Raw genomic sequence first — 143,284 nt, forward strand, 5'->3', positions numbered from 1 at the left:
TTTTCAGACTCACATCTTATAAATGTGGTTTCTGCCCAGCTAATGGTACTAGAAATCTTCTGAAAGCTACAAGGCCACTTTTTAAAATGCTCAGTTTATCCAGAGTGTATGGGAATAATTTGGGCTTACTGTGTTTCTTATTCACGCACCACCGCTTAGTGCAGATGTTGGCTGCATTTAACAATTGGACAAACCAGTCTGGGCGTGGTGGCTCACGATTGTAATCCCAGCATTTTGGGAGGCCAAGGCAGGCAGATCATGAGGTCATGAGTTCGAGACCATCCTGGCCAACATGGTGAAACCCCATCTCTACTAAAAATACAAAAAAATTAGCCAGGCAGGCGTGGTGGCACATGCCTGTAATTCCAGCTACTCAGGAGGCTGAGGCAGGAGAACTGCTTGAACCTGGGAGATGGAGGGTGTGGTGAGCCAAGATCGCACCATTGCACTCCAGCCTGGGCAACAAGAGCAAAACTCCGTCTCAAAGAAAAAAAAAAATTGGACAAACCAATGGTCATTACTGCCAAGCACCACACAGCCTATGGAAAAGCTGTAAATGGAAACTCAGATGAATATTGTATTTCACAGCCACGCTGTCTTTGGTTCTTTCAGTGCAAAAGACAACCTAGGCACATCAATTTCGTTTTCATGCTTCTCAACATAATGAATTTGCTTCAAGAAAGTGGATAATTTACTCATAAGACACAGGAGGCAATGGTCTACTAGTCATTAACTTAATAATTTCAGGTACTCTGATATTTATTCAGTAAGAAGCTTTTATTGAATATTTGCTGACAAGCATCCTGAGCACTGGAAAGAACAATCCCTGCCTAAGGTACACACCTAAAACAAATGAACTTGACAATGATGTCCAAGTGACATCACTCTATGAGATGGAAAATAAGGGGGAGCGGGGAGAGTGAGTGTTTAATGTTTACCATATGCTTCCTGCCCTATGTGAATTAACGTTTACTACACTCGGTCTCAGTCAAAAGGCCGAGAAGCAATTAAATTAACTTTTACTGTTTGGTGCCTCTTAACGCCTGCATGATGTGCCTTCTTTTTACCCCATCTCATGACTCATTTCCTCACTCTCTACTCCCACAGAACCCACTTTCAGTTTCTCACTGACTGTGGTAGATTGATTGCAAAAATGACTCTCTCTACTCTACTCTGCTCTTCCCAGTATTTGTGCCCTCTGCGATGTGATGTTGCAACAACTGCAAGCAAGAGATAAAGTCAATTTCCCCACTCCTTGAACCTGAGCTGGCTTGCTTTGGCCAATAAATGAAGTGGAAGTGATTTCATACAACTTCCACACCTGGGCTTCAAAAGTTCTTGTGTGCTTGCATTCATGACCCCCTCCTCTACCCCCTTCTCTCTCTCTGCCACTGCTATTAGAACATGCCTGCTGAGCTTGTTCAAAGCTGAGGGACCACATGGAGTCAAGGCTAGTCTAGACCAGCCAGCCCTTAGCTGCTGACCTCCCAGCTGAGCCTGACCTCTATCAGTAAAACTCCCAGCCAGCCTAGGACTCAGCACACACTGGGGATATTACTCCACTAGGTTAGGTCCCCCATGATACAGCCTCATAGGAAATATGGCAACTGTAATATTTGCTTATTTTAAAAATGTCTATCTCCTCTGCTAGACTATTACCTCCATGAGGGCAGGAACCAAGTCTGTCTTGAACACTGCTTTGTCCCTAGTATCCGGCACACTGCTAGCTGCAGTCAGTACTCAGTATTTGCAGATTAAATGAATGAATGAATGTATGGGTGAATCTTCATAGAGTCCAACAGATGAGGAGAACTAAGTAACTTGTTTGAAGTTACCCACCAATGGAGTAGTGAAGCTGAGATCTGAACCAAGTCTCGTTTGACATCATAGTTCGTAGACTCAAAATGATGCCATTCCCATGGTTCTGAGGACTCAGTAGCTCTACAGAGGAATCTGCTAAGCCATCTAGATAAAACCATCAAGAATGCTTAATAACTCAGGGGCTGCTGGATTACACTGCTACCAACTCTTCTTTTTTGAAGTCACTGAAAGACACCAGCAATGAGGTCCCAAGAAATGGTTCATGTCATTTTAGGAACAGTCCTATCTTTCCTAATTTGGCTTTCATTCTGGCATGTATTTGCAGAGATGTGGCACGGTGGCATCATGTGGCATTGTGGTTCAGTCTTCTTTGTAAAATGGGTCTAATAATAATAATGCCTGTGTAACTGGGTTCTTAAAATTAGATCAGTGTAGGCATGTAAGTGATTGGAACAGCACTTGGCATGTAAGAAGTGCTCATGAAATGTTAACTAATGTTATTATTTGCTATTATTTAGAAATAAGAATGTGTAAATGTTGCCTACTCTTTTTAGGGATAATGTTAACTATCAGAATATCTTCAAGCTGTCTGAATGCTACATAATTTAAAACCTTGACATAATTCCCTATACTCCATACTGACTTTGCTAATGACTATAACCTCTAGTGATCTCTTGTTCCCCAGATTTTTGTCTGCCCTCCATAATTTCACATCCAATTACACTGTTTTTTAATTGTATCTCACACAGTTTACCCTGTGGTTCACTGGATGGAGATTTTACCTCCTGAAGCATCTACAATCGTGCTGGGCATTGAACAGAAGGTGTTCCTGTCTGGAGTCTGGGGAAATGTCCTCTACCCTTCAATGTTGTTGAAAGTTGGCAGAGAGCTGAAAGCCTCATAGCAAACATGCTGCAGGGTTGGCAGATTCCCTTCCCACCCTCCTCGCTCAAGCTGGGAGCTGCTAAACCTTTGGCAGTGAGACATAGGCTGGGAATTTCTCTATGCAACACCTTCACTGAGAGCTATTAGCATGATGTGCCATTATTTTCCTTGGGTTGGATTTTCTCAGGAATACAGCAGCAGGCGCTCCACAAGCTGCACATGATTGAAACAGGGAACGCTTGGCAAGAGAGTGGTGTGAAAATCGGCAACTGAAAATAGGCTAGAGGGTGTAGCTCACTCAGAGTCACTGTTAAGAGCTACCAGCACTTAAAGCATCTATCAGCTTTGCCATCCAGGGTATGAGATAACTGTTGAGTGGGAAGTGATCACCTCTGGAAAACAGACATAGGGAAAGGATACAGAATATGGTGCAGGTACCTGCAAAATGGAACAAAGCATTGTTAAAAATGCAAATTACTGCCAGGTGCGGGTGGCTTACGCCTGTAATCCTAACATTTTGGGAGGCTGAGGCGGGCAGATCACCTGAGGTCAGGAGTTCAAGACACAGTGAAACCCTGTCTCTACTAAAATACAAAAAATTAGCCAGGTGTGGCAGCCAGGAGGCTGAGGCAGGAGAATTGCTTGAACCCAGGAGGCGGAGGTTGCAGTGAGCCAAGACCATGCCACTGCACTCCAGCCTGGGCGACGAAGCGAGACTATGTTTCAAAAAAAAAAAAAATGCACATTGCTGGGCCCTGCCCCAGACCTACTAACTGAGAATCCTGATGGGCTCCCAGAATGTGCATTTTTACAGCATCCCCTAGTGATTCTCACGCAGTTACCCTTCCAACCACATGCTGAGAAATGCTGGCTTCAAAGTAGCAAAGCAACCAGCAACATCTACTTTAGGAAGGCAGTCTTGGATGAGGACAAACTAGAAGGAGCAAGCAATACATAAGTGATGGGCTAGGAGAGCAAGGACCCAACTCAGAGGCAAATCAGTGATGTACAGAGGCCAACCCGGGGCCCAGGCAGTTAGCCTTTGCTTTCAACTCCTGATGCCACATTCCCACTGCAGCCATCAGGACTCAATCAGGAGACAGAAGCTACATAATCATTTGGACAGGAAAGAAATAGGTCGGGCGCGGTGGCTCACGCCTATAATCCTAGCACCATGAGAGGCCGAGGCGGGTGGATCACTTGAGGTCAGGAATTCAAGACCAGCCTGGCCAACATAGCAAAATCCTGTCTCTACTAAAAATAAAAAAAAAAAAATTAGCTGGGCGTGCTGGTGCACATCTGTAATCCCAGCTACTCGCAGAGCTGAGGCAGGAGAATCACTTGAACCCAAGTGATGCAGGTTGCAGTGAGCTGAGATTGCACCACCACACTCCAGCCTGCCAGCCTGGGTAAAAGAGCGAGACTCTGTTGAAAAGAAAAGAAGAACAGAAAAGAAAAGAAGAAAAGAAAGAAAGAATTATTAACCATAATAGAGGGTTACTGACAAAGGGAAAAAGAGAACTCTAAGAACACAAGTGTAAGCCAAAAAGTATCCGAAACAGGTCTCCATCAATTTAGAGGTTTATTTTTGCCAAGGTTAAGAACACATCTGGAAGAAAAGAACATGGAATAACAGAAAGTCTGTGGTCTGTGCCTTTCTCCAAAGATGATTTTGAGGGCTTTAATAGTTAAAGGGGAAAAGTGTGCTGGAGGGGAAAGAGAGAGGGTCTGGTGATCCACGATACTAGAGAAAAGGAGCAGGTAGGGGAATAGTCAATTATGTATTCATCTCACAGCCAGTAAACTGGCATTTTACATTAGATAGGGTGAACATAGAGGAGCTACCCATGGAGATATTTAACCTTGATCGGTAGCTCTCTGTTGGGGAACAAAAGGAAAGGCAGCTTCTTGCATGACTCAGCTTTGAGCTTAATTTTTCCTTTTGGCAGAGTGAATTAGGGTCCCGAGATTTTATTTTCCTTTCACGCGGGTGTAACAGATGCAGGGAGCAGCCTCTACCTCTAGTTTGAGGCAGAACAGCGAGGAAGAAACAACTCTGAAACAGCTCCCATCTGCCAGGGTTAAGGATCCAAACCTCGCTGGAGGAGACATGGTGGTGTTTTGCTGGATGGCGAAGTTTGCTGGCGAGCTGCACCAAGAGAACTAACTGTGGTACTGGGAAGTTGCCAAGGGGAGGCACCAAGCTCTGCTGGCCATGGTGCATGGCAGAGCTGGCTGAAAAGATGTGTTCATGTCTTAGGCCTGCCATAACAAATTACCACAAATGGGGTGGCTTAAAGGAACGAAAATTCATCCTCTCACAGTTCTGGAGACCGGAAGTCCCAAATCAAGGTATTGGCAGGAATGTGCACTCTACAGGCTCTGAGGGAGGATCCTTCCCCACCTTTTCCAGCTTCTGGTGGCTCCAGACACTCCTTGGCTTGTGGCAACATCCCTCCAAGCTCTGCTTCCACCTTCACATGGCGTCCTTGCCTGTCTTTCTCTGTCCCTCTGTCTCCAAATCTCCCTCTCCTTATAAGGACAGCAGTCATTGGATTCAGACCTGCCCTAATTCACTCTGCCCTCATCTTAACTTGATTGCATCTGGAAAGACCCTACTTCCAAATAAGGTCATCTTCACAGGTTTTGAGTGGACATAAATTTGAGGGTGGATATTATTCAACCTAGTACAGAGGAACACACAGGAACCATGGAAAAGAGCCTCTCCTGGTCAGGAGTTTGAGACCAGCCTGGCCAATATGGTGAAACCCCGTCTCTACTAAAAATACAAAAATTAGCCGGGTGTGGTGGTGCACGCCTGTAGTCCCAGCTACTCGGGAGGCTGAGGCAGAAGAATCACTTGAACCCGAGAGGTGGAGGTTGCAGTGAGCAGAAATTGCATCACTGCACTGCAGCCTGAGTGACAGCGAGACTCTGTCAGAAAGAGAGAGAGAGAGAGATTAGAAGAAAAAGAGCCTCTTCCTCTTTTATAAGGGCTAATTTAAAAAAATTTTTAAAGAGCCCCTTCCCCCTTCAGGGTCTCTTCAGGACTATCGACTAATGAAGCTTACTATTGAATCAGCTAGCAAGGGAAAAATGTTTCAGTATAACAAGCAGGCAATAAAGGATGGATTTGGAGCTGAGAGTTAATAAGGATTGATGATTCAGAGTCCACTCCTTCAGCTACTCAGTTTCCATATGCACCACCCTTCTACACACATTTCAACTTCTGTAGGATCAACACAACATCTGTTTCCACCTACCAAGATACAGCTATCCTTCATAGAAGTGAAGGCGTTCTCATTGTTTCCCCCCAAATGAACTTCCAACAGTCACCATATCTACTACTGACCGTATTAAATAGTCTTCAAATTCAATCATAATCCTACTGAATGTTCTGCTACATAGAAACTAAATTGTAAATGTAACCTCCAACTACATGAATATAAAATAATGGAGAGAGAAGAACATGATTTTCATGTACAAAACACATACATATAGCTAGCAAAGAGAAAACATACAAAGCTCATACAGTCTTTGTTTCTGTTATTGGTTATAACATCACAGGTGGCTTCTTCCATATTTCCCTTGCCCTTAGCCAGAACCTCAGTTCACTGACTTCTTTACCTGATGGTACAACACAAATCTTCATTCTTAATCCAAGTTATTCATCATTCTGCTGTTTTGTTGTTGCTGCTTTTGTAGTTTCCTTTATGTTTTTTTTTCTTTTTACTGGACACAAAGTACCAAGAGGCACCTGAGAAAATCCTTTTGGTTCCAGACATAGTCCTTGTGTAAGCATTCACACCCTGAGGAAGCAGACCTTCAAACCAGCACTGCTCAGTGTTGCTGGGACAGGAAGCAAGTGGGTTAATAATTATATTACTGAAGGGGGTCACTCTCATTTTCACCCTCATTCCCAGCGTCATGTATTCTGGTTAAGGGAGAAAGAGCACCATATTCTGATCTCTGATTCAAAGTATAAACTGCATCCAATAATACAGAACTCTACCCTTTCAGGGGCTGTCTCCTGATTGGGGCCATAACTAAGTCTTCAGTAAGCCACTCCATCTTTCAATTAGCCAAACTGTTTCCAATGGGTAAGAAGTTAAGCCCATTGATGTACTTCCTTTACTGTGAAATGAGTTCCTTGATCAGGGAATACCATGAAGGGGAATAAGACATTTGGTGGGTTCACAGATGGTGGTGCTGACCAAAGCAGTATATACAAGGAAGATAAATAAACCCATATCCAGAATATGAGTATATTCCAGTGAAGATGAATCTCCACCCTCTCTATGATGGAAAAGGTCCAATGTAATCAAACTGCTACAAGTGGCTGGACGGTCGCCTGACAAATGGTGACATATGGAGAGCTGAGTATTGGTCTTGGCTATTTGTAGGTTAGGTATGCAGCAGTAGCGTTAGCCAGGTCAGCTTTGAGAAAAGAAGTCCAAATTGTTGAGGCCATGCATATCCTCCATCCCTGCCACCATGACTACTCTGTTCATGGGCCTATTGGCCCATGCATGACATTACAGGTATGAGCCACCACACCTAGCTCACACATGTCTTACTAAAGCATCTAAAACACTTTCTACCTTCTGTTCACCATATCCAATCAGCACAATGTCGTCATTATTGTTGTCTAGAGTGATGTTTTGTAGGATGTCAGGATGAGAGGTGGACCTATAGTATGACAGCAGAAGAACTGAGGTATCTCTGAGGCAAGACTATGAGAGTATACTGTTGGCCATGCCAAGTAAATGCAGAATGTTCCTTTTTTTTTTTTTTTTGAGACAGGGTCTCACTCTGTCACCCAGGCTGGAATGCAGTGGCATGATCTCGGCTCACTGCAACCTCCGCCTCCCTAGTTCAAGCAATTCTCCTGCCTCAGCCTCCCGAGTAGCTGGGACTACAGGTGTGCACCACCACACCTGGCTAATTTTTTGTATTTTTTTTTTTTTGAGACGGAATCTCACTCTGTCACCCAGGCTGGAGTGCAGTGGCACAATCTTGGCTCACTGCAAGCTCTGCCTCCCGGGTTCACGCCATTCTCCTGCCTCAGCCTCCCAAGTAGCTGGGACTACAGGCGTCCACCACCACGCCCGGCTAATTTTTTGTATTTTTAGTAGAGATGGGGTTTCACCATGTTAGCCAGGCTGGTCTTGAACTCCTGACCTTAGGCGATGTGCCTGCCTTGGCCTCCCAAAGTGCTGGGATTACAGGCCTGAGCCACCGCACCCAGCCAAGGCAGAATGTTTCTTGTAAATTAATATAGAGAAAAAGGCATTAGCCAGGTCAAGAGCTGCATACCAAACGCAAAAGGTTATGTTAATTGCCGCAGTAAAGATAGCACATGTGGGACAGCAGCTGCATTGGAGTCATGGAGTAACTACCTGATTAAATTTACAACAGCTAACAATCATTCTTCAAGATCCATTTGACTTCTGCACAGGCCAACAGTAAATTAAATGAGAATGAGAATGTGATAGAATTATCATCTGATTCTTTCAAGTCTTTGATTGTGGCATTAATCTTTACAATTCCTCCAGGAATGTGGTATTGCTAGTATTTACTATCTTGGTATGGAGGGGAAGTTCCTGGAGTTTCCATGTAGCCTTTTCTACCAACTGGCCTTCACTTTGTGGGTCAGAGAGTCAATTTGGGGATTCTGCTAGTTGCCAAATATAACTAATCCAACTATAGATGGTCCCTGACTTATGATGGTTCCATTGATTTTTTGACTTGACGATAGTGGAAGAGTGGTACACATTTAGTAGAAACTGTACTTCAGTACAGTATTCAATAAATTACATGACATATCAACACTTTATTATAAAACAGGCTTTGCGTTAGATTATTTTGCCCAGCTTAGGCTAATGTGAGTGTTCTGAGTATGTTTAGGGCAGGCTAAGCTAAACTGTGATGTTCCATAGGTTGGGTGTAGCAAATGCATTTTGACCTATGATATTTTCAACTTACAATGGGTTTATCAGGATAGAACCCCATCATAAGTCAAGGGAGCATCCGTATACATTCAGGAACTGGGGAAGTAGCCACTGGATGGATCTGTGGACAACTGGGTCCACTGTGAGTCAAACTTGAACTAAGATTCCATCTATCACTTGAACATCAAAAGCCCTCACTTTCATTCGTGGGCCATAGAGGTGTTCTAGGTTCCCAGGAATTAGTTAAGAGCCATTGCCCAGTAAAGTCTAAAATACCTGGGTACTTACTTTTCCCCAATGTGTAACCATTTGAGTAAATGGCTGCATTCACTTGGATGAAGACTTGGGCCGGGCGCGGTGGCTCAGGCCTGTAATCCCAGCACTTTGGGAGGCCGAGGTGGGTGGATCACAAGGTCAGGAGATCGAGACCATCCTGGCTAACATGGTGAAACCCCATCTCTACTAAAAATACAAAAAATTAGCCGAGCGTGGTGGCAGGCAGCTACTCGGGAGGCTGAGGCAGGAGAATGGCATGAACCCAGGAGGCGGAGCTGGTAGTGAGCCGAGACCACGCCACTGCTCTCAGCTTGGGTGATAGGGTGAGACTCTGTCTCAAAAAAAACACTTTGAGGAAAATTTACAGTATATACTTGTGGCAATGGTGCAGGGTCCTTCCTCCAAGAGATGTGGCTTCCCTGTCAATCAAGAGGTTTGGGGTCGTGATATGACTTGTCTGGAAACTAGGTGAGAGACTATGTCTATCCAGTGTGGCCAGGTAAGGTTTTTGGCTACTAGACATAGACTTTTTTTCTGTTAGATAGATCAAACAATTCTCTAGTAGGCTGCCCATCTGTTTCATTCCTAGGGACACCATGGCCACTACCAAAGATTCTTACAGACCAACATATTCTGATTACTGGTATGTCCTGGCTTCTGTATTGGATCAATGTCCTTACCTTTAATAATTAAGTGCTGCCACTTGGCCTCATCATCTCCACTAAAACCAGGGAACCCAACTCAATGGTGGCATCTTCCATGATCACACCTGGCCTGCAAAGGAGAGCAACCACAGAGCTTTCCAAGGATGCAAGTGTTCCCTTGTCTAAAGTATTTCTCAATGCTTTAGAAAAAGGAGCATCTTCTGGATCTTGTTGTAGGATATAGTTTTTGTGTTTGTGTCTATTGCACGTGGGTCAAGGTCACATTTGATAAATTCAGTCCAACATTTCTACCCCTCTCAGTCTTTGGGTTCCCGCCTCTACATTGTGCCTTGGCATCTCCGTAGGATTAACCATAGACTACTGTTGAGTTAAATCTTCAATAAATCCACCAAATAAGCTGTTAGAGTCATTTCCAGTTGCATGAGTCAACACAATGTCTGTAAATGCACTCTAGTAAATGCCTCCATATAATTGGCCTGATATAGTACTATATACTGCCCTCCTTAGTTTAAAACACTTAGAATCCACTTCCACACATTCCACACATTAGCAAAGTATGTGTAATTAGTATAGTTCTTTCAGCGTGCAAGCTGTTTTAGATCATAGTGTGTAGCAGCCTACCTGGAGCATTAATGAGGTTTGAACCTAGTTAGGGTCTAGTGGCAATGAGGCAGAAGAAGGGGAAGTAAATTCTGCTGGGTCTTGTCGAGAATGAGCTTCCCTTTTGAAGTCATCTGCCCCAGCTGAGGGCTTAGCAGTGTCTTCAAGCAAAGAATGACTAGTCTCCTCAGACTTAGGAGGACAAGCTACTTCCACTGCCAAGGAAGGCTCAGGGTGCCGTGGGTGTTCAAGACTGTCAGTTATCTGGGTCTAAGCAGAGTGCTTATTTCAAATTTTGGGATCCCATTCCTTCCCAATTGATGCCTTAACTTTCAGAAGAGAAACTAACCTGGTAATTCAGCCCACAGGGAGTAGTCAAACACTGTGGGCCACTGTGCACTAAAGAGCCAGCTGAGAGGAGCACACTGGAACCAGAAAAAAGAGCCCCTTCCTCCTCTAAACTTCCTCCAGTACCCTCCACTGATGAAGCTCACTGTCCATTGAACCAAAAGGCAAGGGAGAAACCTTCCAATATTGCAAACAGGGTAGTGAAGGGTGAGTTTGGAATGGAGACTCAATAGGTTGATAATTGGCAACACACTTCGCCTTCATTCCTTCTCCCATGGTCTCTACCACCACCTCCTGATAAAAACTCAAACACTTCAAGCAGAAATAAGAAAATCAAGACCCTAATGAGGATGCCAAGACCATTAAGAACAACTAATACTATATACTCGCATCGTCTAGGGTAACCAACCATCTCAGTTTGCCCAGGACTGTCCTGGCTTTAGCACTTAAAGTCCTGTGTCTTGGGAAACTCCTCAGGCCCATAAAAACCAGAACAATTTGTCATCCTACATGTGTCCTAGAGGTTTTCAAAATTTTTGTGCACCAGAATTACTTGGGTACTTGTTAAAAACGCAGGTGATTCTGTTAAAAAAAAAAAAAAGCAGTGATTTCAGATGCAAGTAAATCATGGATTGATTTTTGAGAAATACACTACTTAGAGGCTGAAGAGGTGTCAATCACTACTTTTAGGAACTCCTCAATCCAGACTTCTTTGTTCCTGTTCCAAAACTATAATCATTGAAAAGAAAGAAATAACATATTTTAGAAGATACAGCCAAAGTTCCTGAGCCAGAAGCAGACATTGACAAATTAGTTGATGGGGGAAAAAAACTGTAGTGTGGCCTTAGCATTTTCTCTCCTTTCAGGTCTAGGATAAATCATTTTTTTCCTTCAGTATCACAAAGTATAACAAATAATAATGAGTGCTGTGAAAATGGATTTGATAGTAGCAACAATATAGGTACATTGATGAGGTGTACCTATAATGAACTTCCTGCAGGTAAACACTCATATCAGGCTTATTTTAAAGATTTCCACAGTGACTATACTTTGGCAGATCTTAGAGAATGACTTGCATAAAACAGTCAATTCAGTGCTACTTTTGCTATTTTCATACTGTAAAGTACATGGTTTAACATGACCACTTTAAAGATGTTTCTCATGAGCTCAAATGGGGTGAGCTTTTTTTCATTTTTTGAGTTTTTGTTGTGTTCCAGGCATTGTGCTATATTCTTTAAATGCATTATCTCACTTAATCCTCCCAACAAGAGCGATACCCATTTTAAAAAGAGGCAGAGTACTTGCCCTAGATTATACAACTAGTAAGTGGTGGTGTCTGGGCCAAAATGTAGGTCTGTTCACTCAAGCAAAATTTGCTTAGCACTGGAGAGAGCCAAGGTGAATTAAGGCGTGGTCCTACGCCCTGCTGTAAATGCTGTGTTCGGAGGTGTGCACAGGCTGCAATAGGAACACAAAGGAGGCTCATTTCAGGCTCTCCGTGGTTTTTAGGATAAAATGTAAATCCTTTTGCCTAACACATTATAACCAGGTCCCCCAAACTCCTCTCCCTTTATCTAGTCCCACAGGGACCCGGTCACTCTTTCTGCCACAAAGATGCTGATGCTTGGACATCTCTAGTTTCAAGGAACTCACGTAGGAGACACGCCGTCACTTCCACCTTTGCCAAACCCCGACCCCTTCACACCGCTCCCCTGCATTCTCAATCCCTGTCCGCTGCAACACATATCCCCTCATCAGCACCTTCGGTGATTAGGCCCTCCAGGCGCGGGGGATGTGGGACTACCCGGACTGAGGACTGCGCACCGGAAGTAGTGGCGGCGCTGCGTAACGTCGAGAGGAAGTGCCTGATGCCGCGGCCTGTGATTGGGAGTTGCTGGAGTCGGTGCTTCACTCTTAAGGTTCCGACCACAGACTGCGGAGTGGGTCCGGGGCTGCGAGGGCTGCCCCAAGTCCTAGCGGGTTTCCACGGGCGCGCCCGGCTCCGCCCGCAAGTGCGCCTTCCTGACTTACTGCTGGGTGCGCGGGGCTGGGGGTGCGAGGACCACCCCTGAAGTCTCTTCCTGGGCGACCTCCGGGGCCTCATTCTAGGCCTCCTTAAAGAGAAGGATCTAAATTAGGAAAAGGAAGTACCCTTATCCACGACCAAGCTCTTCCACCTGCGGAGCTCGCTTAGTCTGCACCTCAACCGTGCGGAAAGTGACTGCCCTGTTTACTGAGGAAAAACTGGGGCTCAGAAAGGTGAAGTCATTTGCCATGGGCCATGCAGCTGGGAAGTGATAGATCTGGATTCAAAGCGAGTTCTGGCTGGCGCCAGAGTCCTTGTATTTTACAGCACTGGTTCTCAAGCTTTATGTGCATTAAGAATTCCTGGGTTGAGGAATTCTTAATTCTGGGACTCTACAAATTGAGTAGATCTGGGATGGGGCTCTGGAATCTATTTTCAACAATTGTTCTCTGGCAAATAACATATGGCTCCCCAGTGAATGGAGCAAGAAGGTGAGCAAGTCGTATCCTCTGCGGGGACTGTAGGTAATTGTGTTACGCTTTTAGGGCCTCAATTGAGAGAACATGTCAAACGGGAGCTCCTGGGATTGGAGAATTGGTATTTGATTGTCATTAACTCTTCTGGGCAGATGGCAGCCTCTGCGTCTCTCCACCTATTAAATGAAATGAATTACATGCTTATCATCTGGGGGAACTTGTTAAACACCCAGATTCCTGGGCCTGGCTCAGCTCTACTGAATCAGAAGAGGTGGGAGATGGGACCTGGGAATCTATAGTCTAAGCAAGCTATTAATATAAAACGAGCTTTTACCTTTGAGAACTTGAGGTGTGAAGCTTTCTTAGGTAGAAGCATAAAGAAATAGATTACAGATGCGGAACATGTGGCTTGAATTTCCTTGTTGTTTTGGTAGCTGTACGTGCTTCTGCATTTGCTGTAGGCTAAGCTTTTACTGGTACAACTGTCAAATTAGTATTATTAGCCATTATGAGGTGGATTTATCCGTTAGCTGGAGACAGGAGTTTAATATAAGTTGAATGTTAATTTGTCTGTTGTTGATTTCCTGAGTGGCTTTGGGTGCATCATTGAACTTTACCGTCCACATACATACCTGCATAGTGTCAAATCTTACACTGCTTGTTATAAAGACAAATACCTGTATCCATCCTAAATCAGATTTTCTGAAGGTGGGCCATAGGTATTTTGAACAAACTTCCAGGGAAGTTTGATGCAGCCAGTGATAATGGAATATATGCTTGGAAACAGTCTTAGCCGATTTCTCAATGTCCATGTAGGTGAAAATGGGAATAGTACAGTTTCCTTATATTCTACTCTTGGGGACTATTAAGAGGAATGTGGTTTATAATAGGTCCTAATTTTAGAATTTCTTAAAATGCATTTTCTTGTGAAAGAAACAAAAGTACTATGGTAAGATTACAAAAGGTGAATGCTAAAGCCAGCAGCCCCAAATGACTAGGCTTCTTGAATGAAATGTTGTGATGACATAAACTGATTTTACATGGAAGCTCTATTGCCATTGAGAGTCTTCTGCCTGAAATTAATTATGCCTTAGGAGTAATTGTTCACAATCCTAACTAAAAGCACTGTTTTGTTTTGTTTTAATAAACAGATACCATGGAGTAGTTTGAAACAGGAACAAAATCTTCTGAAAGCTCGGAGCAGAAGCCTTTTTGGTCAACATGGAGGAAAAAAGACGGCGAGCCCGAGTTCAGGGAGCCTGGGCTGCCCCTGTTAAAAGCCAGGCCATTGCTCAGCCAGGCAAGAATCTGTAGGGATTTTGTGTGTGTGTGGATATGGACAACTCTCATTCTCTTTTATTTATATCCTTTTGGTTTATAATGGACTTCCATTTCAATTGACGTCAAGGAATTGTTTAAAATGTGGCTGATATTTTGTCCGATTTTGTTGATGGTGAGCTAAGGGTGGGTCTTTAGTGTTCCTCATATTTAGTCCACACCCTCAAACCTTTCAGTATCTTCTGTTGACTTTACCAGTTAGTTTCTACATGTCATAGAGATCATCTCCAAGTGGGCTTTATTGGCCCTTGCTCAGTAGAAGGTGCTGAGAACAGACTTTCCCCTGGTTTGAGGCTGTCCCCTCTCTTGCTTCAGCTACCACTGCTAAGAGCCATCTCCACCAGAAGCCTGGCCAGACCTGGAAGAACAAAGAGCATCATCTCTCTGACAGAGAGTTTGTGTTCAAAGAACCTCAGCAGGTAAATTCATGGTTTTTTCTTCAATAGTGATAAAAATTTGCTTAGAAAAGTGATATTCACACAGTAGACACTCAAATAAATAATGACTGAATAAATTCACTAATAGCAGAGCAGAAGAACTATAATAATAATGAAATGCGAAATATTTCAGTTCCTTTCTATGTCTGGGGATTCTTTGTAGTCTGCTCCCAGTTTATGGTCACATGTTATTCCCGTATTTTTGGCAAGGAGGTTACACCATAATGAGAGCTTGCTTGCATTGGTTATTTGAGCTCCAGCAGTCCTAAAACTGTGCTGTCTTCAGTGCTATTGCACTTCACCGTCTTTGGAATTGGATTAAAATTTCAGTTTTTACAACAAAATGCCTGATTTTTAGCCCTTTTTTCCCATGAGGAAAAATGTAGGAAACAGTGAAGATTTACTTTTTAATAATGTGGAAAAGTTAAAAAGTTGGGTTTCTTGCCATAGTAACAACCCTATAAATAATTATTAAAACTCCTTATTTTATAGCATATTTTCTATTTTAAAAAATCTTGTCAAGATTTTTCCAGAGCTGCTGGCTGCTAGGAAAATTTATTCTATTAATAATTGTATCTTCTTTTACTGTCTACTAGCAAATGTGAAGTAGTTTTAAGAAGAGTGGAGACAAGGGTCTCTAGTGGGTTAGTGAGAAGTTGGAATAGAAAAGAGATAGTTTTTAACTTTATTTTGACCAGAAATGGGAAGATATGGTAAGTCAGTATCCGTGAGGATTAAGAACATCCCAGAAGTAAGATCCGCCTATTTCCTTGCAGGTAGTACGTAGAGCTCCTGAGCCACGAGTGATTGAGTAAGTAATTTGCTGTCTTCCTGTAATTGTTGCCCACAGTGAAATGAAGAGCCTGGAATCTTTCCTCACTGTTTTTTCTATCTGGAAGAGAATGGCCCAATAAGTGTCTTAACTGTAGTCTGGGATATTCCCATCTCAAATGTCTTTAAACTTGATCTTTTGAGAAGACTTTCTGAATTTGCTGATAGTATTGAAAATGCAACAAGATATCCATATGTTAAACTTTGACTTGTGTAGATTTCCTGGCCCTATTTCACCGATATCTGTAGACAGTAAGCTAAACCTCTCAGGCAAAGACAGAGAGGGATTTTTCCTGAGTCATTGAAGCATGGTTCTTTGAGAAGCCATTAATTGCCTCTTTTTTTTTTTTTTTTTTTTACTAGCAATGCTATGAAAGCTGCTAGTGCTGTAGATGAGCTTACAGTCCATTTATTAAAACCATGTAATTATTCCAGAACAATTTAAATGATAGTAAACATTCTTCTTATATTGATCTGTGTCTAAAATGTTCTTGTCCAAAGTTGGTGAGAGATGCTTTGACTCCTCTTTTTATGCTTGTCAGTTTTCATCTGATGTAGATAAATTGTCAGTAGAAACTATTCTTTTATCTTAGCAAATTAGCATCAGATATATGTTCTTGCCCATGATCAATCTGTTTGTTATGCTGTTTGACTGCTTGCAGATTGGCTTGTATATCTTAGAAAAAGTCGCAGGCTAATAGTCTTTGGTTGTTTATTATTTTTAATTTTTTTGGAACAGGCTGTCACTCTGTCACTCAGGCTGGAGTGCAGTGGCATAATCAAAACTCACTGTAGCCTCCATCTTCTGGGCTCAAGTGATCCTCCCACCTCAGCCTCCCGAGTAGCTGGGACCACAGGCGCACACCACCATGCCTTGCTCCTTTTTAAAAAAATTTTTTGTAGAGATGGGATCTCCCTATGTTGCCTGGGCTGGTTTCGAATTCCTGGGCTGAAATGATCCTCCCACCTCAGCCTCCCAAAGTGCTGATATTACAGGGATGAGCTACCATGCCAGGCCTTTGGTTGTTTTAAAAAAACAAGTGTGTTAGTGCCTTCATTGGTGAAGGAGAATAAACAAAACCATGAAACATGTTGTAAGCTACAGATGCGACATTCGGCCCCCCAGAAACAGGCAATTGTCGGAGAAAAATGACAGAACTCATTCCTACTTGGTCCTAGAATCTGTTAATTCTCATTATCTAAAGTTAACTATGCTAGGTTTTTAAAAAATAGCCGGAAATGTCTTCCATATTTAAAGTGAGCCATTTCTGAATGTGGGCCAAAAATATACCATATTGAAACATTTTGTTCTCTGTATACTCAGGGAAACATTATAGACGATGCATGTAGAAAATGTAGTAAATATGTGTGACAGCTATGCCTGCTATGCCTACATTTTGGCTGAACGGCACTCATACATCTACTTAAAAGCCTAGCTCAGAGATCATGAACCACTAACTCCCATGACAGAAGGTGATGTGAAAACTGCCCCTTCATGTTCTCTATAACGTGTCTCTCTCTGAGAAGGATCTGACACAATTGTCTTGATAGATATACCTATCCAGTCTGTGTCACTTTTCTCATTATGGGCCTCACCACCTGGCAGTTCTGCAACAGCTTTATACATTTCCACATTTGATTAAATTTAGTAAACCTTTATTGCCCATCTGCTATGTGCAGACACTGGGAAGCAATAATCTACCTATTCCTTGCACCTCAGGACCCCACAGTCTATAAAATGAAATAGACATTTAATCAGATAAATTGTAATCTTGTACATCATGAAAAAATAGACTGTAAGGTCTAGTGGTAACACTGAGGATGAGAGGTTAATATTATTTGCCTGGATTAAAGGTCAGGAAAAGTTTAAAGGCGGTGATGCTGAAGCTAGGATTTTTGAAAGGTGAATGAGAGTTTTCCACTGGACCAAAGCTGGAGGTGGATTGGATTGGGGATGCCGGGTGATGGGGTGGCATTCCAGCATGGAAAAGCATGGAGTTAGAAACGTAGTGGTGTATTCAGGAGATTCCAAGCAGTTGATTGCTGCTGGAGGATGATGAGTTTATGGGAGCTGTCAGAAGATAGAGCTACATTATGAGGACCTTGAATGCAGTTTTGGGGTGCCATTGAAGGATTTTAATCAGAAGAGGAACCTCATCAGATGTGTATCTCTGAAAGCAACAGAAGCCCAGAGCCCTGAGATGTGCTTGCTGCCTGTTAAATGTATCCCCTATTCCACGTTCTCCAGAGGAGTGCTCTATTTGAAACCTCTTTGTGCAATAGATTCCTGGACCATATCTGCCTCAATTATGGGTAAAATATAAAGGAGTAGAATCAGAATTGATTTTATCCCAGTTTTTGTCTCCATGGCCTGATACTGTCACTGTTCCATTCCCAGTGCCATTAATGATATACCATGATCTTCTCAGTGGTAGAAGAAGGTGGGGATTATGCCTCTCTCATAACTAAATGACTTTGGTGAGCCAGGACTTTGGCAGTTCAGAAGGATAACTCTTCTACTGGGTAGAGCATATTGTTTTGCCTCAAACTAACAAGTCTGTTTCCTTTGTTTCTTTAGCAGAGAGGGTGTGTATGAAATCAGCCTGTCACCCACAGGTGTATCTAGGTAAGCAATCCTCACAAGAAGTGACCATAATTATCACTGAGTTATAGTCTTTTAAAATAGTCTACTCCCCTAGATAAAGAAAATGTAGTACATATACATTATGGAATACTATGCAGCCATTAAAAGGAATGAAAGCATGTCCTTTGCGGGAACATGGATGGAACTAGAGATCTTTATCATCAGCAAACTAACGTGGGAACAGAAAACCAAATACTGCATGTTCTCACTTGTAAGTGGGAGCCGAATGATGAGAACACAGGGACACACAGAAGGGAACAATAGACACTGGGGCTTGTCGGTGGGTGGAGGGTGGGAGGAGGGAGAGGAACAGGAAAAATAACTAATGGGCACTAGACTTAACACCTGGGTGATGAAATAATCTGTATAACAAACCCCTATGACAAAAGCGTACCTATATAACAAACCTGCATATGTACCCCAAACAAAGTTTAAAAAAGTCTACTCCCTTATTTCAAATAGGTAACTTCTGCCCCTTAAATTCTTGGGGAGCAAAAATTTGATAATATCTCCTTTTTATTAGTATTTCTAGCATCAAAATATTTTCGGGTATAGTTCCTAACCTTTCTGTCAGATATAGTAGCTGCTATTTCCCAAGTTTTTTAGATGAGGAAATGAGACCTAGGAAGATTGAATATTTTTTTCTTTTTGAGACAGAGTTTTGCTTTTGTTGCCCAGGCTGGAGTGCAATGGTGCTATCTTGGCTCACTGTAACCTCTACCTCCTGGGTTCAAGAGATTCTCCTGCCTCAGCCTCCCAAGTAGCTGGGATTACAGGCATGTGCCACCAAGCCTGGCTACTTTTTTTGTATTTTTAATAGAGATGGGGTTTCATCATGTTGGTCAGGCTGGTCTCGAACTCCTGACCTCAGGTGATCCACCTGCCCCACCTTAGCCTCTCAAAGTGCTGGGATTACAGGTGTGAGCCACCACGTCTGGCTTGAATATTTTTTCTTAGTGCCACATAATAACTTGACATTAGAATTGGGTCTAGCCTGGACTTCTGTGCTGTGAGTGCTACATTATATTATTATACTTCATGTATATTACATATTGTAGATTATTGTATATAATGTTACAAATTGCTACACTAGGGTAAATTTCTTTTTTTGTTTTGTGTTTTGAGACAGAGTCTCACTCTGTCACTCAAGCTGGAGTGCAGTGGCGTGATCTCCACTCACTGCAAGCTCCGCCTCCAGGGTTCATGCCATTCTTCTGCCTCAGCCTCCCGAGTAGCTGGGACTACAGGCGCGTGCCACCATGCCCAGCTAATTTTTTTTTTTTTTTGTATTTTTAGTAGAGACGAGGTTTCACCATGTTATTCAGCATGGTCTCGATCTCTTGACCTCGTGATCCACCTGCCTTGGCCTCCCAAAGTGCTGGGATTACAGGCATGAGCCACTGCGCCTGGCAGTCTTTCTGTTTTTGAGACAGGGTCTGGCTCTGTCACCTAGGCTGGGGTGCAGTGGCACGATCTCAGCTCATTGCAACTTCTGCCTCCTGGGCTCAAGCCACCCTCCCACTTCAGCCTCCGAGTAGCTGGGATTACAGGTGTGCACCACCACACCTGGCTAATTTTGTATTTTTGTTTGTTTGTTTGTTAGTGATGGGGTTTCGCCATGTTGCCCAGGCTGGCCTTGAACTCCTGAGCTCAAGTGATCTGCCCGCCTTGGCCTCCCAAAGTGCTGGGATTACAGGCGTAAGCCACCATACGTGGCCTAGGATAGATTTCAGTAGTTAAAGCATATACTATTTAGGGTATATTAGGCATTAGTCATTGTTTTAAAAACATTTAAAAACATTGAAACATTAACATCGCCTTAATGCATGAGTATACTAATTGTCACTATAAAATAATGAGATATTTAAAACAAATAGAACTTACACATCTAGATGAATTTCTACAGAGGAGCTTCTGCTGGAACAATGGCTCTGCCATGGTTATAACCTTTTTTGGAACTGTTATTTTAAAGCAAGTCACTCAAGAAAACCAGTTTTATTGTTTTGGTCATATCTTATTGTTAACTAGATACGGCTTCAGGTAAGCTTTGGCTCTTTCACAAAATCAGATGCACCTTCAAAGAGTGAAGATTTGCTACCAAGGCAGTTTAAGAGAATCTTCCGTGGGCTTTCAGAAGGTATCTTAAGAAAGATATCCAAAATTATTTTGAGCTGCGTTGGCATTGTTGAAATAAACACATATTCAGTGGGAGAAAGAACCCTCATTAGCTGTGTTTATTTTGATACAGTCATAATGAGCTGTAGCTTTTCCTAGAATTAGCATAGTCTCAGAAGACTACTAATTGTTTAAATAAAACAGGGCCAGGCTTTTTATTAGTTATTCTTTTTTTTTTCTTTTTTCGAGATGGAGTTTTGCTGTTGTAGCCCAGGCTAGAGTGCAATGGTGTGATCTCAGCTCACTGCAGCCTCCGCCCCCGGGTTCAAGCGATTCTCCTGCCTTAGCCTCCCAAGTAGTTGGAACTACAGGTGTGCGCCACCACGCCCAGCTAATTTTGTATTTTTGGTAGACGGGGTTTCACCATGTTGGTCAGGCTGGTCTCGAACTCCTGACCTCAGGTGATCCACCCGCTTGAGCCTCCCAAAGTGCTGGGATTACAGGCTTGAGCCACTGTGCCCGGACTTATTATTCTATTTACTCTTCACAGTGAACCTATGAGGTTGATGTCATCTCAGGTTACAGATGAGAAAACCAAAGTTCAGAGAGGTTCAGTAACTTGCCCAGGGTTTCACAGCTAAGCAGTACTGAAATACTGTTTGAATTATGATCTATAAAAGCCCTCACCTATCATCCCTTTATCCTTCATTGCCTCTTTTATTTGTCCCAACATGAAAGGAGTTTATTTTACATCTGGAGCTTCATGACCTGGGTGATGTTAGGCTTTGCTTGCTGTGGGAGCTGTGGTAAGATGATTTCATGTACCCATTAGAGGCTGCATCCAGATTAACTGTTTCCACTAACATTTAGAGTCTAACTTATCTTTTCCATGTTTTTTGGTTAACAATGTTCATTCTGCACCCAGGGTCTGTTTGTATCCTGGCTTTGTTGACGTGAAAGAAGCTGACTGGATATTGGAACAGCTTTGTCAAGATGTTCCCTGGAAACAGAGGACCGGCATCAGAGAGGGTAAGTAGATCCCAGAGGTCACAGTTGGTGCTGCGTGTTCTCCCTCTCTGGAATGTTTCCTAGTACCATCACCTCTGCTCACCAAAGCTTAAACAGAAATTCAAAACCTGAGATCCTAAGAAAGTAGAATTAGCCAAAAAGGACAGGGAAGAGTATTCCAGGCAGGAGAAACAGCAGGTGGAAGGCCCAGAGATCAGAGAGAACATGGCAGGAGGATAGAGGTGAGAGTTCAAGGAACCAAAGGAAATTTGGTTGGCTGAACTATGGCTGACATACTTATCTCCTTTTGTGTTTGTTCACTGACTATTGCTTCAACTGGTGCCAACTTTTTCCTTTCTTCATAGAAACTTACAGAGCTTTCTTTTTTTCTTGTCCTATTTTGCATACATTCTTTCACACTCCTTGCTGACTTTGTATTCTTCTTTAACTTTTGCCAGAAGAGTCCAGTCTCCTCTAGCTTCAGCATCTGTACTCTCCTGAGCTTGTAAAAGTGACACGGCAGTTTGTTACCTGAGTTGGAACCTGAATCTCTGCGGGCATCCACAAGCCAACAGTGCCTGTTATACCACAGGCGGTCACTTGGGGGCGTCTGTACTCTAGCATCGAATTTTTTTCTGGCACATTGAGTGAATTTAAATTTTCTGTAAAGAGGCAAAGTATATATAGTTGTCCCTCAGTATCCACAGGGGATTGTTCCCTGTGGATACTGAAATTCATATATGCTTAAATCCTTTTATAAAAACTATCATAGTGGCCGGGCGTGGTGGCTTACGCCTGTAATCCCAGCACTTTGGGAGGCCGAGGCAGGTGGATCATGAGGTCAGGAGATCGAGACCATCCTGGCTAACATGGTGAAACCCCATCTCTACTAACAATACAAAAATTAGCCAGGCATGGTGGTGTGCACCTGTAGTCCCAGCTACTCGGGAGGCTGAGGCAGGAGAATTGCTTGAATCCGGGAGGCAGAGGTTGCAGTGAGCCGAGATCGCGCCACTGCACTCCAGCCTGGTAATAGAGTGAGACTCCGTCTCAAAAAAAAAATAAAATAACTATCATAGTATGTGCATATAACCTATGCACATCCTCTAGTATCCTTTAAATCATCTCTAGATCACTTATAATACCTAATACGATGTAAGTGCTATGTAAATAGTTGTTATACTGTTTTTTATTGTGGTATTGTTATTTGTAATTTTTATATATTTTTTGAGTATTTTTGATCCATGGTTTGAGTATTTTTGATCCATGGTGGATGTGGAACCCACAGATATGAAAGACCAACTGTACTGGCTTCATTTTTGTTACTCATGCATCAGAATAGGAGTCAGCTTTCTCTCAGCCTTCAGGACAGCCTTCTCTCAACTCCCACAGTTTCTGCAGCAGGGCTTTTGGTGACAGACATGGCTTTGATTGTTGGCTCTTTCATTCAAAGTAGTTGTTAATTTTAAGCAAATTACAGTTAAGTAACTCTCTGATCCCTGGTTTTCTTATCAGTAAAATTAAATTAATAACAATGTCTTTCTTATAAGGTGGTTGTGTTAATAAAATGAGATAGCGCATGAGATTGCCTGGTACATAGTAAGCCTTCAGTGAGTATTAGCTGCTGCTATTATTATTATTATTATTATTGTTCTTATTGTTGTGGCTGATACCAGTTATGGGAAAAAGAGTAGATCTATGGATAACTGCTTCTCTAAATTGGAACATCAAAGCCTTCTGATGAAAATCAGCTGCATGCCACAGTTGGTCAGGGCACTTTTTCCTCCCTTGAATCAAAAAGGTTTACACAACATTGCACACATGAATGAGCAGTTTGTCTTGTTTCTCACATGGATGTTGGTGCCACAAATTTCTGCAGACAGGGGTTCAGTCTCCATATTCTGCTTTTTGAGACCGTCCCTAGTCTGAGCCCCACTGTTCCCCAGTGTGACTCTTTGCCCTCTCTTGTTTATGTCATCACTAATACAAGTAAGTCACCCACATTCTCATCTCAGAGCCTTTGCCCATGCGGTGTCTGCCAACATAGTGGTTTCTCTTGTCCATTCTACTTGCAAAGTCCCATATCTTCTGTGAAGGTGGAACTTTGGGTCACAGCCCATTCTTACTTTTCTTTTGTATTTCTCATAGCACATTGCAAGGCACAAAGTTGGCACTCAGTAGTAACACCTTAAATAGCATTAAACCATTTCAAAGGCCTGTATTTTCTTTCTTAGATATAACTTATCAGCAACCAAGACTTACAGCATGGTATGGAGAACTTCCTTACACTTATTCAAGAATCACTATGGAACCAAATCCTCACGTATGTCAACATATTGTCATTGGTATGGTTTTATAGACTATATGCTATGTGTTGAGTGCTGTAAAATAACAACAAATTACCTTGCAGAGATTCATGCTGGTTCCTAGTTCAAAAAACCTCTCTGGGTTGAAACATTGAGTCTTTGTGCTTGTCATCCTTCATGTGCTTTTGATCCATAGATGAGCTAGAGGGTGAGAAAAAACTAGAACTAGAGTAAACTGAACCAGAGTCTAGCATTTCAGGAAAATGAACTATTTCTTCTCCTAATATCCCTCTTTCCCAAGCTTTTCTACCTGTATTCCTTCTGTGTACACCCTGGTATGCATTTGCTGTGGGGCTGAGTCCTTATGACTGACGAGTGAGGTCAATATGTCTTTTTCTGTTTCTCAGGCTCTTTTGCTATTTGTGAAAAAAAATCTGATGTTTTTCTTGTTAACTTTGTATTTATTCTATGGCTGCAGTTCTCAGACTTCCGTCTGATTTTGCTTTGGCTTGTTTCTGCTGCTGCTTTTACTTTTAAAAAATTTCCATGAAAGTAGACGAAGATATTCTAGTATATAAATTAAGCTCATCCAGGGGATAGAGTTAAGGTCCAAGAAATAGCTCCCTGTTTAGTTCCTGGAATCTTGCCTTTGGCAAATAATGTTATGTTTTATTGAAAGAGACTTTGAAGAAAATGGAGTTTTGCTTATGGCATTGGGATACACAGAAATGTGACACATTTCAGAGCTTCTAGAAATTTGTAATTGCAAGCTACCACTTTACTAAAATGTTCAGGGAGAAAACATTGACTGAGGGAACATGGCCTTTTCACGTAAGGAGATAGCTGCATGCTTTGGTTTCAAGGGCTGCATTTAGAATGTGAGCCAGGGAAGTGCCGAGACCCTTTATATCTGAGGTTGATTTTGAAACATGGAGATAATAGAATTAGGCCAGTCCAACATAGCCTGCTTTCCTTGTTTCTGTCAGAATTAATTTATCTTCTTGTCAGTAGTCATAGCAGAGAATTTGAGGATTAAATGGGCTGTGGGGAAGTTCTTTCTCATTCATTCTAGTTAATCTTTTAAAACAAGATTTCTTAACCTCAGTAGTATTGCCATTTTGGGCTGGATAATTCTTTCTTGTGGGTCTATCCCTTGCATTGTAGGATGTTTACCAGTATGCATGACCTCCACCTGTTAGATGTCAGTGGCACCCCTCACCCAGCTGTGACAACCAAAACCAACTCAAGACATTGTTAAACATCTGCTGGGGGGCAAAATTGCCCCTGGTTAAGAACCGATGGGAATAAACACAGGATCTGCTGAGTAAAGTAGCCTCTTGTTGTCCGACACTTTGGGAACATTTTGACAACTCTTCAAAATAATTTATGACAATCCTTTTTTTTAAATGTTGGTAGTATGTGCTTATTGAAAATTTAGAAACTGCACATAAACAGGAAGAATATTAAAATTCTTGATAATTCTACCCCATGTTTTGGTTCCAATCTTGTTATTTTAGACAAATATACCTAGAGAATCTTTTTTTCTGTAACAATAAAATAGTCCAGGTGTGGTGGCTCATGTCTATAATCCCAACACTTTGGGAGGTCAAGGTGGAAGGATTGCTTGAGGCCAGGAGTTCATAACCAGCCTGGACAACATAATGTGGTCAAATTAGAATTCTTTAATTCAGATTTGGCTGGCTCATAACTTTGTCTTTATTGGTGATATATTTAGTTCATTTATATACTGTCTTGAACAAAAAAGAGCTATCCTTTCTCAGATTTTTATTTATGTTCATTTTAAATTTAGATATAGGGTCTTGTTACGTTGCCCAGACTGGTGTTGAACACCTGGGCTCAAGTGCTCCTCCTGCCTCAGCTTCCTTTAATAGTTGTGATTATCGGCCACACCCCGACCTCTCAGAATTTTTTAAAGGTGGATTCACTAATGTATTTATATATATGTTGGGAGTACTTGTTTAGTTTAAAAATTGTCATTACCTGAAGCTTAATATCCCGTACAAAATGAGCAATTTCAGTCATGGGTTTTTAAACTTGTTTTAGTTTTTGTTCAAACTAAATCTCACATGAGCCCAGTGTATAAAACATATCAGAGCCTTGACTGGCTGGGAGTCCCACCAACTTGACCTCTCCTTTCTTCTCCTGTAGACCCAGAGGTACCTCTGAGGTACCTAGAACTCTATACAACACTGTTTGAAATCCACTGAATAGGTCCTTTCACTTCTGTGATTCATATTTTTTGTATTCTTTTCCTAAAATGTCTTTTAAGGATAAAATGTCTTCACTGAACAGTGAGATAATGCTGAATTTTAATTCAGACATTCAGTTCTGAGGCATCTGAATATAGAGTATTGGTTGGAGAGTCTAAATTAATCCTCTAGTTCATTATCCCCCTTTTTCTTCCTTTTCTCACTGTTTCAGTACCAAAAATAACCCAGGAAAAAAATACCTACTTAGAAACATAACACAAACTTTATGCTATCTCAGTATTCAGTCCCTGAGCAAGTCAGGGAAGTGCTAATTAGATTCTCAGTAACATTGGAGAAAAGAGCCTATCTTCCTCCTTTACATTCTTGTTTTTCTTGTTAAGCGTGTAATTCTAGCATCTGATCTTTATTGCTATGAAGATAAATTTAAAGCTGTAAAGTAAATAGGAAATACAGCCTGCTGACATTATTATTGGAATTTCACTTTGGAATTTATTCTCTTGAACAAAGGTTAATTTAATATTTTTGTTTTATGAGTGTGGATCTCATGTTATGTGTTTTTCTACCACAATAAAAAAGGAGAACAAGAGGTAAAGAAACTTCCAACTTCTGGAGGCTTCTTGAGTCTCCCCAGGTGTCCCATTAGCCAACTATTTGTTGTTTTTGCTGTTTATTTTTTAAAATCCTCTGCTTAGAATATAATATTATAATGTAATATCCACAACAAGGAATTCCGTCTTTAACCATGGTTTTCACATCAGAGTAAAGCTGAGTGATTATGTAAGCTTCCCTGGCAGTTTTACCTGACAACCATGGGATATACTTAATAATAGTAACAATAATATTCCTTCCTTTGCTGAATGTCTGTTTCTTCACTGCGAAACATATAACATGATATGGTTTGGCTGTGTCCCCACGCAAGTCTCACCTTGAATTGTAATAATCCCCGTGTATCAAGGGCAGGGCCAGGTGGAGATAATTGAATCATGGGGGCATTTTCCCCCTTACTGTTCTCATGGTAGTGAATAAGTCTCATGAGATCTGATGGTTTTATAAATGGGAGTTCCCTGCACATGCGCTCTTGCCTGCTGCCATGTAAGATGTGACTTTGCTCCTCCTTTGTCTTCTGCCTTGATTGTGAGGCCTCCGCAGCTATGTGGAACTGTCAGTCCATTGAACCTCTTTTTGTTGGTAAATTACCCAGTCTTGGGTATATCTTTATTAGCAGCATGAGAACAGACTAATGCAATAGACATTCAAGGAGTTCCCTAAAGTAACAGTTCTTAGAGTATAATCTGTAGATCCCTGGAGAGGGTTCATGAAACCTTTTTTGGGAATCTACAAGTAAAACTATTTTCATAATAATACTAAGTCTGTATGGTATTTTCACTGTGTTGGGTTTGCACTGATGGTAATGGTGGATAAAACTGCCAGCACCTTAGCATGAATCAAGCCATTGTCACCAAACTCTGCTAGTAGTCATTGTGTTCGTCATCATCATGCGCTTCCAGTATAAACTTTAAAAAATGCCAGTTTCATTTAAGAACGTCTATTGATGAAGTAGTAAACATTATTCATTTTATTAAATCTTGGTCTTGGAGTATGTGTCTTCCCAATAGTCTTCTTAATGAAATTAAAAGTGTACCTAAAGTACTCCAGCTACAAACTGAAGTGTGATTGTTTGAGCTGTAAGCTGAACTAGCTACTTTTGTTGTGGATTGTTTTTGCTTAAAATACAACTGGCAGACCGACTGTGGTTATTCAAACTTGAGTATTTGGCAGACATTTCCTCATAAATGAGTGACGTGAATGTCACTTCAAGGAAAACAATGGACAAGATTTTTTTTACTAATGATAAAAGGTTTTCAAGCAAAAATTAGAATTTTAGAAAACTGGTATCTGCCACTATTAGGGTTCTCTAGAGGGACAGAACTAATAGGATAGATACACACACACACACACACGTATATATATAAAGGGGAGTTTATTAAGTATTAATTACACAATCACAAGATCCCACAACAGGCTGTCTGCAAGCCGAGGAGCAAGGAGAGCCAGTCTGAGTCCCAAAACTGAAGAACTTGGAGTCCTATGTTTGAGGGCAGGAAGCACCCAGCACGGGAGAACGACGTAGGCTGGGAGGCTAGACAAGTCTCCTTTTCACATTTTCCTGCTTTATATTCACTGGCAGCTGATTCGATGGTGCTCACCAGATTCAGGGTGGGTCTGCCTTCCCCAGCCCACTGACTCAAATGTTCATCTCTTTTTGCAACACCCTCACAGACACACCCGGGATCAATACTTTGTATCCTTCAATCCAATCAAGTTGACATTCAGTATTAACCATCACAGTCACTTTGAGCCTGACTTCTTCCCATTCTTTAGGCTTTTCTGCTGAGATCAGTGGTAATATTGTTGGATGAGAATTTTTTTGTTATTTTATAATGAAATGTGTCAGCATTTAGAAGATCTGTGTAACTTAGTGAACTAATATTTTCCAGATGACCAGTGGTTGATGTTACAAAACCATACAAGGCTAAAGATTTATTCAAAGTGTAGGCTGGACCAATGGCTTTATTATTATTTTTTATTTAAAGCATTTTTTTTTCAGAGACACAGGGTCTTGCTCTGTTGCCCAGGCTAGAGCGAGCACAGTGGCTCAATCCTAGATCACTGCAGCCTTGAACTCCTGGGCTCAAGCGATCCTCCTGCCTCAGCCTCCTAAGTAGCTGGGACAACAAACGTGCCACTGTGCCTGGCTTATTTTTTATAGAGAGGGGTCTCAGTTTATTGCCCTGGCTGACAGTGGCTTTATATATAAAATAATATGAAAAGTTTGACATGGTTTCAGATTCCATATTGCAACTAACCTTTAAGAAGTCAGCACCTGTTAGTGGAACCGCGACTGCTCCGCAGAGCTGCTGGTATGAGCGCCCGTCGCCACCCCACATCCCAGGCCCAGCCATTCTGACAAGAACTAGACTTTGGGCTCCTTGAGAATATTCAGTTTTGTATGTTTTAATATCCTCTCACCATATTCAGCTTAAAATACCATACTTAATGATTATCCTTGGCAAGACAGGTGTGAAAGGATTGCTGTTGTATTACAATCATGGTGCAAAAATACCAGTCACCAGTGAGGGTATACAAATACCCCTTCAAATTAATTATGGCTGCCTATGAAAGGAGGTTCCCTACGTGTCCTTTGATTCCGACATTCATGGGCAGTGACACTGTGAATGAATTCAAGAGTGAAGATGGGGCTGTTCATGTCATTGAAAGGCGCTGCAAGCTGGATGTAGATGCACCAAGACTGCTGAAGAAGATTGCAGGAGTTGATTACGTTTATTTTGTCCAGAAGAACTCACTGAATTCTCGGGAATGTACTTTGCACATTGAGGGTCATAATGAAACATTTTCCAGTTGCTATACCGTTCACCCTGAAAATGAAGATTGGACCCGTTTTGAACAGTCTGCAAGTTTAGATATTAAATCTTTCTTTGGTTTTGAAAGTACCATGGAAAAAATTGCAGTGAAACAATATACCAGCAATATTAAAAAAAGGAAAGAAAATTATTGAAAACTACCTTCGCCATTTAGAAGGAGGCATAACCTTTGTGCCCCATTGGACTCCACCTTCCATCACGCCCTCTTCAGAGACATCTTCGTCATCCTGCAAGAAACAAGCAGCGTCCATGGCTGTTGTCATCCCAGATGCTGTCCTCAAGGAGGTGCGCTGTCACCCCAGCGCACCTGAGCCCGTGGTGGGCACCCCTGATAACAAACTAGATGCTGACTACATCAAGAGATACCTGGGCGATTTGACTCCGCTGCAGGAGAGCTGTCTCATTAGACTTCACGGGTGGCTCCAGGAGACCCACAAGGGTGAAATTCCAAAAGATGAGCATATTCTTCAGTTCCTATGTGCATGGGATTTTAATATTGACAAAGCCAGAGAGATCATTTGTCAATCTTTGGCGTGGAGGAAGCAGCACCAGGTAGACTACATTCTTGCTACCTGGGCCGTTCCACAGGTCCTTCAGAATTACTACACGGGAGGCTGGCATCATCACGACAAAGATGGGTGGCCCCTCTGTGTGCTCAGGCTGGGGCAGATGGACACCAACGGCTTGGCGAGAGCACTCGGGGAGGAAGCCCTGCTGAGATACGTTCTCTCCATAAATGAAGAAGAGCTAAGGCGATGTGAAGAGAATACAAAAGTCTTTGTTTGGCCTATCAGCTCATGGACCTGCCTGGCGGACTTGGAAGGGGTGAACATGCGCCACTTATGGAGACCTGATGTCAAAGTGCTGCGGTGGATCATCGAGGTGGTGAAGGCCAGTTACCCTAAGAGACTGGGCCGACTTCTCATCCTGCGGTCACCCAGGGTATTTCCTGTGCTCTGGACGCTGGTTAGTCCATTTATTGATGACAACACCAGAAGGAAATTCCTCATTTATGCAGGAAATGACTACCAGGGTCCTGGAGGCCTGCTGGATTACATTGATACATTATTTCAGATTTCCTGAGTGGAGAGTGCATGTGCAAAGTGCCAGAGGGTGGACTGGTCCCCAAATCTCTGTACTGGACCATGGAGGAGCTGGAGAATGAAGACCTCAAGCTCTGGACTGAGACCATCTACCACTCTGCAAGCATCTTCAAAGGAGCCCCACACAAGATTCTCATTCAGATTGTGGATGCCTCTTCAGTCATCACTTGGAATTTCGACGTGTACAAAGGGGACATTGTCTTTAACATCTATCACTCCAAGAGGTCGCCACAGCCACCCAAAAAGGACTCCCTAGGGGCCCCACCTCTCCAGGTGGGAACAATGTGCAGCTCATAGACAAAGTCTGGCAGTGGGGCCGTGACTACAGCATGGTGGAATTGCCTCTGATCTGCAAAGAAGGAGAAGGCGTGCAGGGCTCGCATGTGACCACGTGGCCGGGCCTCTACATCCTGCAGTGGAAATTCCACAGCATGCCCGTGTGCACCATCAGCAGCCTGCCCCAGGTGGATGATGTGCTCGTGTCCCTGCAGATCTCTTCGCACAACTGTAAAGTGATGTACTACGCCAAGGTGATAGGCTCTGAGGATTTCAGAGGTTCCATGACGAGCCTGGAGTCCAGCCACAGTGGCTTCTCCCAGTTGAGTGCACCACCACCTTCTCCAGCCAGTCCCACTCCAGCTCCATGATTTCCAGCTAGTGCCACACCACCTGCACCTAGTGTGCAGAGGAGATGGCCGCCCCTCCTCGGACAGCCAGCTCCACCCTCCTGCCGAGCAGCGACATTGTACAGACTCCTCTCACCTCTAGAGAGCAAATAGCTCTCCAGATGGTAAACATAGTCATTTCATCCCAAAACTATCTTGGCAGGTAGTTTTAACTCTGATCCTACCTTAACTCAATAGCCATAGATTTTGTATATGTTGTGCACAAAATCAAACCAGAGCACAAGGGCTCTCTTGAAATAAAAGTAGTTTCTATACCAATTAAAAGATTGACGTGGTCTCAGGAAAAAAAAAAAAAGGAAACCAGTACTTGTTGAGTTTTGGTATAATATCAAAGAAGAATATCTACAGTTATTTGAAAAGGCTGTAAACTACATACCTATGTGAAGCCAATTTCCTTCATATACTTCAATAAAAACAACCTATTTTAACAGATTGAATGCAGAAACAAATATGAGAATCAGCTCTCTTCTATTAAGTTAGATATTAAAAAGATTTGCAAAACAGTGTCACCCTTCTCATCAATTATTCAATTATTTGTGTTGGAAATTATAGTTATTTTTCATTAAAATGTTGATGTTAACATGTAATGGATTTGTCATTGCATTTTTTTAATTTTAATTTAAATTTTTTTTTTTTTTTTTTTTTTTTTTTTTTTGTGACGGAGTCTCGCTCTGTTACCCAGGCTGGAGTGCAGTGGCACAGTCTCAGCTCACTGCAGCCTCCGCCTCCCGGGTTCAAGTGATTCTTCTGCCTCAGCCTCCCGAGTAGCTAGGACTACAGGCACATGCCACCATGCCCAGCTGATTTTTGTATTTTTAGTAGAGACAGGGTTTCACCATATTGGCCAGGCTGGTCTTGAACTCCTGACCTCGTGATCCACCCGCCTCGGCCTCCCAAAGTACTGGGATTACAGGTGTGAGCCATGTTGCCCGGCCTGTCCTTGCATTTTAAATGAATTAACCAGTAGTTGAAAATTTTTTCAGTTTTAATTTTAAATATGATAAAAACTGACTGCTGTAACCCATATAAACAGAAGTTCTTTGGGCTCCTCAATAATTTCTCATGTAAAATTTGAGAACCACTGTTCTAAAGGAAGCTTTGTAAAGTACTCCAGATTTCTGGGAGAAAAGAATTCTAGCAAGAACCAATATAAGCTATGTTGTTTGTAGCTCCCAAGTACAATCTAAGGTCAGGGGTCATAGCTTCCTGTAATATACATGGCAAGACAGTTCCAAATATGAATTACATCAGTGAACCCAGTGCCCAGGAGGCAGGGCCACGGAACCTGTTTAAGTCTTCTGTAGTTGATGGCTCATACACTTGTCAAGAGCATATCATGATTCTCATTCTTTAGAAAAGAATGTTTTTACTCTTTAGGTTATGTTTTTTGGAAGTTAGCCACTCTGGAAATATTAAAGATCATTTTTAAAAAGCACTTCTCCCCATCAGGATAAAATAGGAATAGAACGAACAGAGGGCCACCCAGCAGGAAAGTTGTTTCACTCTTCAGGCTTCAGTCTGGGTCTGCTGACTACCTAGTGACATATCGGCTTTGCTGCTCCACTTACCACCTTAATGACTTACCAAGGTCACTGCCCTGAAGATACTGATGAAAATACGTGGCAAAGGCCATGTATTTAACATGGAAAGGATGAGATGGTTAGATAGATTCTGGTCCTCATGATATTGCTGTACTAAATTTAGTACTTTTATAAAATTGCAGAGATCAACTTGCTTCAAAATAGAAATGATGGGAGGGAATTAAACTACTTTTCTTGCCTTCTGTTTATTGCATTCCAAGTGGTTTGCTTATTACATGCCCTGGTTATAACTTGGCTGATTTTGCCCTTTCTTTTCTGTTTTTCCATGCGGCTGTCATTTTGTGTGTAATGCGACTGTCTTGCCCTTTTCTTGGTCTGCGGATCGCAGTGGCATCCTGTGCTGCGCACACTAAAGAACCGCATTGAAGAGAACACTGGCCACACCTTCAACTCCTTACTCTGCAATCTTTACCGCAATGAGAAGGACAGCGTAGACTGGCACAGTGATGATGAACCCTCACTAGGGAGGTGCCCCATTATTGCTTCACTAAGTTTTGGTGCCACACGCACATTTGAGATGAGAAAGAAGCCACCACCAGTGAGTATTCTCTTTTTCTTATGCTCTTCCTGCCTCTTATTAGTCTGTGGAAAAAGTAGAACTCCTAAAAGCTTCTACTTTCAGATTTCGAGCATGGGAATACACATTTTGTTGATGAAACATTTTCAAGTGACTACTTCCCCATGGTTAACTTTTGACTTCCAAAGTGCTCCTTCATTCATTTACATGTCCAACAAGAATTGGCTGCCTTATGCTAGGTGCTGGCGGCTCATTTCATTGATGATAAACTCCCTGTCCTCCTGGAGATACAGTCTAGTTGGGGTAGATAAATATTGCCAGTTACTCAAATAATTGCAATTGTGATCAATGCTGTGAAGGAAAGCCTTAGAAGAATGACTCAAGCTAGTGGGAGGCTAAGGAAGAGGAAGGAGGCTAAGGAGGGCGTCCCTGAAGAAACCTTTATTTTAAGTGTTCTTCATGGTAATATGGCCACTTTTCTGAAAGGGAGCATTCACGTATGTTTGTTCCTTCTTAGCCTTCTCCTGAAATACAGGTGAATCTAACTCTTTCAGAGAGAGGAAACTCAAGCCAGATTATCAGAGGTGGTGATCTGTCCACATTCAGGTAGAAAAACAGTGACCAAAAAGTTAATAACGATATAATAACTTCAGTTTCCACCCCAGTGCTTACCTCGATTATGTGACATTTGAGGAATACTAGGGTTATTAATTTTTTAAAAAATCAAAACTGTAGCCCCTTATGACTAAGAAAGATAGTAATGCCAAGAAAAGAGCCAATTATTTTATTTTCAGTATTTGTGTCTCTTCCTAACCAGCATTCCTGATCATTCAGCTTATAATATTAAACCAGACCCAGTCAGTGTGGAAGGCCAACCAACAGGCTGTTTTTTTGCTTGCTTGTTTTTTAGAGATGGAGTCTCACTCTGTCGCCCAGGCTGGAGTGCAAGTGGCACGATCTCGGCTCACTGCAACCTCTGCCTCCCCAGTTCAAGCGATTCACTTGCATTAGCCTCCCGAGTAGCTGGGAGTACAGGCACGTGCCAGGACCCCTGGCTAATTTTTGTATTTTTAGTAGAGATGGGGTTTTGCCATGTTGGCCAGGCTGTTCTCAAACTCCTGACCTCAGGTGATTCGCCCACCTCGGCCTCCCAAAGTGCTGGGATTACAGGCGTGAGCCACTGCACCTGGCCCAGGCTGATTTTTGAATAGACCTAAGCCAGACCACATCATTATTAGTTCTTGTGTCAGTTCTTCGTCAGATATACTTCCATAAGAATACAGTTAACAGACTGAGTGTTTTCCTGGTGTGTATTTGGGTTTCCATGCATGGTATTTTTAAAGCATATTGTGTAATTTTGCATATATGCCATTAAGCACCTTTTGTTGGTATAATTTCCATTGATTAGGTTTTCTTTGGTTATGTTTACATAAAAAGTTTGATCATTGTTAGGGGATTGGTAGTTGCCGGTGTTTTTTTAAGTGAACTTGCTCCCTAAGCCTTCAGTTACATTGGCAAGCAGCCTTCTCATATACCAAGGAGTACCACTTGAGAATCAGACAAACCAGCTTTTGCTATATTTGTTTTAGGTATGATTATACTTCTGTACACAGCTTTCACTCAGTTAAATACCAAGTTCATATGTGTGAAAAATTCATCCTGCCCTTAGTAAGACTCCTGTTACATAAATAGTAGAGAGACACTGTATCAGTCTCATTATTTAAGTTCAAACCCTCTTCTCAAGCCAGATGTATGGAACCTCAGCTTGTTGCCAGGAGTGGTCCTGAGACCGGGGGCCGTAGCAGTGAATGAGTAAGATGAAATCGTCTTTCTCTTCCTGGAGCTCATCTAGCATATGCTAGCGCTGCGCCTTCCTCCTAGAGTTATCCTTCTGGCCTCCTGATTGGCAAATAAGCTGTAGTATATATAGCCTTTGGTATAATAATGGTTTTTAGTTCTTCACACTTACTTTCTTTGTTGCTCAGTATTTAAGTATTCAGTTACTGTTTCTTTACACACATATATTCACCACCACCATGCCCCTTTTTAAAAATTTGGGCCTATTTATAGATTTGAAGCTTAAGAATTCCCTAAGTATGCTTTTTGGATAAATCATTTTACTGTCCAAGCAATTTCCAAATATTATGCATTCACAATATTCTGGTGCCCAGAAATACCCCGTTTCTTCTCCCCTCCAGAGAGCTGAATTTCTTCATTTTCTCATATAAAGATATGACATATGGTGATCAAGAGCTATTTCTTGGTAGTACACATCAGTTATGTTATAGGGTAACATGTAGATGGAGAGCATAACTACTACATACATTGTTCCTGTGGGCAAGCATTTGGAACAGCGCCTTATCCTGCCGTGCCCCATGCTGTAGCTTTCTCTTCTCCTCAGCCTTCTTGGAGCCTATTTTGATGAACATGAATGATAATACAGGCCATGAAATACTCAGAAGTGGTAAAGTCCACATAATTGTCTGCCAGTGGCAAGGGAATCTGCGCTATGACGATGGTAGCTGATTTGATTAAAATGCGGATCCAATAAGTAAGAAAATTTGCCTGAGATTTTAACAAAGTTGCCTGAGGAAAGGGATTTGGGAAGAAATATAAACATGTTGGTACTTCAGGTTGTTGACTGTAGTAAGTTTTGGCTTCTGGCCTAGTCTTAACTATGATTGAATTTCATGCAATTTTTGTATATCATCTCAATTCTGGCTTTTGTTTAAGATTGGGAAATTGAATATTAATATGTTTGAAATTATAATCACACATGAGTAAAAAGTGACCTTTTTTCCCCAGAACCTGTAAGTCCATTTTTGTGTAAACAGGATACAAGTTTAAACTTTTGAAGATTCCTTCAGGTCTCTCTAACGGATTTCCAAAAACCTGGGGCTCTACAAAGGTAGCTAAACTCGAAGTGCAGAACCCTTTCTTTGAGTTGATGGCCTTGGAAATATACCTTAGAGTGCATCATCTTTATCTTATAAATAATCCTTTTTTCCAAAGGATTGAAAGGAAGCGATTATTGCAAATTTTTGTCTACTTTTCTTTATAAACTCAGGTGATGAGAACATGACTCATGATTCATACAGCCCAAGGTAAAGCATAATTTAAAAAGTACAAATTAGGTTAGTCTTCTGTGTGGGATTTGTAGGAGTCTGACTTCCTGTAACTCTTAGAGACCTATCTCGGTGTGCTACTACAGATTGTAATTTTCATGTCTGTCACCGAGACGTTCAGGGTTTATTAGAGGTTGTGGGAGGGAATCTTTCAAACTCCTATTAGCTTTGACCCATCGGAGGAGAAGTTAATGCCTATTTGACTTGAGTCACAGTTTCGCATCTCAGGCGGACATGGAAGAGTCGTGACATTTCCTGCACTTTGTTCAAATGTGCAGTTTTGAGACAGAAAAGCGTTTGTTTTGGGCCACTTTCAAAGAGAAATAGTCTTGATTTTTTAAAAATTCAAATTCCTCCACCCTTGCAGCAGCTGTTTATTTTGTAGTCTGGCACCTTGAGCAGATCTCCATTAACTGCTGATCTACTGAAAGCTGCCCCAGTTCCACACACTGTATTCCTAACAGTTTCTCCCTGTGCTGAGACGGTAAGGAGATCTTTGTTTCGTAAGCACCAGTGCCCTCTGATTCATGCATCAGCTCAGTCAGCTTCTTGTAGACATCATCTCTCGGATTAAACATTTCACTCCTCCAAGGTGCCGGTTTTTTGTTTTTTTTTTCACTGTCCTGTAGTCCAAGTCTGCCAAGTGCTGCTCATTCATTTTGATTTTAGAGTAAATTACCCTTTCCTTTAATGATATTACTGTCATTCCTCAGGGGCATAGTAGACTTGTTTAAGCTTGCTTTTACATTCATTCCGATTCCTTTTTTGTTTAGTTCAAATCAAAGACTAAGTGAAGGGCACCTTATCTATATTCTGGCTGGTGTCAGGCTATATTGTCTTAAGACTGTCATAAAGCTTATCAAATATACTTCAGTAGACCTTTTTTATTCTATCAGGCTGGCGTTATTAAAGGTTTTCTATACTTCTTGTCCCAAACCCAGTTGTACTTTTCAAACTACATTGTGTTCCTGTTTGCAAAGATTAGTCTGGTTCTTTTCCCAGCTAGTTTTAATTCTATACTGAAAAAAACAAGCTGGAAAAGGAACTACAAAAGCCATTTGGCAGGCTGCTATTTCTCTGTCGGTTACCATGGAAACAGTGATGGCTCGGGGGTGTTATTAGATAATAGCAGGAAGTTTGTGATGCACTGGAGGTTTAGATGCCAAAAGCCTTGTTTTTCTAGCAAATTACCTCTGGATAAACTGTATCCTTCATCAGCTGAATTCTGCAAATGTTAGGGGCTCCTATTCACCTCAGGGTGATTGAGCTACAGCAAGTTGAGCCCTCTAACCACTCCTCTCTTTAGCCCTTGTGAAGAATGTGAATCCTGTTTGTATTGCCAGGAGAGATGATTGTAAAACCAAGTCTAGCGGTAGAGACTATGAGAGCACCCAATGAATTGGAGGTCCTAGTGTTTCCTTTGCTAATTGGTTGTGGGTTTTTTGTACACTGCTGGGAAGAGTGGAGTATAAAAAGGTCAGTCAAGTCATAAATACTGATATTTTTTGTAAGACTTTAGAAAAGAAGATATTGGAATCCAAAATAATATGATACTAAATAGTGTAAATTTAGAAGTTAGATAAGCTAGTACTATGCAGGATTTCATAGAGTGGAAACAACCCACACCTTAGCCAGCAGCCCCGCTGCTGCTATTCCAGTCATCTATCCTTCCTATTAATCCATCTGGTGATTATAGCACCTACTCTAAGAGATTATAAGAAATACTTGAGGCTGGGCATGGTGGCTCTCACCTGCAACCCCAGCACTTTGGGAGGCCGAGATGGGAGGATCCCTTGAGCTCAGGAGTTTGAGACCAGCCTGGGTAACAGTGAGACCCCATCTCTATTTTTTTAAAGTGAATAAAATAAATACAAGTAAATAATAAGTAATAAAAAGAAATACTTGAAATAAATTGTTGATAGCCATGATCATTTAAAAACACTTTCTAATGAAATTTTAAAAATTGGGTTGTATTTCCTGTTTCTATCCCTGATGTTGCCAAAAAGCACTCAGCTGTCTTATGTGTACTTATTCCTTTTTTGTAAATGGGATTGATAATTGGTAGCTACTTCATGGAAGTAATCAACAAGTTTTCCCATGAAAGTTGCTGTAGTAATCAGTGCATTTTTAAGCTTTTGTAAATGGTAGATGCTATGGTGACTTTTCAGATATGGAAACTGAAAAAGGAAATAGCAATGAAACTAAACTCCAAGGTACCCTTGGTCTGTGAAATGGCATTCATTGAAAGAGTATAGGGAAGCCTCAGGGAGGGTAAGGCGGCCTGTGGATCATAAATGGTAATGGGTTTTTGAGTTCCCATCTCTAGGACCATTTAATGGTTTGGAGAGTGTGAGGGTGAGTAGAGAGAGAGAGAGAGAGTGTGTGTGTGTGTTTAAGCAGATAAAGATTGGTAGTCCTGATAAGACTTGAATTATCTTCAGACTTGAGATCCCTTAGGAGTTGGAGTCCTCATTTGCGTCCTTGGGGCCTTGTCTCAAGCTAGAATCCATGCCCTAACTCCCACTGGGAATAATTGATTTTTGCAACAAGCCTCCCAGTTTTCTATTACTAGTGACAGCACTTTTAGTTTCAGTAGGACAAACTTGTGTTCCTTGTGAAACTAAGTGATTCATTGTTGTTTCTGTGTGTACCATGATTTGGCTTGCAAACCTGGCTGTTTTTAAACTTTGCCCCAGTGGTAGAGGTTTTTCTCCCCTTGCCATACTCTTAAGGACTATTCCTAAGCCATCTGGTATCTGGTGATTTTTTTCATCTTTCACAAGTCACATTTTCATGGAGGATGGCTGCCTCACCGAGGCAGAGAAGAGCAAAGTGTGTTTCAGGAAGGGAAAGGAGGCCCTGCCCTGGAGCAGAGCGAGCCAGCTTGAGGAGTGTCACAGGTGGTGAGACTGGGAGAGTGGGCAGGCATCAGGGCATGCAGAGACTCATGAGCCTCAGGAAGGAGCAGATTTTGTTTTATGTCCATCAGGGAGCCAGTGAGGTGTATAAAGCAGAAGAGTGACACGGTCTGATTGGCAATTTTAAAAGGTCACTATTGCTACTGCATGGAGCCTGGACTAGAAAGAAACAAGGAGGCCAATTAGGACATTGTTAGATTTTGTATATACCTTGGGACCAAGGTAGAGAAGGAGAAAAAGGGATGATTCAATGGCATGAGCTCAGAGGAACAGGGATTTTTATTCTCTGCTGCAGAATAATGATTTGAAAGTGTTATTGAGGAGTAAGGAGAATACTCTATCACCTGGCTCTGTGAGCCACTGGATGGAGAGCCATGATCACCTTCCACCTGAGAGGGTTTCAGGGAATTTGCAGTCTTCTAGAGATAGCCAGATTTCAATTAGGATGAGGAAGCAGAGAGAACCTTCAGAGCTCATTGAGACTGAAGATATAGGTGAGTTTGCTCATCTTTGAATGGGAAATCCAGAGGACACAGTGGAAGGGTGCAGGAGGGAAAGAGTTCCGGGGGATTGTGTCTGATCAGATTATGTCCAGGAACAGTTTGGGAATGAGTGTTCTGGTATTAACAGATGGCTGGAGAGGCTTGCACTTCTGCTAGTGACTGGGCTCAGCTGGAGGTGAGGTATGGCGGAATGTGTTCTCATATGCTTTCAGAGGATGAAGGGCATTTGTTTCTGGTGCTAGCACCTGAGATAGAAGCTCTTTCAAGATAGCAGTTCTTTTAAGTTGCATTTTTTGGAAATATTATATTGCTAAGAATGGAATGTTCATCACATGATTTCTTCTGATTTCACATGCACATTCAGTGTAGCTGGAACAGCTACAACTGTGAGTGTAAAACCAGGTTTGTTTTTGCTCAAATTCGGTAACTTCTTACCCCCACCCTATCCCTAGTATTATTGCAGCAATAAGTCTGAACAGTAAACCCTGTCAGCAGGTATTTCATTCAATTTCATTGACATTTCAATGTGTGCAGTCCAGAAGGAAAGGCAGTAGTCTGCCTGGTAGTTTGTGCTGTCGATGCCTGCTGAGAGAGCTTATGCCGCAGCCAACAATTGCCCAGGCCTCCCAAACGCTCTTAAGTTAGTGAGACATTGGTGAGGTCCCATGTCATTGAGCTTTTAATATCACGGGGTGTGCCTGGTATAGGATGATTGATTGCACCAGTCCTTTCTGCTCACCTTTCTCATTTGCCTCGCCAGAACCTTCCAAGCCAAATAAATGCCAAAAATCAGGAAAGAGTTTTAGAAAAACTCAAAGATCTGTATGTGCCAAGTAAACTGTTTTGAACCAATAACCTCAGTGACTTAAAATCTGTGTTTTTCTAGCTGGCTTCTTACTTTAGCAGATCTTATTTCAGAAACAGCTTCTGTTTTTAAAGTAATGTATTTCAGATCGATGCTAGGATGTCATCAGTTAAAGTGTGGTTTGAGTCAGCAGAATAACTCTGCAAAGATGACTTTGTGGGGTCCCAGCTTTATTCTCTCTCCATCATTTCTGTAATTAATATGTTGTGTTTATGTCACATTTTAAAAATATTTTACCACTATGAACAAGAGGACCAGCTATGTTCTTGTATCAGCACTAGAGGAACAACTTTGCAGCCCAACTGTAGCTCCAAGCTTAGGTGATCCATGAAACAGTCTAGACCTCAGCTGGGTTCTCAAGGGCAAGGCAACACCACAGTTTGGGAAAACAAGCTGAAAAGAAATGATAAGGAAAAAAAGAGGACATTACTGGCATAGCCATAAGTTGGGCAATAGGGCAAATAAATGTACGTTTGATCCTCAGCGGGTAAGTAGCTGTAACACAGGCTAGCATTTAGTTTTCAAATATCATTTCAGTCGCAAAAAATGCCATGACTATCCTTATCAAGCACCTCCACCCTCTGTCTGATCCTTAGACCAGCGGGCTAGAGAAATCTCTTTTATCTATTACCATCGTGAAAAAAATGCTTTGCTTGACCCTGCAGATATCCTGACATCTTGGGCTTTTTCTTGTTTTTGAAGCACAGATTCAGGAATGAGTTGTCTGCATCTGAAGTCTCCCCTTTCTCAAAGCTTAACTCATTCTTGACACACCTGCTGTTTCGCTCCATCCCACCACTCTGCTGAAATTATCCTCATACCGTTGACCTCAAATCAAGTCCACCAGCCTGTCCTCAGTCATCATCTGTCTTCCTTGTAATATTGGTCACCAGGATGCATCACCTCTGTGTGTGAAACTTGCCCATGTATTACCTGCGTTTTCTTCCTCTGAAATACTGTCTTGTTTTAGAATTCCCAAACTTTTCTCATTGCTATTTTTCTGCCTCCTTTAAGGCCTTTTCTTTTACATTCAACCCCTTAAATATAGACGTTCAAGATTTCTTTGATTCTGTTATTGTTCTCTACATTATTTTTTAGGAGATTATGAACTGGCCGTAGATTGTAAATACCATATGGGCAAGGTCCCTTTCTGTCTTATTTATCATTACATTCTTAGCATTTAGTTCTACGTATGTTGATTGAATAAGCAAATAAATAGGATCTCATTAGTTCTTATAGCTTTAACCATTCCTTCTTTGGTGGGGTGACTTCTGAATCTCCTATCTCCAGCTTTGACTTTCATCTGAAGTTCCAGTCATCACTTTCCACATGTTCACGAGACATTTCCACTTAATAACAGCACATGTGGCTTCCACCCTGTAATGATAAAATCAGATTCGTATTGTTCTTTCAGAAAAACTCCACACTTGTTGGTAAGTTCATTTATGTTCATGTTAACCTAACCATTCTCTTGGTCAGGTTAACACCGTAAGTTATTTTCAGCTCTTCCTTGTTCCTTTGTTTCTCATATATTATCAAGTCCCAAGTCATCTGAATTCTTTCTTGAACTATCTAAAGAACCCATCTCTCTTACAGTGACCATCTTTATCCCAGGCACTTTTTAACCCATGCCTACAGTACTAAAATGACTTTTTTTCCCACCCTGATGTCCTTAATTCCAATCTTTGCTCCCTCTCTTCTGTCCATTACCCAGATGTCAAGTATTATTTCCAGGAACAGTTCTTTCCTGCCTCTCTCTCACTGTCTTCTCTCATTCTCCCCTCTCCAAATATTAATTAAACCCCTACTATGTGTCAGGTATTATACTATGCTCAGCTCTGGGGATATAGCAGTGAACATGACAAACATAGTCCCTGCCCTTATGGGGGTTACAGGAGCTAGACTATAATCAAATAAACAGAGAGAAATAGTTACAACTCATGGTTAGAGCTCTGAATTTTTATTTTAGAAGATCACTGTGGCTGCTGTGTGAAGAATAATTTGGGAAGAGGCAAGAGTAGGAGACTAAAAGAGTAGGTGGTTGTAGTCATCGCAGTGGGAGACTGCTAGCTTGGACTAAGGTGGCATTGGGGATGAAGAGAAGTTAATGGGTTTGAGGTATATTTCTGAGGATGAATCAACAGAACTTGCCAGTAATATGTTGGATGTGGGGGTAAGGATCCAGACTCCCAGGTGTCTGACTTGAGCAGTGGTGAGTGGAGTTGCTGTTTACTCAGGTGGAAGAGAAGCTGGAATTTCTGCATTTGATTTTGTCCTTGCTGGAGGAGTTCCTTCTTCTACATGCAAAATCTGAGATGCCTGAGGCTTCCAAATGTTAAGTAGGCAGTCGACTGTGTAAGTCTGGAGTTCAGACAACAGGCCTGGCTGGAGATGTCATTTGGGAATTTTGGAATAACCGCAATAGTAAAACGCTAATAATAAATAACAAGTGTATAGTGCTGACTGTGCCTGGCTCTGCTCTAACTTCTTTATTGAATTCTCTGATAATTTTATATAGTTGATGCCATTATTATTTCCATTGTACAGATGAGATGACTGAGACTCAGTGTTAAATCACTTGCCCAAGATGGCTTAGACAACTATTTGTTGAATGTGGAATCGAATTAAAACTAATAATATAGACCATATGTAAAACTGTGGAATTGTACATTATCATTCAGAGAAAGAGAATAAAAAAGGGAGCGGCCAGGCGCCGTGGCTCATGCCTGTAATCCCAGCACTTTGGGAGGCCGAGGTGGGCGGATCACAAGGTCGGGAGTTCGAGACCAGCCTGACCAACATGGTGAAGCCCCGTCTCTACTAAAAATACAAAAAAATTAGGCAGGTGTGGTGGTGCGCGCCTGTAATGCCAGCTACTTAGGAGGCTGAGGCAGAAGAATCGCTTGAACCTGGGAGGCGGAGGTTGCAGTGAGTCGAGATCGCACCACTGCACTCCAGCCTGGGCCACAGAGTGAGACTCCTTCTCAAAACAAACAAACAAACAAAAAACAAGAAGGGAGCATAGAGCCTCAAAGGTTGAGCTCACTGCTTTCATCACTTTGTTTTCCACCTGAAAAATCTTAATTTGCTTCTGTTGGAACAAAGGATAAAATAGAAACTCCTTAGCCAGATTGTCAAATCCATACATGATCTTAGCCCAGGGAGATCCATGGACTCTCACTGTTCCCATATGGTTGCTCCATTCTACTAAGTTATCTCTTTGCTTTCCCCGAGGCTTGCTCTCCAACTTCTTAACTTAAAAGGGCCCCCTATAGCGTGAAGGCTTTCCTGATGCCTCCAGTGCAGAAATTAATAATAGTTACTGTGTGCCAGGTGCTTCCTGTGAACCTGTAAAACAAGAAACAGGTAGCAGGCTTCTACCTTGTCCTTTCTGCTCATTTGTCTTTTGTTTTTATAAGTGTCTTCTTAGTACAAAGATGGAGGTTTTTCTATTTTGCTCATCTAAGGAATCAGAGATGATGTGGAAAACCAACTGCCTCACTGTTATCTGAGATCAGTAATTTGGAAGCATATTTTGCTTTGAATGACTTTTTCTGATTGAGTTAGGGGTGAGATGAAGAATGTGATAATTTTTTTAAATCATGGCATTTATTTTTTAAAATCTTACTCAATATATTAAACAATACAGTTTCAGATACAAAAAAAATTACTGCAATAAAACAGTTGAGGTGTATTTCCATTGTGCTTCCCTTCCTTATCAGGAAAGTACATTGTCCACTGAGAGACAGGATGGATGGCCTCTCCCAGCTCTACACAAAGCACAAGCCCACTGGCTCTCCTGGGCCTTGGTTAATACATGGAACAGGCTATGTTTTCTAAAATGTTGTAGCAACACTCATAAGTCAACCATGGTTCAAATCACATATTTACATATTGATCAATTCTTTATGATAGACAGACATAAATGAGATACAGTAAATAATTTCCAGTTGTTAAAAAAAAAAAAAAAAACAAGTACAGGCGACAAACTTCGTCATGGTACACAAATATACTTCATGTGTACAGACAGCTTCATTCAGGTCTAATTTTTTTTAAATTTTTGTTTTAGGTTAGGTATATTTGCAGGTTTGTTATATAGGTAACTTGTCTGTCACGGGGGTTTGGTATACAGATTATTTCATCACCTGGCTAATAAGCATAGTACCCGATAGGTAGTTTTTCCGTCCTCACCCCCGTCCTGTCCTCCACTCTCCATTATTCAGGTATAATTTTAATTTGAAAGACCTAGATATACTATTATTTAAGTGATAATGGCCTCTAAGATTTATTCAGATTACTATCAAATAATAAATTAAACAAATCCACTATAATTTAAAACTCTGTCCATTGCTTGAAACCTTGGAGGAGCCTATGCTACAATCAGTTGCTAACTAAAAGCAATTGTACGTGTATTTGATATTTCCCCACAGTTTCTACCTCTAGATTTAATTCAGTAAAGGAAGATGATATTTGAGGATGAAGTAGCACTTGTGTCCTGAGCATCTCTCAGGCACTACTACATGGAATGGCAAAGGGGATGCAAGAAGCACATCAGATGACAACGGTCTTAGACGCTTACAAGTCTGCTAAGGTGACTGACAAGGGAATCAAAGAAGGCAGTCATGTCATGGACCCATCAGCAGCATAGCTGGGCAACCCTGGAGCCGAATCTGGCCCTCAGACTTGTTTAAATTGCCCAATGTTTTTAAAGACACTGAATTAATTGCGAAAATTTATAACTCAGGAAATTTCACATAAAAATCCCACTTGTCAGCTTCCCTGGAAAACCCAGAAGAGGGGGCAGCACTGGGGGAACAGTGATCTGAAATGGCTCATTGGCAGAGCAGCCACCACCTTTCTGCAGGCCCCTGGTTCTGCATGGGTCCCTCTCCTCCCTGTGCTGCACCCAGCCCACACCTCTCACTTACGCTACTTGCTGGTGTTTGTGACCCCTACAGTATAGTCAGGGTGCCATATAATCAGGACAGGAAATATTAGGATTTCAGAAGGAATAGAGCTTACTTTGGAGAGCAGAGTATAGTGGAAAGAATAGGGCTTTAGAGCTGGGCCAATCTACATTCAAATGCTAGCCTGCCCTCCTGCTAGCTTTTGCCTTAGAGAAATATTTTCCCTCCAGCTCCCTTTGCTTATGATAAAATGGATAATATCACCTTCCTTGCCTCCCTTACAAGGTTGTAGTGAGGATTAGCAATAACGGATATAGAGTGCCTGATGTGCCTGGCACCTGAGCACATGCCATCGTAGATCTTGTGGAGGAAGTCTAGCAGGATGCTTTGGTTTAAGTACCTGGAAACTGTTATAAAAAGAAGCATGGAAAAAAAAGAATAACCCAACCACCACCAAAAAACAAACTCCATGTAGATTAAAGAGTTAAATCTAAAAAATGTAAACTCTTAAAAAAAAAACTAAAAGGAAATGCAGTTGTATATTTAACTTTCCTCAGGATGGGAAAAGACTTTCTAAGCATAAAAATCATGAAGATGAGCCAAAGAAAGGTCAGTAGAGTTGACTCTAAAATTTTTGAGCTATTCCATGTTAAATACCATAAGTACAGTTAAAAGGCAAATAGCAAATGAGAAAAGCATTTGCAAAAAGTATGACAAACAAATGCCTTAATATCTGTGGTTGTAGATCAATAAGAAAACAGTGTTAACACCCCCATAGAACAATGGACAAAGGACATGAACAGAGAGTGTTCACAGCAGAAGAAACACAAACAGCAAACAGAATGAAAAAAATAAAAGTTGAACTTGGGCTGGGTGTGGTGGCTCACACCTGTAATCCCAGCACTTTGGGAGGCCGAGGCAGGTGGATCACTTGAGCCCAGGAGTTCAAGACCAGCCTGGCCAACATGGTGAAACCCTATCTCTACTAAAAATACAAAAAAATTAGCCAGGCATGGTGGCAGGCACCTGTAATCCCAGCTACTCGGGAGGCTGAGGCACAAGAATCGCATGAACCCAGGAGGTGGAGGTTGCAGTGAGCCGAGATCACACCACTGCACTCCAGCCTGGGTGACAGAGTGAGACTCTGTCTCAAAAAAAAAAAAAAAAAGAACTTGGCTTGTAATCCAAGATCTCTAAGTTTGAATGAGTTGTCATTTCTCCCCTAATTGTTTTTCGTTATTGTCAGTTGATAATGTTCAGCCAGAAGATAGGTACTGTCATGTTTTCCTGGTGAGATTATAGATTGCTGCAGCCTTCTCAAGAAAGCAGTTTGGTAATATAAATCAAGTGCCTTAAAGTTCATACACTTGGCTCCAGTAATTCCATTTTTTAAGAATATATCCTAGAAATATATGCAGAAATGTTTTGCCCAAAAATCTGCTTGCAGCAGCTTTTTATTTATTTTCCCTCTTTTTAAAAAAAAATACTGGTGTATGAAAATCAATCTCCAACCATGTGCTCCTTACTGCTCCATCCTTAGTACTAGCATAATGCCTGATATATACAGGTGGTCAAAAGGTATTTGTGAGTTTAAAGGAAGGATATGTTCATACAAAGGAATATTCTATAACCATATTTTTGAAATGTATATTTAAAGATATAGAAAAATGCTCAATAAAATATTAAAAATGGAGTACACACAATTGTATATCTGGAAGACTCTGTGTGTATGTTGTATAAACTCTGGATGATAGGATTACAGGCGATTTTCTACATTTTCTGTGTGCTCTTCCTCAGTCATTCAGTACATATTTATTCATATGTGTGATAGGCACTGAGAATGTTTCTTAACAGGAAGACCACATAAACTTTCCCTCATGGAGTTTATAAGAGCAGAGGTTGAATAAATAATTACAAGTGCATAATTTACTTTAGTAAACTTATGTTACTTTTTATATTCTAGAAGGAAAACCTGTATGATGATTTTAAAGCATTGATGATTGTTTGTAATTTCTAAGGCATTCTTTTAGGACAAGAAAGGGATGATTTTAAGAAAACTCCAGATCTCATACAGTATGAATTACCTTTCCAATGGAAAGAAAAATGTTTAGGTTTCCCATCTGTTGGATGGTTAATAATGACATAACAGTAAATACATCCAGATTTTTTCACCCCAAATAGCATTTTCTTAAAGGAAACTGAATAGGATATGTTGGTGAGGTGGAGGTAAGAGTTGTGAGAAGCTTTAGAAAAGCATAATTAAGCCTTCAAATGAACTGGCTGCGGTTGGAGGAATGAGAATGTTGATCAGCATTAATATAAAAATACATGTTTTTCGCTTTTTCCTTGTACTTGTAGGGTTTCAAGTATTTGGAAAACCAAGAACATCAATAACAAAACCCACCCTGTAGCTTGAGTGTGACCCTAAAAGCTGCTTTTAACCAGGATGAGTGATGGAAAATTTTATCCTTAGCCCCGGTTTTGGGGGGTGTGTTTTGTTTTGTTTTGAAGAAAACCCTGAGTAAATCAAAAGGGCTACAGAGATGTGTTTGGGTAACTTAACCACGCTTAATGACTAGGAAGGCACTCTTCTAAACAGTCTGACCTGTGTTTCCACTGTTGCTTATCCATTTATCAACTGGAGCCTTTATGCACAGCCATGTGGGTTCCTCTGGCCTTTTATCTGACTCCTAAGTGGAAACAGTCTCCATGCATCTTGCTTCAGTTGAAGGGTGGCTCTATGGTCTGTTGCCACTCTGGCCTCGAGGGAAGGATGCATTTGTGAGCTCTGTGTTGCATTAGTAGGATCCCTTGCCCTCTTTCCTGTCTGTCTCCTTCTGCAAATTAGGAATGCATCTTCTAAGTCAAAGATCTTAGAAGGAATAAATAACAAGCAGCGAAGAATGATATCACTTCTCACAGAGGGTACACTGTGTAAGGGTGTCTCCTTTGTGGACTGATTCGAGTGGCTCCCTCCCAAACAAAGGCTCACCCTTGTCTGCTTTTTGGTATGACTAATGGTTATGTTGAATGTAATGTGTTCAAAACCAACCTGAGACTTTCTCTCATTTGAAAAGTTCAGATCTTAGGAACAGTATGTGAAATGTGATAGTTGAACATCCCTTTCCATCAGTGCTGATACATTTCGGAATTCTCTTTCACTTGTGAGGTGGATTCCTGCTTCATGTTTCCAGGTGGAACTATAGTGTTTACCTATTCTCTTCCACTGATCTAGCACCTCCTTCTTCCCAACAGTGTTTTTAATGTTCTAAGAGATCTTCATCTCAGAATTGCCTTCATGTTGTGGTTAAGTGTCTTTCCTTTCTACTTTATTTTATTCTCCTTAGTGTCTGTACTTGATTTGTAGATTAAGCCCATGTTGCACTCTCTGATTATGTAGAGGGTAGCAGAAATTCTTCTGCTTCTAGCTGTGTTGAACCTTGATCTGATAGCTGACTATACAGCCTAAATTAAGGAGCCTTGGACTGTCTAATCTCATGGTCAGTGCACTCCCTCCGGATATCTTTTCCCCAGTAGGACATGTGTCTCCTCTCTCTGGATTTTTTTTTTTTAAATCAGAGCAGCCTTTTGCTTTTCTGAGATGGAGCTGGGCTGCAGTGAGGGCAGGGTCACCTTCCCACTGCCCTCTGGTTGTCTGAGGGGTCAAAGGTAAATGTTTTGGTGCCCACTTATTACTGGAAGAGAAAAGGTGGCAGACACAATTAAAATCAATCACTGAAACCAAAGTTATTTTAAACATTGCTTCTATCTTCTGTCTATAAAAATTATGACTATGCTTGACAAAGTTACTGCCAAAAGTTGGGGCCTGGAACTTAGACTGTTTATGCAAGTTCATGATTGTTTTGATTTTGATTTTCCTGGGGAAAATCTTTGTAAACAGTTAAGTTCTCAGAAGCACCCATACAGTAATAAACATAAACACAGTTTGCACTGAAATCAATCCTGCAGTAACCCAAATGTAACCCTTTCTATCGGAAGTGAAGCAGATGAATGAATAGACCCATCAGTTCTGCCCAGAATGGAGGTGAAGAAATCAGGAAGCTCAGATCTGTCCCAGTCTCAGCACTTGACATGCTCTTTGTTGCTGTGAGCACAGAAGTTGTTTAATGCTCCTGGTTTTCAGCTGTGGAGGAGCCACACTACCAGTTAATTGCTTTGCAGCTTATGCTCTGAAGACTCCTGAGAATATTGGACATAAATTGCTTTTGAGCTCTCTGTGTAAATACAAGGCATTTGTATCCTAAGTGTACAGGAGTCGTGATCCATCCTCAAAGATGTAAACAGCCAATCTCAGTTTGACAGCACTGTTTTGGTCAAGCCAGAGCTCCCTTTGAGAAAATCTTGCTGTTGTCTGTTCTGCAAAGAGGCAGGAATATGTCTCCAAAACTCCATAGTAGCCATGAGAAGAATTGAGACTATAGGTGCCAATTAGTAAATTAGCATACATTGTGAAAAGGTGAAGGAAGTCATCGCATCAAATCTTGGTTAAAAGGACATTTTCCCCACACTGAGTATGTCAAAATGTAGAGCACAACATCAGTCAGATGTAAAGAATTCTTGTACAGGTGACTTTTATTTCCTTCTTAGGCCAGAATGGGCTTTTCTGCATTTTGGATTATGATGATGACACTAATAGCTAGCACTTACTGCATGCCAATCTTCAAGGGATTTACACATATTCTATCAATGGAGGCTCACCATAGCCCTAGGTGGCAGTCACTGTCATCCTCCCCATTTCACAAATGAGTAAGTCAGGGTACAGAGAGATGAGGTAACTTGCCAACAGTCAAGCAGCTGCCAAATGACAGAGCTATATATGGATTCCCACAGTCTGGCTGAGCAGAGGTTTCCATTTTTTTTGACCTCTGTCAGGTTCTGTTGCATCTTGATTACACAGGCAAAAAATTTATCACAACAAATGCTGTTTTCTAGGAAGAGAATGGAGACTACACATATGTGGAAAGAGTGAAGATACCCTTGGATCATGGGACCTTGTTAATCATGGAAGGAGCGACACAAGCTGACTGGCAGGTGAGGATCTGCAAGTAATATGAATCTGCTTTCATGTGGAGGCAGTTTCCTGACTCTGAGGACTATTTCTAAGTAGACATGGTGAAAAGCAAGCTGCTTTTACAACGAGCAAGAGGGAATGAGCTGACATTCTTTCCAAGGAGTTTTGCTACTACTGACAATCCAGGTGGACACTAGGTGTCCGGTAGAACTTTCTGTGATGATGAAAGTGTTCAGTATCTGTGCTGCCTATTGTAGTAGTCACTAGCCACATATGACTGACTTCTTAAAATGTGGCTTGCATGCTATAAAGAACTGAGTTTTTAATTTAATTTTAATTAACTTAAATTTAAATAGCTTCAGGGTAGCTAGTGACTATCTTATTGGAATACACAGCTCTGCAGCTAGGCCATGCCATTTTTAGGCCAGATCATTTCTAAGGTGCCCATGTTAATGTCAAAACACTTACCATAAGAATGGAATCTAATGCCTCTCTTTGGTCTCATCCATTTATATGTTTTATGAGATTTGGGAAATGGCAGGTGTCTGAGAGGAACAGCAACAATTAGAAAAGATGAAAATATCTCACTTCAGAGGTGCTGGCATAGCACAGTGGGGCTGGGGATGGAAATTTGTTTCAAAGAAGGGACCTTTCTCCACAAGACTTCAATGAGCTTACTACTCATTTCTGTATTCTCATGAATAAGTTTTAAGTCGCTTTGAACTAAAAGTGTGTATGTGTGTATTTATGTCAGAGTTAGGTGTATTTCCATTTAGCATCGAGTGCCCAAAGAATACCACTCTAGAGAACCGAGAGTGAACCTGACCTTTCGGACAGTCTATCCAGACCCTCGAGGGGCACCCTGGTGACGTCAGAGCTTTGAGAGAGAAGCTTCACTGAAACGGAGCAAACCTTCCACTGAGAAGCCACTTCAAGAGGCTGGTGCTGCTAGATCTCATGATGTGGCTGTTGGGAAGATGGTGGGGTTTGTTTGCCAGCTTGGAGTCCTATTAAATGAAAGCCAGCAACTCATGTTGGTAATAGGTCTACTGTGGGAACAGTTATCCCTAACCACAGCTCAAAATCGCTATCATCTTTAGGCAAATTAAAATCTATGTGGCAGTGCTCATGGATGATTTTGTTCATAAGCAGTTTTCCTCCTGCCCTCCCCCGCCCCCCACACGCCCCGCCTTCATTTGAAGAAATATGAATGGACTTGTGCCTCTGGGGAAAAGAAAATCTCACGTGTTTGTTCCTTGTGACTTCAGTGAAGTGGAGATATAAATATGCGTCAGGGACTCTGGAGCCTTCCGTAGGCAGACAGCTGCTGAAACCCAAACAGAGGTGGTTTCATCTTGGCTTGCATACTATTGTAATGGAAAGCTACATATTCAGGGAACACTGTAACTGAGTCTTCCTGCGACACACTCAAGACAGGTTACAGGCCTCCAAATAAAGAGTGGTGGCAGTATGCTCTCGTCTAGCCACCTTCAAGCAGTCACCTGTAATACAAGAGAAAACTGTCCCCTTAAAGGGAGGAATCACTGAATGATGTCACGGGAAGTAGCAGGCTGAAATTGAGGCTGAAGAGCAGCAGAAGGCCTGCTCATGACAGCTGTTCCACATAGATTATTTTCCCCTTGGGAATCACTTGAGTCATCTAGACCCAAGTCAGATAGAAGTGGGAGCAGCCCTGCAGGGAATGCACTCAATTGCCTAATAGTTCTCGTCACCTTGTGTTTCAGTAGCCCTATGACTAACGCTCTCTTCTGACTCAATGTTTTCTTACATACAAGGTCCCAAGGTACAAGGGTTAGTCTGTGATGTCACTGAGGTTCCCAAAACAAAACAGAGTGGCTGCCCATTGTTGCATCATAAAACCACGTGTCTTCTTGACCTCTTGACTCAGGAGCCGTGTACCAGATTCATTCCAAACCAAGATACAGAAAACCTGAGAGAAAGGAAATGAATTTAAATGGATGAAAATAGGGCGGGAGAGTTAGAGTTTCTCTGTCTGCCAGTGGGGGAAAGGTACAGTGCCTTCTTGCTTTTTATCCTGTTTCCATTCCAGGCTGTAAGATTGATGCTGTCCATGATCATAGGAAAATGCCAAAGGCTGGGCACGCTCTGACTCGGCACTCAGATGGAGCACCATGCCTGGCCAGGCTGTTCTCTGACAAGCTCTCTGGCTCCTGGCATTGTAGTCCCCCTGCCCTTTTAAAAAACAAAAAACAAACAAACAAAAAATGAGCACAGCTTGTTTCTCTAAGAAATATGAAATACTTTCTAAAATTTGAGCACCACACCAAGCTTTCCTGTGAGGGAGGTTCAAATCACCATAAGAATAAAATAAAGCCTCTTTTTAATGCTTAGCTGTTCTCCTATTAATGCAAATAATACCTGGCCAGGTGATACAGCCAGCTTTGGTGATAAGTTTGATGCATGACACTAGGAAATTTATCTTCCATTCCTTACTAATGAAAGAACTGGCAGATGGTTCCAAGTCTTCCAGCGTCCCTCTTTCTTAATGGAGGGTCATGATCTCCCCTTGTGGCAGCTGTGCATTTGATCTCTTCACTTGTCACACCCATGTCTTTCAGGGAAACATTTCTACTGTACAGCAGATGGAGTGGGCCACCACCTGGGTTTCTTGATCTGAGAGCAGCAAATCTTCAGTTTTGTTTTTCTTGCTGCCACTCCAGATACCACGTGCCAGAACTGCCCTTTTCTTTACCATTAAGATAATGTCCCTTCTGAAATGTCAAGTAGGTACTTGCCGTAGAGTAAAACTACAGGGTGTAGGCATGGACAGGAATTCCAGACCATGGCAAAGGGCAGTGTGCCTCAGTGACTGCAGCAGCCTGTTGCTTTGTTTTGCTGGTGCTAGATCTGAACTAGGAATTAGAGGTGAAGCTGTTTTTGCTTACATCGCGTGTAAAGCTGAGGAAGCAAATATAACAGCGGTAGCATGAAGAAAAACAGGTTTCGGTTTTGTTTTTGCTGCCCTTTTTCTGAGCTTCAGCAGGCACTGTCCTAGGAGCTTTTATACATAATCCTTTATCCTTCCCACAGTGCTGCAAGAGAGAGGTCCTTTTCCCATTGTAGAGGCTAGGAAACTGATCTCCAAGACGTTAGGTAAGTTAACAGGGCTTGTAGTGGCAGAACCAGATTGCAGACTGCAGGCTAGTTTCTCGGCCTGTTTGGTTTCCCTTTGCCATGCTGAATGTAGGCGAAATGGTCTGCTGAGCACTCCCGGGAGCCTGAGCCTCAGGGCTGGCTCCTGCGGAGCTGGTCACAGCTGACCACAGGCCACCTGTTTGTTCCCTGGCTTTCCTGTTCATCAGGGCAGGCATCTGCATCTCATCTTCCCTTAATCAGCATCAGCATCTTCTAGCCAGAAACTGCTGGTGACTGGACTAGCAGTTGCCCATTTCATTGGGGAAGCTCCTTTTGAGGGGACAGAATCCAACTTCTGGTGAGTTAGACAAATTCTCAGCCAACTTTCCTTGATTTTCTGGCAAGTGTTTCCTGACCATATCCACCTTCAGAGATATGAAACTTTTAGAGACAGATAAGTTTTCCCCGGTGGTCCTTTCTCACCTCATTCTTACCTGTGAATACACTTGGGGACCCTGAATGACACCCAAACTCCTAGCAGGCTTTTTCACAATACTTACCAACACCATTACTCCAGTCAGCAGCCCAAAGAAACATCAGGCTCCACACTAAAAATGTCTTCTTTATAACAGGCAACTTGCTCCAAACATGGGTTGGAACACTCACACTTAGCACCAGATTGCATCCCCAGTGTTGAAATCAGGATCCACATTGATCCATCATTAACCCACTAGCTTGGGTGGCATTGACAATTCCTGATAAGTTTGAGTCACAGCTAATAAACCTGCCCTTTCCTTGTGGCACCCACTCTCTGCCTCTGTGGCTGATGTGATCCTGCCCTAGTGCGTGGCAGGTCTGTCTGGACACAGTCACTATAGAGCCGTCTCCTGAATTGTGTCATTGCAATGCTGAAAGAGTTAAGTAGGCCCTGCAGTGCGCTGAATGCTCCAGTTGGAGGGTTTCAGAGAAAGTCTTGACAAACGACGGGTTCCTGCCCTGCTGGGAATATTTCTGCTTTGAGTTCTGGCAGCTATTACTTGGCTGCAGAATATCTAAGACCCACTTTGCCTTTTCTGGTCATAAACACTTGTAGTGTTGAATCTTAAGTCTTGATTATTTTTTTTAATGGTGGCTTTGGTAAAGCCGAATGTTTCCATAGTGATGCATTCTGTTTATTTAAAACTTTACTTATACATGATTCCACCCACACGCTCTCCTCAGAGGGACCTGGTCTACAACTGCCCTCTTTCCCAACCCCATTTTCTGTTTGGAAGGAACATGCATGTGAGACCCTTGTCAGACTGGTGCTGCTTGAATCCATTCTTAGATGTGATTCCTGCATCTGGGTGTCAATAGGGAAATGACTTCAGTGTTTATTTACTAGAGTGACTAATGGTGCCTTTTCCAGCTGGTCTAAAGCTGATGTGCCTCCATTTATAAAAGCCTTCCCCAGCCTGTGAATAGAGCCCCATGTTGGGCTGAGCTGTCTGTTAGTGTTTAAGCTGGAGGGGGAAGAGGAGGCAGTGTCAGAGCACAGTGGAGGAAAACAGGATAAATTAGGCTGTAGCTTCGTAGCCAGCACTACCAAGAAGGCTGTTTTCTCAAATGAGCCTGCTTGGAGCTGGCAGAGGCCTGTGTGTACGACGCTGTTAGGATGATTTCTGTGCCATCACTCCCCCTCATAGGAGCAGTGATGTCACGCTCTCTCAGCACAAGGACAGTCCCTATTCTCATGTGGCCTCCAGGAATGTGGACACGCCTTCACTGCTCTGGCTGAGCCCACTGACTTTTAGCTCTGGATGCAAATTCTGGTATCTGAAAGGGAAGGAAAGGGGAAAGTGGGGAGGGAGCTTACAGAGTAACTACTCCCTTGGGACCACAGCATCCATAATCTGATTTATTCCTAAAAGAAATCCTATGGCTGTTTTTGTTTTTTCTAAACACCTGAGGAAACTGAAGTACCCAGAGGATTTATCAGATCTGGGATCCGGTGTCCGCGGTGGTCTGGGAGAGACAGCCCTGGAGGGCTAGCCCAGCCATGCCTGCTGCTGTGGCCTGTGGGACCTCCCGTCCCCCAGCCCTGGCCCTGGGGCCGGCAGCCTGGGTGGTAGGAGCGCTGCAGCCAGAGCCTCCTGTGCCTTTTTCTGGGAGCCCCAGCGGGAGCTCGCCACTGGCCAGGTAGCGGGAGGAGGCGGTGGGCTGCGCGGGCGCCTGAGGGCCTTGTGACCGTGTTGTGAGGGGCTGCTCCCCGCAGGAAGGACGGGGGCAGGCGAGTGGGACAAGGACCTGGAGGCCGGAGGCCGGGAACCCAGTGCTAGCCCCGCAGCCTCCAGGCTATGTGTGGCCAAACCCGTTCCTGCGGCACGAGAGGCGGAGCCAGAAGGGCCACCTCGCAGGAAGGCACCCAGGCCCCTCGCACCCTGGGAGGCCAGCTGGGTCATCGCTGCCTGAGTCTGAGCCACCTGCCTGGGGGTTCGGTCAGGACACCAGCCTCGCCACCAGTCCGCACTTGGAGGATGGCCACGGGGCCCCCTAGGGGTGAACCCACCAAAGGCGGATTCTGCAATGAGGGCTCCTGCAGGCCTGGAGAATGTGGAATAGCTGGAGGAAGGATTCCATGGGGCCGTTCAAATGGGCAGAACTTAGGAAAGTCAGAGAGAGGAGGGGAGCCCCACAGAAGTGTCTCCTTCGGTTGTTTCCTGGAATGTTTCCTCTGAAAACATGTCAAGGGACTAGCCACCAGTTTCTTCCCAGCTTTCTCTCTCTTTCTCTCAGACTTTCAGCCTCCATTCACCTGGAGTGAGAGGGAAAGGAGGACAGCTGGCCTGGAGGTAAAAATCAAGAGGGGAGGCGTGAATGTGTGGCTTCTTGCTCCCCTAGCCTGCCCAGCCGTGCCCTCCTCCAGGCTTCTCTGCTGGGAGGAGGGGTGCAGAGAGGAGAGCTGGTGAACTCCCGTGCACGTACTGCCTTTTGACTCCCCAAAGCCCTGTGGGGTGTCGGTAGGGGACTACTTGAGAATAGTCCCTATCAAATGCTTAGGCCAGTGTTCTTTCTGCCACTCTGAGAGGCCTGGTGACAAGAGGGAACATGGGAAACAAGCAGCCCCAGAAGGTCACGGTGCCTACTGGGACAGCCCTCCAAGGAGTGGTATTGATCGTCTCCGCACTGCACCAGCCAGGTGGCTGGATATGTGGCAAGGATCCCTGCTGCAGCTTGAGGTAGCGTCGTCCTCCTGAATCTAGTGCCAGCTGAGCTCTGCACCAACCGATGAGGGGAATTAGCTGGACAATTTCAGACAAGACTGGCCCCGTTCGCTTTTGCAAGGGGGTACATGCTCCCTCTTACGGTCACAGTACTGCCTGCAAGGGTAGAACTGGGGAGCAGCTCTGACACCCCACCCCTACCCTAGCCTCCACATCTGCCGGAATGACTGTCCGAGCCCTGTGGGGAGAGGTGGAAGGAGCCTAGGCTTCAGTCAGGTGGACCCAGGGTTGAATCCCAGCTCTGCCCTTTCTAGCTGAGTCACCTCAGACCAGTCAGCCTCCAAGCCTGTTTCCTCCACCATGAAATGGACTCAGAAGCAGCCCCCTCTTGGCGGTCCTGTGAGGCTTGAGACCATGCATATATTGCCTGACAGTAACCCACTTAGTAATATGATTTTTTAAGTGCACCATTTCACATGCCCTGCTAACCCCAACCTTAATCCTTATGCTGGGTGGGCGGTCCTTCCGTGGCTGACGGATGGCCCTGTGACCCTGCCTTTCCCCTTGGCAGGCTCCCCTGGTGCCCTCGCGTCTGTTGCAGTCAGCAAGGATTGGGGGGTGGGGTTGGGCAGAGGCTTTCTGGAGAATGGCCAAAATGAAAATTGTGTGCGAGTGGAGCTGATCATATTAAGATCCAGCTGCACTTAAGTCCCCCTATGGAAGTTCTTTAGGCCAAACTGAAGAGAGCTCCCAGATGCCAAAGTGGCCTCGCGTTGATGCTCTGCTCACTCTCGGCTGCCCCACCACATGCTCCCCAGGTAATTGGTTTCCTAATGCACTATCCCTGGACAGATTCCAGGATTCCAGTGCCTTGTCCCCTTGGGGTCAGTTCTTGACATTTCCTAGCCTGGCAAGGGTCACCGACCAGGCTCAGATGCACCCCCACAGGACTGTATTGTTTTCTCGTTCTTGCAGGCCACTTCCAAACTCTGTACAGAACGCCTTGGCCTACAAGAGTAAACAAGATTACCAGGCTGGAATTCTGTTCAAGACCAGGGCTTTTATATCCAGAGATTGTGGGTCAGATGCGGTGAGGGATACATGAAAGGAAGACACAGTGCCTTCCATTACAGATAGAAGGAAACCCATGTGGCTTCTATTTTCCTTGGCAAAATTAGCTTTTTCTCCTTACTACAAAAGAGGTTTGTGTTCTTTGCAAGAGATTAAAAAGAAAGATAAAAAGAGAAAGCTTTTGTAACTTCACAAGCTAGACATGGCAACTCTTTACATTGGTGTGTGTGTGTATGTGTGTGTGTTTGTGTAAGACAGGGTCTCACTCTTTTGCCCAGGTTGGAGGGCAGTGGTGCAATCATGGCTCACTGCAGCCTTGACCTCCCCGGGCTCAGGTGATCCTCCAACCTCAGCCTCCTGAGTAGCTGGGACTACAGGTGCACCCCACCACACCTGGCTAATTTCAGACTTTGTTGTAGACGGTCTTGCCATGTAGCCCAGGCTGGTCTGGAACTCCTGGGCTCAAGCGATCCGCCCCCCATCAGCCTCCCAGAGTGCTGGGATTACAGACGTGAGCCACTGAGCCCGGCCAGCTTTTCACAATTTGCAGTATATATATTTTTTCTACACATTTATGTGCTTTTTAAAAGAAAAAATTACCATCTTACTGAACTAATAGTTTTGGGGCCTTTTTCTGCTTAGGTACATTGGTGCCTGCCATTAATTCTTGTTCTATGACATCATCTTGAGTGGCTGCATAGTGTTATATACAGTTGTATTGTTATTTAACCAGTTCCTTTGTGTTGGATTTAGACGGTGGTTGGTGTTGATGTTGTTTTTGATATTAGTAACCCTTTTGTTGGTTTTGGAAATCATGAGAATGGAGGGAGGGAGGTAGGGAGCCCATTCAGGCTTTGATTTCATTCAGACTTCAATTCAAATAATAAAAAGAGCAGGTAACACTTTTGAAAAGCTGCAGTATGTACTAGGCACTGCATTCAGTGCTCTACATATAATCAGTGCCTGATTTATGAATCCTCACAGCAGCCCATAGACTAGGCACTATTTTTATCTCCATTTTACAGTTAAACGGAGGCACAGCTCTTCCACTGGTGTGGCTGGGTGCAGTCCTGTAGCTAAACCTTTGAGTACATCTCTGATTGTTTCTTAGAATAAATTCTTAAAAGTGGGGTCGCTGGCCCAGATCCGGAAGGCTATGCATATTTTAAGGCTTTGAATACATAATGGAAATGGCTTTCCAGAAAGAGTACACCAATTTGTCCACCTGCCAGTGGTGTTTGAGCAGATCTGAGAAACTTCTGCCCTGCTTGAGCACTGACTGTGTGCTGGGCCCTATGCTTAGTCTTTTATGCCATTTCCCTCCTCAGAGAAGAAGCTGTCCTGTGCCTGGCACAGAGTAAGCAAGAACTCAGGACATCTCAGCCAGTATGGGTGGTGGTGTTATACTGTGTGTAATTTGTGGAGAAAACAAGACACACACTTGAAAAACATCAATAATAAGGTGAAAGTGGAACGAGGGGTCCTGATGATGAGTCTTAGAGCTGGCAGAATATGAGGTGGTGGCCAGGGAAGTCTGCCTGTTGGAGGAGGCACTTGGAGAATGGGCAGGAGCACCCTGTTAAGTGACAGCTGAAAGGCTGATGAGCAGGGAGGGACCCCTTGGTAGCTTATGTTGAGCTGGAGGGGAGACAGTGGGGAAGGAAGATGGGCCCACATCAGGCGTAGGAGCTGGCTTGGGCAGAGGGGAGAAGACCTGGGAGAGAGACTGCAGGAGTCCAAGTTTGAGGCTGTACATGTGGCCTGGGGGGCACCTCTAGGAATGGTGAAAAGAAAAGATGTCGGATTTTCTAGTGCTGGTAACACCCCTTCTTCCCATGAGTGCTGAAACAACAGAAAAACAGACACAGGACTCAGCTACGAGGTCAGCATATCAAGGTTATTACTGATAAGGCCGGGAGACCTTGGCTTACCTCCATGACCACAGTCAGACTTCTTGATATGCCCTCACCCTATCAAGGCCTCGGGGTACCCCGTCCGAGGAAACAGTCTGTGCTGCAGGCCCGGTCTCTGCCAGCCGCCAGGAGGATCGCTGCCTCCCTTGGTGAGCCTGCGAGTGGGGAGCGGAGGAGGTGGGCCTCCAGGTGTGCTTCTCAAAGGTGGATGCTGGCCCTTCCCCATGGAGGACACAGGAGCTGGGCAGCGGGCACTCTCTGTAGGCAAGCAGCTCAGAGTGGGCAGGAAAGGGCCAGATTCCCTAAGCCCCCAGCTCAGCTCCTTCTCCCAAGCTGCTTATAAGTCATTCCTCCGCTCTTGGGAAAGAGAGTTAGGGAGGCTGGGAAAAGGGTGGAAGCTGCCTTTCCGATATTCTTCCCTCTTGGGAATGGAGCGTTCCTCTCCTCATTGCAACACAAGGTAGGAGAGGCAGCCACTGCCCCCATGCTGGCTGTTGCTCATCCCAGCCCAATCCAAGATGCTTCAGAGGAAAGACTGCCAGCAACCAGCCAGGCAGGGTGGTGCTGTGGTGGCAATTTTGGTCCAGTAGACCTAGTTCTAGTTCCAGCTCCTCCACTGACTGCTACATGGCCTTTGGCAAATTCTTAGCCTGAGTTTCCCCATCTTCTATAAAACAGAGTTGTTCAATTGAGAGAGACAAAATGTATCCGTCTCAGTACCGGCAGCTATTCTTAAGAAATAGTGTGTGAATGCGAAGGAAAGAGCTTGTGTGGCCTTGATTTTTGTTGTTGTTTTTTGCTTTTGTTTTGAGACAGGGTCTTCCTTTGTTACCCAGGCTGGAATCATTGGCACAATCATGGCTCACTGCAGCCTTAATCTCCTAAGCTCAAATGATCCTCCTACCTCAGCCTCCTAAGTAGCTGGGACTATAGGCACATGCCATCATGCTCAGCTAATTTTTAACATTTATTTATTTATTTATTTTACTTTATTTTGAGATGGAGTTTAACTCTTTCGCCCAGACTGGAGTGAAGTGGCATGATCTTGGCCCACTGTAAACTCTGCCCCTGGGTTCAAGCAATTCTCCTCCCTCAGCCTCTCGAGTAGCTGGGATTACAGGCACCTGCCACCACGCCCGGCTCATTTTTGTATTTTTAGTAGAGATGGGGTTTCGTCATGTTGGCCAGGCTGGTCTAGAACTCCTGACCTCAGGTGATCCACCCACCTTGGCCTCCCAAAGTGCTAGGATTACAGGCATGAGCCACCATGCCCGACCGCTAATTTTTAAATTTTTTGTAGAGATGAGGTCTTGCTACATGGCTCAGGCTGGTTTCAAACTCCTGGCCTCAAGTGATCCTCCCTCCTCAGGCCTCCCAGAGTGCTGGGATTACAGGTGTGAACCACCATACCTGGCCTCTTGTGTGGGCTTTGGGCAGGTCTTACAGCCATGGAGCAACGTCTGTGTAGATGTGTTGAGAGCAAGGACTTGGGGAAAGGGAGGACCCAGCCTGACCAAGAGAGACTGAGGAGGAGGGTGGAAGGGAGGGCAGAGAGGGACCTCAATCTGAGCCATTCTGACTGTTGGTGGGAAGAGGAAACGCAGAGAAAGCAACAGAGGAGCAGCCCTGAGAGGAAGGCACTCCCGAGAGTGTCTGTCCCAGCAGTCAGAGGCAGGGCCGGATTCCCACCTGGCCCCCAGCCCCTGTGAAGCCCTGGATTCTTCCCCTCTAGCCTGGGGTAAGGCCTGGCAAGGTGGTCAGTGTCCAGAAAGACAGTAAGAAACCTGGCCTGTGTCCTGGCATAGAACACTCTGGATCTTTGTCCTGCCTCTGGCTCCTGGGAAAAGCCTCTTCCTGCCCTTGGTCTCAGTTTTCCCATCTGTAAAATGTAGGGGTTGAGCCATGATATGGTTTGAATATTTGTCCCCTCCAGATCTCATGTTGAAATGTGACTCCCAGTGTTGGACCGGGCCCGGTGGGAGGTGTTTGGATCATGGGGGTGGATCCCTCATGAATGGCTTGGTGCCCTCCCCATGGTAATGAGTGAGTTCTTGCTCTGTTATTTCACACTAGAACTGGTTAATTAAAACAGCCAGGTATCGCTCTTGCTCCCTCTGTCACTGTGTGATATACGCCTGATCCTGCTTCACTTTCTACCATGAATAAAAGCTTCCTGAGGCTTCACCAGAGCCAAGCAGATGCTAGTGCTGTGCTTGTACAGCCTGCGGAATTGTATACAGAACCTCTTTTCTGTACACATTACTCAGTCTCAGGTAGTCCTTTATAGCAATGCAAAATGGACTAATACAAACCAACTTAAAAATTGTTTTTAGCTCCTTTGACCACAACCCGTGGTAAAAAAGAAAAAAGTTTTCACACACACACACACGCACACACACTAAAACTAAAGCTTCATGAAACAATACTGTATGTACTGTATGGCATATGTTTACTCTGATGTTTTGTGTTCCATTGTATATTGTTTAAAAATGCTGACCATGGCCCCCAAACTGATTGTACAGCCCGTTGATGAGCCACACTCCGTGGTCTGAAAACACTGACCCAGCTCATCTAGAAGGTTCCTTCCTGCTCTGGCAGGCTGTAGTTCTGTTCCATTTCCTGTGGCCTTACGACCCCATCATCCAAGTCTTTGTGGTTTTCTTCTTTGTACTCTTCTAACAGTGGTTTCCAATCTCAGACTCTGCACTGAAGGCATGGTCATGAACCCAGCTTCTGGAGGTGTACCCCCCACGCCCCTGTCTGAGCAGCATGAGGCCTTCGAAGCCGCCTGCTGGGGCGTCATGAGTGGTGAGGGGCCTTCATGCCTTCTGCCATCATCACGGAGTAGGTTTGGGTGTCATCCACACTCCCCTCCATGCCCCACCGCAAGACTCTACTGCATCAGTCTGTTCCCTGGAAAAATGGTTGGGATTTAGAGTCTGGCTGCCAGTTAGAATTCTAGACCCTTCCCAGGCCCAGCTAGCTCCCTCTTCACCCTCTCCCTCTGCCCACTGAACCCCTCCCTGGGCAGGTCCAGGAGTCACCACTGTGGGAGGTGCTGATGGGTGAAAAGACCTTTGGCAGCAGATTGACCTGGGTTTGCATCCCAGCTCCACTTCTGCCTGGCTGTGTGGCCTTGGGAAAGTTCCCTGACATCTCTGAGCCTCTTTCCTTGAAAAAAGCTTGGAGATAGTCGTACTGCTCTGGGAAGATACATTTAAAGATGAGATGATAGGCACAAAGTGCTTTTTGTTGGTGCCTGGCAAGAGTTAGGTGCTCAGGAAAAATTCATGCCCTTAAATCTCGTTCCCTGCGCGTCCCTTTAAGGGAATGGCTGGAGAAATGGCAGCTGTTGCCATCTTGAATAAAGAAGGGGAAGATGCCTTCCACAGGGGGGCAACATCAGGAGGAGGCTGTCTCAAACAGGGTGCACCAGGAGTAATCCCATCCAGCCCCAAACCTGTCCTAAAAGTGCAGAGCCCGGTGCAGCAGCACCCTGGTGTTCACAGGGCAGCCTGAGGCTGTGTCTGAGGAGGAGCACAGGCAGGCCTTAGGGAGAACAGGCTCTGGGACCCCAAAAGTGGGCCCATAAGGATGATGGTGTGTCCTATCCTGGGGCCAGGCTGAGAACCTTAAATGACAGGGCATCATTGCGACCCTAATTCTTGGAATCCATTAAAAAATTCACCCTCCTGTGTGGCCTCATTTTATCTCAGTATGTTTTCAAAAATGTCTGGTGAGAGCCTCATGACTGCTACCCAGGGAGAAGGATGGGGCACAAATGAGACTTCCACAATCCCAGGGTCATGAGAAGACCTTTTTTTTTTCTTTTTTTTTTTTGAGACAGGGTCTCATTCTGTCACCCAGGCTGGAGTGCAGTGGCACAGTCTCAGCTCACTGCAACCTCCGCCTCCCGGGTTCAAGCAATCCTCCTACCCTAGCCCCCCGAGCAGCTGGGACCACAGATGCGCACCAACATGCCGGGCTAACTTTTTGTATTTTTAGTAGAGACAGGGTTTTGCCATGTTGCCCAGGCAGGTCTCGAACTCCTGATCTGAAACCATCTGCCTTCCTTGGCCTTTCAAAGTGCTGGGGATTACAGGTGTGAGTCACGGCACCCAGCTGAGAAGAACTTTCTAGCAAACATCAGAACCAAAGTATCGGAGCAGGCAGTCCTGAGATGCTGTTTGCGTGCCCTCATGCTGTTACCCCTTACCAAGGCTTCGTGAAAGTCGTCTTTGCAGGTGTCCTCAGCACCCACAGCACTTTTGTTTTGGTGCCCAACCACAGTAGTAAATTGTTGAAAGGTGGATTTGAACCAAGCTGGAGATAGACAAGGGATGTAAGCACCTCCATCACCAGGCCATGCCAGGGAAGCTGCTTCCCAGAACTCGGAAGCGGTTCCTTCCAGGGCTCCTGACTCAATAGCCACCCCCTTTGTCACCTCAGCTCCCGATAGCTGCAGAACCTGGGGCTCTGAGAGCCAAAGTGACTTGCCCTGGGCCACACAGCTCTAATAGCAGAGGCTGGAGGCGCTTTGGAGGGCTGTGCTGTGTAGCTGGGACTTGGTACTACCTGGGAAAACCCCTGACCCTCTTGCCTCTGCGTTTCTGGCTCCAGCTGCCCTCTTCTCTGTTTTTCCAGTAGCCAGAAGACTCTGCTTCCAAGGGAGAGACTTATACTTTAACCTTGGAGCATAAGGTAAGTCCCTCAGGCTTGCTTTATGGAATCATGGTACTGGCTCATGGTTTGGTAGGAGCAGCGAAACTTCTCAGAATGCGAGGCTACAAGCCCAGTCTCTATGCTTACTAGCTGGCAGATGTCCCTGGACCTCAGTGTCCCTGTCCACATATGAGGGAGTAATGTCAGATGGATCTAGTCCAGAGAACCAGCCCTCCCAGGGGGCAGCCAGGCTCAAGGTAAAGTCCAAGATGGGGTCCCATCCTGACTCCGCCCTGCCTTGCCGCTGGCTGTGTGACCTTGGTCTTGTTCCCTCCCCTCTCTGGTCTTCTCTGTCTTCATCTCAAAAGACAGCAAAGATATTCCTGTTTTGCTGAAGTCAGAGGGGTGAAACTACTTTGCAAAGCTTAAGGGCCAAAGATTGTGAGGGATTTCCTTCTCAGCCGTGTAAAGATTCTCAGACCAGTGGTCCCAGAAGAGGAACACTCAGGCCTGCAAGAAAGCATGTGGGAAGGGCTGAGCCACAGACCCTGGGTGGGTGAAGCTGTGCCGGAAAGCAGAACCTTGGCAGGGAAATGAGCTCTCGTTACTCAACATCAGCACCGCAGGTCCACAGGCTGGGCTTGATTCTTGGGAGGTCTCCCTGGGAGGTCTCCCTGGGTTCTGGCTCCCTCAGAGTCCCCAAGAATCTCCCTGCCCCTGACTCCAGCCTGGTGTTCCCTGGGACTCATCCTGGGAGTCAGGGGTGCCAGGGTGCCTCCTCCGGTGGGACCAGCCCTGCCATGGCAGCCGCTGCAGCTGGTATCCCATTGCAGTGTTACAGTGAGGCTCAGATTACACAGTGAGCTCATCCCAGCATGAATGGGGCCACCGGGGCGGGGCACTGGAAACTGATGGACCGATGAGGGGGCTGTCACTGGGGGTCTCCCTGGACCCTCTCCCTCCCTCCCTCTCTCCCTCTCTGTGTGTCTTGGACTCTCTTCTTCCCTGTCTCTCTCTCCCTCTCCTCTCTCTCCCTCGTGCACACTGACACCCCTTCTTGGAGATTGCCTGGGATTGTCATGGCAACCCTCCAGCAAAATTATCAAAACACTTTTATGCTCCCAATCGTACCAGACGAAGTGCTAATTCTGAGTAAGGCTGAAGCAGTTGGTTAAATGCTGAAGTCACAGGCTTTGTGTGGAGGCCCCCCTGGGGGTGGAGTGGGCACCAGTGGGAGGTGAGGGCCGGGACAGGGGGCAGGACCACCCGAAAAAGACTCAGTCTCTCACCTGCTAGAGATGTTGTGTGTGTTGCTTTCCTGTCCCCACCCCTTATGCCACATTCACATTTGCATTCCACACACACACGCACACACATGCACACACACACGTACAAGCGGTGGCTGGGCCAAACACACCCAAAGTGTAGATGGACCCAAACGGTACCACCTGGAATAATCATCACCTCATTCAGTGCTTGGAACTCTGAGACCCACTCTAGGGAGAGTTCTGGGTGAGGCGGGGGATGGCCAGTTGCCCAGTGCATCTAGCTGGCACCAGGTCTGAGCTAGGGCAACAGCAGCCATGGGAAGGGGCCTGACCTTCCTGCCTACCCCCCAGGGAAAAGCAGAGGAGGACCTGTGAATGTTCTGCCCCAACCTGGTTCTTCCCACCTTGATGTGCATCCCAGGACACACTGCATCCCTGCTCCCCTGTGACTCACGCCCAGGTTACCATAGGCTGCCTTGGAAACAAAGCCCTGCTAATGGCTGAAGAACTGGTGGTTGCTTTTTTAAAATCCCAGCTCTGCCCAAAAGCCAAAGTGTGGGTAGGGACGATGGGGGAGGTGGTGCACAAGCCCCTCCCCTCTCTGCTTCCATCTCCCCACCCCATCTGCTTCCCCAGGACACCCCTCCATGGAAGCCAGCCTTCCCCTGCAGCCCCGGCACAGGCTGCTCTGGCTGAAGGGGAGGCATCTACTCCTGTGAATGGGTCCCCTCATCCTCCAGAGGATTCTAGGATGTTAGAGCAAGAGGAACCCCTGGCGAATCAGAGTCTGGCCTCCTTGCTTCCCAGATGGGGGAACCGTGGCTCAGAGATTGGAAGCAATGGTTCAAGGCCACAGAGTGTGTACACGCACACACACGTACAAGCGGTACAAACACACCCAAAGTGTAGATCGACCCAAACAACCAACCTGTAACCAGGCTTCTGGATTCCAGGCCAGTGCTGTTCTCATTGCACCAGAGAGACCACAGGATGGAGTGGTGCAAGCAGTGAGCACCAATTTCAGAGTCAGGCAGGCCTGGCCTTGAATGCTGGCTTCAGTGCTCAGCACTTAGTGTAGCCCTGATCAGCCCCCCAGCCCCCTGAGTCCTCAGCTGTAAAGTGGGGTGATGCTAGGGTCCCTCTGGAAGGACACAGTGAGGACAACTTTAATGAGGTGGTATGTGCACATGCAAAGCACAGTTGGCACAAGGCCAGACACAGAGTGAGTGTTCAACAGATGACTTTTATTTTTATTTTTTATTTTTTTTAGAGATGTGGTCTCACTATGTTACTATGTTGCTCAGGCTGGCCAGAAACTCCCGGGCTCAAGTGATCCTCTAGCCTCAGACTCCTGAGTAACTGGGACTACAGACGTGCGCCACCATGCCCAGCAACAAATGACATTTCTGTGTCCTTCCTCTGTAGCCCCAGAGCTACAGACCTGCTGAGAAGAGGGACTGTCCTACATCCCTTTTAAGGGCCGACCCCTGTCCCGGGGTGGCTGGGTGAGGCCATGTAGCCTGTCCTGGAAAAGCCCACACTGACCCCTCCCACAGCTCTGAGCCCCTGCAAACCCAGCAAGTCCCAGAGGGCAAGAGGAAGCAGGACCCCCGATGCTGGGCAGGTCCCCAGTACCTAATCCCCCCAGGCCTGCCCACCCTTTGCATCTTGGCTGTCAGGCCTTTGGAGGAAAGAAAAATGTTGAAAGAGGTGTTGATATCCGCCAAGGCCCCCGAGGGCCACCTTTGGGCATCAGCAGTAACAACACCCCAACCTGGTTCACTTCTGCTGTGTGGAACTCCACCCTTGGAGATATGATTAGAGTGCAGCGTTGCTCGGGCTGGCTTCCTCTTTTAAATTGTGAGTCAGGCAGGAAGGTATAAGCCACCAAAACCCCCAAATGCCCTCTGAAGCAGGAATTTCTTGGAACCTTTCCCTGATATCTTCTCAACCAAGTTGGGGGCTGGGTAGGTTTGAGGATGAGATCATAAAAGCAAAAGGAACTTTTATTTTATGCTTACAACATGCCGGGTACTGGGCTAGGCGCTTTCCTACACACTGGCACCCAGGGGCATTGCTTCTACACACTGGCACCCAGGGGCATTGCTTCTACACACTGGCACCCGGGGCATTGCTTCTACACACTGGCACCCGGGGCATTGCTTCTACACACTGGCACCCGGGGCATTGCTTCTACACACTGGCACCCGGGGCATTGCTTCTGCACACTGGCACCCGGGGCATTGCTTCTGCACACTGGCACCCGGGGCATTGCTTCTGCACACTGGCACCCGGGGCATTGCTTCTGCACACTGGCACCCGGGGCATTGCTTCTGCACACTGGCACCCGGGGCATTGCTTCTGCACACTGGCACCCGGGGCATTGCTTCTGCACACTGGCACCCGGGGCATTGCTTGTGCACACTGGCACCCGGGGCATTGCTTCTGCACACTGGCACCCGGGGCATTGCTTGTGCACACTGGCACCCGGGGCATTGCTTGTGCACACTGGCACCCGGGGCATTGCTTGTGCACACTGGCACCCGGGGCATTGCTTGTGCACACTGGCACCCGGGGCATTGCTTGTGCACACTGGCACCCGGGGCATTGCTTCTGCACACTGGCACCCGGGGCATTGCTTGTGCACACTGGCACCCGGGGCATTGCTTCTGCACACTGGCACCCGGGGCATTGCTTGTGCACACTGGCACCCGGGGCATTGCTTCTGCGCACTGGCACCCGGGGCATTGCTTCTGCGCACTGGCACCCGGGGCATTGCTTCTGCGCACTGGCACCCAGGGGCATTGCTTCTGCTTTCCAGGTGCGGAAGGCCCACCAAGGTCACATAATGAGTCCATGGCGGCGCTTAGGTTAGAATCTAGGTCTGTGTTCTCCTTACCTGATGGTGGCCTTTGGCTGGCTCCTTGGGCAGGGAAGGGCAGAGAAGGCATAAAAAGGCAACGGCGGGGAGGGGTGGTCCTGGCCCTAGGGACATCCTGAGGTGGGGGAGTCATGGCTGGGGAGGGTGGGTGGTAAGCCCCGGGGATCTAGGCAGTATGGGAGCTCGGTCCCCCATGGGAGGTTCAATTTCCCCACCCTCCCCTCCTGCCCTCTTCTAAGAGGCCCCCAGTGAGCAGGGCCCAAGACCCAGGAGGGGATGATCTTATTGCTACTTTGGGACCTCTGCTATGAAGCATGCACCCTCTTTCTTATTTTCACTGCCCTGGGCCAGGATGGGGAACCTCCCATCCCGGGGAGTGGAGGGAGTTGACTTAGGGTACCCTAGTCCCCAGCCTCAGAATTTGGGGTCCAGAGGAGCTGTGTGTGTTGGAGACAGTGTAGCACCTTGGCTGGCCTGTCAGGAGCCGTGGAAGCAGGGCACATGTGGTAGCAGTCCATGCCACAGGGACCTCTGTGTGCCAGCTCTGTGCTGGGTGCTGGAAAGGCAGTGGCCAACAATGACCACCTAGTGGGGAAGGTGGACAGTACAGTGTCAACAGACAAGAAGACCCTTTAGATAATGACAAACATGCCATGAAAGAAAGGGGGACAGAGAGACTGAGGGGCAGCCGTCAGTAGGGTGGCTAGGCGAGGCTTCTTCAAGGAGGTAACATCTGAGCTGAGAACTCTGCAGGGCAGACAGTCAAGTGGCTTGTCCAAGCTCACACAGTAAGTTCTGGGGAAGCCAGACTAGCACACGTCTCTAGACTCCCTTCGAGTGGTCTCCCTGCTCCTAGAAACATCCTTCTCTTGGATTCTGACATGTCTTCCTGTTTTCCTCCTACCCTGTTGAACACTGCTTCTCTGAGTCCTTGGCTGACTCATCCTCTTTCCAGTGCTGTACTGTTCCAGCCCTCCTCTGGAATGTGGGCCTCCACCCAGCCCCCTCCAAAACTGCCACCTCCACCCCTCACCTCTCCCCTAGCTTCAGTGGCCTGCTTGACATCTCCACCTGGATGTCGAAGGGTCTCTTAGAACAATGCCAAGTCCATATAATAGAGACCCCAAGTTAGAGTAGTTTAAAAAGATTCAGTTGATTGTTCACTCCTGTAATCATTACAGGCGAAGTGCTTCAGGTTGGTGGATAGCTCAGCTCCACGTGGTCATTTAGGGACTCGGGCTAATGATGGTGCTGCTATCTTTAACGTGAGAGTTCCAGAATCTCTCTGGTTATTGCTCTTCCGGCCAGTGTGAAGGGAAAAACACAGAAGTCTAGGGCAGGAATTTCTTCTTAATCGAGTGAGGCAGAAGTTGAGCATACTTCTCACATTCCACAGATGAGAGTTTAGACACATGGCCTCCTAGCTGCAAGGAGAGTTGGGTCATGCCACAGCTGGGTGGATAGCTAGCCATCTCTGTCACAGTCTGTCCTCGAGAACAGTGAGGACTTGCCTGCCCTGGCAGCGGAGGAGGTTCTCTGGGGGTGACCCCTTATTCTGCGTCTCCCTGACCTTGGCTTTGCCCTTCAACATTGCTTGCCTGTCATTCTCCACAACCACCAACAGGGTGTTGAGAGTCTACCCTCCTTGGATGCTGACTCGGGCTTGAGCAATCATGGGCTTTTGCAGTCCAGCCTTGCAATTTTGTTGGTGATAACAATTCCTTCAGAAACATAGTAGGCTTCATCTTTAGTCAGTTCCTTGAGCCGTGACCACATCCAAAGTTCCTTTCTTGACAGAGTTATGAAGCCTATCTTCCATACCCTTCTGTTTCCCATTCATTTAAAATGAAAGTGGCTGGGTGCAGTGACTCACGCCTGTAATCCCAGCACTTTGGGAGGCTGAGGCAGGTGGATCACCTGAGGTCAGGAGTTTGAGACCAGCCTGGCCAACAGGGTGAAACCCTGTCTCTACAAAAATACAAAAATTAGCAGGGTGTGGTGGTGCACGCCTGTAATCCCAGCTACTCGGGAGGCTGAGGTGGAAGAATTGCTTAAACCCGGGAGGCAGAGGTTGCAGTGAACCGAGATTGCACCACTACACACCAGCCTGGAAAACAGAGCAAGACTCCATCTCAAAGTAAATAAATAAATAATAAATAAAATGAAGGTTATCCTAAGGACATCCTAAATAACAGACTTAGATGTAATACCCTTAATATAATACTTTGCCACAGGGGCGATTTCTTTGTTTGGTTTAAAGTTTGGCCTAAGAGACAGGCTTTGAGAGAGGCTCTGAGCCACAATAGTCTGACTTCCTGCTCTTTGGACAAAACCAGTTGGCTTTTTCAATGCTGAGGACACCAGTTTTCTGAATTCTCTGTATTTCTGTGTATCTCGTCTTGCAAACTGGCCAATCTCTTTCTTGTAATATTTTGCTAAAAGCAACATCAAGCAGCCAACACATGCAAATGGCTTCAGCTCTTTCCAACCATTTTTCTAGAATTATAGGCTCAATAGGCATGTGGGCTGTCTTCCAAATGATCACAGGTGACATTTGCAATAAATGTTTTGTCCCAGCATAACAAGGTTCACCAGCTTCTCATCCTCTAATATCTGTTTCCATCTTGCTCACCACCTATTGGCTAAGCCAATGCCACATATTTGAGGGGTTTTATACATGGCAGTTTCCCACTCCTGGTATAAATTTCTATAAGGAGCTAGAAAGTACAGTGGTTTTAAGGTTATAGAAATTGCTTTTTCTCTCATGTAATACAGTTCTGATGTGAGCATTTCAGGCCTCATTCAGGTGGATGGTGGGTTTTAATAAGCAGCCAGCAGACTCCACAATGGCCCCCCCTCCCCACCCTTCTCTTCTCCAACACATTTGCCTGTGTGTCAATGGCACCACCATCACACACTTGCTCAAGCAAATACACAGAAGTCAACTTATTTTTTATTTTTTGAGACAGGGTTTCACTCTGTCACCCAGGCTGGAAGGCAGTGTTAAAATCTTGGTTCACTGCCACCTCTGCCTCCCAGGTTCAAACGATTCTCATGCTTCAGCCTGGGTAGCTGGGATTACAGGCACCTGCCACCACACCTGGCTAATTTTTGTATTTTTAGCAGAGACTGGGTTTCACCATGTTGCCCAGGCTAGTCTTGAACTCCTGACCTCAAGTGATCCATCCGCCTTGGCCTCCCAAAGTGCTGGGATTACAGGCATGAGCCACCGCGCCTGGACAGAGGTCAACCTTGATCCCTCCCTGACCCACAGCTCCCATCTAATCTATCAGCAAGTTCTCTCAATTCTGTCTTCAGGGAAATCCCAAATGTGACCATTTCCTACATCTCCATTGCCTCTACCCTAATCCAAGCCTTCAGTGTTGTGAGGCCACATAATATTCTTCCAAGAGAGCTTCCTGCTTCTTTCCCAGCTCCTCTCCACACAACAGCCAGAGTGAGTATTATTATTATTGTTATTATTATTATTACTGTATAGAGACTGGGTCTCACTATGTTACCCAGGCTGGTCTCCAACTCCTGAGCTTAAGTGATCCTCACCTTGGCTTCCCAAAGTGTTGGGATTACGGGTGTGAGCCACCGTGCCTGGCCTCCAGAATGAGTTTTGAAAAACATAAATTGGAGCATGCATTAAGATGCCTTACTGTTGCCCTTAGAATGAAATTATATCTTTTTTTTTTTTTTTGAGACGGAGTCTTGCTCCATTGCCCAGGCTGGTGTGCAGTGGTGTGATCTCGGCTCACTGCAAGCTCCACCTCCCGGGTTCACGCCGTTCTCCTGCCTCAGCCTCTCGAGTAGCTGGGACTACAGGCACCCGCCGCCACGCCTAGCTAATTTTTTTTTTTTTTAATTTTTAGTAGAGACGGGGTTTCACCGTGTTAGCCAGGATGGTCTCGATATCCTGACCTTGTGATCCGTCCGCCTAAGCCTCCCAAAGTGCTGGGATTACAGGCGTGAGCTACCGCACCCGGCTGAAATTCTATCTTTGTAACCTGCCACTAAGGCCTCAAGTGACTGTCCCCCCTTCCCATCCCCCTCTCTCACTCTGCTTTAGCCAACAAGCCTCCTTGCTGTTTGTTCCTCGAATACACCAAGTGTATTCTTGCCTTAGCGTCTTTGCACTAAGACTCCCTCTGCCCAGACACTCTCTTCCCACCTTGTCACATGGCTGGTTCCATCTTTGTCCATCGCAGGGCAAACCGCTGCAGTGTAGTGGCTCAGGAGCCACGCTGCTGGGGTTTGAATCTCAGCTCTTGCTACTTCCTGCTGTGGGACCTTGGGGCAAGTTTTCTTAGCTTCTCTGTGCCTTGACTTTTCTACCTGTAAATGGCGATAAGAAATGTATGGTATTTGTTACCCAGGGTGGTTGGGAGGATTAAATAAAATAGTGAACACATTGAGTTCACGCATCAAAAGTGCACAGAGCATGGCCATACTAAGCACTTAGCATGTTATTATTGCCCTTCTGGTGGCAGCTTAAATATCCAGCCTCTGAGCAGCCTTTCCTGGTCCCGTGCTCTAAGCATCTCACCACCTGCATCCCTAGCTCATCGCTCTACTTTATTTCACCACAAAACATGTTCTTGTTCGTGTGTGTATCATCTGTCTCTCCCCACAACACCCCACTCCCATTAGAATGTAACTTTCATGAGGGCCAGGACTGTACCTTTCTTGTTGGCTTCCATGCCTTTCCTGAGCAGGAAAGTAACTTCTCAGTAAATCTGTGTTGAGTGGACACGGAAAGGACGGAGGCCAAATCCCACTGACCCCCTCCTTTTTGGGTGGCCCTGTGAGCCCTGCTGGGTGCCTGTCAGTGCCCCACATCTCAAGCCCACTTGGCCATGGCCAGGCTCACAGTTTCCTCTTGGGAGTCCCAGGACATAGGGCAGGGACTGCCCTGTGGACCTGCTCTTAGAGACCTTGGGAACACTGGTGAGATTTAGCTCAGGGTACTCACCCTCGGCAGGGGGCTGTCAGAGCATGGACTCTGGAGTCAGCCCATCTGTTTCCATCAGATACTAGCGGACCAGTTACTTATCCCCTCTGTGCCTGGTTTTCCCATATGTAAAAATGAGAGAATACCAATTACCTCATAGGGCTGCTGCTGTGAAGATTAAACAGGATAATATATGTAAAACAGAGCTCATGGTTGGCTTGGAGTAAAGCTCTCCAGATGGTAGCTATTATTGTTGTTGTTGTTGTTAGTGCCATATCCAAGTGTCACTCTTCAGAGCATGAATGGGGGTGCCCGAGGGACTTGGGTGGGGGAGTGAGGAGACAAACATAAAGAAGACATCTAGGGAAGGGAAGAACCGGAATGGAATAATCGAGATGTGTTTGCATTCGTGCGTGTGTGTGTGTGTGTGTGTGTGTGTGTGTGTGTGCACGCGCGCGCGCCTGCGGAGGGGGGTGGCAAGGATCCAGAGGGGGAGCCCGCCCCTTCCTCCGAGCTCAGCTCTGGGGAGCCGGGCCCTCAGGCTCGCCAGGCTGCAAAGAGAGCTGAGAGCTGCCTCGCGCCCCGCGCAGAACCGGCGGTGGAATAACCAGCGCCTCAAGGGTGTGCATCTGGGACCAGGGGGCGGGGGAGGGGGACCTGCGGCCTCGCGGCCAACCCGGTTGGTGCAGACTTGGGGATCCCAGAAGGGACAGTGCCCGCCCAGTCGCAGCGATTGAGGGTCCCTGCCCGGGCGCAGCTCGGGCCAGCCGCGTGCTCCGGGGCCGCGGCTTCTCCCGGAACCCCCGCGGGCGGGGCCTGCCTTCCGGAGCCGGTTGGCTGGGGGCGGGCGGCGCCGGGGAAGGGGCCGTTACTTTCCCAGAGTGGCGGGGCGACGTCAGGCGGAAGGGCGCGGGGCGCGCACGCTTTAAATGGCATTCGCTGTCATCCGAGCTCAGAGCCGTGTGGGCAGCCGCGGGCTATATAAGCCGCGAGCCTGGCCGCCGCGGGGCAGACGGCGACAGCAGCGGCGGCGAGCGCCTCGGAGCGCGGCGGAACAGCGCCCCCCGAGCCCCGTGCCCCGTGCCCCCCGACGGGTCCTCCCGCCCGCCCGCCCTCCCGAGGAGCGCCGGCCCGGGCCCGCGAGGGCCGCCGCCACCCCGTAGCAGATTTGGATCCCCCGCCCGGCGAGCCCCCGGCTGCTGCCTCCCGGGGGGCCCCGGCGCAGCGGCCGCCCCCGGAGAGCCCCGGCGCCCCACCGCCCGGCCCCGCAGACGCCGGAGGCGCCATGGCCGCCAAGCCCGGCGAGCTGATGGGCATCTGCTCCAGTTACCAGGCGGTGATGCCGCACTTCGTGTGCCTGGCCGACGAGTTCCCGCAGCCCGTGCGGCCCGCCAAGCTGTCCAAGGGCCGGGGCCGGCTGCGGCGGCCGCGCCAGTCTCGCTTCAAGACGCAGCCGGTGACCTTCGACGAGATCCAGGAGGTGGAGGAGGAGGGGGTGTCCCCCATGGAGGAGGAGAAGGCCAAGAAGTCGTTCCTGCAGAGCCTGGAGTGCCTGCGCCGCAGCACGCAGAGCCTGTCGCTGCAGCGGGAGCAGCTCAGCAGCTGCAAACTGAGGAACAGCCTGGACTCCAGCGACTCCGACTCGGCCCTGTAAGGGGCGCCGCCCGCGGGGGGGACGCGCGCGTCCGCGGTCCGCGCGGGGACCGGCGTGTGAACCCCGAGAGTGCCCGCGCCCTGCTCCCGGGGGACCCGCAAGGACCCGGGACCGCCGCTCCTCGCGCGCTCGGACTCCCGCCCCGCTGCGAACCGGTCGGTGCGCCCCTCGCCGCGCTCGCCCTGGCCCGGGAGCGCCGGGAGCGGGGCCGCTTTCCTCGTCCTTGTAAATGTTTATTTTTTAACTCTTCCCAGTGCGAACTCTGCTGTGAGTGTGTGCGGGGAGGCGCGCCCGCGCTGAGTCGGCGGCGGGTCGCCCCTCCATGCCCTTGTCCGATGGTTTGCAACTCCGATTTTGCACACCGCTCCACCGTGCCCCCCAGCGCACACCCGTTCACACTCACGCCAACACTCTCGCTGAACACTTTTATAATTGTTAGGCGTGGCCGTTGGGACTTTGGGCGCAGCGCAGCTGCTACTGCGTCTGGAGGATTGATATTTATTTTTGCATTGCGATGGCTGAAGGCATTTATTTAACGATCTTTTTACCTGGATATGTCTGTGAGGCTCCTGAAGGGAGACAAATAAAGTCAATATATTTGCACAGTGCATTTTTCCAGGCTCTTGACTTTTTGCACCTTCGGGGTCCAGGCTCCCAAGACTCGGGGAGGTGGGGGAGGAGGTGGCAGGGGGATGCCGGACCAGGGAGCCGGGAGTGGAGCTACCTCCACAAGCTTCGGTCACCGGAACGAGGTTGCGCCACCGGTGCGCGGTCGGTTGCCTGCCTCCCCAAGTGGATCCACCCCCGGTCCAGTGTGCTCCTGCGTCCCTGGTCTATTCCCCATCGCCGGCATCCGGGCTGAAGTGAAGCCGCAGGCGGGGCGGAGGCAGAGCTGAGGATGGAGCGCTGTCTCCTCCGTACAGTTGACTTCCCAGAGCTGGGGTCAGGGTCCTCGCCCCGCACCCGCCACAGGAGACGCATCTCCCTCTGCGCTGATTCCTGTCGGCGGGTGGGGAGATGTCGGAGCCAGCAATGCGAGATGTTTGGGCGTTGGGACCCGAGAGTGGGCTGGAGGCCAGCCTGGGTTGGTCGAGAGTGTGGGTGCGCGCTCGCTGTCGCGGGCAGGTGACTCCCTGACCGCAGTTGACTCAGCGCAGTGCCCGGCGCTCCTGCGCTGCGGGGGAAACCGCGGCCGCTATGTCTCCAGCCGTTCTCTGCGCCCCGCAGGGTTCCTCCAGGAGGGTGGGGCATGTCTTTGGTTAGAGCCTGAAGGGCACCTGGGTACCATCGAGTCCTTCCCTTCTCCCCGCCCCTGCCTTTGTTTACATATGAGAAAACAAGCCTAGGGTAACAGGGAGAGGAGCGCCCCCAGTTCTCCGCACTCCCGGTCCAGGACTCTTGAACCACAGGAGTTTGTCTTTCCAGTGCTCTTCAGCCACTTCCCGAATCCCTGTCTGCTTCCTAAATCCTCTGGTTTAGCAGTGTGGCAGGGCCACCTGGCTGCAGATGGCCACCAAGGTAACAAACTACATTTGGTTGAGCCGGGCAGGTCCCCACACTGGGGCCCTCTCCCAGACCCTCCCTCCAGGATTACTCCAGGGCTGACCCACCCTGACAGGTTTAGGGCTCCTGCTCCGGTTGCGGCGTCTCTGTGCTCGGGCGCCCTCTGGTGGTGGGGCTGGTGCGTGGGGGTCAGGAATCTCTGGGAGATACCCAGTCTCTCAGCTGCAGCGCAGAGCTCCGGAGAAGACAGCAGAGGAAATGAAACAAAGAAACAAAAATGGAACTACAGGGCCGGAGAGGGTGTTCTTCCCTCGGCTCAGAGAGAGCACAGGCTATGGCCTTGGTGGCTGTGGTATTTGGCCCGTGTCCCAGTCCCTGAGAACACACTGGCCCAACAACGGGTTCCACTGTGGTGGGGTATCATGGCAGGAGACTCTTAACCTGCAAAGGCCTCAGAGATGTGAGGCCACTGTGGGTCGATGCTTTATTCCAGCCAGGGCAGCTGCCACCACTGGACTAGTTTGAGCTCCACGGAGTGGGAGGAACTTCCTCTGAGCCCAGCCTCATTCTCTTCTCTCTCCAAAGAAACTCCCTGAGGACAGAGGGGCGGACCCCACATCCTGTGCCCCTCTCTCTGTCTTACCTCTTCGGCAGCAGCTCCTCTTTCTACTCTTCAGGAGCTAGATGTCCCAAGTGTCTGGAAGACCTTCCAGTGGGCTTCTAGACCCTTCAGGCCTGAGATCCTCCCCTCTGCATAGCCTTCTCTCGCGGAAGAACCTCCTTCTCAGCCGGGCAGTGGTTCACGCCTGTAATCCCAGTACTTTGGGAGGCCTAGGTGGGCAGATCGCTTGAGCCCAGGAGTTCGAGACCAGCCTGGGCAACATGGTGAAATCCTATCTCTACAAAAAAAAAAAAAAAAAAAAAAAAAAAAAAAAAAAAAAAAAAAAATTAGCCGGACGTGGTGGTGCACACCTGTGTTCCCAGCTATTCAGGAGGCTGAGGGGAGAGGATCACCTGAGCCCAGGGAGGTGGAGGCTGCAGTGAGCAGTAATTGCGGCACTGCACTCCAGTGTGGGTGACAGAGTGAGACCCTGTCTCAAAAATCAGAAACAACAAACAAACAAAAAGAACCTCCTGCTGCCTTCAGCCCCTACCTGAAGGGTCTCCTTGGGTTACCCCAGCCAACAACAGAGGTTATTGCGGGGACCATATTCCCTGCTCAGCTGTGGGCAGGCCCAGCACCGAGTAGGTGCTTCTGAAATGTTTGGGTTGAAATGAATAAAGAGGTGCTGAGGAAAATCCATTCCTATCTTGCCTACTTCTGTTTTGTTGTTGTTGTTTGTTTGTTTGTTTTGAGATGGAGTCTCACTCTGTCACCCAGGCTGGAGTGCAGAGACATGATCTCAGCTCACTGCAACCTCTGCCTCCCAGGTTCAAGCGATTCTCCTGCCTCAGCCTCCCGAGTAGCTGAGATCACAGGCATGCCTGTGAGTAGTAGCCACCATGCCCGGCTAACTTTTGTATTTTCAGTAGAGATAGGTTTCACCATGTTGGCCAGGCTGGACTCGAACTCCTGACCTCAAGTGACCCGCCCTCCACGGCTTCCCAAAGTGCTGGGATTACAGGCGTGAGCCACCATGCCCGGCCCTGGTTTGTTTTTTAAGTTATTCTTGTAATTTTTTATTGCCCTAGAAATATTTGTTTATTATAATACAAAACAAGTCAGTCATATTCCCACCACCCAGAGATAAATAAGTTAACATTTTGGAGGTGATGCCTATATATGCATGTTTATTTTCTTTTACCAAATGAGTTTGTATTCTGCATGCTATTTTTCAACCTGCTTTTTAAATTAATTGGATTTGCATTTAGTATCAGTATGCATCGATCCACATCATAGCTTTTCATAAATTCTATTGAATAGATACTCCATATTTAATTAAGTGAATGCCCCACTATTTAGTATAAAAGTGATGTCTTATTTGTCCCAGTTTCTTAGTTTTCCCACAAACGGGTAGTTCTAAGGGTTGATGTGGAGAGAAGCCTGATAGAAGCCATGTCCAGGAGAGGCAGAGGGAGGGAGTTTGGGATGCTGCAGTATTAGAGGGATCAGGCTGGTCCTGGAAAGCCATGGCCCGTGGGCTACATGGGGGTTGCTCTCTGGTTCTGAACATCTCTGCCCTGCACAGAGGAAGGAGGGCAGACTGGAGGGTAGGGAGCTTGTGTTAGTCCGTTCTGTGTTGCTATAAGGGAATATCTGAGGCTAGGTAATTTGTAAAGGAAAGAGAATTATTTGGCTCACAGTTCTGCAGGCTATACAAGCATGGCACCAACATCTTCTTCTGGTGAGGCCTTGAGAAGCTTCCACTCATGGTGGAAGGTGGAGGGGGAGCAGGCATGTCACATGGCCAGAGAGGGAGCAAGAGGGAGGCCAGAGTCTTTTAAGCAAGCAGCTCTCCCATGAACCAACAGAGGGAGAACTCACACAATGCCGTGGGGAGGGCACTAGCCATTCATGACGGATCCACCCTTATGACCCAAACGCTTCTGACCAGGCCCCGCCTCCAACACTGGGGGTCACATTTCAACATGAGATTTGGAGGGGACAAACATCCAAATCATATCAGAGCTCCTACCAGGCCCCTATGCAACGGCGGGGGCTCAGCTCCTCCCTGTGCTCACAGGCATTCCAAGGTGGCATGCAGCTCCAAGGAGAGGCGGGCTGGGGCCGGCTGGGCTGGGCCGGATATTAGAAGAGGAGGGAAGAGTGGGCAAGACATACAATGAAGGAGCAAGAGAGAGCAAGAGTCAGAAAGAGGTGGAGAGGAAGGAGGTCCCTCAGGGAGACAGGAAAACTCAGTGACGGAGAGAAGGCAATGGAAAGAGAAAGAGATGCAGGGGAATAGGATCAGGAGCCAGAGGATGTTGGATGTTGAGAGACAGAAGGATAAAGGCCCCCCTGGGAGATGGAGAGACACTGAGACAGGGAAAGAGAGAGAGAGAGAGAGAGAGGGAGAGAGAGAGACCCACAGGGGTAGGAAGGAGGGAAGGGGAATAGGAAGAAGTGTTCCTGCATAATGGGGCTCAGAGGAGAGAGAAGACAGGAGCCCGGGCATCTGAAAGAGCTGTGGAGCAGGCATGAGCTGGGTGGGTGGATGACTGCCCAGCTGGCTGGATTTATAGGCCTGTCCAAGGAGTCGCCTGTGTCCTTCCCCTCCCTGCCTGGGCTTCAGCCTGCAGTCCTAGCCTGGGTGATGAGTTTTCAAACAGGCTGGAGCCCAGACCAGGCAGAGGTAATAGGTGGCCATCCCAGCTCTGGCCAACAGCCAGCTAAACATTTCTCTGTGACCCTGGGGGAGATGTTTAGCAGAGAGTTCCTTTTGCTGATTTAAAAGTCATCTTGGCTTTTGCAGCCCACTGTGTGGCAGGGCTCTAGAGGGAAGGGCTGCCCATGATCCCAGGGAATTGAGGTCAGCTATGGACTTCAGCTCTCCCTCCTGAAGCACACTTGGGGTAGGCCTTAGGCCCTTTGGCCTCTGGAAAAATAGCAGAGGGGATAAAGGCCACCATTCAGTGAGCACCTCCGATCAACACTCTACTTTCATCCTGATAAAGTTTCTCAGGCATTTTACAGGTGAGAAAACTGAAGCTCAGAGGGGTTAATTTTCTTGACCAATGCTACACAGATAGTCAGGGGTGAGCTGGGTTGCAACCCTTTATTTATTTATTTATTTATTTGAGACAGAATCTCCCTCTGTCACCCAGGCTGGAGCGCAGTGGAGCAATCTTGGCTCACTGCAACCTCTGCTTCCCAGGCTCAAGTGATCCTCCCACTTCAGCTTCCTGAGTAGTCAGCACTAGAGGCATGCACCACCACACTTGACTATTTTTTAAATTTTTTGTTGAGATGGGGTCTCCCTATATGGCACAGGCTGGTCTTGAACTCCTGGGCTCAAGCAACCCTCCCACCTCAGCCTCCCAAAGTGATGAGATTACAGGTGTGAGTTACTTCTCACTGTAACCCCCTGTGGCACAGCCATGAGACTGGGCTTGGCAGCTCTCCTGCTACAGGGAGTGTAACTGACCAGCAGGTGCTCTGGATTTGAATCTATTGCCTTCTTTGACTGAGGCTGAACCCCCCTAGGGGCTGCTCCCTGCAAACATATGCATAGCTGGAATACTGAGGCAGAACTGTGCTTGGGAGATATGAGATTTCTTTGTTGTGGTCTTTGGTTCAGAGATTCCCTAATGGCCCTGCTGAAGCTGTTTGAGACTGCAGCATGATTGATGGACAACCACTCTCAGGGCCAGATTTGCATAGTGGCCTGCAGGCCCTCCCGGTCTTCCCAGCTCCTTCTGTGTGACTGCACACAGGCATGACTCCTTTTCAGATCCTCGCACATTTCATCCCATCATGGTGTCTGCTTCCTGGAGAACCTGGGCTGGCACCCCCCTCCAACTCCCAGCAGCTTCCTGGTGCTTCCATGCCTTCTTGGCACAGGGGAGGGTGGTGGGCACCATTTTGGGAAGAACTGCAGGGAGATAGCAAATTTTACCAAACAGATCTGTGTTATAACGGTCTGCTGGGCCTGCGTCTCTGCATGGGGAATAAGCACAGAGTGGCCTCTGTGTACCTATAGGGTGTGAAAGGAAAAGAAATCTTGGGACCCCAAAGTCACTAAGCCAAAGGGAAAGCCAAGCTGGGAACTATGTCAGGCAAACCTGCCTTCTATTTTATTTCTAAATCAAATAGCTACAAAGATTAAAAAGTTACTTACTGGCCGGGCATGGTGGCTCACGCCTGTAATCCCAGGACTTTGGGAGGCTGAGGCGGGTGGATCACTTGAGGTCAGGAGTTCGAGACCAGCCTGGCCAACATGGTGAAACCCCGTCTCTACTAATAATACAAAAATTAGCTGGGCATGGTGGCACACGCCTGTAATCCCAGCTACTTGGGAGGCTGAGACAGGAGAGTCGCTTGCACCCCGAAGGTGGAGGTTGCAGTGAGCCAAGATCGCACCACTGCACTCCAGCCTGGGTGACAAAGCAAGACTCCATCTCAAAGAAAACAAACAAACAACAACAACAACAACAACAAAACATACTTACCTCCCTCACAATTTGCCCTCGAGGAAGGGCCTCAAGATCTTTACCCTAAAACAATTCTGTTGAATTTCACCCTGGCAATGTGAGCTGATAGTTTACATTGAAAGTCATTCCTCTGCTCAACTGAGACAAATGCATATCTGATTGTTTCCTCTGCCTTATTGTTTATGTAAAAATGCAGATTCACTGAGCCAGACTACATTGTGTATTCAGTGAAAGGCTGATCAAGGACTCAAAAGAATGCAACATTCGTCTCTTATCTACCTATGACCTGGAAGCCCCCACCTTCGAGTTGTTCCACATTTCTGGATGGAACCAATGTACATCTTACACATATTGATTGATGTCTCATATCTCCCTAAAATGTATAAAACCAACCTGTGCCCTGACCACCTTGGCCACATGTTGTCAGAACCTCCTAAGGCTGTGTCACGGGCATGTCCTTAACCTTGGCAAAGGAAACTTTCTAAATTGATTGAGACTTGTCTCAGAGATATTTTGGGTTCACAAGGGCAAGTGGGTGAGGGACTCCCACATAGACTCTCATCCTTTCAGTCTGTCTATGCCAAAGGCATATTGACTCATAAAGGCCATCTGGCCATTCAGCTCCCAGTCCCGTGGTAGAGTGCTAATTTTTCACCAACATTGATTTTTCCCTTCCTCCAGGGCATGCAGCCAATGTATACATCCCAGATTCTCTTGTGTGGTCTTAAGATAGTGGGGGTACCAGTCCCTCCCTACCGGTATTCTCTTTCTCCTTCCCACAAGGGGGCACAGGGATGTGCCTACAACCCAGTGGGATGATCAAGCCCACAAGCCCAATGGCCTAGGGGATGCCAGAGAAACAAGATGGAAGGATCCCAGATCCCTGAATGACCTTGTGGAGCCGAACAGCCTGTGAGTCAGGAGTGATCACCTTGGACTATCACAGCTGAGGGTGCACACTTCTGTATTCTCTGAGCCACTGAATCCTTGTTGGATGTCTTTAGCAGCCTTTCCCTACCACAAATAAGCAGAAATTAGTACAATCCTGGTAGTGTGGTGCTGTCTTGACAAAAACTCTAAAACATAAGGCATTGACTTAGTGATTTTCCTGCATGCAGGAAGGGTACACATATTGTAGTTTGGAAAGTTGAAGACCCTTGTTATCCCTGGGAAAAGCATCTGGTAAAAACCATTTTTATGACAGTGTGGAAAAGCAATCCTGAGTCAACCAAGCCCATAGCACTAAGAAGTGGTTGGAAAGAGCTAGAATATTAATATGCATTGGCTGCTCTTTGTGGCTTTTAGCAAATTATTCCAAGAAAGTCAGGAGAGATAGAAAGTCATAGAGAGAACCTAGAAACCTGGGGCCTTACAGAAGCAAAAGCCACCTGCCTTTATAATCCAAAGAGTGGGAGTTCTGTTGTTGCTTTGCCTTTCTCCAAGGCCACCCAAGGAGCCCAGTGAAAGCTCCAGCCCTGGAGCCAGGCTAGATGAATGGTGTTATCTTCCCACTCCAATCTATTGTTTTAGAATAGCCCCAAGGTAGCTGGGAATTAATATGGGCCAGCTGGGCCAGAGCAGGAAACAAAGTAATAAAGCAGGCTCCAGACCTCTGGGGAGAAGACATCTTTGGATGTGGTTATTGGCACCTGGAACTGTCCGGAAGCACAAAGACCAGAAGCCTTTTAAGTATTTGAGGGAATTTGATTGCCAAGAAAACCAGGAATAGCAGTGAATGATTATGATGGTTTGACCCACCAAAGCAACCCCCAAAGAGGCCAGATCTTTTTTAAAAAATGCGTAATACGTAGTATGTAATGTAGAAGCTGTAACAGGGGTTGCTATTAAATTACATTGTAGGGCTGGATGCAGTAGCTCCCGCTTGTAATCCCACCCTGGGAGGCCGAGTCAGGTGGATCACTTGAGGTCAGGAGTTCGAGACCAGCCTGGCCAACATGGTGAAGCCCTGTCTCTACTAAAAATACAAACATTAGCCAGGCATGTTGGCGCATGCCTGTAATCCCAGCTACTCGGGAGACTGAGGCAGGAGAATCACTTGAATCCTGGAGGTAGAGGTTATAGTGAGCTGAGATCGTGCCTCTGCACTCCAGCCTGGGCAACAGAGTAACAGTCCGCTTCAGAAAAAAAAAAAAAAAAAAAAAAAAGTACATTGTAGATTGTACATATTTATCTTATATAGGTATCTTTTTTTTTTTTCTTTCCAACTTTTATTTTAGGATGGGGATATATGTGCAGGTTTCTTACGTGGGTAAATTGCATGTCTCAGGGGTTTGGTGTACAGATTATTTAGTCACTCAGATAATCAGCATAGTACTGATGGATAGTTTTTTTCATCCTTACTCTCCTCTCACCCTCCACCCTCAAGTAGGTTCCTGTGTCTGTCGTTCCTTTCTTTGTGTTCATGTGTACTCAATGTTTAGTTCTCGCTTATAAGTGAGAACGTGCAGTATTTGGTTTTCTGTTCCCGTGTCAACTTAAGGGAGGAGACCACCCCTCATATTGTCTTATTCCCAATTTCTGCCTCCAAAGAAAGAAGTAAAAACTAAAAGGCAGAAATGAAATCCACAGGCAGGCAGCCCGGTGCTGCACCCTGGGTCTGGTTAAATATCGTCCCCTGACCTAACCAGTTATGTTATCTATGGATTCCAGACATTGTATGGAAAAGCATTGTGAAACTCCCTGTCCTGTTCTGTTCCGTTCTGATTACTGGTGCATGCAGCCCCCAGTCACATACCGCCTGCTTGCTCAATTGATCATGACCCTCTCACGCGGACCCCCTTAGAGTTGTAAGCCCTTAAAAGGGACAGGAATTATTCACTCAGCTCACTTTTTGGAGACATGAGTCTTGCTGAAGCTCCCGGCCAAATAAAGCCCTTCCTTCTTTAACTCGGTGTCTGAGGGGTTTTGTTTGCGGCCTGTCCTGCTACAAGCTCACTTAGGATAAGAGGCCAGAGCTTTTAATAGTCACTTTGCTGCAGATGTGGCCACACAGGATGATGGAAAAAGGAGGATCTCCCAGAACCGGGTTGGCCATATTTGCCAACTGAGGAACCTCCTCTGCCAGAGCGAGGTCCTCATCGTTGCTGCCAGGAGGATCTGCCTGTTGCTATGCACAGTGACTGCTGAGTGTTTCCATTGTTTACTTTTCCAGATGGACATTTTTATTGTGGTTTTCCTATCCCTGTCTGTCAGAGGCATTTGAACCAGAGCGACTCCATCTTGAACAGAGACTGGGTAAAATAAGGCTGAGACCTACTGGGCTGCATTCCCAGGAGATCAGGCATTCTTTGTTATAGGATGAGAGGAGGCTGGCCCAAGTGCAGGTCACACAGACCTTGCTGATAAAAGGATGAGGTATGCCAGGTATGGTGGCTCACACCTGTAATCCCAGCACTTTGGGATGCCAAGGTGGACGGATCATGAGGTCAGGAGTTTGAGACCAGCCTGGCCAAAGAGACCAGCATGGTGAAACCCCATCTCTACTAAAAATACAAAAATTGGCCTGGCGTGTGGTCGGTGCCTGTAATCCCAGCTACTTGGGAGGCTGAGCCAGGAGGATTGCTTGAACCCAGGAGGCGGAGGTTGCAGTGAGCCAAGATCACACCATTGCACTCCAGCCTGAGTGACAGAGCGAGACTCTGACTCAAAAAAAAAAAAAAAAAAAAAAAAAAGGATGAGGTAAAAAGCCGGCCAAAACCTACCAAAACCAAGATGGTGATGAAAGTGACCTCTGGGTGTCCTCACTGTTCATTATATGCTAATTATAATGCATTAGCATGCTAAAAGTCACTCCCCTCAGCGCCACAACAGTTTACAAATGCCATGGCCATGTCAGGAAGTTCACCTATATGGTGTAAAAGGGGAGAAGCCCTGAACTCTGAGAATTGCCCGCTCCTTTCCCAGAAAATTGATGACTAATTCACCCCTTGTTTAGCATATAATCGAAAAATAACCATACAAACCATAGGTCGCTCTGCCTATGGTGTAGCCGTTCCCTATTCCTTTACTTTCTTAATAAACTTGCTTTCACTTTACACTATGGACTCACCCCAAATTCTTTCTTGTGAGAGATCCAAGCACCCTCTCTCGGGGTCTGGATTGGGACCCCTTTCCGGTAACCTGTCCACAGCTGTATTGGAATGTGCAAGGTGACTGGGGAAGGGGTGGTGGGAACAGGTGACTTGTCGTGCAGTTTCTATGTCACGGGACCATGAGGAGCCACATGTGGCTCTGGAGAGGACTTTCACTCTCTGATATCCTGTGCTTTGACCTGGAATTGTAAGTAGATGGGATTGGGGGTTGACTTCCTTGGAGATGAGCAAATGTGTTTTGTTATGGGATGAAGTATCATACCGAAGCGTCCTCATTGTTTGGAGTGATACCTGAGGTTTGTTGTCTCACGCCGAGGAAATCAAGGACACAGACACACAAGGAGTGAGGTTGAGAGCGGAGGTTTAATAGGCAAAAGAAAGAGAAGAGCTTTCTCCTGCAGAGAGAGGGGTCCCAAGTGGATTTTCTGGTCTGCAGCAAAATGGGGGCGGGGTTATAGATGAGCTTGAGGAGGTGGTGTCTGATTTATACAAGGCACAAAAGATTGGTCAGACCAGGTGTGCCATTTGCATAGAGCGAGAAAATCTGGCCTCCCTTACCCTAATCTTTTATTATGCAGATGGGTTCTCTACCTGGCTGGTGCCATGTTGCCTGTTTCTTTTCTTTCTTTCTTTTTTTTTTTTTTTGAGATGGAATTTTGCTCTTGTTGCCCAGGCTGGAGTGCAATGGTGCTATCTCGGCTCACTGCAACCTCCGCCTTTCAGGTTCAAGTGATTCTCCTGCCTCAGCCTCCTGAGTAGCTAGGATTACAGGCATGCGCCACCACACCCGGCTAATTTTGTATTTTTTAGTAGAGACGGGGTTTCTCCACGTTGGTCAGGCTGGTCTCGAACTCTCCATCTCAAGTGATCCACCCGCCTCAGCCTCCCAAAGTGCTGGAATTACAGGCGTGAGCCACCGTGCCTGGCCCTGTATCTTTACTGTACATGTGGTGACAAAGAAAAGGAAAGAGGGAGCCTCCAGCTGCCGGCATTCACCTGTGCAAGCTTCCAGCTTGCTTATCTGCAGCTTGATTTTTCAGATTGCTCTTTGTTAGGAAAGAAATGATTTTGGGGGCTGCTTTTGTTAAAAGGGAAATTCTGCTGAGGACTCTGTTGCTCTTACTATCTGCCTAAATAATTTCTTTCTGTCTCCTGTATCAACATAAATAGCTGGTAGCAAGTCAGGTGACTGCAGTGAAGACTGCTAATGGTCCACAAAAGTCAATTTTCTGCACCTCCCTTGGCACAAAGCTAGACTAAACCCCTCAGCCTCCTTCCTTTGCAACCAGCGTGGTCATGGACTGTCTTATTCCATTTCTGCTCCTATAACTAAATACCCTAGACTAGTAATTTATAAAGAGCAGAAATTTATTTCTTACCATTCTGGAGTCTGGGAAGTCTAAAGTCAAAGTGGCTGCAGGATTGGTGTGACAACTGTTACCACCCAGTGGGGTCTTCCTGACCACTGCACAGACGAGACCAATTCAGAGATCACAGCCTGATAAAGAGTTTAATTGATATGAGGCTGGCCACACCACGTGGAAGATGGAGTTATTACTCAAACCAGTCTCCCTGAAAATCTGGAAGCTAGGGTTTTCTAAGGATAGTTGGGTGGGCCACGGAGTCTACTTCTGGTTGGGGCCACAGGACTGGTGGGTGGGGTTCAGTGGGTCTGGGTGAAGGTGAGTCGGGTGGAGCTACTGGTCATCAGAAATGCAAACACTTGAAAAGACATCTCAAAAGGCCAATCTTAGGTTTTACAATAGTGACATTATCTGCAGGAGTAATTGGGGGAGTTGCAAATCTTGTTACCTCTGGAATAATGGCTGACAATTTTTTATGTCTACACCTTAGCACAATTCAAGCTCCTCTTCCTCCTAGCCTGGTGGGCTTTCATTAGCCTTAGTCATTCCTGAGCTGAGGCCAAGCTAACTCCCAAAATTAGCTTGGCCTCGGCTCAGGAATGACTAAGGGCAGTCTGGAGGTTAAAGGTGTTAAAAGAAAAACTTCAGCTGAATTAAATTTAAAGGAGTTTAATTGAGCAATGAATGATTCATGAATTGATTGGGCAGCCTCCAGAATCACAGAAGATTCAGAGACTCCTGTGCAGCCACATGATGAAAGAAGATTTATAGAAAAAAAAAAAAGGAAATGAGGTACAGAAATCGGAAGTGAGGTACAGAAACAACTGGACTCTTTACAGCTCAGCGTTTGCCTTATTTGAACACAGTTCGAACAGTTGGCTACAAACAGTTGGCTACGTTTGGCCAAAACTCAGTGATTTGCACAGGTGTGGGCTACGGTTGGTTTACACCTCCACTTGCTATAGTTCACAATGTACAGAAAAACCTTTAGGCTGAACTTAAATATGTAAGGAGGCAGCTTTAGGCTAAACTTGATTAACAAAGGCAAGAGGGGGTTGATTAGATCAGATCTCTTTCTGTCATAATTTTCTCACTGCTACAATTTTTTTTTTTTGAGATGGAGTCTCGCTCTGTTGCCCAGGCTGGGGTGCAATGGCATGATCTCAGCTCACTGCAACCTCAGCCTCCTGGGTTCAAGCAATTCTCCTGCCTCAGCCTCCCTAGTAGCTGGGACTATAGGCACGTGCCACCACACCCGGCTAATTTTTTGTATTTTCAGTAGAGACAGGGCTTCACTGTGTTAGCCAGGCTGGTCTCAATCTCCTGACCTTGTGATCTGCCCACCTTGGCCTCCCAAAGTGTTGGGATTACAGGTGTGAGCCACCGCACCCAGCCTACAATTTTTGTAAAGGTGGTTTCACAACCAAAATGAGTGACTGAGACAATTGACTGTTTCAATCAATTGAGGTTTATTGAGCCAGCTTGAGGGCATGCCTGGGAAAAATGCGAGTCACAGATGCATCTGTGGCTGTTTTTTTTCCCAAAGAGCCTCCCAGGTGGTTTAGTATTTATACATTTTTCTTAAAAGAGGGGTGGGGCACAGCAGTGAGGTGAATGGTTTCCTACATGTGAGAGTTAGTGCCCAGTGAATCTATATTTTACATAAGATAAGGTGAAGGTTTGAAGAAAAACGGGATAGAGGCAGCAGAACATCTCAGGGAGGGCGAAGGAACAATCCATCTTGTAAACCAAAAAGTATCTGAGATAGGTCTTGATGAATTTAGAAGTTTACTTTTGCCAAGGTTAAGGACCATGGCCATTGATACAGCCTCAGGAGAGCCTGAGAACATGTCTCCAAGGTGGTTGGGTTATAGCTTGGCTTTATACATTTTAGGGAGACACAAGTTACAAGCAAAAACATAAATCAATGCATGGAAAGTATCCATTAGTTCAGTCCAGAAAGTTAGGATATCTCAAAGTGGGGTGGGGTGGGAGGAGGGGGGTTCCAGGTCACAGGTGGATTCAAAGATTTCCTGACTGGTAATTGGTTAAAAGAGTTAAGCTTTGCCTGAAGAGTCTGAAGTCAATATAAAGAAGTGCTTAAGATAGGGGTTGTGGAGGCCAAGGTGCTTATGATGTAGATGAATCCTCTAGGTAGCAGGCTTCAGAGGGAATAGATGGTAAATGCCTCTTATCAGACCTTAAAAGGCGTCAGACTCTCTGGAAAAGACCTAGGAAGGGAAGGAGATTCTCTATAGATGCAAATTTCCACAACATCAGACAGTTTGCAGGGCCATTTCAAAATATGACAAAGAACTATATTTTGGAATAAAATACTTTGATTTCCTTCAGGCCCTGCTCTCTGTCATGTGATTCTATAACAGAGTCAGGTTGGAATTTGGTATCTTACTGCTACAAAGAGTGTTTTGTCAGTCTTATGATCTGTTTTCATGTTAATGCTGGTCAGTTGTGCCTAAGCTCCAAAGGGAGGGGGGGTAACAAGGCATGTGTGACCGCCCCCCCAACAACTTCCCGTCATGGCCGGAACTAGTTTTTCAGGTTTCTTTGGAATCCCCTTGGTCAAGCGGGGGGTCCAATGGAAACTGCCTTTGCAAAAATCGTAACTGAGAAAATTATGGCAGTAAAAGATACCAGACCTAACTGACCCATCTTGCTTCTAACCTCTGAACTGTCCTTGTTCATTCCTGGGCATAGGCCAAATTAGCTTTGGAAAGGAATTTAGTGTATAGTTTATATAATAGCCCTTCCCAAAAGGCTAAATTGTTCTTGTAAAACAAATGAAAGGCCACCAGCCACCAGGTCAAGATGAGAGGGGCTGGAATTCTAAATTTTACCAGCGATTATTGAGGAGGTCATAAGATTTGCAACTTCCCTAATTACTCTTGAAGGTAACATCACTATTGTGAACCTAAGATGGGCCTTTTGGGAGGTCTTTTCAGGTTTTTCATTTCTCACAACCATATGGCCCCACCTGGACCTGCCAACTGGTTCTATGGCCCCCACCCAGGAACTGACTCAGCAGAAGAGAACAGCTTCGACTCCCTATGAGTTCATCCTCAAGCCAACCAATCAGCACTCCTGATTCACTGGCCCCCTACCCACCAAATTATCCTTAAAGACTCTGATCCCCAAGTTTTCAGGGAGACTGATTTGAGAGGTGATAAAACTCTGGTCTCCTGCACAGCTGGCTCTGCATGAATTACTCTTTCTCTATTGCAATTCCCCTGTCTTGATAAATTGACTCTGTCTAGGCAGCAGGCAATGTGAACCCCTTGGGCAGTTACACATTCAGTCTATCGGAGGGCTTACAATTTTATTTTTGGTTTACAATCTCATCTTTGTTCTGCACCTGGGAGGCTAAGCTGGTGATTGGCATCATCAGTGTGGAGTCTTTTGAAAAAGCAGGTTTCTGTTCAGCCCTTAGGGAAGAAAGTCTAAGGCAGTTTTCAACCTCCTATCCTGTCATGGCCATGAACTCAGCTTCCAGGCTTTCTCTGAGGTGCCCTTGGCCAACAGGGGGTCAACTGGGGGCTTAGAATTTTATTTTGGTTTCTCAAGTATCTGGTGAGGTCTGTTTTCTGCTTCCAAGATGGCGTCCTGTTGCTCCATCCTTTGGAGGGGATGAACACATGGCAGAAGGTAGAAGGGCAGAAAAGGGCCCAAGCTAGTTCCCTCCAGCCCTTTTATAAGGCACTAATCCATCCATGAAGGTGGAGCCCTCATGATTTAATCAATTCAATTCCCAAAGGCCTCCCCTTTTCATACCACCACAGTGGGCGTTACATGTCAATGTGAATTTTGGAGAAGACACAATCAAACCACAGCACGCGCCTAGGTTCTCCCCAGTGGAATGGGCGAGCGGGCGATGCACACCACACTGGCCTAGGCCTGCAGACTGTGAGCATGTTGCTCCCATGTGCTTGTTCTTGCCAAAAGACAGAACAGGGGCATATCCATGGCCTGACGTTGACCAAGCAGGAGGAAATGCCTAGAGATCCTCATGACATTGAGCTGCCTGTGGATGTGGAATGTGGCCTCAAGATGGACTGCTAGCTGCGAGAGAAATTAACTTCTGCCTTCCTTCCAAACCAGTGCATTCCTGCTGAGTCTCTTGATTATAGCAGTTGGAATTAGCCTAACTGATGCAAAGCCATTTCCCTCAGTCTACGTCCAACCAGGAGGATGTTCCCTGTCAGCAGTGGGGGATGGGGAGTGATGCAAGAGACACAGGAAGAGTCCTGGGCTGGGACTGGGCCGTGCCAGACCCTAGCCCTGGCTCTACTCTGCCCTTGCTGTCTTGCTTTCAACAAACAATTTCCCCTCTCCTTCCCTGAGGGCCCTCCCAGCTTTAAGTTCTGGTAAACCTATCCTAGAATCCTGGCCCTCAGGGAGATTCAGGCAGGCAGGGTTTGTAGAGACCAGGCGTTCAGCCTCCTTCATGCATGAATGGGGAAACAGAGGCAGAACCTTCTCTGAGACCACAGCACCCCCACCCCATTCCTCTTCCCGCACTTGGGGAGAGTCCCAGAAGCTCTGGGCTGGACTGTGGTGTGCTGAATAATTCACGCCAGACTCAAAATAACAGCCTGAGCCCCAACCCACAGGAGGCTTGGGACCCCCTTCAATGTGCCACTGCCCCACAGCCCTGCTCCGGCCCCCACCAGGAGCTTTTTGGGACCAGCTGGGTGGTTTTTAGGTAAACTCTGACCTCCCTTCTGGTCTTCTAGGGGGCATTCGGACAGTGCTACCCACTTCCACCATTGTCCAGGATGTGTGAGACATTCCAGGAGAGGCTGGCACCCAGGAGACTGCTATCCCTAGCCCCATGTACCATAACACCCATCTTATTGTCTGTCGTATGTGTTCTGAGGTTTATCAATTAGCTGTCTTTAGTCTGCCATGGAATGCCAACCCCATAGAAAGTGGCTGAGTCCACTGAACTTGTTTTGGGCCATTCCTTTTTTCTTTAATTTATTTATATAGATATTTAAGGCTATGGCTTTTCCTCCAAGTACTGCTTTCACTATATTTGATTTTTACTGCCTTTTTTGTTTGTTTGTTTGGAGACAGAGTCTCACTCTGTCACCCAGGCTGGAGTGCGGTGGCATTATCTCAGCTCACTGCAACCTCTGCCTCATGGTTTCAAGTGATTCTCCTCAGCCTCCCGAGTAGCTGGAATTACAGGCGTGCACTACCATGCCTGGCTAATTTTTGTATTTTTAGCAGAGATGAGGTTTCACCATGTTGGCCAGGCTGGTCTCGAACTCCTGACCTCAAGTGATCTGCTCACCTCGGCCTCCCAAAATGCTGGGCTTACAGGCATGAGCTATCATGCCTGGCCTGTTTTTTACTGCTTTAAAGCAATACTGCAGTTTGTCTTTCCTCTTTGACCCAAAAGTTGTTTAAATGCTAGTTGTAATTTTTCCAAGTGGAGAAATATATTTCTATTCTAATCTAGTTTTTTTGTGTGTTTGTTTTTTGTTTTCTTCCTTGAGATGGAGGTTCGCTCTTGTCACCCAGGCTGGAGTGCAGAGGCACGATCTTGGCTCACTGCAACCTCCGCTTCCTGGGTTCAAGCGATTCTCCTGCCTCAGCCTCCCAAGTAGCTGGGATTACAGGTGCCTGCCACCACACCTGGTGATTTTTTGTGTGTTTTTAGTAGAGATGGGGTTACGCCATGTTGGGCAGGCCAGTCTCGAACTCCTGACTTCAGGTGATCCCCCCGCCTCGGCCTTCCAAAGCGCTGGGATTACAGGCGTGAGCCACCGCGCCTGGCTTCTGACCTAGTTTTTAATTTATTTTTCTTTAATTTCATTGTGGCCAGATGTTTTCTATAGTACCTTTTACCTTTTTGGGACATTGTTGAGATTATTCTTTGTGACTGAAAATTTCATGGCCACATGAAGATATGGTGTGCTTACTCTTTTCCTGTGTCAAGTCTGCCCAATAAATTATATTATTAAATATTAATGGCCTCTGTATCTGTGATACAGACTAATAGTCACTGCAATCTCTTCTCCTATTTTTCCCGGGGACAAGATTAAATTATATTTACCAACCCTTCTTATCGATTGATGGGCCCATGAGACTCAGTTCTCTCCAATGGAATATGAGTAAAAATATGTGTGCTATTTCTAGACCTAGGTCTGTGACGTAAAGATGCCTCTTCTGCATTTCCTACCTTCTTCCTACCAGCAGCAACCCAGATAGGGTGTGGTTCAGCTGCTACCATGCTAATGGGGACACAGCCCACAGAGGTGGACTGAACATTTAGATGGGACCCACCTGCCTGGAATGCTTACCTCTTTCTACCACATGAGAAAGAAGGGAACTTCTTTCTTTGGTCATATTGTTTTGTTCTCTCTCTCTCTTTCTCTTTCTCTCTCTCTCTCCTCTCTCCTCTTTCTGATGCAGGAAAATAGGCTCTGGAGGTAGAGAACATAAGGCCGATTCACACTTCAGCTATAACAGGAAATATCCTCTCCATAGGGCATACACTGAGTAAATGACTTTGTAACTTTACTTCATCCTCTTTATTTACATAGGGCGTACCCCAAGTAGAGGGTATTTAAACTCACTAGAACTCTGTAACAGGGCCTTTGAGCCCCTATGCTCAGGGCTGCTCCCACACTGTGGAGTGTACTTTCTTTTTCAATAAGTTCTTTCATCCCTTCTTACTTTGTGCATTTTGTCCAATTCTTTGTTCAAGATGCCCAGAACATGGACACCTTCCACCTGTAACATCTCTCCCCCTCCCTCTCTCCCTCCCTCTCTGTCATTCTCTCAGAGTCAACAATCTTTGCCCTAAGAAATATAAAAATTGGTACTAAGAGTGAGGCGCTGCCATAATGGAAACCTAGTTGTCAGGCAGCAGGCAGCAGGAGGACAGATATCATAGGCTGGAAATCTACGGACTCTTGGACAAGTAATAGGTGAAATTCTCTCCTGCAATAGCCAGAAAGGGAGATCTTGTACCTTCCAAGGCTGTAAGTAAAAGAGAATTTGGGAAGAGCTGAAAGGTTAGTGAGTATTGGCTGTTCCTTGTTCCTTTTAGGAAGGTATGCAAAGAAAAGAGATGACGTTCTCAAGGACTGGCCAGATTTCAAGCAGAGATGAAAGGAAAAGGCAAGTGTCTAGAGCAGTAGGGGCTTCTGTAACCCAAACAGCAGAACAGACAGCTGTGGCTCCGAGTCTTTCTCAAACACTATCCAATTAAGCAAAACATCTATCCAAAGGATCCAGCCCCAAGGCAAAGATTAGACTAAGGGCATTGCTTCTCTTTTACGCCTATTATTCAACATTTCTCAAAATAGCTGTCGTTAATGCAAGGAAAAAAGGCGTGGCTAAACCAGGAAGCAAAGAAATGAAGCAGGCTTGAGAAATATGTAAGAAAATAGCATCCTGGCTCATGAAATGACTGGAAGCAAATAGACTTGAAAGCTAATAAATCTTTCTGGGAATTGTTTTCTCCAGAGAAACCATAAAAGCCTGTAACTGCTTAGCATCACCAGATAGCCCTCAAGGAAGATGCATTTTCTGACACCCACTTCAGATGAGGATAATAGACAAGGGAGAATTATCCTGGGAGGGGAAGATGTTCTGCCTGCTCCGGTTTTGCCCAGGGACCACTCTGTATTGCCTGTGTTCTCTCTTCTGATCGGGGGTATCTATTGTGGCTTTCCTTTCCATATTCCTCCATTGTCTATTTGGCAAATGGGTGGGACAAATGAATTGTCTTTTAGCTTGAACACATCTGAGCCTGTGGAGAGGTGTACGCATCAGATACACAGGGCACAGTAACTGGATGGACGCTGGTTTGTGCCCCATGGAGAAGGGTTGAGTGTGTTCTATTCATAGTGAAATAAGCACGCCTAGCTATGTCGTGGCTGGAGGGATGGGCTATGGCAGAGATTAATAGTGATCCCCTAAAATCTGTTCTCTCCCTTTTTCAAGGCATGAAGCTAGACAATTCACAGCCCACCCAACTCCGTGCCTTGGGTTTACCCAGTGACAAGCTTTCTCCAGTTATATGTGAGTGCAAGTAATATTTGTCACCCTGGATCCAGGCCCAAGATCATGGGCATGCCAGCTCACAATCTCTTCTCCCTTCTCTCAGGAGCAATTTGGATATGGTGGTAACTTGGCTTCTACAGAGCAGATGATAACATGGCCCCAGAGGATGTTAAAACTTGGGTCTCTGAACTACTGAATGAAGCAAAGCTGTCTGCTCTTCTGAATTGTTACAAGAGAGAAAGATAGAGTTGTGTTTTCTCTCAGGCATTGTGGTGTATGTCTCTTGTGCTACAGCAGAACTGCCTCACCCTAACTACGTATTATTCTTGCTTTACTCTTCCTGTGATCCCCCATGCGAAGTGAATTCAAGTATCTTACCATATATATGCTTTTATTTTCCCTGCATTGCTATAATGAATGCCTGGTGAATGTGACAACTAGGTTATCTGTTGCATAGATATTTATAATAGCTATACCTGCATTTAATTTGAGTGACACTATGATATATTACATAACTCCTTGCCAATGTACTTAATGCTTTTTGGCCAGAATTGTATCTTGTTGGATAATCAAATCATGACATTTATTTTTTTATTTGCCTAGTATGCCATTGCTCATCTTTTACTTTCCAACCTCTTGAGTTTGCATTAGGTGTGTCTCCTGCACACAGTATAGAGTTGGATTTTATTTTGAGATTTAATCTGAAAATATTAAAAAAAACAATTAATTATAGATATATAACAAGTAAAGAGGCTGAATCAGTAATAGAAAACTTCCCATGAAAGAAAAGCCTAGGGCTGTGGCCAGGCGCGGTGGCTCATGCCTGTAATCCCAGCACTTTGGGAGCTGAGGTGGGCGGATCATGAGGTCAGGAGATCGAGACCATCCTGGCTAACACGGTGAAACCCCGTCTCTACTAAAAATACAAAAAATTAGCCAGTGGTGGGCACCTGTAGTCCCAGCTACTCAGGAGGGTGAGGCAGGAGAATCACTTGAACCTGGGAGGCAGAGGTGGCAGTGAGCCCAGATCACGCCACTGTGCTCCAGCCTGGGTGATGGAGTGAGACACTGTCTCAAAAAAAAAAAAAAAAAAGAAATGTCTAGGGCCAGGTGGTTGTTTCACCGATAGATTTCTGAAATCACTGATGATTTCCACCAAACATTTTAAGAAGAATTAACATCAGTACACCTCAAAATCATTCAAAAAATAGAAAAGGAGGGAACACTTTCCGACTCATTCTATGAGGCCAGCATTAACCTGATACCAAAGCCAAAGACACCAAAAGACTACAGAACAATATTCCTATAGATCTAGATACAAAAATCCTCAATAAAATACTAGCAAACAAGTCCAAAAGCATATTAAAAAGGATTATACACCATGACTGATGGGATTTATTCCAGGATGCAAGGGTGATTCAGTATAAGAAAATCAACCAAGGTAATACACCACATTAAGACAACAAAGGGTAAAAAAACACAGGAGCTTCTCAATTGATGCAGAAAAAGCATTTGACAAAACCTAACACATTTTCATCAGGAAAATCACTCAGGAAACTAGGAATAAAAGGAAACTTCCTCAACCAGGTAAAGGACATTTATGAAATACCCATAGCTAACATCAAACTCAATGAATGGCTGAAACTTTCCCTCTAAGATCAGGAACAAGACAAGGATGCCTGCTTTTGCCATTGCTATTTAACGTTGTACTGGAAGTTCTAGCCAGAGCAATTAGGCAAGAAAAAGAAATAAAAAGCATCCAAATTGGAAAGGAAGAAGTAAAACTGTCTCTGTTCACAGAGGACATGATCCTATATGTAGAAAATCCTAAAGAAACAACAACAACAAAAACTCTTAGAGCTATTAATAACAAACAAATTCAGAAATTTTGCAAGGTATAATATCAACATACAAAAAGCAGTTGAATTTCTATATAATAACAATGAACAATCTGAAAGGGAAATTAAGCAAACAATTCCATTTATAATAGCATCAAAAAGAATAAAATACTTTGGAATAAATTTAACCAAGGTGGTTGTAAGACTTGTACACCGAAAACTACAAAACATTGCTGAAAGGAAATAAAGAACACCTGAGTAAATGGGACTATATCCCATATTCATGGATTGGGAGATTTACTATTGTTAAGACACAATACTCCTCAAATTGATCTATAGATTCAATATAATCCCTATAAAAATACCAATGACCTTTTTAAAACTTTTTTTGCAGAAGTGGAAAAGCTGATCCTATAATTCATGTAGAATTGCAAGGCACCCTGAATAGATAAAACAATCTCGAAAAATAATAAAATTGGAAGGCACACTTCCCAATTTCAGAATCTACTACAAAGCTACAGTAATCAAAACAATGTGGTACTAGGATAAACATGTAGATCATGAACAGAATTGCGAGTTCATAAATAAACCCATACATCTATAGTCAATTGTTTTTCTGATGAGGGTATCAAGACCATTTAATGGGTAAAAACTGGTTTCTTCAACAAATGATGCTGTGACAGCTGTATATCCACATGCATTTTTGTATATGTCTATGGTGTGGGCCTTACCTCACACCATAAACAAAAATTAATTCAAAATGGTTCAAAGATCTAAATATAAGAGCTAAAGCCATAAAACTCCTGCAAGAAGACATAAGGGTAAGTCTTCACGACCTTGGATTTGTCAATGGTTTCTTAGATATAACAACAAATGCTCAAGCAACTAAAGAAAAAATAGATAAATAGATAAATTGCACTTCATCAAAATTGAAAGTTTTGGTTGGGCACAGTGGCTCATGCCTGTAATCCCAGCACGTTGGGAGGCCAAGGCGGGCAGATCACCTGAGGTCAGGAGTTCGAGACCAGCGTGGCCGACATGGTAAAACCCTGTCTCTACTAAAAATACAAAAATTAGCTGGGCATAGTGGTGCATGCCTGTAATCCCAGCTACTTGGAAGGCTGAAATGGGAGAATCACTTAAACCTGGGAAGCAGAGGTTGCAGTCAGCTGAGATCATGCCACTGCACTCCAGCCTGGGCAACAGAGGGAGACTCTGTCTCAAAAAAAAAAAAAAGAAAAAAGAATTAAAAGCTTTCATGTATGGAGGAGCATTATAAAAATAGTGGAAAAAAACCCCACAAAATGGGAGAAAATATTTGCAAATCATATATCTGGTAAGAGTCTAGTATTTAGAATATGTAAAGAACTCTTACAACTCAACAACAGAAAGACAAATAACCCAATTAAAAAATGTGCAAAGGATTTGACTGACATTTATCCAAAGAAGATATATAAATGGCTTAAATATCCTGTGAGTTTTGTGCCACTCTTTGGTATTGAATATTGCTGGGACTAGTCCTTTTATGAGTGACTTGATTTTTTTTTCTTTTTTGGCCTTGCTACTCATCTGATAATTTTATTAGGAGGCTTGGATTTGACTGTTCTAGGACAAGTTTCCCTGGCACATCTATCACCTTTTAGTTAGATTCACATCTTTCATTTCAAGAAAGTTACCTTCTATTTCTAAAAATTTATCGAATTTTATTGTTTTGTTTTTCTTCTTTAGAGATTCCAATTAGGTATATGTTGTCTCTCTTTTGCCTTTTCTTCCATATTTATCATTTTCTCTCTAGTTAACAAATCCACTTTCTTCATTCTATCTCATTATATTCACTTTTCTATTCCTATCCTCCATTTCCATTATAGTGCTAAGTTCTCCTTCCAAATGCATCTTCATTTCTGAAATTGTTTTGTTTGTTCTTGTACTACTTCCCTCAGTTCTTCCAGTTCTTCTTCTTCTTCTTCTTTTTTTTTTTTTTTTTTTTGAGATGGAGTTTCGCTCTTGTCGCCCAGGCTGGAGTGCAATGGCGCAATCTTGGCTCACTGCAACCTCTGCCTCCCAGGTTCTAGTGATTCTCCTGCCTCAGCCTCCCGAGTAGCTGGGATTACAGGCACCTGTCACCATGCCCAGCTAATTTTTTGTATTTTTAATAGAGACGGGGTTTCACCATGTTGGCAGGGCTGGTCTCAAACTCCCGACCTCAGGTGATCCACCTGCCTCAGCCTCCCAAAGTGCTGCAATTACAGGCGTGAACCACCACACCCGGCCTCAGTTCTTCCAGTTCTCACTTCATCTCCCCCCCATAGTCTTTCTCTCCCATTTCTTTGCTGATTTGTTTTATATCCATTTTTTGGCCTTCCTTCACAGAGGTAATCGTTTTATGAAGATTTATTAATCCACAGAACACCGTTTGGTCAGGTTTTTGATCCATTCCATGATAACATTTTTTTTTCTCACCAGCATTCTCTGTCTACCAGGTTTTACTGACCTTTACCACACTTTGCCTTTAGTATCTTTGTATTGATTCTGTGCTGACTCAAGTTATAAAATTATAGGACATTGAACGAGTTGGATTTTCATGCCCAGCTATTGGTAGAAGTTTCTTTCAGGGAATGGAATTTTGCCAGCACTTTCTGAGATCTGCTGCCACTGGGTATCATGCTATTTTCTCTACACATATGTTGCCTCACCCACTCCAGCCAATCACAAAAAGGCTTCTCCATCTCTACTCCATGCTCCCCAAATCTGTAACTTGTGTTATATACCAGGGATCTCGGTTTATTATTATTTTAGAGCAGTGGTTCTCAACCAGGGGCAATTTTGCCCTCTGAGGATATTTGGCAATGTCTGGAGACATTTTTGGTTGTCATACTTTGGGGTGGGGGTTGATGCTACTGGCATCTAGTAAGTAGAACCCGGGGATGCTGCCAGACACCCTACAATGCATAGGACACCCCCACAACAAAGAATTATCTAGCCCCAAATGTCAATAGTGCCAAGGTGAAGGAACTCTGCTTTAGGGTGAGACCCTTTAGGGTGAAAGTATTTTTGCCAGGGGTTTTTTGAAATCAGCCACTCCCAAGCTGACTCACTATTCAGCATCCCCCTGAGCCCCAGTCCCCTACCCATGACCCCACACCCACACAGCCCTTTGCCCCCCAACCCCCACAAGCAATCTCTGTGCACTTCACCTTCATGGCTTTTGTGTGAAACCTTTGCTTTTGCCCGTCTTTATGTGTTGTTGAGTTTGTGGTTTATATAATGGAGTTTGCATTATTTTTCTGCTTACCTTTTTGCTTTTTGAACATCCAGGAAAAGAAGAAGATATTTGCTGCCACTTGCTTTTACTTTCATTCCAAAATCTCTGGAGGGATACTATTATCTAAAACTTCAGCTTGAGATGTTTTAATTTAATCAGGGATTGTGAATTCAGGCTTCGAAACCACTGACAGCCCATCTGGGATTATGAATTCTCAGGGAAAATGCTTTTACCCTCAACTTAGTGCTGAGATTTCTTCGTAGATTTTTGTGGGGATGGCGAGTGGTGAGATTCACAACTAGTTTTTCCCTAACCTGACAATGGAGACCGCTGGAGCTTCAGCTTTGTGCAGGCAGTAGGATGGGGTCACCTATCTTGGGTGGGCTCTGGGAAATGACTCCTGTGTCTCGCATCTCTATCAGCCCATGAGAAACAGAGCTTGGGCTCACATGATTCAGCAAACACCCTCCAGGTCAAAGGCCCCTTCCTGCACTGCCTACTCCCCTTAGATTCCTACTTTCACTTACTTTTTGGCTTCTGGGTGTTCCATACTTTCTTGCCAGATTATTAAGTAATTTTTAAAAATTTCTTATTTGATGCTGGGCAGAGTGGCTCACACCTGTAATCTCAGCACTTTGGGATGCCAAGGAGGGCAGATCCCTTGAGGTCAGGAGTTCGAGGCCAGCCTGGGCAACATGGCAAAACCCCATCTCTACCAAAAAAAAACAAAAACAAAAACAAAAATTAGCCTGGCATGGTGGCAGGTGCCTGTAGTCTCAGCTACTCGGGAAGCTGAGGCAAGAGGATCACTTGAACCCAGGAGGTCAAGGCTGCAGTGAGCCATGATTACACCACTGCACTCCAGCCTAGGTGGCAGAGTGAGACCCTGCCCTGTCTCAAATAATAATAATAAAAAAATTTTAAACAATTTTCTTATTTTAAACAGCTTTTTAAGATAGGAATAATAACAGAGGTTATCTCAAAAACTTTTTACGAAGATTAGTGAGGTAGTATATGCAAATCACCCAGAACAGTGCTTGGCAGAGAGTAAGTTAGTAGAAACTAACTACATTGCTAGCTTCTCCCCTTCTCTTCTTCCCAGTCTCTTCTCCCCTCCTTCCTTTTTCCCTGTGGTGGGAGAGAATCCTGGGTCAGTGACTCCTGGGTTCCCAGGGCTCAGCCCAGCAAGCCCTGCTGACTTCGCAGAGCCTGCCAGGACCCCACCTCCTGCCCACACCCCAGCTTCCCACTTCCCTGGTGCTGGTCCCCAGGGCCCTGCCACTTAGCCTGACAGAGCTTTCTCTGTCTCCTCATGTTATTTCCTCCCTCACTGGAAACGGGCCAGAAATAATGTTTCTCACTGTCAGCATCCGTCCTCAGCCAGCCAGAAGCAACTGTCTGCAGAGAGGCACAACCCCGGAGTGGGTTTCCAATTCTCCATCAGATCTCTCTCCCCTACACACACCTTCTCCCTGCTCCTCTCAAATAGGTATAGGGGGAGGGTTGGAGTTGTTCTGGATTTTTTTTTTCTTGGTAGCTTTTAATTTTTAAACGATTTCAGATTTAGGGCCAGGCTTGGTAGCTCAAGCTTGTAATCCCAGCACTTGGGAGACCGATGCAGAAGAATTGCTTGGGCCCAGGAGTTCGGGACCATCCTGGGCAACATAGTGAGATCTCATCTCTACAGAAAAATTAAAAAATGAGGTGGGAGGATCGCTCGAGGGATCCTCATTGTAATAAGTATTTTTTATTTTTGGAAACAGGGTTTTGCTCTGTCTCTCAGGCTGGAGTGCAGTAGTGTGATCAGAGCTCCCTGCAGCCTCGACCTCCTGGGCTCACGTGATCCTCCCACCTCAGCCAACCAAGTAGCTGGGAATACAGGTGCATGCCACCATGCCTGGCTAATTTTTTATTTTTGTAGAGACAAGGTTTCACCATGGTTCTCAGGTTGGTCTCAAACTCCCAGACTCAAGTGATCTGCCCACCTTGGCCTCCCAAAGTGCTGGGATTACAGACGTGGGCAACCATGCCTAGCCTGTAATAAATATTCTGAGAACATACGTCTCATTCCTCATCAAACTTCTACCTTTTACTTTTAGCAACCAACAACAATTCTTCTGAATCAGTTATTACTAAGATATTTGCCAATCTGTGAATTTTTTTAAAAAACCCAACCATTTCTCTGCATGTTTTAGTTGGCATTCCAACATACTGAAGAATTTTCCTCCTCCCCATTTATTTATTTGTGCATTCATGTATTTATGTTGGTATAGGCTCATGGGTTCCTGTTTTATGTAACACCTTATAATTATTACTATCATGAGTTATATTGAGGCTTAAGTTGTCCTGGACTCGGTCAGTGGGAGCCCAGTAGCATTTTAAGCACCTTTCCTGCATCTAAGAGCAGGGCCTATGTTTGTTTTGCTCACTGCCAATCCTAGTTGCTAGCACAATACCTAACATATTCTTAAAGAATGAATGAACCCTTCTATAGAAAGCTGCAATGATAGTGGTAACTTCCATAGATTTTCTGTAGGAAGTAGATGAGCTATTAGATGTTAAGTTCTTAGAAAACCAGTAATATGGCCAGGCCCAGTGGCTCACATCTGTAATTTCAGCACTTTGGGAGGCCAAGGTGGGCAGATAACTTGAGGTCAGGAGTCAAGACCAGCCTGGCCAACGTGGTGAAACCCCACCTCTACTAAAAATACAAAAATTAGCCGGGCATGATGGCACATGCCTATAGTCCCAGCTACTCAGGAGGCTGAGGCAGGAGAATGGCATTCCAGCCTGGGTGACAGAGCAAGACTCTGTCTCAAAAAAAAAAAAAAGAAAAAAGAAAAGAAAACCAGTAACATTAGTAGCTAATATTTGTTCACCAGTTACTATGTGCCAGGTGCTGTTCTAAAACTTTTACATGTATTAATTCATCACACTGATGCTATGAGATAAGTAATATTATTTCCTTATTTCACAGAAGAGGAAACTGAGGCTGAGAGGGAGGAAGTATCTTGCCCAAGGTCCTCCAGGCAACAAGCAATGGAACCAGGATTTGAAACCAGGTCTGTCTGCTCCAGAACCTGCGTTCTGACCACTGTGCCATATTGCTTCCGACTATGTCATGTGAGTGGGACAGATAAACTATTGAGTATAAAATAGGAAGGATTTTGATAGATCGAGGTTGGAAAGACATAGGAGGGGCCACCCTGAGGATGTCACACAGATGATGGAGTACTAGGTGTGAAGGTCCTGTCCCCCGAATTGTCCTCCCCACTCAGCTCCCTGGGCATCATCTCATTGACTCAAGCTGTCCTCTGCTAGCGAGGCCCTTCCAACTCCTGTGCTGCCTTCTACCAATCGTGCTGCCTCTACTCTCCCTCACTCTGCCAATAGCTCAGGGTCACAGACCTCACCAGTGCTCCCTGACATTTAGCTCTTGACCACTGGTCCTTGACTTTCACTATTGACCTTTTAGCACTTACAACTGGCACAATTTTATAGTTATTTATTAGTCATTTTATGTCTGTCTACCCTGATAGACTCTGAGCTCTGAGAAAACAGCATGTCTACTTTTGTCATCCTTACATCTCCTGGGTCTACCTGACATACAATGGGCACTCAATAAATACTTGTCGACTGCATAAGTGACTGCAGACCTTCACTTTCTCCTCCATTCCTACATTGACTTTTCCCAAGAGTCCTGTAAGACAGTGTCCCCAGCTATAAAGAATGAAGGTGCCATTGATGGTTCAGAGAAGGAAGGGGTCTGTTTCCAAAATCCCACACCAGGCAAGTGGCAGAGCTAGAACCTAGACCAGTGTTCACACCACCTTGGTGTACTCATGTCCCCCACTGCCCCTCACTCAGTTTTTATTCCCAGCCCTATAGAAATAGCTCTGGGCTTCTGGAAACCCATGAAAGGGGACTCAGAGCGTAAATAGTTCTCAGGAAATTGAGGTATTTGGATTCCTAATACTGGTCTTAAAATTTATGTGATTGAGGTGTTGGTGATTCATGCTGATACCAGGAGTGGCCTCAGAACTCATCTAAAAATGACAGCTATGCTTGGCTGCCCCGTCCTGCGGGTGACCAGAGGAGACCTTTCTGTGAAGACACTCATACCTCCCAGGGAAGGCTGGACCTGCCTGTAATAGTATGGTGTCAGGGCTAAACCCAGCAGATTAGGAGATGTGCTTTAAGGGATAGGTGATTTACAGCTGTCAGGAAAGGAGTTTCTGTGTTATGTTTACCAATAAGGCCAAGAAGAGGGTGAATGTCAATTAAAAAAGAAGATCACTTATAACCCAAGCAATGTCCCAGGGTCAGGAACGGTGCACCAGGAGCAAGTTTCTGTGTATCAGAGTCACTGAGAGAGGTTGGGTTTGAGGCCTCACACCTGTAATCCTAGCACTTTGGGAGGCTGAGGCAAGAGGATCACTGGAGCCCAGGAGTTTGAGACCAGCTTGGGCAAGACAGTGAGACTCCATCTCTCTCTTTTTTTATAAAAAAAAGAAATTTAAAAAGAAAGAATCACTGAGAGAGCTGGTTAAATGCAGATTCTTGGACCCTGCCTCAATAATGCAAAAACACAACTTCTATGATGAATTTTTATCTTTGGTAAGCATTTATCCATCCAAAGTGATGCTGATGTGCACAGGAGTTTGAGAAACAATGTTTTAGAGGAAAGACTACATAACATGACTTGGAATGAAGCACATCTAGTGCCAAATAAACAGGTGTGGATACAGGTTTTGTGAAATAATCCAACACTATTTTAGGCAAATAAGTAATTGTTGTGTTATATGTTCTGTGCACAAAATGATTTTGAGTGGTAGTTTTAGTGTGGGTGTTCTATTTATGGATTCCATATGCAAATACATCATGTATTTTTTAAATGCAGATGCTCTGTTCTTTGGTTTTGAAATATCTATCTATCTATCTATCTATCTGCTGGAAAAGAAACCTTAGTACATGTAATAATAGTTTGCAAAGTCATACTGCTTAATCAAATACCATCCCCATCTTCTTACTGGTCTAACCAGTTACTTTGGCCTGCTCTCAACCCTTGTGGTGGGCTAGGGTAGCGTAATTTGATTGCATTAATATACAAGGGACCTTCCAGACCAGGAAAGAAAAAGAACCGTCTAATGAAGTGGAAAAGGTGGAAGAGCATAAGATGGTTTCAGTGGGTATTGGGCGAACCATTCTTAAATCTCCACTTAAAGAATGATTATTTGGGGGTAGAGCGGCTTAAGGATAATTCACTCCTCACGTTTATCCTGAAATAGGCAATGTTACAGAATTCTGTATTTTTCATTTATTAAATGCAACCCCCAACTCTAGGACTTTTCATCTTAATCATCCTCCTGTGGATATATAAGATCATTATAACATGAGGAATTTGGAAGAGCCAACGTACTAAGGTATTGAACTGATCCTTACCAGGATGAAAGCTCCTTTCTAGTGAATGTCACTAGCCTGTGATAGACAGAGAGCAAAGGCAGAGATCCTTGTCTCTTTTCTTCACTGTGGTGTTCCCAGCACTGAGAACAATGCTTGGCAAATGGTAAGTGTTTAATAAATATTTATGAATGACTGTCATGAGATTCCATAGGCAGGAAGAGACCTCAAGATATATACCTTTGAATTTAGAGTGAGAATCACATTGATGGGCTGATTTCTTGTGGTAGCCAGCTATATTCATGGACTATGACTGCTGTAATTCACAGTGTTGGCAGGATTGGTTCCTTCTGGAGCCTTTGAGGGAAAATTCACTCCACACCTCTTTCCTAGTTTCTGGGGTTTGCTAGCAATCCTTGGCATTCCTTGGCCTGTACACATATCACTCTTTATCTCTACCTTTATCTCCACTGGTCTTCTTTGTCTGTGTCTTCTCTTAAGACATTTGTCATTGGATTTAGGGCCCACCTGGATAATCTGAGATGATCTAATCTTGAGACCTTTAACTTAATTATATTTTCAAAGACCCCTTTTCTAAATAAGTTCACAGTCACAGGTTGCAGGTGGACATACCTTTTGCGTGGAGACAGAGGAGCAGTGGCACCATTCAATCCCCAACACCAGCCTCCAAGATGGCCTTAAGGATCCCTGCATGCTGAAATTCAAACCTTTATATAGTCTGTTCTCACAGTGTGCAAGGGTTGATATGTGTTACCAGTAGAATACAGCCAGCTACTATGTAATGAGCAGCTCTATGGAGAGGTCCACGTGGTAGAAATGAAAACCTACGGCCAACAGCCACATGAGTAACCTTGGAAGCAGATCCTCCCACCTCAGACAAGCCTTTAGTTGACTACAGCCATGGCCAACATCTTGATTGCAATCTCATTTGAGACTCTGAGCCAGAATTTCCCAAAAGAGCAGCCCCCAAATTCCTGTAATACAGAGACTGAGAGATAATACATGTTTATTGTTTTAAGACACTAATTTTGGTGTAATTTGCTATGCAGCAATAAAGGAAAAATGGAGATTTTGGTACCAGGAGTGGGGTGTTATCATAAAAACTACCTAAAAATGTAGGAATGGCTTTGGAACTGGGTGGTGGGCAGAAGCTGGAAGGACTTTGAGGATAGTGTTAGTGACAATCTAAATGTTCTGAAAAAACTGTTTATAGAAGTATTGTACCTTTTGTGGAGGCTGCCAGTGAGGGAAAAAAAATGGAGGAGAGAAAATCCATATTATGTAGAGGCAAGAAGTTTATCAACACTGTTAAGTATGAAGAAGCAGGGACTTGATACATTTGATAATTCTAAGCCTCTCCAGATGCAAACAATGCTAAAAGTAAGAAATACATTTGAGCAAAGATCAAATCAAGGTACTGACTTTAAAAAAGGCTAAAAATGAGATATAAGATATGACTTCCAGATCTTTTGTTAAGATCTCAGAAACATTTAAGGAGGAGCCTCAGAATACTATTCATGCAGACAGAATGTCCTCTAATGTTTTGAGGTTGTGTCTGACAGATTTGCTCAATCAAATAATATAGCTACTAAGAAGCTCAAGGGTGTTGTCTCTCACCAGAAGCCCAAGACAGAGAAGGGTTTATCTCAGATTTGCGTGTGTGACTTTGTGTGATAGACAGTGTAAACCCTAAAAGCATTCACAAGAGATCCAGACAGCTTTTAAGATGATTATATCAGCAAAAACATCACTAACTTGATCTGAAAAGGACAGAGAATGTACAAAACAAAAGAAGCATTTGGGCTGTCAAATTTATACAAAGCTACTGATCTTCAAACATGTGCTGCCTGCCATAAAAAAGAAAGGATGACTCAGAGGGTGGAACTAGAAGGTGTGGCCAAGAGCCATGGAGAATCACTTCTTGACAGGAGTAAGACCGAGTCTTAATCAAGGAACCTACAACATTTGCCCAGTCTGGATCTTAATTAATTAATTAATTAATTGCTATGCAGTGACTCCTTTGTGCCTCTCATTTTGCCTTTTTTGAACAGGACTGTCTATAGTTGTTATTCTATGCCTGTCCCATCATTGAATGTAGTGTGTATAGGGGGCAAGATAACTTGTCTCTGTAGTTTATCAGTCTACAGATTGAGAAAAATGTATTCAAGCAGCTATACTTAAAGAACTACACCCTAGAAGCCTCATCTACACCTGGACTTGATTTAGATGATGAGATTCTGAACTTAAAGCTGATGCTGTAATGGGATGAGACTTTGGGAACCTTGGGAGGAAGTAAGTTTATCTTCTATGAGAGAGAGATACAAATCACAAGGGACAGAGGGCAGACTATGGTATCCAGCTCCACAGTATTCTCCGATAATCTCCATCTCCTGATATTCACATCCTCGTATCATTCCCTCTCACAGTGTGCCAGTGTTGGTCTTCTATGTATATGCATTCTACTTATATATCCCTTATTTTTATATTTGAATGTATATTTAAATCCTGAAAGAGTTAACAAAACTTCAAAGTCTAAGTATTTGTTAAGGTAATGAGAGCTGGTATAACAAACAGAGTTCCCTGGCATACACAATACAACTTTATTTCTGGCTCATAAAGTCAAAAACAGGTGTCCTGACTGGTGTGCCTTTCTTCATCAAGCAGTGATCCAGAGTTCCAGTTTCATCCTGAAGCTCTGCCATTTTCCATGCTGGAGTCTCCATTTTCTGTGGAAGGGGAAGGCACAGGAAGGGTCATCTGTAGATGTTTTCCTGGGCCCAGGCCTGGAAGGGGTGCCCTTCATTCCTGCTCATCTCCATTGGCCAGAACGTGTCACATGGACACACCAGACTACAAGAAAGGCTGGGAACAGAGGGCTAGTGTGTGCCCAATGAGAGCAGAAAACAAGTTCTGATGAACACATTATAGTGTCTCATAGGCACACACTTCTGTAATGTTTGAATATCTTGTATGAGTGAGTAGGTATTACTTTTATAAAAGTAAACATAAGTAAGACTGGGTAAATAATCGGTGGGCCAGATCCTTCTGATCCCATTAGGACCAGGACAGAGGTGCCTTGAATGGAAATGGCCTCTTGAAAGGCCAGTCCTCCCACTGTGTTCAGGCATTCCTAGCCTGTTATTCAGGCTATTGGACATTTTAGCCAGAGTGAGTCAGTTTCTCCATCCTCATGCAAAGGTGGAAACCAGACCCTGGGCTTTGGTGGCCCCATGAGCTTGCTGCCTCTCTGAGTGTGGTAGGTAGAATAATGGCTCCCCACTATGTCCTAATCCCTGGAACCTGTGAATAATATGTTACACTACATAACAAGTGGGATTAGGCTGCAGATGGAATTAAGTTTGCTAATCCAGTGACCTTAAATTAAGGAAATTATCTGGGATTATCTGAGTGTCCAATGTAGTCCCAAGGGTCTTTAAATGGTGATGAGAGGGTTGAAGAGTGAGAAGCAAAGAGATGGCGTGGTGAGAAAGAACTTAACCACCCATTGCTGGCTTTAAAGATGGTGAGAGGGGCCACAAGCCAAGGAATGCAGGGAGCTTTAGAAGCTGGAAAGGACAAGGAAACAGATTTTCTTCCTAGAGCCTCCAGAAGGAAATGCAACTCAGCTGACACCTTGTTTTTAGCCCAGTGAGACCCATTTCAGACTTCTGACCTCCTTCTGAACTCTAAAATCATAAATTTGTGTCATTTTGAGCCATTAAATTTGTGGTAATTTGTTCTAACAGCAATGGGAAACTAATGTACCAGGCATGCTGCCTAAAGATCCCACCTGGGTTGCCTGGAGACATCCCTCCCTCTGAATCTAATAGTAGCCTCTGATGGTGGAGTCACACTGACCTGGGTTTGAATCCTGACCTCACCACCTACCAGCTGTGTGACCTTGAGCAAGTTAATCATCTCTCTGAGCCTCAGTTTCCTTATCTGTAAGATGGGACATCATGCTTGTACGTCATATAGCATATGCTTCCTACTTAATGGACAACCAACAAGTGACACAAGTGTTACCAGATGGGAAGAGTCCTTCCTCCTCTTGTCTCTAGGAAGCTCTTTTTTTTTTTTTTTTTTTTTTGAGGTGGAGCCTCGCTCTGTTGCCCAGGCTGGAGTGCAGTGGTACGATCTTGGCTCACTGCAACCTCCACCTCCCGGGTTCAAGTGATTCTCCTGCCTCAGCCTCCTGAGTAACTCGGATTACAGTCATCTGCCACCACGCCCAACTAATTTTGTATTTTTAGTAGAGACAGGGATTTCGTCATGTTGGCCAGGCTGGTCTCAAACTCCTGACCTCAAGTGATCCATCAGCCTTGGCCTCCCAAAGTGCTGGGATTACAGGCATGAGCCTCTGTGCCTGGCCTCTAGGAAGGTCTTGCTCAAGCTGATCAAGGCTTTGGGCTGCCATTTTGTATAACGTTTTTGAAGGCACTCCTGAAAAGTAATTAAAAGGCAAAAACCCTAACATACTGCAATTTCATAGAGATTGCTACATGTAAATTTACAATGATATATAAAAAGTATCACGTAATCAGGAATAGAATTCAGAGATTCTTCTGTGATCCTGGCAAGGTACAGGCATCAAAGGGCCCAGAACACTCCCTCCCTGGCTTACCCACTGTCAATGTCCCATCTGCACACATCTACAGGTAGGCTTTGTTCCCTCTTGGGCAGGGAGGAAGTATTTCTCCCATCTTCCCATCCCTTTGAGGTGGGAAAACTTGTTTTTCTTTCCCTGCTTGAGACAAGGCTCAGTGGGATTGATGGAACATCTCATCTGCTTAATGCTTCAAAACCCCAGTGAAATAGAATTTCCTGATTCACCTGAGAAGGTGGGTTTTTTTTTTTTTTTTTTTTTTTTTACCAATAAAAGGGAGAGCTGTTCCTCTCCCAGTTCTGTGTTCTTCACATTCTCCAGCATCAACTGGTCGGGTAAGGGGTTTTCATTTTTTAATTACTTGGCTCAACCTCAGTGCTGATGGGGAGAGGCTGTGATTGGGGTTTTGTTGGGAAAGCCTTGTGGCACTAATTATTGTTGTTATTGTTCCTGGATAAGGAATGTTTCCAATTGTTTTCCCTTATATCTGGGTAAGGGGCCAGGGAGGTCCCTTCATAAACAGGTTCTGGGAGGATTTTTATGCCTGGCCAAAGTCAAGCTGCTTCTGGTTTCTACTTCATCAAAACCTAATCCATAGCCTGGGTAACATAGCAAGACAAATAATTTTAAAAATTAGCCAGTGGTGGTGGCACATGCCCGTGGTCCCAGCTATTTGGGAGGCTGAGACAGAAGGACTGCTTGAGCCCAGGAGGTCAAGGCTACAGTGAGCTGTGATCGCACCACTGCATTCCAGCCTGGGTGATGCAGCAAGACCCTGTCTCAAAAAAGAAAAAAACAAAAACAAAAAACAAAAAACGAATTCAGATCAAAGCTTGATGAGCCATAGTGGCATTTGCATGGAGCTTGGGAGATGAGGCCCCAGTTGTTTGTGGTAGTCCTGGCCTTTTATTACAAGAAAAAGAAGCCATTCATAGAGAGTTTAGACCACCTAAGGTGTCCTTCGTTTGATCTACATATCGAGGTAAAGTGGGCATTTTTCAGAACATTCTCATTTTATGCCCTGAATAGTAAGTCTCTGTCGTGGCAAGCTGAGACACCACAACTTGATGTTACCTCTTTAAAATTCACATGCTTCGTTTCTAATTATAAAAGAGATATTTGTTCGTCTCTACTAAAAATACAGAAATTACCTGGGTGTGGTGGTGCATGCCTGTAGTCCCAGCTACTCGAGAGGCTGAGGCAGGAGAATCGCTTGAACCCAGGAGGCGGGGGTTGCAGTGGACTGAGATTGCGCGACTGTGCTCCAGCCTGGGTGACAAAGCAAGACTCTGTCTCAAAAAAAAAAAAAAAAAAGAAAAGAAAAGAAAAAACAAGAGGCAACATTTCAAACATTACAGAAATGTGTAACTTAGATGTAAAAATTTTCTGTAATTCTAAGCCTCAGAAATCACCACCACTCCCTGATATATGTTATTTCCAGATTTGTCTATGCAATTCCAAAAATTTACAAGGATATATAAAAAGTATCACTTAATCAGGAATAGAATCTTGCTGTTTATAGAATTGTGCAACTTCTTTTTCTTCTTTATAATAAATCTCAGTCTTCCTTTCTTGGCATACATGTAAATCTCTCATTCTTCTTGATAGCTGCCTAGAATTCTGTTGTTTGAATATACCATAGTTTATTTATTTAATCCCCTATTGACCATCATTTGTGTTGTTGTAAATTTTCTTGGCACAATATAGTGATGAATATTTTTGTACCTAAACCCCAAAAAATGTGGGATTTCTGTAGGAGATGTTCTCATAAGTAATCTGTGAATTTGAATGAGCACTACCACATTGTTCTGTAGAAACATTGGAGCAATTTATGTTTTCATCGTCAGCTGTCTATTTTTGCTGCACTCTTATCACAGGATCTTATCAATCTTTAAAAATCATTGCCAATTGAACAATGTTTACATAATCGAATTATTGTGGTTTTCTTAGCATTTCTTTATTAGTGAAGTTGGCTTAAACATCCTTTAATATGTTTATTGGGTGCTTTCACTATTCTGTGAATTACCTATTCATGTTCTTTGCTGCTATACTGCAAGGTAGTTTTGTCTTTTTCTTAATAATTTCCAAGAGTTCTTCGTATTTAGGAATAATAATGCTTTGCTTGTCATTTGCTCTAAATATTGTCCCTCCAATTTGTGGTTTGTCATTTGGCTCTGTTTTACGGCCACCTATCTACTGAAAAGCTAGTAGCTTTTCAGTGTGTACCAAGTACCAGGTACTGTGAAATTTGCTTTACATGAATTATCTCATTCAATCCTCACCTCCAACTATGGGGTAAGCGCTATTATCATCATCATCATTTAACAGGCAAAGAAAGTGAGGCTCAGAAGCGTAAGTCACCTGGATAGTAGAGGGGGAAGCCAGGATTTGAGCACAGGCGTCACTGCATGGCCTCCCTCAAAGAACATCATAGATGATTGTTTTAAGTAGCCCCAGAAGTAAACCGGAAAGAAGGATTTGAATGCAGTTTATTTGGGATGTGATCTCAGGGAGCAGTAAGGGGATGGGGAAACAAGATGGGGCAGGAAAACAAACAAGCAAACAAACAAAAACCAGTACAGATTGCATTAACGAGCACGCCACTGATGTGGGCAGGTGGACTCTATCTGCCTGGGGACCTCTGGGAGCTTAGGTAGCTCATGCTTCCATGTAGCCTACATGAGGGGCAGCCCACAGGGGCATTCTTCCAGCAAGTCCTGGTAACATGGTTGAGGTCAGCTCCTAGAGGGCACAACTCCCTGGCACTTCTGACTTCCCTGGACACTGGGGCTTTCCTAGCAGTCAGAGAAGGCCCCAGGCAGAGAAGGCCCCAGGAAGAGAGACACAATGCTTGAAGCAAGAGGCACAAGTTGGGGTATATGGATATGGGAGGGACACAGACAGGATTTACTCCCACAGCCAAGTTTATCTTTTAAAAAAAGGGTGGGGGATATTTTTGATCAATGTCAATATGTTAAAGAAAAACACTTTTCTCCTAATGCAACACTACATATGTCCATCCTAATTATGGCTGCTCCTCCTTCCTCGCAGCTGGCAGTCCATGGGTGTTGGATGGGAAGGAATTTGTCTTCCTGTGCTCTTCCTCTGGGAAGTTTGCCTTGGGAGGCCCAGAAGGCCACCTGGGAAGTGAAGCTCTAGGGACCCTTTGCTCAGAAGCCTCCTCTGGGCTGTCTTGGCAGAATACCCAGTCAGGAAGCATGTGGCCGTGGTGCCCATGCCCCAAGCCACCTTTGGTCAAGGTTTCCAGGGAGATGAGCTGGTGTTCCTGTGCTCTGCTCCCCTCTCCCCGCCCAGGGCAACTTCACAGACTCCTTTTCTCTTTCCACCTCCCTTCAAAACATTCTCCCCACAAAGGAGCTGAAAGCTCAGAGGGTATCATCTTGAGTCCTGGTCTGTTTGTGACTTTGAAGGAGTTGAGTAGCTAGAGTCCGTTTGCTGAGAAAGCTTTGGTAAACTTTGGTGACAAAACTCCCTGGAGCAGAGGGGGAGCTGTTGGTGGGTTCTCGGGTGACAGAGCCCAAGCCTCACCCAGGCTAACTGCAGCCTGGGAGCTGTGGAAGGTGGCCGCGGCTCAGCCGGCTCATCCTGCCCTTCATCTCCCTCAGAGGTGGTCCCAGAACCACCTCTCTGTCCTGCCTCTCCCACCCCAAGGCCTTCTTTTTTTTTTTTTTTTTTTTTTGAGACTTAGTCTCTGTTGCCCAGGCTGGAGTGCAGTGGCGCGATCTCGGCTCACTGAAACCTCCACCTCCCGGGTTCTAGCGATTCTCGTGCCTCAGCCTCTTGAGTAGCTGGGATTACAGGCACATACCCCCATGCCCGGCTAATTTTTGTATTTTTAGTAGAGACAGGGTTTCACCATGTTGGCCAGGGTGGTCTTGAACTCCTGACCTGAAGTGATCAGCCCGCCTCAGCCTCCCAAAGTGGCAAGGCCCTCTTGACCACTCCCTGTTTCTAACCTTTTCTCACACAACAAGTCCCCACTTTACCTGCTTTCTTTATTGATGTGTGTGAACCGCCCGCATGGGGAGGCAGGTGCGGATGTGTCTGCTGAGCACATGGCCGAGTCCCTGGCACTCTGACCTGGACCTGGCTCACAGGAGCTGGACTTTCTAACAGGAGCCTGGGAGTCAGGGGTCCAGGGCTCTGGTCCCGACTGAGCCATGGAATTGCTGAAGGATCTGGAAGTCATTCCTCCTGTGGAGGTTCAGGTCCCCAGAAGCGAGTCTGAGTAGGAGAATTGTGTGCAGAGCCAGAATTAGGGAGTGCTCTTGGGATTCACACGGTGGGAGAAGAGAGGAGGCAGGAGTGGTCAGAGGAGCGGTGGGCTGCGGTACAGCCGGCCTCTGCCCAGGTCACTTTGAGGCTGGGGTGGCCTCGAATCTCTGTTGCAAGGGCAGGCCTCCAGCCCCTAGTCAGTCAGCCTTGGGTGCAGGTGCCTAGGAAGGGGTGCAAGACAGAGGAGGGGCAGCTCTCTCTGTCTGGGGCACACCTAAGGGTTGGGAAAGAAGTCCCTCAGCCTTGAGGGGATCTGAGTGAGCATCACAGAGCCCACCCACAGCCTTGCGTGCCCTGTTTTGGCCCATCCCCCATTGGAGGTGATTGTGTCTCTCCAGCAAGCTCTCAAGGAACTTGAGAGAGCAAATAGGATAAGAGCATAGGTAAAAGGGTTTTAGAATAAAGGTGCTCCAGGAAACAGTCAATTACTCGGAATTAATTAGAGAAAACAGGAGACCAAGTTTGAATTAGAGGATATTCTTAAGGAAAAAGAATTATTTTGCATTCATTTCTGTATTCATCCGGAAATATTTACTGAGCACCTACTATGTGCCTGGTGCAGGGGATGTGGTCCTGGACTTCATGAATGCACTTTCTAAGGAAGGGAACCAGCCACGGGTTATACCTGAAGGGCAAGCGTAGGAACGAAATTGGTGCTCTGTGCTGTAAGGGGAGATGGGAACCAGAGAATGATTGCATTGAGATCATGAGGAGCTTTCTAAGGAACGCACTGAACAGATCAAGGTATTACACCCAAGTCACTTTGTGAGTCACTTGTTAAATATTGCCTTCCATCAACAGAATCGTGAGGGACCTGGTGGAGGGCAGGGGAGAATCTAACAGACCTGGTTTGGATTCCAGCTCCTCAAACCACTGCCTATGGCTTGGGTGGGGGTGGGGTAGGGGGGTGGAGGCATGGTGGTGGGGGTTATGTGACCTCCTTGGAGCCCCAATTCCCTCATCTGTGAAACTGATAAGAAATCTGCCAGGCCGGGCGCTGTGGCTCACACCTATAATCTCAGGACTTTGGGAGGCTGAGGCAGGCAGATCACTTGAGGTCAGGAGTTCAGGACTAGCCTGGCCAACATGGTGAAACCCCCTCTCTACTGAAAATACAAAAATTAGCCAGGCATGGTGGTGCACACCTGTAAGTCCCAGGTACTTGGGCGGCTGAGGCAGGAGAATCACTTGAACCTGGGAGGCAGAGGTTGCAGTGAGCCAAGATCGTGCCACTTCACTCCAGCCTGGGTGACAAAGCGAGACTCCATATAAAAGAAAAAAAAAACTGCCTTGCAAAGACGCTGTGAGATGAGACATAATGTATATAAAATTCCCAGCCTTGTCTCTGGCATGTGGTAGGTGTCCACTACACGTGGCCATTATTGTGCACTCATTCCAAATAATGATGCAATGATTTCATTATCTTCAGAATCACCTTAGGTTATAAGAAAAAAAAATGCTTTGTGTAGCTATACCATTAAAATCTCTCCCTCACCTTTCTGTCCCATTATCTGCTTTACTTAGACTTGTTTCAAAATAACTTTTACCTGCTGCTGAGAATGTGTTATTTGCTGGCCTAGGGAGAGGAGACCCAGATGAATGGACTATGGGCTCACACCTCCTCTGGGTACAAACAGAAGATGGGAGTTCAGGTTATCCTCTGCCCTGCAACTCCACATATGCTTGACAATGACCTAGCCGGGCTCTGAATCCAGGAATGCTGGGACCAGACACTGCAACCAGGCTCGGAATAAATTAGCAGTGACCCAGAGTTTGTGGCGTCTGAAAGGACATTTCTCTGTGGATCTTGCCAAGATGTTCATTTCAAAGAAAGCCCTGGCTTCTTCAGGCTGCCTTTCCCGTCGGCCACATGCTTCCCCTCGTAGGACAATGTTGCACAATTGGTTTCCCAAACAGGGGTCAGGTCCTGTCCCTTTCCTGTCACAGCCTTGCCCAGCAGAAGGGAAATTGTTCTAAGGGTCTAGATGCGGAGAGCAGGTGGCATGTGTCTGCTGGACGGAACAGAGGCTGCTGGGAAATGGCCAGGGGCTCTTCGAGGCCACCAGAGGAGTGGCCCTGGGCAGGGGCAGTATGCCAGGGAGGGCTGGGGAAGGGGACCTTCATATCACAGCCTTTAGATCCTCCTGAGTAGAGTTCAGAGCTGGATCCCAGGGACCTTCGAGTTGGAGGGAAACTCGGCGAACTGCAGGGCTAAAAGGGGCACTTAGCAAATCCATGAGAGGCAGGGTGGCAGGAGACCCAGGTTCCCTCCTGGCTGCACCAGTACCTGGAGTGCTTTCTCCCTTTCTCAGAGCCTCTTTTCCTGTCCTGAGCATTGGACGCTGCCTCCGCCCCCCTCCCAGTGTGGTTTCAAGGACCATTCAAGATAATGGAAGGCAAAGTGTATTGAGAAGGGAAGTGTACCTCCAGTGTGAGAGGTGATGTTAGTTAATGATTGATACCTGGGGGCTGTATTTCCTGGCAGGAAGCTGGCAGGCAGACAGGGAGAGGAGACCAAAGAGAGAGATGGGAGAGCCGAGGCCATGGGCTGACGTTCCCAGAAACCCAGCCTAGACCATTTTCTTAGGCAGGATCTGTTGCTGTGGTAGGAGGAGCTGTTCTTCCTTCTCAGTCTGCACAGTGGCTTCTGCCCATTCAATTGTTTATCTGACAAATAATTATCATGTCTTCTCCCCTCTGCCGTGCCCACCAGGCCCCAGGACAGCACTGGACTAAATGCTGAGAATGGGGTTATGAGCAAAATCCGGCTCAGTCTCTGCCCTTGAGGGGCACGGTCTGGTGAGAGGGTACATGGCAAACAGGAAAAGAGAAATACAAATAGTAGATGATTATCATGATAATTGTCACCATTATTAATATCCAACCGCCTTCTTAACATTTCCCCTTGGATGTCTAAAGACATCTCAGGCTGGGCGCAGTGGCTCACGCCTGTACTTTGGGCGGGTGGATCACCTGAGGTCAAGAGTTCGAGACCAGCCTGGCCAACATGACGAAAACTCATCTCTATAAAAATACAAAAATTAGCCGGGCATGGTGGGGAGTATGCCTGTAATCCCACTGAACTCCAGCCTGGGCGACAGAGTGAGACTCTGTCTCAAAAAATATATATAATAAACAAACAAATAAATAAAAATAAAGGCATCTCCAACTGAACTCATCCAAAGCCGAGCATTCCATGTCACCCTCCCCAGTCTTATTAAATGGCATTTATGGGTATCGGAGAGCCAGAGATGTGGGTGCCATTCCTCTTCCCCTTCTCTCACAGCCATCAATTCCTTCAGCAAGCCCCATCATTTCCACCACCTAAAAGCTCTCTATAAAGGGTACGCTTCTTTCACCAACACTGCCACCCTTCAGGTGACATCATCTCTCATCATGACCATTGCCAGCGCTTCCTAACCTGTCTCCCTGCTGTCTTTTTCTCCCACCCCACCCCCACCCCCCACCCACTCTTTTTAAAGGAAAATATGATCTTCAAACATAAAACTGGATTCCAGCAACCCTCTTGCTTACAACCCTTCTCTGGCTTGGCACAGATCTCAGAGTAAGACCCGGGCTTTACACGCTGGTCACGAAGCCCTGGGTTACCTGGCCCTGGCCAGCCTCACAGACCTCTCCCGGGGCCTCCCTCTGCCCCCTCAGGGTGCTCCAGCCACCCACTGTAGCCCTTCTTTGATGACAATGCTGAGCTCTTGCTCACTCCAGGGCTCTTGCACCTGCTGTCTCCTCTGCTTGGAAAAACTGTTTCCCTGGAACTTTACTGGGCTGGTTTCCTTCTTATTTTCTGGGATCAGCGTAAATGTCACTTTCTCAGAGAGACAATGAAGACCCAGCCCTTCTCTCCACCAAAGGCATCTCAACGTTTGCCTGCATCACATGAGTTTGTCAACTGGGATAATCCTTTATTTGCTCATTGGCTGTTTGTCTCCCCCATAAGTGCAGGGAGCTTGTCTACAGGGTTTGCAGTGCAAATTCTAGATTCAGTGTATGAGACACCCCAATAAACTTTTGTTAATGAGATGATGGTGAGTGCTCCCTCACCACCTCCATCCCAGAAGAGGTGAAAGCAAGAGCTCCTTAGAAAGAGCCAGAGACAGTGTGATTCCAGGACTCTGGAAAGTAAGTTCTAGCAATTCCCCCACTCCAAGTACTGGCATGGTGTGGCACAGTGGGGCCTGGGACCCTGGCTGCTCTCCCCAGTGACCTGCCCCCTACCCCCAAGTCTTCTTCAAGAAGAACAAGTGCAATGGATCCTTGACTCCCCTGTCACTGTTGTAGGGACACGCCCATCAGGATTTCCATCCCTTTGTCCATCCTTCCATCCATCCATTTATTCAACAGATACCTACAGAATCTTCTGAGAACCTGAAGTTAGAAGACCTGGGTCCAGGTGGTGGCCCCTGCCACCAACCCACTCTGGTAGCTTTGGACAGGTCTCTGCCTCCTTCTGGGCTTCCGTTTGTTCCTTTGGAAAGTGGGAGTGTCTGGACCAGATGGAGGAATTTCCAGACTCCTCCTTTCAGAAACGGCAGCTTCCGTGGCCCAGGTGGGAAGGTGTGGCGGGGGACGGGGCTGCAGGGTGGCTGACTCAGAGCCTAGGGAAGCCCCAGTCACTGCTTCTAGCAAGAAGTTGGCGCTAGGTTTCCTTTGGCCTGTGGTCAGTGTCCAGCTGCAGCTGCTGTCTGGGAATGGAGGGAAGCGGGACAGGAAGTGGAATCTGGGTCACCAGCCCCCCAAGCCTCCCCCACAGCACCTCCCCCACTCCCTGGCTGGCTCTTCCTCCCTCTGAGCCACAGTGGTCATCCAGGCCAGGTCCAGTGACTGTTTCTACCCGGTGAAAGGGGGAGGAGGCATCGCAGAGCCGGAGACCTGGCTGACTTCCCAACACAGCCCGAATCTCTTCCCAGTATAATCCAGCGCTCGGGGGGGGGGGGGGGGGGGTCAAGGCCAAGGCAGGGTGGAATCCCGACAGAAGTTGGTCTGAGGCTGGGATGTGGTGGGAACAATGATGTGCGTTTGGCAGGCAGAGAAGATTTTTCCTTTCAGGCATTTCAGACGATGCTTCTTCCCCCATCCCCCGCAGGGAATTTTCCTGGGCCAAGAACCGACAGACCCTGAAAGAATCTGCATGGAAAATGGTTTCAGTCCCAGGGGTTAGAGCTGCTTTTTCCCACCCCCACAGGAAGGATGAATGTCCCTGATGCCCGAGCCTCAGGTCCACCATGAGGTGGACCCTTTCTTCTGTGAACTTGATCCTCTCACTGGAAAGTCTCCTCTCTGCTTTTAGGGACAGTAGTTTACAAAACTAATTCATACTAGGGTGTGAACAACTCACTCCCTGTTAGCTGTTGGGGATCTCTGTTCCCCTGCTAGGGGGAACCCTGGCAGGGCCTGCCTGGAGTGCCCACACCACTCTCCCTTACCCTTCGTGTTACCTCCAAAACACGGGGGTTCATTTGCCTGGTGAGTAACAAATAACTCTTCATCAGAACTCAGGTTTTGATCAATAGGCGTTTTATTACTTGGCGCAAGTAAGGAGCTCCCTGGGAATATTCTCCAAAACAGTGTCTTCTAGAGGGAAGGTGACAGGAGGGTGTTACGGAGCCATGGAGAGGGGAGAAGTTGCATCATCGCATGTAGAAGGGGGTCTCAGTGGCGTAGATGCAGTGAGTCATTTTGCCAGCACACAGGCCGAATGTTAGAATAATAAAGCTACAGCCTCTCCCAGGGCAGAGACTTTAGCGTGGTAATAAGGAAAATTCACTCAGGCTTATCACTAAGCTGCTGGGGTCTGTCAGGGTCTGTCACCTACTTAAGCAAGCAGGCCACTTGGTTCCACACAGGGTTTAGGAAGAAACAGGCTGCAGGGCAAGAGGCTGCAAAACAGGCTGATTGCTCTTAAATTCCTCTAATCCTAGGAGACCGTTTCTGTCTGCTGATTCTTTTCTTTCTTTTTTTTTTTTTTGGAGACAGGGTCTCACTATGTTGCCCAGGCTGGACTTGAACTCCTGGGCTCAAGCAATCCTCTCTCCTCGGCCTCTAGAGTAGCTGGGACTATAGGTACATGCCACCACACCCTTCTCCCCAAACTTCCTACTGCTGTGGTCCTCACCCGCAGCCAAAAGGCAGGTGTGACAGTGCGAAAGATTGGTCCTCCCTGGGTTCTAACTGGTGAATCACAAACTCGGTTTTCTTCACGGGGAGCTGGTCTAAGGTCAGATTCAGCCAAAAGGCAGGGGACTAACAGTGGCGTTTAGGGCATGTGCAGGCTGCAGACTTTGTGGCCGGCCTCAAGCTGCTGTGTGGGGAGGCTCAGCGCTGGGTTCAGCTCTGCCGCTCATCAGCTGTGTGGCCTTGGACAAGTCACTTTACCTCTCTGAGCCTCAGTTTTCTCACCTGTGAGATGACAATGATCTGGCCTGGCAATGATGCCATAGAGTCAACAGAAGAGGAACAGGGGAAGGTCTGGGTGAGAGGTGGGTTGCAGACAGTCGGAGCCCTCCACGGATCTCCCCTCCCCCGCCTGCCTTCCTGCCTAGGCTTGGCCAGATGGTGGGAGCTGGGAAATGCAGCAGAGCTGCACGCTCCTGGTCTATTTTGAGAGGCCTCCTGTTTCCTTTCCTGCCTGGGGCCACGTGGTTACTGCAGGTCTCTGCTTATAGGACAGGCTCAGAGGGCCTGACCTTGGCCTTCCTCTGCCCCTCACTCCCAGCCCTTCCCTTCCTCGTGGTCTGGACCCCATAAATCCCCATATCCTGGTTCCCAGCCCAGGCACCATGGCCCCCACCCAGCAGGGGTGGAGATCAGGCTTTCACAGGGGATTTGGGGCAGGGGACTTTCCACTGCTCTGCACTATGGAGGAGTCAGTGAGCTGTCCCACCACAGCCAGGTCCCTTTGCTGCAGAGCCTTGCTGTTGGTGGCTGCCAGCATCTCCAGCTTACTGCAGGGGTTGGGGGTGAAGTCTTCCACACTCCCCACACAGCTTCCTCCAGAGCCTCCTCAGGGTCCTGCAGAGAGAAAGGGCCACCCAGAACGCTGGCGGCCCCGCCAAGAGGTCAGGCAGCCCCTGGCTTGTGGCCTGCCTTGTCTGAGTTCCAGGTCAGCAGAGGAAGTGGTGGCCCCACATGCTGTCAGTCGCCATGCCAGAAACTTAGCAGCCACCCATGATTCCTCCCTCTCCCTTACTCCTCCCTGCCCAGAGCCCTGACCCCAGCATGCCTGGCTTTGAGTCCCACCTCTATCACTTACCAGATCTGTAACCTCTCACCTCTCTGTGCCTTAATTTACTTGCCTGTGAAGTGGAGATCAGGAGAGCACCTACCTACTTCATTGGTTTGTGGGGAAGAGATAATAGTTAACACTGACAGAGTGCTTAGGACGGAGCCTGGCTATCTTAGTCCGTTCTGCTGCTGCAACAAAATACCTTAGACTGGGTAATTTATAAATCATAGTAATCTATGTCTCATTGTTCTGGAGGCTGGGAAGTCCAACATCAAGATACAAACAGATTTAGTGTCTGGTAAGGGCCTGTTTTCTGTGGGTCATAGATGGTGCCTTCTTACCGTTTCCTTGCGAGGTAGAAGGGAAGAATTCTCATCTCTTCAGCCCCTTCTGAGGGCTCTAATCCCATTCACGAAGTGGAGCCCTCATGCCTTAATACCCCCTAAAAGCCCCTCCTCTTAATACTATCACATTGGTGGTTAAGTTTCAACATATGAATTTGGGGAGATGCATTTAGACCATAGCTCTGGCACATAGCAACTGCTCAATTAATGCTAGGTCTTGTTATCAAATTGGTCAACACATTCCACCCACTCCAATTCTTTGGGATTGCTTCTGCCTCCTAGATTTCTGTCCTCCTTTAGCCGCTCCTGGTGCACTGCAGAACCCTTCTCACTGGTTTCGCCATCTCTTTCTTCCACCCTACTAAAGCCAGGGGTGTGCCGTGGCTCACACCGTAATCACAGCACTTTGGGAGGCTGAGGTGGGTGGATCACTTGAGGTCAAGAGTTCAAGACCAGCTTGGCCAGCAGATAAAATCCTGCCTCTACTAAAAATGCAAAAATTATCCAAGTATGGTGACAGGTGCCTGTAATCCCAGCTACTTGGGAGGCTGAGGCAGGAGAATCACTTGAACCCGGGTAGCAGAGGCTACAGTGAGCCCAGATCATGCCACTGCACTCCAGCCTGGGCAACAGAGTGAGACTGTGTCTCAAAAAAGAAAAAAAAAGTCTGATTAGTGTCACAGGGTTTTTGAGTCAGAGAGATTCATTCATTCACTCAACAAATATTTATTGAGGGCTTACTACATGCCAGGCCCTGTTCTGAGCACTGGGATATGGCAGTGCCCTAGGCAAAGTCTGAAGCTTGTATTCCAGTGGATTTAAATGCCATTCCTGCTACTGGGTGGCCTTGGACAACTTCCTAATCTCTTGTAGCCTCCATTTTGTCATCTGCAATGAGATCACAGAAACCTGCCTCATGGGCATACAGCTGCACACACAAAGTGTATGAAATATTTCCCAGGTGGTAGCTCTAGAATGAGAACAGTGAGGATGGTGTCATTCAATTCCTAAGTTTCCATGGTTCATGCTGGGCTCAGGTGTGGCATTCAAGCTGTCCAAGATCTGGATCCAATATACACCCCCCTGGCAGGGTGTGGTGGCTCACACCTGTAATCCCAGCACTTTGGGAGGCTGAGGTGGGCGGATCACCTGAGGTCAGGAGTTCAAGACCAGCCTGGCCAACATGGCGAAACCACATCTCTGCTAAAAATACAAAAATTAGCTGGGCCTGGTGGTTGGTGCCTGTAGTCCCAGCTACTCGGGAGACTGAGGCAGGAGAATTTCTTGAACTCAGGAGGCAAAGGCTGCAGTAAGCTGAGATTGCACCACTGCACTTTGGCCTGGGTGAAAGACGAGACTCTGTCTCAAAGAAACAAAAGCAAAAACAATCTGCACCTCCCCCAAAGCCCACCAGCCCAGGATCTAATGACTCCCTGATAATCAGGCCACCCCAAGTGTCTCATTGCTCCTCAGACAATTTGGTCCCTTCATATCTCTTAACTTTGCACACACAGTTCTCCTATCTGGGAACTTAAGCCCCCTCACTTTCTTTTCTTAACAATCCTCTCCCTCCCCATCTTTTCTTTTCTTTCTTTTTTTCCTTTTTCTTTTCTTTCTTTCTTTTTTTTTTTTTTTGAGACAGGGTCTCACTCTGTTGCCCAGGCTGGAGTGCAGAGGCGTGATCATGGCTCACTGCAGCCTTGACCTCTTGGGCCCAGGGGATCCTCCCACCTCAGCCTCCTGAGTAGTTGGAACTACAGGTTCACGCCACCATGCCTGGCTAATTTTTGTATTTTTTTGTTGAGACCGGGTTTTGCATGTTGCCCAGGCTGGTCTCAAACTTCTGAGCTCAGGCGATCCCCGCCTCTCCTGAAGTGTTGGGATTACAGGCGTGAGCCACCGCGCCCGGCCCTCCCCATCTTTTCAAGGCAGCTGCATCTACATGCTTTGCAGGATAGTCTTTCCAGCCTCTCACACAGGACAAATCCCTCTTAGATCTGGGCTCTTCCTGCCAGGTGTCCACGCTTCCAGTGCATACCTTCCCATAGTATATCATTACTGTGTGGCCATAGATCTGTGCCCTCAGCTGCTGGGCAGGAACGGGTTGCATTTATCTTTGTGTTCCAGAGCCTAGCACTGGCTTGGCATATTGTGGACACTCATTGGCATTTGATTAGAGATACCTCTAATGACCCACTTAGTTTACCCAAGTGAAAGGTATGATCAATGTTAGAGATTCATGCGCCACTGGAAGAGAAAGGCATTGGCAAGTGCCATCCCCACTACCAGCTGCAGCAGATATGACCTGAGTGTCACTACATTCTAGTGTCCTGGAACGTATTCATTAGTATAGGTGCAGTAACAAATAGACCACAAAATGTATAATGGTTCAAACACAGTGGAAGTTGATTTCTCCCTCATGTGAGTCTGAAATGAAGCCTCCTGGTCTGCATGTGGCTTTCCTCCTCATAGTAATTTGGGGAGCCTAGCTCTCTCCATCGTGTGGCTGCACCCTTATTCAGGTCCTGTTGTCATCCACATCCAGCTGGCAGAAAGCGAAAGTGAGAACGTGGAGGAGGCACAGCTGCTCTTAAAAGCCTTGGCTCTGAAATGGCACATGTTGCTTCTGTTTGTGTGCTAGAGCGGAACCACAGAGTTTTCCAGCTATGTGTTTGGAGACTGCAGGACAGACCCTCAGACCTCAGTACAGGGTGTTGGGCTGCTGGTCTGGCTGTCCCCACTCCCCAGCCCATGCTGGGCTGAAACAACCTGAGCAATTCATGGGGTATGGCCCCTCCTGGTTTATTAGGTAGACAGATAGAAGGGCTGGCCATTGGTCAGGGCAGGGGCAGGGGTAACTCCGTGCATCCCATGGGGTCGGGGTGCTAGGTCAAGCACTCTTCTCAGGGGCCTGAGAGCTCTCTCAGGGTTCTGGGACAGAGTTCTGTAGCCACAGGATTCAGACTCTGGCAGGCTGTGGCTCCTCTTCCTTCTCCAGAAGTGGGCTGAGCTGTGTCCTGAGTAACATCCTGGCCTCTTGGATGGTTGCAGCTGGTTAGGGAAGAAATATCCAAGGCCCCAGCACCATCTAGGGAGCAGTGACTACACCTACTTCCATGGCAAAGTGCTCTCAGCTGCAGTTTGAAAGGGATCTTTGAAAGCCTTTTCCCCAACACTTCCAGCCATTGGAAGCTGAAACCAGCCTCCTGGACGCCCCTTGCCGGAATGGGCAGCATCACTCAGCCAGAACAACGAGCATCCTGGATGGCTCCTCAGCTGCCTGCCCCCTTCTGTGCACACCCCACACCCAGGCTGAGAATCTCAGGAAACCTGAGCAGGAAGGATCCCTATACTAACCATCTGGTCCAGTGGTCCTCAGTGGGGATGTTTGGAACTCAGTGGGGGCATTTTGGATTGCTGCAGCGATTGGGCGGTGAACGGGCATTTAGTGGGCAGAAGCCAAGGATGCTACAGATTCTGGGACATGCAAGAAAAAGTATCCTGTATCTTGCAAAACCTGTGCCCAGATGCATATCCCTGTAGAGTGGTGCTTCTCAACTGGGCTCCATCCCAGAGTTCCTGATGCATCAGGTTTGCAGCAGGCAGATGAATGTGCATTTCTGACAGCTCCCAGGTGATTCTGATACCGTGGGAAACACACTTTGAAAACCACTGTTGTATGGAGATTTGTTTTTAAACATCCAAGCCTAGAATATGATTATGTTTTACATTTAAAGACAGTATTTTTTGCATTTCTTTTTTTTTTTTTTTTTTTTTTTTTGAGACGGAGTCTTGCTCTTTCGCCCAGGCTGGAGTGCAGTGGCCCGATCTCAGCTCACTGCAAGCTCCGCCTCCTGGGTTCACGCCATTCTCCTGCCTCAGCCTCCCGAGTAGCTGGGACTACAGGCGCCCGCCACCACGCCTGGCTAATTTTTTCTATTTTTAGTACAGACGGGGTTTCACCGTGTTAGCTAGGATGGTCTCGATCTCCTGACCTCGTGATCCGCCCGCCTCGGCCTCCCAAAGTGCTGGGATTACAGGCGTGAGCCACCGCGCCCGGCCGCATTTCTTTTATTCACTTAACTTTCTTGGATTACAACTACTGTATAGATCAGTCTCTTTGGTTTAGTCTGGAACTTTACCAGGAGTTGTTCACCATCTCAGGAAATACAGTCCTCACTGATAGTGCCACTGGAATATCCAAGTTGCCAGTCTAACAGTGTGTGCAGTCTGCATGTGCAGCTGTTATGTTCATGGAAATTCTGCAAATGCAAACCAGCCTCTGACTGCTTCATCAGGGTGTCAGTGTGGCCATACCATTATTCAATAGGGTTGGAATGTCCATGACTTAAGTATAAATTATTTTTCCTTTATTTGTTCTTTATATTTTAGTTAGAGCATTGTGTGTATATGTGTGTGTGTGTGTCTGTGTGTGTTGCGTGCACTTTGATTTAGTGGGTGAGTAGTTTCTTGTTTCTAAGAATTTCATTTTGGGAGGTAAAAGGGGTGTTACTAAATATGTATTATTATTATTATTATTTTGAGACAAGGTCTCACTCTGTTGTTCAGGCTGAAGTGCAGTGGCATGATCACAGCTAACTGCAGCCTCAACTTCCCAGGCTCAAGCAATCCTCCCACCTCTACCTCCCGAGTAGCTGGGACTACAATGCGCGTGCCACCATGCCTGGCTAATTTTTTTTGTATTTGTAGAGATGAAGTTTCACCATGTTGCCCAGGCTGGTCTTAAACTCCTGAGCTCAAGGGATCACCTGCCTCGGCCTCGCAAAGTGCTGGGATTACAGGCGTGAGTCACCGCACCCGGCCTAAATATTTATTATAAGAAGGGGACTTTGCATTCATCAGGGTTGAGACCACTGATTTAGGCCAACCTTTATACTCTATAGGGTGGAATATTTTCCCAGATGGGGAGAGAGACTTATGCAAGGTGAGTGGCATGTCCTGGCCAGGGTCCTGACTCCTGATATAACACTCTTCCTAGGGTGGGGAGAACTAACTTCTAAGAGCCTACTGCATGCTGGGCACGGTGCTGGGTATTTCAGGGGAGGGGGAAGGTGTCACTAGGGCTGTTTTGAGGCCTTATGAGGACTCTGTGCACAGGCAGGTTGGGTGACCCGCTCAGTAGACACACAGCTGCCAAGTTGTGATGTTCAGATCCCAACCCAAGACTCTGACTCCACAGCCATTAAGCAGGCTGCTCTGCCTGCATGTCGAAGGAGGACATCTTCAGTGACTGAAGTTTTCACTGAGCAGTTGGCAGTCGATGCACATGGAGGACACACATGAGGCCTAGGAAGGCAGCCGTCAACAGAACTGTCTTATTGTCTGTCATCATGGAATTGACTTTCCAGTGGAGAAGGCAAAGTGAGTGCAAATAGTTCATCATAATGTAGATATTCCACCAAGGGGTAGAGGACAGAGAGAGTATGTCCTAGGGAACCTGGCCTGAGCTGGGCTTGAGGGCAGAAAGGCTAGGGCACAGACAGGGAGGGCAAATAGGAGTTGGTACATGAGGAGGTAGGAAGGAGAGAGCTCTGTACCCAAGTGGACAGCAGTAGGTGAGCTGGAAGGACCCCAGTGCATTTCAGAGGAAGGAGGCCAGCGAGTGCAGAGCCCAGACAGCAAGAGGGAGAATAAGAAGAGGTGGCCTTGCCAGACCACACAGGGCCAAATGGCTGTGGGAAGACTTGGCCTTTCCCCTAAAGAGCCATGTATTATGAGTTGAACCAGATCCCTCTGAAAGATATTGAAGTCCTCCCCTAACCCCAGAATCTGTGAATGCCACCTTGATTTGAAAAACATCTTTGCAGATGACCAACTTAAGATAAAGTCATTAGGGTGGGCCCTAATCCAATATGACCTGTGTCCTTATAAAAAGGGGGTAATTTGGCACAGAGGCAGACACAGAGGGAAGACCATGTGTAGTGGCACAGGAAGAACGCTGTTTACAAGCCAAGGAAGGTCTGAGGCTCCCAGAAGCCAGGGGAAAGGCCTGGGATAGTCCCCACTCACAGCCCTCAGAAGGGACCAACTCTGCTGACACCTTGATCTCAGATTTCCAGCCGCTAGAACTGTGAGAGGATAAATTTCTTTTGTTCAAGCCCCCCATTGGTAGTACTTTGTTTTAGCAATCCCAGGAAATGAAAACACCGTAGATGGCTCTAAACTGGAGAATAATATGGTTCGATTGATGTCTTGAGACAGCTTTGCTGATGGGGTGTGGAACGTGGATCAGAGGGGCGTCAGTGGCTGTGGGGAGACCTGTCGCAGGGAGATTGCCATGCTCTGTTAACAACTGATGGCAGCTTGGTGAGGATGGGGCAGATGGAGATGGAGGAAAGTGGACAGACATGGGAGATACTTAGAAGATGGAGTTTATAGGTCATGTCAAGGATGAACCCTAGGACAATGGCTTCTGCTGAGTAGGTGACAGTGCCCATGCCTGAGATGGGGGTGACAGGACCAGGTTTTGGTAAAGACACAAGTGTACATCTGAATCTGAGGTGCTTTTAAGGCCTCCAGTGGGGCTGCAGGTTCTCTCTCCTAGAGGAAAGTTTGGACTGGAGACAAAGCTTGGAACCTCATTCTAGATGTTTCCAGAAGTCTCTTCCTTGGAGACTCAGCTGGGGCAGCTTTGATGGGCCTTGGTGGGGAGACTCATGTTCCTCAAGGTTCTCAAACTTTTTTCCTTTTTTTTTTTTTTTTTTGAGGCAAAGTCTCACTCTGTCACCCAGGCTAAAGAGCAAGGGTGTACACTCGGCTCACTGCAACCTCCACCTCCTGGGTTCAAACGATTATTGTGCCTCAACCTCCCGAATAGCTGGGATTACAGGCGCCCACCTCCACTCCTGGCTAATTTTTTTATTTTTGGTAGAGACAGTTTCGCCATGTTGGCCAGGCTGGTCTCAAACTCCCGACCTCAGGTGATCCGCCCACCTCAGTCTCCCAAAGTATTGAGATTACAGGCATGAGCCACTCCTGGCCAGGTTCTTAACCTTGATTTCACATTATACTCATGTGGGGAGTTAAAAAAAATCCCAATGTCCAGGGGGTTCCCCAGACCAATTAAATTAGAATCTCGGAGGCGTGGACCAACATGTAGCAGGTATTTTATGCTAAACAGAGGGCCCCGTCTTGCTGCTTCACTGTGAGATGCTCTGGCTGGACTGTTTCTTGAAAACCCCCTGTGTCAGTTTCTTTTGGGCTGTCGGTTCCAGAGAGGATTCTTCCGGCTTCCTCCTGCCTCGCGATCCTCTGGGGCTTCTGCACATATATCAGGTTAATTCTTAGTTTTTCCCATGTGCTGGCTGAGGATTCAGCTTTCTGGGGTCTGCTAAGTCAGCTGCAACCTGTTTGGCAGCTTTCCAGTTGCGATATTTTCCATGCTGTTCTCTCCTCTCCTACTCTCCCCATTCTCGTAGTTTTATGCCTCAAAGAACATCCTTTAACTATTGTTTCAGTGAGGTTTGAGGAGGGATCAAACGTAGATGTCTATGTTCCAGCTTCACCAGCCAAGAAATGTGTGTGAAACACCTTGAGATACAGGTTTCCTTTTGCCAATGCATCGTCAGGAAGGTTTTTGGCTGCAAGTATTGGAAACCCCAACCAATAGTGACAAAAACAAGTGTGGCTTTGTTTACCACACATTAGAGGCTAGAATTAAGCAGCCAAAGATCTAGGTTAGGGGATTCAGCAGTGCTAGCAGCAGCAGCTCTGCGGTCGTCCTGGCCTTCTTCTATGGGAAGAGAATGTCTCCCTCCTCCAGCTTCTATGGGGGAAATAGACAAGGGAGAAGAGGTAGGAAACAGGTGCTGGCCTAGCCACCCAGCGGTCTCTGTCTCACGCATCAAATCACCATCAGTGTAGCATGGTGGTTTAAAAGCATGGTATTTTGGAGTTAGGCAACCTTGGTTCAAATCCCAGCTCTGCCACCTTCTGGGTATCTTTGGGCCAGCTTCTTAACCATTTTGGTCTCAAATTCCCATTGGTGTAAAGGGGGTGACAATAGACTTCACTATTATTGTGGAGATGGTTGAATGAGACAAGGTGTGTAAAGCGTTCAGCCAGAACAGTCACATAGTAAGGACGACATGAATGCTGGTGCCCTTCAGTGCAGCACTGTTACGTGGAAATGCTTCCTGAACTCCTGGAGGGCGAGTGTGTGGGTGAAATTCAGCTGATGGGGCTTAGATTCTTCCCTGAACCCCAGATCTTTCTTCATCCCCTTTCTTTTCAGTGTGTGTTGGCTGATTTTTTTTGTCTCTCCTCCCATGTCCCCATTTCATGAAAAAACCAAGCCTTTGTGACTGGTTCCATAAGGAAAGCCCTGGATTAGGCATTCTCCACAGTGGGCACAGCGCTGAGGTCTTAGCCTTGAGGGGCCCTGGTCTCTTGGGTTCTGGTGGCCACTGGCTCAGCAGGCTCCAGGGCCAGGCACCAACCAGATCCCTGGCATCTCTGGGTTCAGTGGGTTTGGCAAAGTGAGAGTTAAAAATTTTCTTTACTAACTGAATGTTTATTGACCCAGTTTGCCCTCTCACTTATTCATTCATTCACTTCTTCATAGATTCATTCATTATTTATTAATTCATTGTCACCTTCTTCATAGATTCATTCATTATTTATTGATTCATTGTCACATGGCATTTTTTTTTTGAGACAATGTCTCTCTCTGTTGCCCAGCCTAGAGTGTGGTGATGTGATCACGGCTCACTGCAGCCTCAAACCGCCAGGCTCAGGTGATCCTCCCACCTCAGCCTCCCCAGGAGCTGAGACTACAGGCATGCACCATCACACCAGGCTAAATTTTTACATTTTTACAGAGATGGGGTCTTACTTTGTTGCTCAGGTTACTTATGGCTTTTGAGTCATACAGACCTGAATTTAAATCCTGGCTTTACTATTAGCTGTGAAACCTCTGTATGTATGCTAAGTGGCTCTCTCTGTGCCTCAGTTTCCTCGTCTTCCCAATGAGGCTAATAGTTGCGAGGATGAAATGAGATATTGAATGTTAAGTGCTTAAGACACAATCCTGGCCCATAGCACATGCTCAATAATGAAAACCAACATTTACTGAACCCTTACAGTGTGCCAAGCCCCGCTCTAGGCATATCACATGTATAAGGCCTTATATTAGTTGTTTATTACTGTGTAACAAATTACCACAAATTTCCAGGCTTAAAACGACACACCTCTCAACCTCTGGGTCAGGAATACAGGCACAGCTTAGCCGGGTCCTCTACTTCAGGATCTCTCAAAAAGCTGCAGCCAACATGTCAGCTGGGGCTGGGATTTCATCTGAAGGCTGGACTAGGGCAGGATCTGCTCACTCTAGTGTTGGCAGAATTTAGTTCCTGAGGGTTTTTGGACTGGGGTCTCAGTTTCTTGCAGACTGTTGACTGCAGGTGGTCCTCAGCTCTTTGTCACATGGGTTTCTCCACCATGACACTCCGGCAAAGCTAGCAAGGGTGAGTCTGCTACTGAGTAACCTAACTGCAGAAGTGATACGCCTTCTTTGCTGTATTCTGTCGGTTAAAAGCCAGCTACTATGTCTGGCCCACACTCAAGGGGAGAGGATTATACAAGAGAATTAATATCAGGGGGTGGGATAATCAGAGGCCAAGGTAGGGTTGGCAGCCACAGTCTTTCAATCCCCTTCCTGATCCCATGTAGTAGGTATAATCGGCTCTCAGTGTCTGTGGGTTCCACATCCACAGATCAAAAATATTCAGAAAAAATAAATCATAAAGAGTAACAACACAACAATGAAAAATACAAATAAAAAACCAATACAGTATAATAATTATTTACATAGCATTTACATTGTATTAGGTGTTATAAGTAATCTAGAGATGACTTAAAGTATATGGAAGGGGCCAGGCACGGTGGATCATGGCTGTAATCCCCTCACTTTGGAAGGCCAAGGTGGGGCGGATCACTTGAGCCTAAGAGTTCGAGACCAGCCTGAGCAAAATGGTGAAACCCTGCCTCTATTTTTCTTTTCTTTCTTTTTTTATTTTGAGATGGAGTCTTGCTCTGTTGCCCAGGCTGGAGTGCAGTGGCACGATCTCAGCTCACTGCAACCTCCGCCTCCCGGGTGCAAGCGATTCTCCTGCCTCAGCCTCTCAAGTAGCTGGGATTACAGGCATGCACCACCATGCTCAGCTAATTTTTGTATTTTTAGTAGAGACAAGGTTTCGCCATGTTGGCCAGGCTGGTTTCGAACTCCTGACCTCAGGTGATCCCCCGCCTCTGCCTCCCAAAGTGCTGGGATTACAGGCATGAGCCACCGCACCTGGCCCCCTGTCTCTATTTAAAAAAAAAAAAAGCCTGTTGCAGTGTGGCAGTGTGCTGAGATCATGCCACTGCACTCCAGCCTGGGCGACCGAGTGAGACTCTGTCTCAAAAAAAGAAAAGAAAAGAAAAGAAAATTGTAAAATAAATAAATAAATAAATAAAGTATATGGGAGGATTTGCATAGTGAATGCGCCCAGCCCCCTGTCTCTATTTAAAAAAAAAAAAAAATGCCTGTTGCTGTGTGGCAGTGTGCTGAGATCATGCCTCTGCACTCCAGCCTGTGTGATGGAGTGAGATTCTGCCTCAAAAAAGAAAGAAAGAAAGAAAGAAAATTGTAAAATAAATAAAGAAATAAAGTATATGGGAGGATGTGCATAGTGTATATACAATACTATGCCAGTTTATATCAGGGATGTGAGCATCAATGAATTTTGGTATCCACAGGGGATCCTGGAGCCAATCCCCCAGGTACTGAGAGACAACTGTGCTATAAGCCCATTTCACAGATGAGGAGGCTGAGGCACCGATAAGTTAAGAAAATTGAGCTGGGATTCAAACCCAGGCAAGGTGATTCTGGAGCTCATCCTCATAACTTTTACATTAAGCTGCCTCCTCGATAGATGATAGCCATTATTATTATTATTCATGCATTTGCTATGCCCCTGTTTTGTGCCAGGCCCTGTCCTAACTATGGGAGTCACAGAGATGCATAAAATAAATTCCCTCATCTCCGGAAGCCTGCAGTCTTGTGGGGAGGACAGAAACATAAACAGACATACTACCAAGCAAGGTGGAAACCGGGAACAATTTTTACCAGCGGAAAATGTGGTGAACAATACTCGTTATTTGTACGCAAAATGAAATTGCAAGCAAGAGTCCTGCTTGCATTCAGGAGAAAAGCAAGCTGCCCATCTCTCGGGGGTGGCTTGTTTCCAGGTTTTTCCATCAGTCTTTTCTAGCCATTTCTGTTCAGTCTTTTGTTAGCAGACAACAGCAACAGGCATCCAAACTTTGAAAAAAAATGAGGGCAGAAGTATTACAATTATTGAAATTGGGAGACGTTCTAAGATTCCGGGGTGAGACTGTGTATAGAGAAGATCGGGAGTCAGGTGCCTCCTCTGCAGCTGGCTTGTCGGGGGCAGAGTCTGGCCTCGGCGTGTCCATCTGTTAAATGGAGATTCATTCATGCATTCCTGCCTTGTGCAAGCAAAATACGAGATCCTGCCCACTCGCCTTCTGAGCTGTTATAAATCTAAATGTGGGTGGACAGGAGGAATTACAGAAAAGGAGGCCAGCCTTTGCCTGGGGTTCATGGATGGGGTGGGAGCAGGGGGGAAGTGGAGGTAAAGGGGCTGTGTGTGTGTGTGTGTGTGTGTGTGTGTGTGTAGAGGGTGGGGCTCCCCGACAGGCTCCTTCTTCCTCCCCAAAGTGGTTGAAGGGGCTGGAAGGCTCTGAGGGCTTCTTCTCTCTGCACGTCCTCACTGTCCTCACCCCGCTGCACCCTGGTGACAGGTCCTCTCAGAGCCAGCACAGCTCATTCCTAGTATTAATGGCTGAGGGAGGGGGCCTTGGAGTCAGCCCACCAGGGAGAGGAAAATAGGTTTGGAATTACAGCCCTGGTTTTGTTGGGCTTTTTTTCATCTGTGGACAAGGAGGGGGGAAGTGTTTGCCCTTGCTCCTTTGTCCCTGCTCCTGAGCCAAGGTGAAACAGGTCCTCCTTCCTCCTGTGTTACGTGGCCCCAGACCACCGGAAAGGGCCATTCTGGTGGGGGACAGCAGAAGGGGTGGGTTTGAGAGCGCGCCTCCCCCTGCTGCCCTGAGCTGTGGGCCTGGCCTCGAAGGATTCTCCCCTTCAGACGCCACCTCGCCCCACCCCGAGCTGGCCTACCTGCACCCGGGTAGAGTGAATCTGGACCCCCAGGAATGACCCACTCTTTGGAAGAAGTTTCTGGAAGAAGCTTCCCGTGTGGTTTCTAGGGAAAGGTTACGCTGGGAAATTCTCTCTGATGGTCGAGCACACCACTTTCCTCTGGCTTGTGTTTTTAAGTCGTCTTGACACAGGATGGCCAAAGTCATCCCTGGCAACCAACTCAGGGTTTCACCACTCACTTCCCCAAGAGACCTGGCTTTGGGAACCTCCAGTGACCCTGGAGGCTGTAGTCGGGGAGACACCAGCTTACTAGGGTGGGAGGGGCACTTTGAGGCCCTAGTTGGCATCTGGAAAAGGGCAGTTTGTGAATCTGCCTTCTGTGGGTCTGAATGCTGTGTGATCTGAGGAGAGCTATTTAACCTCTCTGAGCCTCAGAATCCTTACCAGTAAAATGGGGATAGTTACCCTAGCTAGGAGTGATTTTTTGTTGTGGAGGTTAAATGAGACAATAAGCAAAAGCCCCTGGCAAGGCACCGGGTAGGGGAGCTGCTCTGTTGACGGCAATGGCTGCATGGCCTTGTCCAGGGCTGGAGGGGTCTGGATGGGGCATGGTGAGGGTGACTTTCTGGGAGTAGGGAGGGAGAAGACACCATCATGCAGGGTCACAAGGAGGCTGCAGCTGCATTCGTGATGTTTCATTACTTAAGCGTGGTGAGGGGACATGAGTAAAGACCATTTGGTTCATCTGAAATATTTCATGATGAACATTTACAAATGTAAAATGTTATTATATTTTGCAGAAAAGTAATTGCATTAGGAGAAGCTGGTTTTTAAAAAGAATGAGGAGAAAAATTATGTTAAAAATGATAACACAATGTTCCAAGTATAAGCCAGAGCAGGTCACGGAAGTCACCTCAGAGAGGACATTGTGTTTTCAGCCACTGCCAGATTCTTCTCTCTGAATTGTTTTTTATTGTGGCCAAATGCACATAACATAAAGTTTACTATCTTAACTATTTTTAAGTGTACAGTTTAGTGGCATTAAATGCATTCATAGGCCTGCCATGGTGGCTCACACCTGTAATCCCAGCACTTTGGGAGGCTGAGGTGGGTGGGTCGCTTGAGGCCAGGAGTTCAAGACCAGCCTGGCCAACATGGTGAAGCTCCAGCTCTACAAAAAGTACAAAAATTAGCTGGGTGTGGTGGTGCATGCCGGTAATCGGGAGGCTGAGGCAGGTGAATCGCTTGAACCCAGGAGGTGGAAGTTGCAGTGAGCTGAGATCGCGCCACTACACTCCAGTCTGGGCAACAGAGTGAGACTTTGTCTCAAAAAAAAAAAAATGCATTAATTACATTGGGCAACCGTTGCCATTATTCATCTCCAAAACTCTTTTCATCCTATACAACCGAAATTCTATCCCCACTGGACAGTAACTGCCCATTCCCCTCTGACTTTTCACACACTCTGCAGTTCCAGCCTGGAGAGGCAGTGCAGGAGCCTGACCTGACTGCTGCCCAGGGTCTGTGGGTCTGGGCTCTGCCAGGGGCCCCTGTTACCCAGGGATAGGGGGTACCTCACTTGGAGGAACCTCACCAGGCCCTCACCCTCTGGCAGCAGCCAGTAGCAGGGAGCTGTTCCCCCAGGCCTTGGAGGTGAGCATTCCTGGGGCTGTGGCTAGAGCAGGCAGAGCAGAGCCAGACCCCTATCCTGGGGTAAGGGGTACGCAGATGCCCAGAATGAGGTATCTGGGACCCTGACTGCCTAGCAACCTGCAGCCTCTAGTTCTGTTGGTCCTGAAGGCAGGGGAGGGGCTGAGTCTGCAGGTGGAAGGGGGAAACTGAGGCCAGGGGGCTCCCAGGAGTGAGTGAGGTGAAGGAGGGGGATGTGTCCCGGGCATCTAGAACCGCGTGCACAGAGGCTTGGAGCAGAGAGAGCCCAGATCAGAAGGGCAGTCACGAGCTTGAGTCTGGGGAGGGACACAGAGCGGGTTTTCTGGGCCAAGTTCTTGGTGTTTGCTCACCCCCGCATACCGCCCTGGGGGACCAAGAAACTACCCAGGGAGCCCCAAGAGCAAGAGGTGAGAAAAGGAGTCTCACCAGCCTGTTCCAAAATTTGAGCTCCAGTTGCTCCCTACCTACACCCAGGGCTTCCAAGGCCAAGCTAAGCTGAACTGAGCTGAGCTCTGGTCCCCTCCCCATAAAAGCCTGTCTGCGACTCTCAAGGGCATGTACCTAGCTGTTTTCTCCTTTCATTCTCAGCCCAGCCCCAGCTGCAGGCAGGATGGCTATCGGGAAAATGAGGCCCTAGGAATGGAGGGGGCTAGCCCAAGGTCAAGTAGTGGGTAAATGACCCCAGGGTCTTTCCCTTCCATCTGCCCGCCCTATCCTCAGAGATGCACTGAACTTTGCTCCTCAAAATGCAGTCCAAGACCAGCAGCATTGACAGCATCTGGGAGCTGGTTGGAAATGCAGAATTCTAGGCCCCTTCCTGGTCCCATGGAACCAGAATGTACATTTTAGCAAGAACCTGGTGATTTGCTAGCACTTTACAGTTGGAGAAGCACTGCTTTAGGAGTTCTTTCCCATCGAGGGGATGCAACTTCCTAGCAGGGAGAGGATACCTGCCTGGATACACCCCTAACCAAGGCCACTGGGACACTTGTAGGAGATATGTTTTTCGGAGGCCCACTGGTGGTGGTGAGGTTGGCCTTGTCTTCAAAACACCCAGCCCGGCCCACCCACCCCTTCTCCCCCGTGCCAGTCTGCCCTGTGCTTTTCGAGTCCCGGCAAGCTCACCCCCACCCTGCCATTGTACACGACAGCTGTAGAGGGGTGAGGGGAACTGTTTCAATGGCTGTCCCTCCACCCCTCGACAAGAGTCCCACTCTTTCCCTGCCCCCAGCCCCCTGCCTGGTGAGGCTGATTGTCCCATTCAGCACCCCCTCCCCGGATTGGCTGATGGGCTTTCAAACTCCTTTAGCTGCCTAATTACTGCTGATCGTGGGCTGCACGTGCAGGCTTCTGTGAATATGTGATTCTGTAATTGCTGCTGGCACACAGCCTGCCTGGGCGGGGGAGGGGAGGGTTCTGAGGACAAAGGGGTTCCACTATGGAGAGGGGAGCACTGAGGGCAGCACTAGCTTTGTTTTGCTCCTGGACTCAGGGGCTCTGGGTGGCAAATCTCTCACAGCGAGGCAGGGCTGAGGGAGGGAGTGCAGCTCAGGAGTGGCCTGTGAATTTTGAATGCACAGCGGGTTTGGGGCATTGGGTGTGTTTTCTGCCAGGCACTGTGCTCCGTGCTTTGCATATTAGGTCTCACAGGAACACCAACTCATTCTGGCTTCTCCGGACATGCCCAGATTTTACTACTGAAAGTTTCATGTTCCCAGAACCTCCTCCCCCGCCCTCTACCCCCAGGTAAAGCTGTGCAGGTAATTACACTATCACACTACATCTAACTCTCTCAACAACTAGAGGAGATGGCGGACCTGTTATCCCCACTTTACAGATGAAGAAACCAAGGCTTACAGGCATTTAGGATTTTGTCTCCAGGGTCAAATAGCTGCTAAGTGGCAGAAGCTGGATTTGGACCCAGGTGTAAACTCCAAAGATCCGCAATGCAAGGAATCTGCCCAAAGGCCAAAGTGCAAGGGAGGGCCCAAGTTTGCAGGGTGTGTTCCCCACCCCATCTTTTCTGTGGCCTAGGCTCAAGACTCCCACCACCATGCCACCCCAGCGACCTCCAGGGTTCCAGCCTTACTCAGTACAGACTACTTCTCCTGGATCCCAGAACTGGACCAGTCTGAAAGAACTGGGCCAGTCCCAGGAGGGGTGACTGTGTGGACCCTCCTCTGGCAGCCAGGGCCTGGCTAGACCCTTAGGGGCAGGGTGCTAGGTGGGAGGGCAAAGCTCTGGCCTTGGAGTCTGGGTGATCTGGGCCTGGACCTGCCACCAAAGTGGGACCCAGATGTTTCAGGCTTCCTTGTGGGATGGAGGAGCTGGCTTGGATGTAGACTGAGGCCCCTTCCAGCTCTGGGTGCTAGCTGAATGCAGCTCATTTGAGTGGCTGAGAGCCAGTGTGCATGGCTTTGCAGCTCCTTGCTAACTGTGTGACTTTGGGTAAGGTACCCAACTTCTGGAAGATGCTTAAGGGGGAATAATGATGCTACTCACCTCTTTGAGATTTTTTTTTTTTTTTTTTGAGGCAGAGTCTCGCTCTGTCACCCAGGCTGGAGTGCAGTGGTGCAATCTCGGCTTACTGCAGCCTCCATCTCCTGGGTTCAAATGATTCTCCTGCCTCAGCCTCCTGAGTAGCTGGGATTAGAGACACACGCCATCACATCTGGCTAATTTTTGTATTTTTGTAGAGATGGGGTTTCATCATGTTGGCCCGGCTGGTCTCGATCTCCTGACCTCAAGTGATCTGCCTGCCTTGGCCTCTCAAAGTGCTGGGAATACAGGCATTAGCTACCACACCCAGACCTCTTTAAGATCTTAAAGGGACAATTTGTGGAAAGCTTTCAGCGTGATGCCTGGCAGGAAGTAATAGCTGGTTGTTGATATTGTTGTTATTATTTTTAGCGATGTTCTCCTCCCCGCGGTTGGACATTCAAGCTAACCTCTCCCCACTGGCCCTTGACCCTAGAGGAGCGTCAAGAATCCTGGTAGGCCTAGCTGACGTTTGAGCCAATGAGAGCTCAGAGGAGAGACCAACACTACCCCCGGGGGCCAAAAATAGAGATAAAGCTGACTCCAAAGTTAGGCTTGGCGGGACAATTTTGCCCATACAAGGCCAGAGTCTGTGCCACCTGGCAGGCCCTAGGGCCAGGGAGCTGCAGGGCAGACTGCCTCAGGCCTGCTCTGGTTTTTGCCAGATCTGCCCAGGGAGGCCCCGGGAATGTCACAGGCTCCTTCTGTCTCAGATGGATGACTCTCTGGGGACTGAATTTTATTTGAAATCAGTTTGAGACAGAAGTGCCCCCCGGCTTCGGGCCCCTTTCCCAGCCAGACATTCCAGAGCCTGGGCGAGAAAGAGGCCCCAAGGCCCGAGATTGTTCAGAGGCCCCACTTGGATGTGGAATCCGAAGCCATTGCTTCTGGGAAGCATCTGTGCAAAAGCTGGGGGACTCCAAGGGCCCCCATAGAAACAGACCTCTAGGCCACTGTGCAGTGATGAACCACCTAAGTCCTCTTCTCTGTCCCAGGATGATGCTCGCTCCTCAAACCACATCCCTGTTGTCTCATAGAGACAAGGCCTTGGGTCAGTCCAAGCAAAGGCACCTAAGTATAGCAGGAAAGGCAGCACTTGAACCTTTCCTCTGCCTCTCAGGCTCTATATGTGTGACCTTGGGCTGGGCACTCAGCTTCTCTGAGCCCCAGAGCGCCTCAGGGAGGCTCCTCCTCTGGAAAATAAGGATGATTATGTATGCCCTTGCTGGTTTGTGGTGTAGATTACATGAGACAACGGAAGGATGAAATGACCAAGCTCAGGGCTGGCACACAGTAGGCGCTCTGTACATGCTCACTTTTATCCCTTTGGTTATAAGACAGTGTTGGGGGTGATTTGGATGGTGCAGTGAGACCCGTCTCGACTCCTAAAACAGCACACAGGGTGCAGCTCTCCCTCAAGGTGGCTCAGGCACTGGAGTGCAGGAAGAGGGTTCTTGCTTTAGACAGGGTCCATCTCTTCCAGTGTGCACACTGGTCTAGCCTGGTGTGGGGATGTGGCAGCTGATTCTCCAGTTCAGTTTCCAGGCTTCTGTGTCATTGTCCCCATCAACCTGGACATGCCAATACTTCAGTGCCCAAAGGGCATCTCAGAAGTAATTTTCATTCCCCAGGATGATTCACCCTCTAAGGCTGCCTCTTGCCCCAGGCCACAAGCAGATGCTCAGAGATGGCTTTTGGTGGTGGTGGTGATGCAGGGGCTGGGGAGGCCCTGACCACTGCAAAAATGTGGCAGTTTTTCCCTGGGATGCGACCAAATTGCAGAAAGCTAAGAGAGGTGACATATCAGCTGTGGGCAGCGTGGTCCGGGGCTGGTGCCTGGACTGCAGGGGTCTCTGCTCACTGGGTAGTTTATCTCTCCGGGACCTCCCAGGGCTCTCAGGGCAAAAAGCAATGTCAGGAGACCTGATCTGCCCCATAGGGGCCGTCCTTCTTCTGTCGTTGTGAACAGGACTCATCCAAATCTCATTTTCCTAATCTGTAAAAGGGGATTGATAGAGACAGTAAGCATAGTGGTTAAGAAGATGGCTTGGGACCGGCTGTATGACCGCGAAGCATAGTCTTTCTACGTATGAACTGTGTCAACCTGGGCAAGTTATTTTGCCTCTTTGGGCCTCAGGTTCCTCTTCACTGCAGTGATGATAACACCTGTCTCATAGATTTGCCACTTTAAACAATCTGAGGCACCTGGTGACATGTGCTGAACCTACCAAGGGCCAGGCACTGCCTGAGCACATCACCTGCATCAGCTAATGTCATCTCCTGACAACTCTCAGAAGTAGGTGTTTGTATTAAACCCTGTTTACAGATAAGAAAACTGAGGTCCAAGGTCATATCATTGGTAAATGTCAGAGCCTGTGATCCCAGCACTTTGGGAGGCCAAGGTGTGCAGATCATCTGAGGCCAGGAGTTTGAGACCAGCCTGGGCAACATGGCGAGACCCTGTCTCTACTGAAAATACAAAAAATTAGCCAGGCATGGTGGCATGTAAATGTGGTCCCAGCTACCCAGGACGCTGAGGTGGGAGAATCACTTGAGTCTGGGAGGTCGAGGGTGCAGTGAGCTGTGATCATGGCACTGCATTCCAGCCTGGGTGACAGCGGGAGACCCTGTCTCAAAACAAACAAACAAAATTTAATACAATGCCTAGTGCTCCATAAATGGAAGCTACCATTATTGAATAGGATAGGAGCGATTGCGGTATCGGGGTTCCCAGGCCTTTGCTTCTCCCAGCTGCTAAAAAGAATTTGTTGTGACTCAGTTTCTCCCCTTCTCTACCCACACAGGAGGGTTCTACTGTTGCCAGATCAGTTCCTTGGGCCTAGCCTAGGATTTGTAGAAGGATTAGCAGAGTTGGAAGAGAAATGCCAGAGAGCACAGAGTCTGAAACAAAACTGGGGAGAAGAAAAAGCTGCATATAAAAAGTGCTCAGGGCCGGTCGCGGTGGCTCACGCCCATAATCCCAACACTTTGAGAGGCCAAGATAGGAGGATGGCTTGAACCCAGGAGTTTGAGACCAGCCTCGGCAACATAGTGAGACCCTGTCTCTACTAAAAATAAAAAATTTGCTGGGCATGGTGGTGTGCACCTGTGGTCCCAGCTACTTGGGAGGCTGAGTCAGGAGGATCGCTTGAGCCCAGGAGGTTGAAGCTGCAGTGAGCCGTGATCGCACCACTGCACTCTAGCCTGGGTGACAGGGCAGGACCCTGTCTCAAGTAAGTAAATAAATAAAATAATATCAAATAGAATGCGAACCAATTGTGCATCTTGGAATCAAAGGACTCTGGCTGCCCATAGAAAAGGCTTCCTTGTTACTCTGAATGGACAAGTTGCCATCCCAAGCCCCAGTCCTCTTCTTACTCTGCTTCTCCTGGGGATAAAGTCTTCTCTCTTATTAATGATGGTAAATGTGAGACCAGAGATGCCTGCTCAAAACAACTGCTTGGTGTTGGAAGAACTAGGCTAAGAGGACTGACATCTAAATGAGAGATAAAAACGTCACCTCTCAGCTGTGTGCAATGGCTCATGCCTGTAATCCCAGCATTTTGGGAGGCCGAGGTGGGGGGATCACCTGAGGTCAGGAGTTTGAGACCAGCCTGACCAACATGGAGAAACCCCGTCTCTACTAAAAATACAAAATTAGCCAGGCATGGTGGCACATGCCTGTAATCCCAGCTACTCGGGAGGCTGAGGCAGGAGAATTGCTTGAATCTGGGAGGCGGAGGTTGCAGTGAGCCGAGATCGCACCATTGCACTCCAGCCTGGTGACAAGAGCGAAACTCTGTCTCAAAAAAAAAAAATCGTCTCCTTCATATAGGCAATAAATATTTACTGAACACTTACTATGTACAGGCATTACTCTAGGTGCTGGAGATAGAGGGACAAATATCCCTGAAATAAAGTGGGCATATGGTCCAAGTTAATGCAGGTTTTTCAGAGGGGACTTATATGACTAGCAAAACTTGAACTGACCCCTCTCATGCCCAAGTGGATAACATGGAAGAAAAAAATCTCCCCTCTCTCTTGAGCTCTTTCTGCTAAGTGGTTTTGCTATGTTCACATTTTCCCACTGGCAGTGCCCTGAAGTCTCCAATCCCAGGTAGTCAAAACTCTGAAATGGAATTGTACATGGTCTGGTGCTGATAGCTAGAAGCAACTGATTTACTTCATTCTCCAAACTCAAAACCCTTTCCTGGGCCTCCTGAGAAGTTGTCTGGTCTGGAAAATGGCAAAGAAAATTGAGAAATGGAAGCAGGAGCAACAAGTGTGTATAACTGAGTCAGGTCTTGCTGATGTGAGAGCTAGGATTGAGGAATTTGCACTCTATTTTAGCAAGAATTCGTAAACATCTTGTAAGTTACCCCTATACTTAGTC

General features: G+C 46.2%; 2 protein-coding genes, 2 long non-coding RNA genes and 1 pseudogene across 11 annotated transcripts; 3 read left to right on the forward strand and 2 right to left on the reverse strand.

Moving 5' to 3' along the window:
• Window positions 1-4,271: 4,271 nt before the first annotated feature.
• On the reverse strand, window positions 4,272-12,345 carry LOC134807249 (uncharacterized). Its single transcript, XR_010147162.1, has 2 exons — window positions 12,200-12,345; window positions 4,272-5,640 (listed from the first exon to the last, which is right to left on the reverse strand). It is a non-coding gene; the product is annotated as an uncharacterized LOC134807249 (long non-coding RNA).
• Window positions 12,346-12,386: 41 nt separating this feature from the next.
• Window positions 12,387-51,791, forward strand: ALKBH3 (alkB homolog 3, alpha-ketoglutarate dependent dioxygenase). 7 transcript variants are annotated; one of them, XM_009460263.4, is made up of 10 exons: window positions 12,387-13,063; window positions 14,200-14,348; window positions 14,702-14,805; window positions 15,600-15,634; window positions 18,233-18,280; window positions 21,339-21,442; window positions 23,656-23,744; window positions 33,120-33,329; window positions 50,580-50,678; window positions 51,435-51,791. In XM_009460263.4, exons 2-10 carry the CDS (start codon window positions 14,270-14,272, stop codon window positions 51,525-51,527), a joined length of 861 nt encoding a protein of 286 aa, XP_009458538.1. In that variant the 5' UTR covers window positions 12,387-13,063; window positions 14,200-14,269; the 3' UTR covers window positions 51,528-51,791. The 7 variants fall into 7 exon arrangements, with proteins under 7 accessions (XP_009458538.1, XP_001159019.1, XP_054518204.2 ...); XM_001159019.5 differs by having other exon boundaries at window positions 12,410-12,805; XM_054662229.2 differs by having other exon boundaries at window positions 12,414-12,805; window positions 51,413-51,791.
• LOC134807250 (SEC14-like protein 1) lies at window positions 28,927-31,263 on the forward strand (annotated as a pseudogene).
• On the reverse strand, window positions 40,869-52,478 carry LOC107967073 (uncharacterized). 2 transcript variants are annotated; one of them, XR_010147164.1, is made up of 4 exons: window positions 52,392-52,478; window positions 51,904-51,982; window positions 41,494-42,096; window positions 40,869-41,112 (listed from the first exon to the last, which is right to left on the reverse strand). It is a non-coding gene; the product is annotated as an uncharacterized LOC107967073 (long non-coding RNA). The 2 variants fall into 2 exon arrangements; XR_010147163.1 differs by lacking the exon at window positions 52,392-52,478 and having other exon boundaries at window positions 51,904-52,160.
• A 22,262-nt stretch (window positions 52,479-74,740) lies between these two features.
• On the forward strand, window positions 74,741-75,992 carry C9H11orf96 (chromosome 9 C11orf96 homolog). Its single transcript, XM_016920711.4, has one exon. The coding sequence runs from the start codon at window positions 75,016-75,018 to the stop codon at window positions 75,382-75,384; it is 369 nt and encodes a 122-aa protein (XP_016776200.3). The 5' UTR covers window positions 74,741-75,015; the 3' UTR covers window positions 75,385-75,992.
• Window positions 75,993-143,284: the final 67,292 nt, after the last annotated feature.

The sequence above is a fragment of the Pan troglodytes genome, chromosome 9 (genome assembly GCF_028858775.2).
Source record: "Pan troglodytes isolate AG18354 chromosome 9, NHGRI_mPanTro3-v2.0_pri, whole genome shotgun sequence".
In the NCBI taxonomy this organism is placed as follows: Eukaryota; Metazoa; Chordata; class Mammalia; order Primates; family Hominidae; genus Pan; species Pan troglodytes.

Bases quoted from the DNA above. Each gene is read 5' to 3' on its own strand.
- ALKBH3 (XM_009460263.4), top strand. From the start codon at position 14,270: ATGGAGGAAAAAAGACGGCGAGCCCGAGTTCAGGGAGCCTGGGCTGCC. The intron at 15,635-18,232 runs GTAAGTAATTTG...TTGTTTCTTTAG, and splicing joins CCTGAGCCACGAGTGATTGA to CAGAGAGGGTGTGTATGAAA. The intron at 21,443-23,655 runs GTAAGTAGATCC...TTTCTTTCTTAG, and splicing joins GAGGACCGGCATCAGAGAGG to ATATAACTTATCAGCAACCA.
- C9H11orf96 (XM_016920711.4), top strand. From the start codon at position 75,016: ATGGCCGCCAAGCCCGGCGAGCTGATGGGCATCTGCTCCAGTTACCAG.